The following is a 144,179-nucleotide window of genomic DNA, read 5'->3' as shown; positions in this document are numbered from 1 at the left end:
TGCAGAATTTGCTGTGTTTGTTGTTGTTTAGTTAGTGATTATCTTCCAAGTTATGAATTTTTAATATTAAAATATTTTTTCTATTTAATACATTTAAATATACAGACTGATGTAATAATGGCATTTTCTCAGTCTCGGTCCACATGCCCCACACTTTTCATACAGTGTCATGTAGAAATTAATGAGATATTGGAGCTTGTTTCTCAATCTCTCTCCACCTGCTCCATAATTTTTATACAATGTCATGTAGGGTTTAATGAGATTCAGGGATTAGTTTCTCAACCTCCTTCCACATGCTCGATATATTTTGCTGAGGTTTTTGGTCGGTGACTCCGTTCAGTTTCTCTCTGTTTCCAGTGTGTGTTTGCTTATATTTATTAATCTCTATCAATAACAAATGCTGGTTCACTGACAGGGAAACGTTATCTCACTGTTATCAGATACTTCGTGAGTTTAACGAAAAATATTTCTGTGGTTCAATTTATTATATTTTACAAAATTTATTGGATACTAAAATCCTGTTTTGTAGATAATTTAAATAACATTTTCTGCAAATCATTGAACGGAATCATTTTCACAAATCGCGAGCTCATCAAATTTATTTTGAAGAAAATGGGTAAATTTTATTCAAATTTGTCATTTATTGGGCTCATATAAAGTGAATATTGAAATTGTTATTTAATTTGTAGAAGTTTCATTTAATACATATTTTCAGCTGTTTGTTTGAATTTAAGTTCCATCAACTTCAAATTGGGAATCAATTCTTCATTTCTGTCGGTGACAGTCAGCTCGTTTAGAATAAGGTTAATGCCATTTCTCTCTCCACGGATGTTGCCTGGCCTGCTGAGCTTTTCCAGCGTTTGTTGTTATTTCGTTTAGAATATTGTTCATCTGAATAACATTTTTTAAAATTCCCAGTCGAGATTTGTGTCAAATTTAGATTTAAAACCGAAATCCGTTACAAACACCGCGACAGTTTTGATTTATTTTGTCCCCTGCGGCTCTTGTACAGACAGAGTAGACTGGAGTTAAATTTCTAATCGGATTATTTAAACCGAGCCTTTTGGAAGTAGAGCGCAGTCACTGTTAGAATAGAATGTATCGGAGTCTGGGGTGTGAGTGAACTCACTGAGTGTAGAACACCATTCAAAGCTGCACCTACTGCCGACTGAACCCACACACGTTTCTGTCACAGATATTTCTCACTAGAAGTGTTGTCTGACCCGATGTGATAGAGTGAACTGAAATATTTAAAAACTTTATTCAGCATTTGAATGTTGGATGAGGTTTATAAATATTGTCTAATATAATATTAACTAGTGGTGAAAACAATATTGCAATAATTAGCATTACATATTAGTACAATTATAATGAAATACACTCTCCAATAATTGATGTTAGTAACATTTTCTAAATCTTTGGATAATTTGCTGTGTGAGTGTTGTTTAGTTAGTGATTATCTTCAAAGTTATGAACTTTTAATTTTAAACAATTTTTTCTATTTAAAAATGTTATATGTACAGACTGATGCAATAATGAAGCTTTCTCGGTCCCAGTCCACATGCCCCGTACTTTTCATACAGTCATGTAGAATTTAATGAGATATTGGAACTTGTTTCTCAATCTCCTGCCACATTCTCCATACCGGTCATACAGTGACATGTAGGGTTCATGAGATTTCGGGATTTGTTTCTCAATCTCCTTTCACATGCTCGATATTTTTGCTGAGGTTTTTGGTCGGTGACTCTGTTCAGTTTCTCTCTGTTTCCAGTGTGTGTTTGGTTATATCTATTAATCTCTATCAATAACAAATGCTGGTTCACTGACAGGGAAACGTTATCTCACTGTTATCAGATACTTTGTGAGTTTAACGAAATATATTTCTGTGGTTTAAATTTATTTTATTTTATAATCTGATTGGATACAAAAATCCTGTTTTGTAGATAATTTAAAGTACTTTTACTGCAAATTATTGAACGGAGAAAAAAGCATGAAATGTATCTCACTCCCTGAATCATTTTCACAAATTGCGTGCTGATCAAATTCAATTTGAAGAAAACGGGCATATTTTATTCAAATTTGTCATTCACTGGAATCGCATGATGTGAATATTGAAATGCTTTATGCAATTTGAAAATTTCCCTTTTGAAACATATCTTGCGTTGGCTGTTTCTTTTTAAATTCCATCAACTTCAAATAGGGTAACTTTATCCATTTCTGTCGATGTCATTCTATTCAGATATAAGAATATTTTACAACTGAATAGCACTTATTTTTAATTCCCAGATGAGCCTCGAGTGAAACTTAGTTTTTAAACCGAAATCGGAGACACTACCGCAGCAGATTGTTTTATTTTGTCCCCCGCGGCTCTTGTACAGACAGAGCAGGCTGGAGTTGAAGTTCTAATCCGATTATTTAAACTGAGCCTGTTTGAAGTAGAGCGCGGTCACTGTTAGAATAGAGTGTATCGGAGTCTGGGGTGTAAGTGAACTCACTGAGTGTAGAACACCAGTCAAAGCTGCACCTACTGCCGACTGAACCCACACACATATTTCTGTTACAGTTATTTCTCAGTAGAAGTGCTGTCTGACCCAGTTCGGTACAGTGAACTGAACTATTTTAAATAGTTTATTCAGTATTAGAGCATTGGAGAATGAATTATAATATTGTTAAGTTAAATACTAACTAGATGTGGAACCAATATTGTTTCAATTTGTATTAATTATCAATATAGTCATTGTTAAGTTCACTCTCCAAAAAAAGTTACTGAAATTTCCACACACTCCGAGATTGTGCGTATTGTTGTTTATTCAGTGATGATCTTCAAAATTATGAACTTTTTATCTGAAATTAATCATTCTATTTCATACATTTATATTAACAGTATCACGTAATAATTAACGTTTCTCAGTCTCCTTCCACATGCCACATGTTTTTATATAATGTCATGTCGTGTTTAATGAGATATCCGGACTGGTTTCTCAATCTATTTCCAACTGCACGATAACCTTTGCTGAGCTTGTCAGTCGATGACTTCATTCATTTTTTCTCTGTTTCCAGTGTGTATTTGTTATTTTTATTAATCTTGATAATTAAAAAAGTCTGGTTTCCTGAGAGCGAAACCTTCTAGCCCCGTTATCAGAAACATTGTGCGTTTAATGTAATATGTTACCGTGATTCATTTTATTTGATGTTATAAAACTGATTGGATACTAAAATCCTGTTATTGTAGCTAATTTAAAGAATATGTTCTGCAAATCATAGAACGGAGAAAAACATGAAATGTACATCACTCCCTGAATCATTTTCACAAATCGCGAGTTGATGAAAATCAATTTACAGATAATGGACATTTGTGATTCAAATTTGTCATTCATTGGGATCGTATCAAGTGAATATTGAAATGGTTTATGGAATCAGTAGAATTTTCATTTACTACATATTTTGGGTTGTTTGTTTGATTTTAAAGTTCCATCATCTTCAAATAGGGAACACTTGTTCAATTCTGTCGGTGACAGTAAACGTGTATTATATATTGCATCTGATTAACGCTAACTTTAATTTTCAGAGGACCTATGTGTCAAATTTAGATTTAAAATCGAAATCGAACACAAATTCCGCGCCAGTTTCTATTATTTTGTTCCCTGCGGCTCTTGTATAGACAGAGCAGACTGGAGTTGATATTCCAGTCGGGGTTTCAAACCGAATCTGCTAGAAGTAGAGCACATTTACTGTTAGAATAGAGTGTATCGGAGTCTGGGGTGTAAGTGATCTCACCGAGTGTAGAACACCAGTCAAAGCTACACCTACTGCCGACTGAACCCACGTAGAGTTTTCGGTCCTAGATATTTCTCAGTAGAAGTGCTGTCTGACCCCATGTGGTACAGAGAATTTCCCTAATTTTTTTAAATAATTTGTTAAGCTTCGGATTGTTGGACAAGGAATAACATTATTGTGAAGTTAAATATTAACTGGAGGTGAAACCAACATTGCTTCAATTAGTAATATTTATTTATGAAGTTCTTATCAAGTACACTCGTCAAAAATGATGCAATTGAAAGACCCTAAATCTCCCCGGGATTTGCTGTCGGAGTATTTTTGTTTCGTCAGTGAGAAACATAGAAACATAGAAGATAGGAGCAGGAGTAGGCCATTCAGCCCTTCGAGCTTGCTCCGCCATTTAATGAGATCATATCTGATCATCCAAATTCACTACCCTGTCCCTGCTTTCGCCCCATATCCCTTGATCCCTTTAGCCTTAAGAAATATATCTAACTCCTTCTTAAATATATTTACTGAACTGGCCGTAACTGCCTTCTGTGGTAGAGAATTCCACAGGTTCACCACCCTTTGGGTGAAGAAATTCCTCCTCATCTCACTCCTAAATGGCTTACCCCTTATCCTTAGTCTGTGACCCCTGGTTCTGGTCTCCCCCGCCATCGAGAACATCCTTCCTGCATCTAGTCTGTCTAGTCCTGTTAGAATTTTATAATTTTCAATCAGATCCCCTCTCCTTCTTCTAAACTCCAGCGAATATAAGCCCATTCGACCCAATCTCTCCTCATACGTCATTCCTGCCATACCAGGTATCAGTCTGGTGAATCTTTGCTGCAGTCCCTCCATGGCATGAACTTCCTCCCTCAAATAATGCGCCCAGAACTGCACACAATACTCAAGGTGTGGTCTCACCAAGGCCTTGCCTTCGATCTATTTTATTTCCTTTCCGGTTTGAAGAAGGGTTCGACCCGAAATGTCACTCTAATTTCTCTCCACCCATGTTGCCTGGCCTGCTGAGTTTTTCCAGCATTTTCTGTTGTTATTTGCAGCAAGACATCCTTGCTTCTGTACTCGAATCCTCTCGCTATGAAGGCCAACATACCATTTGCCTTCTTATCCGCCTGCTGCACCTGCATGCTTACCTTCAGCGACTGGTGCACAAGGACACCCAGGGCTCGTTGCACTTCCCCTTTCCCAATCTATTGCCGTTCAGATAATAATCTGCCTTCCTGTTTTAGACACCAAAGTGGATAAACTCGCATTTATCCACGTTATACTGCATCTGCCATGCATTTGCCCAATCAGCCAACCTGTCCAAATCATACTTGATATTCTCGGCATCCTCCTCACAGCACACACGCCCACCCAGCTTTGTGTCGTCTGCAAACATCTAGTTCCCTCGTCTCGATCATTAATATATATTGTGAATAGCTGTGTTCCTAGCACCGATCCCTGCGGTATCCCACTTGTCATTGCCTGCCAATCGGAGAAAGAGCCGTTTATTCCAAGTGAGGATCGTCAAAACTATGAGCTTTTTATATAAAATTAAGCTTTCTATTTCATAGATTTATATGATCTGTGGCATATAATAATTAATGTTTCCCGGCTCTTTCCACATGCTCCGTACTTTTTCTACAGAATCATGTAGTGCTTAATGAGACAACGGGACATGTTTCTCAATCACCTTCCACGTGTCCCATACTTTATATACATTGTCATGTACTGTTTAATGGGTTATAGGGACTTGTTTCTTTATATCGTTCCAATTGCTCAATAGATTTATATCGTGTCGTGTACTATTTAATGAGATAGTGCGACATGTTTCTCAATCTCCTTCCACATGTCCCATGCTCTGGTAACTTTGTGTAACAAATCCTGATTTTGTTTGTATATTTAACTTCGGCAGATAGCGATCAGAGCGCTTTGTCCTGTTCTTGTCAATATTCGATGTGTGTTTGTTGATTTTCTAACCATGGTAACGTTTATCCAGACACTAGTTAAGGGCTATGGAGGTATTTTGTTCGAAATTAATCTTTGCGTTGTTGACGCTGAGTCTGGATTGTTTGGCGTGAGCTCCCTCTGGTGTTTTACTGGAGGTTTTAACCTATAATTAAAGTTTTTCAATTCATTTGCTTCCAAAACCCAACAGGAACTCATTTAATTGTGAAAGCTGTTCAAGTCGGACTTGAATTAGTTTAATATAAAATAATTATTTTGATTCTTGACACACCTGATAATCTGACATGAGAGGAATGTTGTTATAAACAGTCTGTTTTGACTCTATTTTGTAATCTCAAAATCACCAATTCTAACAGAAGCGCTGAGTTTTTAACGTTTTTGAGTAAATACTGAAAGAATATTCCCACTAGTCTGTCAATGGATAACAATAAAAGATGAATTTGCAGGACAGCAGAGTGTTGGTAAGGACTGCTGAGGCTCTCCTGGAGTGGAAGCTTGTAACGCTCTGTCAACATTACAGAACCCGGGCCAGAGCGAGACCAGAGAGATTCGGTTTGGAAACTGCTCTCATTCAAGAATTCTCGACAATCGCTGCTGAGGACAAGAATCGGTGTCACGTTGTCTGTAATATATAACCGAGAGATTAGAAAGAGACCAGGTGATCTGGAGGGCAAAATATCATCAGGGGGATTAGGAGCAGGTCAACACACTGTCTCTAGTATATAACATTTAGAATAGAAAGAGACCTGGAGATCTGTGGGACACAATATCATCGGGGGGTTGAGAGCAGGTCAACATATTGGCTGCATTTTAAAAAGCAGCAAAGCTTAACCAGTAAACGAGAGGTCCATTAACCGAACATCATTAACGGGTAAAATGATGGACCAATCGAAGAGGACAGGTTACAAGACAATTCGCTCAGCAGGAACTTAATGAGGAACAGCCAGCACGGAGATAGGAGGCGTGAACCCGCCTGACAAACGGTTCATTTTGTTTTGTTTGAGGAATTTAGAAATAAAATGAGTGGCAGAAACTTCCAATTACAACTTTATGGAAGCTTTGAAATTTCCACGCGGAAAACATTGGATTAAACTAAAAGGCACCGAAATTCAGCACACAACAAGATAATCTATAATTTAATTTAAATTATATTTATGTTCCATCATGAACTTTGGAAGGGAATAATGTACTACACTATCTAACCTCACTGTGAGAGAGCCCTCAAATTCGGCTGCCCTCAAAAGTTTGTCACTATTCTCCGGCTGCTTCATGATGACGTGCAAGCCGAGATCCTGACCAACGGATCTTCCACAAACCCAATTCAGGTTTGGACCGGGGTCAAGCAAGGCTGTGTCATCGCATCAACGCTCTTCTCAATCTTCCTTGCTTCAATGCTCCATCTCACCCTCAGTAAGCTCCCCGCTGGAGTGGAGCTAATCAACAGAACAAACGGGAAACTGTTCAACCTCTGTCGCCTCCCGTCCAGATCGAAAGTCATCCCATCCTCTGCCATCAAATTACAGTATGCAGACGACGGTTGCGTCTGCGCGCACTCAGATGTCGAACTCCAAACCATCGTCAACACCTTCACTGAAGCATACGAGAGCATGGGCCTTACACTAAACATCCATAAGACAGAGGTCCTCAACCAACCTGCCCCCGCCACACAGTACTGCTCCCCAATTATCAAAATCCATGACGAGCCCTTGGAAAATGTGGACCACTTTATATAACTCAGGAGCCTACAGTGAACAAGGGCAGACATCGATAACGAAGTCCAACACCGCCTACAGTGTGTCAGCACAGCCTTCTGTCACCTTACGAAGAGAGTGTTTAAAGACCAGGACCTCAAATCCAGCACCAAGTTTATTGTCTACAGAGCAGCAGTGATACACGCCCTGCTGTATGCCTCAGAGACATGGACCATGTACAGCAGGCACCTCAAAGCACTGGACAGGTACCACCAATGCTGCCTCCACAAGATCCTGCAAATCCATTGGCAGGATAGGCGCACCAAAGTCAGTGTTCTCGCTCAGACTAACATTCCCAGCATCAAAGCTTTGACCATGCTCGAACAGCTCTGATGGACAGGTCGCATCGTCTGCATGCCCGATAAGAGACACCCAATGCAAGCGCTCTTCTCGGAGCTCTGACATGGCATGAGTGCCCCAGGTGGGCAGAGGAAACGCTTCTAGGACACCCTCAAAGCCCCCTTGAAAAAGTGCAACATCCCCACCGACAACTGGGAATCACTGGTGCAAGACCGCAAAATATGGTGTAGAGGCATCCATGAAGGCGCCGCACACCTCGACTCTCTTCGCCGGGAGCAAGCAGTAGCCAAGCACAAACAGCGGAAGGAGGGCACGTCAACCCAAGCACTCCACCCGCCCGCCCCTTCAACCAGCGTCTGCACCACCTGTGACAGAGAGTGTAGGCCCTGCATGTGACTCAGCAGTCACCTGAGAACTCCTTTTTAGTGCGGAAACATGCCATCCTCGGTTCCGAGGGACTGCCCAAGAAGAAGAAGAAGAAGAAGGAGTACTGTATCTGTTAAAAGAGCGGGCCCATCACCACCGCCTGCTCAGTGCAACTACACACGGGTAAACAATGGTGAGAGCACCATCACCACTAATTTTCAGGGCTATGGGGAAAGGGCAGGGGACTGGGACTGATTGGATGGCACTTTCAAAGAGCCAGCACAGGCAAGATGGACCGAATGTCCTCCATCTGTGCTGTGTCATTCTCTGTTTCTACAAGGAGCAGGTCCATCACCACCGCCTTCTCTGGGCACCTACACACTGGTAATAAATGGGGCCCGAGCACCGTCACCACAAGGAGAGAGTGCACCCAGGTGTCAGTGTGTTTTTGTGTGAATACTATTCTCGATAATCTGTAGGCACTTTACAAATGTCAGCTTGCTGCATAGATTGTATTTGCGGTTTTATAAGCAATGAAGAACAGATGAAATCACAGACCCCGGTATCACTTCTTTCGCAAAGTGACGGGAATTCTTACCCCAGAGTTCATTGCATTTGTGAATTTTCTTTCTGACAGTTTTATTAATTTCTTGCCCCAGAGAACTCTAATTCTCAATGTCTTATTTCAGGCAGACCTGGGAACAGTCAAGCTGACCCGTCAGGTAACTGCCTTTTATTTTCACGTTATCTGGTATCTCTCTGCTCTGATCCATCCCATTGAATATTGAGGCTGGGTGACAATCTCAGGGCCTTTTTGATCACCGATTAACCCGCTCCTCGTGTGTCCCTCGGATGGGAAGAGTGTTTCCCGCGGACTGTTACTAAAGATCTTTAATTCCAGCTGAGAGGCGGCTGCTGCCTTCATGCAGAGCGACAATAAACGGGGGTCCCTGAAGCGCAGAGTGTGAAGGGCCGGCTCCACTGACACTGCTGCCGGTCCCACAGCAGCTCTCACATTCACCTCACCAATCAGTGCTGACATTAGCATCACATGACCTTCCAGCCCCGCCTCATCCTCTATTGTCTCCGGGGATTGGGGGTAATTTCCTCCAATCCTGACTGGGGCCGAGCTCTCACTACGTTCGGCCAATCGGTACTGACATGATGGACAGCTGACCATTGCAGCCACGCCCATCTCCCGGCCTCTGGAGGCTGGAATATATTCTGAGCCAATCACCACCCGGCCCCGTGGGAACCGCTCTGGTGCTGGGAACTTCCCACTGACTCCCGGTTCCCTGCTCGTTTACACCGTTTATTAGTATTTTCCTCTCCCTTTTGCCATGTTTAATATTTACTCCGGGTTTTATTCGGGGTCTGGGCACAGTCTGATGTTCCTACTGATTCCTCACATGGTCCCTCTGTCCTGGTGAATGGGGGCGGTCCGTGCGCTGGGAGACTGCGGGTTTAATGCACTCTAACCGTGCGTAGGGAGACTGGAGATTCACTACAGGGGACAGTGGGGGACTGTGGACCATGATCTCTGGGACCTGCCGGACGCCGCTGTTGTGTGCCGGGAGCTGGGCTGCGGGGCCGCGCTGTCAGCACCGGGCCGGGCTCACTTTGGGGAAGGGTCCGGACCCATTGTGACGTATTATGTTCGGTGCGGCGGGACCGAGGCCGCTCTGCGGGAGTGTCGATCATTTCAATGGGGTCACTATTCACTGTCACACTCCAGGGATGCCGGCGTCATCTGCGCAGGTAAAAATCTTTCTTCTGTCTCTCATCTCCCGCCGCCTCTGATTGTTTCCGGAATAAAGCGGAAGTAAAATAATCAGCGGGTGTCCGTCCCCGGAAAGCGAGAGATTATAATTCCTGTATTCCCCGGTTATTATTAATGATATATTATTAACTAGCTGAAGTGCCCGGCGGTGCCGAGGCTTTTTCGAGGGCATGTTGTTGTTGGAAGAGAGAGAGAGAGAGCGACTGGGGGGAAGAGAGATAGCGACTGGGGGGAAGAGAGAGAGCGACTGGGGGGAAGAGAGAGAGCGACTGGGGGGAAGAGGGGGAGGGGAGAGGGAGGGGAGGGGAGGGGGAGGGGAAGGGAGGGAGGGGAGGGGGAGGGGAAGGGAGGGCGGGGGGGAGGGCGGGGAAGGGAGGGAGGGGGAGGGAGGGGAGGGAGGGGGGAAGGGAGGGCAGGGGAGGGGAAGGGAGGGCGGAGGGGAAGGGAGGGCGGGGAAGGGAGGGCGGGGGGGAGGGGGAGGGAGGGCGGGGGGAGGAGGGGGAGAAGGGAGGGAGGGGGGAAGGGAGGGCAGGGGGGGAGGGAGGGCGGGGGAGGGGAGTGGGGGATGGAGGGCGGATGGAGGGCGGGGGGGAGGGAGGGGAGGGAGGGCGGCGGGCGCCGCCCCCCGAGGGTCGCGGCCCCCGAGGGTCGCGACCCCCGAGGGTCGCGCCCCCCCCCCCCCGGTGGTGAAGACCGCCGATTGCGCGCGCAGCAGGAGCTGAGACGCGGCGTCTCTCTCGGCCGGCGGGCCCGGTTGCCAGGGCAACCGTGACGCTGACCAAGCCAGAAAGAGAGACGCCGTGTCTCAGCTGTTCCTGCTGCGCGCGCGGCCCCCCCCCGATGGTCGCGGCCCCCCCCCCCGAGGGTCGTGGCCCCCCCCCCCGAGGGTCGCGGCCGCCCCCCCCCCCCCCAGGTGAAGACCGCCGATTGCGCCCGTTGCCAGGGTAACGCTGGACGCTCAGCAAGCCCCGGCAGAGAGAGACGTCTCAGCTCCTGCTGCGCGCGCACCCTAGCGGCGCTGGGCTGAGGCTCGGCCCTCCAGCCTTCGAGTGGGGCCGGGAGGTGCCTAGCTCGGGCATGGGTGCAGAGGAGACGCCGAGGCTTCTCGGCCTACCTGGAAAAACGGGGAAAGGTAGGAAAATTAATGCGATTAGATAAGTTAATTACTTTCTAAATCATTTTTTTAAAAAACAATATGTGTTTTAAAAGCAACGTTTTTTTTTAAGACGCAAATAGCGGGAAAAAGAAAGGAAAAGTTTGGAATCAAGATGGCGGCGACTCACCTCAGTTCAGAACGATAAAGCCCGGCCACACGCGCACTGATTGGCCCGGCGGCACACGCCAGCAACCCGGCATACGATTGGTCGAGCTCGAGGTCACTCTGTCACTAATGAGCGGATAATGAGATGCTAATGAGCGGAATGTTGAAGGTTTTTGGGATACCGCGGGCGCAATTTTAGCCCGTCCGAAACGTAAATACGCTTAAAACCGTCTCGGAAGCATAAGCTTTCTTTGGAGGGAATGCGCGCGTAGGTACGCCCTGTAACTTTCGAGTGCATACCCGCAACGCACACGCGATGACAGATAGATATATAGACAGATAGACAGATATAGACAGATAGACAGATAGACAGATAGACAGACAGAATGACAGAAGAACCGATCTATATATATAGATATTCGGATTACATCTTGTGTTATCATAATATTACTATTATTTTATACAATAAAAACCCCACCGGGAGCAGTAAATACCTGACACTCGGCACATTTACAACTACCTGAAGTGCCCGGCGGTGCCGAGGCTTTTTTCGAGGGCATGTTGTTGGAAGAGAGAGAGCGAGGGGGAGGGGGGAGAGAGAGCGAGTGGGGAGTGGGGGGGAGAGAGAGAGAGCGAGTGGGGAGTGGGGTGGGGAGTGGGGGGGGAAGAGAGAGAGAGTGAGTGGGGGGAAGAGAGAGAGAGCGAGTGGGGGGGAGAGAGAGAGCGAGTGGGGGGGAGAGAGAGAGTGAGTGGGGGGGGAGAGAGAGAGTGAGGGGGGGAGAGAGAGAGCGAGTGGGGGGGGAGAGAGAGAGCGAGTGGGGGGGAGAGAGCGAGTGGGGGGGGAGAGAGAGAGCGAGGGGGGGAGAGAGAGCGAGGGGGGGAGAGAGCGGGGGGGAGAGAGCGAGTGGGGGGGGAGAGAGCAAATGGGGGGGAGAGAGCGCGAGTGGGGGGGGAGAGAGCGCGAGTGGGGGGAGAGAGAGTGAGTGGGGGGGGAGAGAGAGAGCGAGGGGGGGAGTGAGCGAGTGGGGGGGGAGGGAGAGCGAGTGGGGGGGAGAGAGCGGGGGGGAGAGAGAGCGAGGGGGGGTGAGAGCGAGTGGGGGGGTGGAGAGAGCGAGTGGGGGGGGGGAATGGAAGAGCGCGAGTGGGGGGGGAGAGAGAGCGAGTGGGGGGGGAGAGAGAGCGAGTGGGGGGGAGAGAGAGCGAGTGGGGGGGAGAGAGAGCGAGTGGGGGGGGAGAGAGAGCGAGTGGGGGGGGAGAGAGAGCGAGTGGGGGGGAGAGAGAGAGCGAGTGGTGGGGGAGAGAGAGCGAGTGGGGGGGGAGAGAGAGCGAGTGGGGGGGGAGAGAGAGCGAGTGGGGGGGAGAGAGGGCGAGTGGGGAGGAGAGAGAGCGAGTGGGGGGGAGAGAGAGCGAGTGGGGGGGGAGAGACAGCGAGTGGGGGGGAGAGAGCGAGTGGGGGGGGAGAGAGAGCGAGTGGGGGCGAGAGAGTGAGTGGGGGGGGAGAGAGAGCGAGTGGGGGGGAGAGAGAGCGAGTGGGGAGGGGAAAGAGAGCAAGTGGGGGGGGGAGAGAGAGCGAGTGGGGAGTGGTGGGGGGAGAGATGGGGAGTGGGGGGGGAGAGAGATTGAGTGGGGGGAGAGAGAGCGAGTGGGGAGTGGGGGGGAGAGAGAGCGAGTGGGGAGTGGGGGGGAGAGAGAGCGAGTGGGGAGTGGGGGGGGAAAGAGAGCGAGTGGGGAGTGGGGGGGAGAGAGAGGGAGTGGGGGGGGAGAGAGCGAGTGGGGGGGAGAGAGAGCGAGTGGGGAGTGGGGGGGGAGAGAGAGCGAGTGGGGAGTGGGGGGGGAGAGAGCGAGTGGGGAGTGGGGGGGAGAGAGAGCGAGTGGGGAGTGGGGGGGGAGAGAGAGCGAGTGGGGAGTGGGGGAGAGAGAGAGGGAGTGGGGGTGGAGAGAGAGAGGGAGTGGGGGGGGAGAGAGAGAGGGAGTGGGGGGGAGAGAGAGAGGGAGTGGGGAGGAGAGAGAGAGGGAGTGGGGGGGGAGAGAGAGAGGGAGTGGGGGGGAGAGAGAGAGGTGGAGTGGGGGGGGAGAGAGAGCGAGGGGGGGTGGGGAGTGTGGGGGGAAGAGAGAGAGAGGGAGTGGGGAGTTGGGAGGGGAGAGAGCGAGTGGGGAGTAGGGGGTGAGAGAACGAGTGGGGAGTGGGGGGGGAGAGAGCGAGTGGGGAGTGGGGGGGAGAGAGCGAGTGGGGAGTGGGGGGGGGAGAGAGCGAGTGGGGAGTGGGGGGGGGAGAGAGCGAGTGGGGAGTGGGGGGGGAGAGAGCGAGTGGGGTGTGGGGGGGAGAGAGGGAGTGGGGGGGAGAGAGGGAGTGGGGGGGGAGAGAGCGAGTGGGGAGTGGGGGGGAGAGAGCGAGTGGGGAGTGGGGTGGGAGAGAGCGAGTGGGGAGTTGGGGGGAGAGAGCGAGTGGGGAGTGGGGGGGGAGAGGGGGAGTGGGGGGGAGAGAGTGAGTGGGGAGTGGGGGGGAGAGAGAGTGGGGAGTGGGGGGGGAGAGAGCGCGAGTGGGGAGTGGGGGGGGAGAGAGCGCGAGTGGCGAGTGGGGGGGTAGAGAGCGCGAGTGGGGAGTGGGTGGGGAGAGAGCGAGTGGGGAGTGGGGGGGAGAGAGTGAGTGGGGAGTGGGGGTGGAGAGAACGAGTGGGGAGTGGGGGGGGAGAGAGCGAGTGGGGAGTGGGGGGAGGAGAGAGCGAGTGGGGAGTGGCGGGGGGAGAGAGCGAGTGGGGAGTGGGGGGGGAGAGAGCCAGTGCGGAGTGGTTTGGGAGAGAGCGAGTGGGGAGTGGGGGTGAGAGAGCGAGTGGGGAGTGGGGGGGGAGAGAGCGAGTGGGGAGTTCGGGGGGGAGAGAGAGAGCGAGTGGGGAGTGGGGGGGGAGAGAGCGAGTTGGGAGTGGGGGGGGAGAGAGCGAGTGGGGAGTGGGGGGAGAGAGCGAGTGGGGAGTTGCGGGGGGGAGAGAGCGAGTGGGGAGTGGGGGGGGAGAGAGCGAGTGGGGAGTGGGGGGGAGAGAGCGAGTGGGGAGTGGGGGGGGAGAGAGTGAGTGGGGGGGGAGAGAGCGAGTGGGGAGTTGGGGGGGAGTGGGGGGAGAGAGAGAGAGCGAGTGGGAGGGGGAGAGAGAGCGAGTGGGGAGTGGGGGAGAGAGAGAGAGAGCGAGTGGGGAGTGGGGGGGGAGAGAGAGAGAGCGAGTGGGGAGTGGGGGGAGAGAGAGCGAGTGGGGAGTGGGGGGGGAGAGAGAGAGCGAGTGGGGAGTGGGGGGGTGGAGAGAGAGAGAGCGAGTGGGGAGTGGGGGGGGAAGAGAGAGAGAGGGAGTGGGGGGGAGAGAGAGAGCGAGTGGGGAGTGGGGGGGAGGGTGAGAGAGCGAGTGGGGAGTGGGGGGGGAGAGAGAGAGCGAGTGGGGAGTGGGGGGGGAGAGAGAGGGCGAGTGGGGAGTGGGGGGGAGAGAGAGAGAGCGAGTGGGGAGTGGGGGGGGAGAGAGAGAGCGAGTGGGGAGTGGGGGGGAGAGAGAGAGCGAGTGGGGAGTGGGGGGGGAGAGAGAGAGCGAGTGGGGAGTGGGGGGGGAGAGAGAGAGAGCGAGTGGGGAGTGGGGGGGAGAGAGAGAGGGCGAGTGGGGGGGGAAGAGAGAGAGAGCGCGAGTGGGGGGGAAGTGAGAGAGCGAGTGGGGGGGGAGAGAGAGAGCGAGTGGGGGGAGAAAGAGCGAGTGGGGGGAGAGAGAGCGAGTGGGGGGAGAGAGAGCGAGTGGGGGGAGAGAGAGGGGGGGAAGAGAGAGAGAGTGGGGGGGAAGAGAGAGAGAGTGGGAGGGAAGAGAGAGAGTGAGTGGGGGGGAAAGAGAGAGAGGGTGGGGGGAGGGAGAGAGTGGGGGGGAGAGAGAGTGGGGGGGAAGAGAGTGGGGGGGAAGAGAGAGAGAGTGGGGGGGAAGAGAGAGAGAGAGAGAGTGAGTGGGGGGGGAAGAGAGTGAGTGGGGGGGAAGAGAGAGAGTGGGGGGGAAGAGAGAGTGGGGGGGAAGAGAGAGAGTGGGGGTGAAGAGAGAGAGTGGGGGGAAGAGAGAGAGTGGGGGGGAAGAGAGAGAGTGGGGGGGGAAGAGAGAGAGTGGGGGGGAAGAGAAAGAGTGGGGGGGGAAGAGAGAGAGTGGGGGGCGAAGAGAGAGAGTGGGGGGAAGAGCGAGAGAGAGAGGGGGGAAGAGAGAGAGTGGGGGGGAAGAGAGAGAGTGAAGGGGGAAGAGAGTTGGGGGGGTGAGAGAGTGGGGGGGAGAGAGTGGGAGGGAGAGAGGATGGGGGGAAGAGAGAGTGGGGGGGAGAGAGAGTGGGGTGGGAGAGAGAGTGGGGGTGGCAGAGAGAGTGGGGGGGGAGAGAGAGTGGGGGGGGAGAGAGAGTGGGGGGGGAGAGAGAGAGTGGGGGGGGAGAGAGAGAGCCAGACAGCCAGACAGAGTGAATACACATGCTGAAGATGGGCTGCTGAATTTTTAGTGTTTTTAGTGTTTAAAGTGGGGGAAAAAAGGTTCATTTCAAGTTAAAATGGTTTTAAAGTTAAATTCAGTTCTAGTTAAGTTAGTTTAGTTTTGTTTAATTAAGTTTAAGTTTAGTTTAGTCTAGATTAAGTAAGGAAGGAAAAGGCCACCAAAGAGACCACCAAAGGAAAAAAACCCCAGAGAAATTAGAAAAAAAAAGCCAAAGAAAAAAAAGAAATAAGGGAAAAAAATATACAAACCAAAGAACAGCGGCCGCACGGGGCCACAGCAGCAGCAGAAGCGAGGTGACTCGGCCGCATCGGGAACCGAGGCGCGGTGACTCGGCGAAGGCTGCACGGAGACGCAGCGGCAGCCGGAGCGAGGAGACTCGGGGAGGCCGCTTCGGGAAATGAGGCGAATCGGGGAGGCCGCACGGTGACGCAGTGGCAGCTGGAACGAGGTGACTCAGGGAGCCCGAGCGGTGAACGAGACACCGCCCGATCGGCGGCCGCAGTCCAGCACCCGAGCGACGACCGCAGCCCAGCACCCGAGCGACGGCCGCAGTCCAGCACCCGAGCGACGACCGCAGTCCAGCACCCGAACGGCGAACGAGGCACAGCCCGAGCGGCGGCTGGGATAGAAAGCCCGGGAAAGGCCCGAGGAGCCAGGCCCAGAGACCTCTGAGGAGAAGGGGAGCAACCAGAAGGCTTCCAGAAGCAAACCAAGACTGTGAGTACAGGGCCCAGGGAGGGAGACTGAAGTCAGGGAAAGGCCCGAGGAGCCAGGCCGAGACAGAGGCACAGAGACCTCTGAGGGGGAGGGGAACAGCCCGAAGGCACCGGGAAACAGCGGCTCACAGACCCAGACCTGAGAAGGGTGAACCCAGAAGCCGAGGCCCAGGGACCACGGGGTCGTAGAGGGGGACCGGGAAAGTTCGCGAACAGGGAGAGGGATACACCAAACCCGGGGCCCCAGAAAAGCTTATTCTAAGATCAACAATACTTTACCAAAAATGAGCGAATCAGAAGATCCACAACAGCCCCACTTCCAGATTCCCCCCAACACCGCAAAAAAAGCTATAAAAGCGATCAAGCATGAGCAGATGAGAGAAAAACCAGAAACACTTTTTGCTGACTGTTACAACAATGGGACAAAAAGTAACCTCATTTTCTACTCAGATCAGCCAGCGGCTTGGATCACAGCAATAAAATCACACTATACCAATGTTAAGCTAGAAAATACCGCAAATGGGTCCATAATGAAAATTAACACACCAGGAGACAGTTCAACCACGACGGTCAACGCGTACAATACCGGAACAATATTAGTGCAAGGCAACCTCGACAAATTTGCAACGGCCTTCAGGACACTGAAAAGATTAACTAAGGGGGGAAGGAACAGCCCCAGAGTGGCCCGCACTCCCTCCAACATTGACAACCTACCAGGAGAAAATCTGCCTGGTCAGGAGGTGAACGAGCCACACAGTTCAAACCAGACACTAACCCCGGGGAACCACAGCCACACGATACAACTGACAAACCCCAGCATAACTACCAGGGAGGAAGCCACACATAGTCCCCCTACCATTCCCAGCTCACCAAGAGAAGAGCAGCATAGCCAGGAAGTGAGTGAGCCCTCCAGGGCCGACCAGCCTAGCCAGGAAGTGAGTGAGCCTTCCAGGGCCGACCAGACACATACCCCGGGATCACACAGCCAGATACAACCAAAAGATAAATTTAATCAATTAGAGATAGAAATGGTTAAACTTAGAGAGGAGTTCCTCAAAATGAATGACGATCAAAATCAGGAGAGGGAGAGACACAAGAGAGAGCTGAAGCTACTTGAGAACCAGGTGAATCTACTTAGGAATCAGGTGAAAGAGCTGCAGGAAAAAGAAGAGAGCCATAGAGGAGAGATAACATCATTAGACCAGCAACCAGAGGCTAGAGATAAGACAAGACAGAGCCGGACGGAACGGCTGCACTCCCACACGGAACAAAAGCAACAGACACACAATACAAGGGGTGCCACACAGACCGACCAGCATACTGATGCGCAATCTTCCCCCACCACTGTGGAACCACAAGCGAGCCGCTCACAAGAGGTACGCACACACCAGACACCCCAGCCCAGCACACACACTGAGTCCAAGCGAAAGCCACCAGACAGTAAACACAAACAAGGCTGACGTCGTAATACTCATCGACTCAAATGGGAAATTTCTATGGGAGAGAAAGCTATTCCCTAGAACTAAAGTAGAAAAGATCTGGTGCCCAACAACAAACAGAGCCATGGGATGGCTGACCAAAGCCAGATTAGGCTCCCCCCAACACACAATAATACACACGGGCACAAATGACCTAAAGACCCAACAGAAAGAAGTAGCAACATCGCTCAGAGCAATGATTAGGAAGGCGAGCAGTACATTTCCAAACACTAGAATCACTGTTTCCACAATATTGCCGAGAACAGACTTCAACAACAACACAATTCATGAGATAAATGCCAGCATAGCAAGAGACTGCGAATCAAACCACAACGTACACCTGGCCCAACACCCCACCCTCGATGAGGAATGTCTTTACGACCACGTCCACATCCAAAGGCAAAGAATATCGATCTTTGCTAAAGCCCTGAAGGACGTCGCTTTTAACCGGGTCCATACCCAGACTCCAAGAGGACCCCCCCCGACCACCAGAGATCAGCAGGGTACATATCAGGAACACTACAAGGACCACCAACACACCAACCGAGACCAGAGAGGATCCCCATGCAAAACAACAATATCAGACCTGCACCACTCCTGTCCCACAGGGGAATAGGACTGCTCCCAGCCAGACAGAGGGAGAGATGCACAGGACGTACGCAATACCTCAGACAGAAACAATCCATTAAGAGACAATAAGCAGATGTGCAGCAGCATCTACTTCTGCCTTATGGATCAAGGACTAATTAATAGAAAGAACTGTAACCAAATTGTATTAACTTTTATAGACAACTGAAGTGATCTTTTTTTTCCCCACACTTAGACATGACAAACACGTACCACTCTTTAACCTATCATAGTAAAAGATCAAACTTAACATGAAATCCTTACATATTTCGACCTGGAATATCCAAGGTCTATGCTCTTCAGTGCGAGGAGTGAAAAGTAGGACCCCAGAGTTCATAGATGAAACTAAAGACCTAGATATTATCATTTTACAGGAAACTTGCTTTAAAGGAAAAGGACACACTGGCTGTCCCCAAGGGTACACTGAGCTGGTGGTCCCCTCCAATAAATTACCAAGTGTAACTCAAGGCAGAGACTCCGGAGGCATACTGATCTGGTTTAAAACAGAACTTAAGAATTACATCAAATTTATAAAAAAGGGCGAAAACCATATGTGGCTCAAACTTGAGAGGGAGATTATCTCAAACACCCAAGACGTTTACATTTGCGCACTTTATATCCCTCCAATCGATTCCCCGTACTTTAAAGAGGACACCTTCTCCAACATGGAGGGGGAAATTATCCAATACCAGGCCCAGGGGAACGTGTTGATCTGTGGGGACCTCAATTCAAGAACGGGTGAAGAACCAGACTTCACCAATAATCAGGGAAACAATTACGTTTTCGGGAATAACCACTTTGACATCCCTTCCCTTCCATACAGGCATAACTGCGACAAGCAGTCAAATACCAACGGAAAACAGCTACTACAGCTCTGTCGAAACCTGGGTCTGTACATTGTCAATGGTAGGTTCATAGGAGACCTCCTAGGAAGATCGACCTATTGCTCACCTCTTGGCTGCAGCACAGTAGACTATATGATTACAGACTTAGACCCATCCTCTTTCAGAGCATTCACAGTCAAACCACAAACAACACTGTCAGATCACAGTCAAATTACTATGTTCCTCAAAAAGACAGAAACAAACAACATAGAAACACAACCCAGTAAACTGTACAACACCAAAAAATCGTACAGATGGGCCAAAAACGACACGGAAAAATACCAGAAAACAATTAGCAATGCATCAACTCAAGCTCTCTTAGACACCTTTCTGGATAACATATACACTCACAATAAAGAAGGCATAAACCGGGCAGTTAGTAAACCAAACAATGTTTTTGATAATTTGGCAACAAATGCAAACTTGAAAGCTCGCAAGAACAAACCCAAAACAAAAAACTATGAAAAGTGGTTTGACCGAGATTGCCATAACATGAGGAAAAAACTTAGAAAAATATCAAACCAAAAACACAGACATCCAGAAAACGAGGAATTACGCCTTACTTATTGTCAGACACTAACACAATACAGAAACACACTCAGAACCAAAAAAGAGCAATATATTAAGAATACACTCAGCTCCATGGAGGAATCCATTGATTCCAATTGTTTCTGGGAAAACTTGAAAACACTACACAAAAAACAACACGACGATTTGGCCATTCAAAATGGGGACACATGGGTAAACCACTTTGAAAAATTATACCAGAAAAGCACACTAAGACCAGAGCAACACCAAATATGCAAAAAACTGGAAAAGCTAGAAATGGCCATAAAAGATAACCAAAACCCGCTAGACGCCATAATAACAGAAAAAGAACTTCTTGAAAAACTCAAGGACCTGCGACCAGGAAAAGACTGCGGGACAGACGGCATACTAAACGAGATGATTAAACACACAGACAACAAAATGAAACTGGCTATCCTAAAACTCTTCAACTTGGTTCTGAGTGTCGGTTATTTCCCTGATATCTGGAACAAAGGACTCATAACGCCCATATACAAAAGTGGGGACAAAATCGACCAAACAACTATCGAGGCATCTGTGTAAACAGTAACCTGGGGAAGGTATTCTGTAGCATCATAAACAAAAGACTTATAAACTTCCTTGAGGAGCACAATGTCTTGAGTAAAAGCCAAATTGGATTCCTGCCAAACTATAGAACATCCGATCATATCTTCACCCAACAGACCCTAATTGACAAACACGTTCACCATAAAAAAAGCAAAATCTACATATGCTTTGTAGATTTCCAGAAGGCTTTTGACTCCATCTGGCATGACGGTTTATTCCTGAAACTTATCGAAAGCGGGGTAGGAGGGAAAACATATGATGTAATTAAATCAATGTATACAAACAACAAATGTGCAGTTAAAATTGGAGACAAACAAACAAAATACTTCCCACAGGGGCGGGGGGTGACGCAGGGCTCGCCAATCTCACCGACACTCTTTAATATTTACATAAATGGATTGGCAAAACTACTTGAACAATCTACAGCACCCGGCCTCACCCTATATGAATCCAAGGTTAAATTCCTCCTCTATGCAGACGACCTGGTTCTGCTGTCACCAACTAAAGAGGGTCTACAGCAGAACCTGGACCTGCTGGAGTCGTACTGCCAGACTTGGGCCCTGACAATAAATCCCCAAAAAACCAAAGTCCTTGTGTTCCAGCAAAGATCCAAACATCAGGGACACAAAATAAATTTCACAGTAGGAACAACCAAAATTGAACAAACCACTAACTACACATACTTGGGCTTAAAAATCAGTTCTACGGGAAACTTCAAACTGGCTGTGAATGAACTGAAAGAGAAAGCAAGAAGGGCTTTCGATGCCATCAAAAAATCAATCCAAATAGAAATCCCAATTAGCATTTGGCTCAAAATTTTCAAATCAGTAATTGAACCAATTGCACTCTATGGCAGTGAGGTATGGGGGCCGCTAACTCAACAAGAATTCGCAAAATGGGACAAACACCCAATTGAGATCCTACATGCAGAATTCTGTAAAAGTATCCTCCGGACTCAAAGGAAAACAGTAAACAATGCATGCAGGGCGGAACTAGGCCAATATCCATTAATAATCACTATCCAAAAAAGAGCCACCAAATTTTGGAATCACCTACAAATGAGCAACCCCCAATGCTATCACTACGACGCCCTGAAATGCCAAGAGCTGACCATAAAGAAGAATACCCTCAGTCAACTAGTCCTGGGACTCAGTGAAGTAACTACTAACAGTACTAACAATAACCAGCACCAGGACAGTGACAGGGTAACACAAAGAATTCGACCCAACACAATCGTCGCTAAGCAAAAGGAAAAATATCTGACATATTGGGCAGAAACAACAAAAACCCAAAACAAACTCAATTGCTACTTGGCCCTAAACAGACAATACAACATAGCTGATTACCTGACCATGGTAAAGGATAACAAACTGAGAAGAACCTTGACAAGGTACAGACTTAGCGAACATAGCCTAGCGATCGAAAAAGGCAGACACAGGCAGACCAGGCTGCCAAGAGAAGACAGGATATGCTCTCACTGCAGTCAGGGAGTAGTGGAGACAGAGATGCACTTCCTCACAGCCTGTGGAAAATATCAGGACATCAGGGAGAATTTCTACGAAAAATTCTCACAAATATGCCCTGAATTCAGAAATCTGAATGACAACCAAAAACTCCCATTCCTACTGGGAGAGGAGAGAAGCTGTGTAACACTGGCGGCACACTATGTTACAGCTTGCCATGAACAGAGGGACAACCAGTAAGCTAAGAAAAGAACATATATAAACAATGCGAATGTATATTTATGCACTCAGGGATATACCTGTTTATACACTGTATGAATAGAACTGCGTTTATGTGCTCAACCATAAATGTATTTTGATGCTTTGGCAACATAAGATGTAACTTATCATGCCAATAAAGCGATTTGAATTGAATTGAATTGAGTGACAGTACCCCTACCCGAGAGATAGAGTACCACTACCCGAGAGGGACAGTACCCCTATCCGAGAGGGACAGTTCCCCTACCTGAGAGGGACAGTACCCCTACCCGAGAGTGAGAGTACCCCTACCCGAGCGAGACGGTACACCTACCCGAGAGTGAAAGTACCCCTACCCGAGAGAGACAGTACCCCTACCCGAGAGAGACAGTACCCCTACCCGAGAGAGACAGTATCCCTCCCCGAGAGATCAGTATCCCTACCCGAGAGCGACAGTACACCTACCCAAGAGAGACAGTACCCCTACCCGAGAGTGACAGTACCCATACCCGAAAGTGACAATACCCCTACCCGAGAGAGACAGCACCCCTACATGAGAAGGTGAGAAGGACAGTACCCCTACCCAAGAGCGACAGTCCCCCTACCCGAGAGAGAGAGTACCCCTACCCGAGAGGAACAGTACACCTACCCGAGAGGGACAGTACTCCTACCCGAGAGTGACAGTACCCCTACCCGAGAGTCAGTAGCCCTGCCCGAGAGGGACAGTTCCCCTATCCGAGAGTGAAAGTACCCCTACCCAAGAGACAAAGTACCCCTACCTGACAGCGACAGTACCCCTACCCGAGAGTGACAGTACCCCCAGTCGAGAGAGACTGTACCCCTACCCGAAAGAGACAGTACCCCTACCCGAGAGTCAGTACCCCTACCCGAGAGAGACAGTAGCCCTACCCGAGAGGGACAGTAGCCCTACCCAAGAGGGGCAGTACCCTAACCGAGAGAGACAGTGCCGCTACCTGAGAGAGACAGTGCCCCTACCCGAGAGGGACAGTACCCCTACCTGAGAGGGACAGTACCCCTACCCGAGAGCGACAGTAAACCTACCTGAGAGAGACAGTGCCCCTACCCGAGGGAGACAGTGCCCCTACCCGAGAGAACCAGTACCCCTACCCGAGAGTGACAGTTTCGCTCCATGAAAGTCCCAGTACCCCTACCCGAAAGAGACAGTACCCCGACCCGAGAGTGACAGTACCCATACCCGAGTCAGTACCCCTACCCGAGTGAGACAGTACCCCTATCCGAGAGAGACAGTACCCCTACCCGAGTGAGACAGTACCCCTACCCGAGAGTGACAATACCCCTACCCGAGAGAGACAGTATCCCTACCCGAGAGTGACAGTATTCCTACCCGAGAGTCAGTACCCCTACCCAAGGGGGGGTGGGGCAGTACCCCTACCTGAGAGCGACAGTACCTCTAACCGAGAGCGACAGTACAGCTACCCGAGAGAGTCAGTGCCCCGACCCAAGAGAGACAGAACCCCTGCCCGAGAGGGACATTACCACTACCCGAGAGAGACAGTACCACTATCCGAAAGTGACAGTACCCCTACCCTAGAGAGACAGTACCCCTACCCGAGAGCGACAGTGCCACTACCCGAGAGTGTCAGTGCCCCTACCCGAGAGGGACAACCAGTAAACTAAGAAAAGCGTATATATATACAATGCGAATGTATATTTATACACTCAGGGATATAGCTGTTTATACACTGTATGAATAGAACTGCGTTTATGTGTTCAACCATAAATGTATTTTGATGCTTTGGCAACATAAGATGTACCTTATCATGCCAATAAAGCGATTTGAATTGTGAATTGTGACAGTACCCCTGCCCGAGAGGGAGAGTACCCCTACACGAGAGAGACAATACCCCTACCCGAGAGGGACAGTTCCCCTACCCGAGAGTGACAGTTCCCCTACCCGAGCATGACAGTACCCCTACCCGAGAGGGACAGTACCCCTTCCCGAGAGAAACAGTGCCCCTACCCGAGAGAAACAGTACCCCTACCTGAGAGGGACAGTACCCCTACCCAAGAGTGACAGTACCCCCAGTCGAGAGATACTGTACCCCTACGCGAGAGAGACCGTAACCCTACCCAAGAGAGACATTGCCACTACCCGAGAGAGACAGTACCCCTACTCGAGAGTGACAGTACCCCTACCCAAGAGAGACAGTACCCCTACCCGAGAGTGAAAGTACCCCTACCCGAGAGAGACAGTACCCCGAACCTAGAGAGACAGGACCCCTATCCTAGAGGGGCAGTACCCCTACACGAGAGGGACAGTACCCCTACCTGAGAGAGACGGTACCCCTACCCGAGACAGTACCCCTACCCGAGAGAGAAAATACCCCTGCCCGAGAGTGACAGTACCCATACCCGAGAGAGAGATTTCCCCTACCCGAGAGGAACAGTACACCTACCCGAGAGTGACAGTACCCCTACACGAGAGTCAGTACCCCTACCCGAGAGGGACAGTACCCCTAACCGAGAGTGACATTACCCCTGCCCGAGAGATAGAGTACCCCTACCCGAGTGGGACAGTTACCCTACCCGAGAGGGACAGTACCCCTAACAGAGAGAGACAGTGCCGCTACCCGAGAGAGACAGTACCCCTACCCGAGAGGGACAGTACCCCTACTCGAGAGTGACAGTACCCCTACCGGAGGGATAGAGTACCCCTACACGAGAGGGACAGTACCCCTAACCGAGAGGGACAGTACCCCTACGCGAGAGAATGAGTACCCCTACCCGAGAGGGACAGTACCCCTACCCGAGAGTGACAGTACCCCTACCCGAGATAGACAGTACACCTACCGAGAGTGACAGTACTCCTACCCGAGAGAAACAGTACCCATATCCGAGAGTTACAGTACCCCTACCCGAGAGAGACGGTACACTTACCGAGAGTGACAGTACTCCTACCCGAGAGAGACAGTACCCATACCCGAGAGTGGCAGTACCCCTACCCGAGTGAGACAGTATCCCTACCCGAGAGATCAGTATCCCTACCCGAGAGCGACAGTACACCTACCCGAGAGAGACAGTACCCCTACCCGAGAGTGGCAGTACCCCTACCCGAGAGGGACAGTGCCGCTACCCGAGAGAGACAGTACACCTACCCGAGAGAGGCAGTGCCCCTACCCGAGAGAGAAAGTGCCCCTACCCGAGAGAGACAGTACCCCTACCCGAGAGAGACAATAACCCTACCCGAGAGGAACAGTACACCTACCCGAGAGGGACAGTGCCCCGACCCAAGAGAGACAGAACCTCTACCCGAGAGGGACATTACCCCTACCTGAGAGACACAGTACCACTACCCGAAAGTGACAGTACCCATACCCGAGAGAGACAGTGCCCCTACCCGAGAAGGAGAGTACCCCTTCCCGAGAGTGACAGTACCCCTACCCGAGAGAGACAGTACCCCTATCCGAGAGTGACAGTACCCCTCCACAAAAGTCCCAGTACCACTACCCGAGAGATCAGTACCCCTTCCCGAGAGAGACAGTACCCCTACCCAAGAGCGACAGTACCCCTACCCGAGAGCGACAGTACCCCTACCCGAGAGATCAGTATCCCTACCCGAGAGCGACAGTACCCCTACCCGAGAGCGACAGCACCCCTACATGAGAAGGACAGTACCCCTACCCGAGAGCGACAGTACCCCTACCCGAGAGCGACAGTACCCCTACCCGAGAGTGACAGTACCCATACCCAAGAGCGACAGCACCCCTACATGAGAAGGACAGTAACCCTACCCGAGAGAGAGAGTACCCCTACCCGAGAGGAACAGTACACCTACCCGAGAGGGACAGTACCCCTACCCGAGAGGGACAGTACCCCTACCCGAGAGTGATAGTACCCCTACCCGAAAGTCAGTACCCCTACCTGAGGGTGGGGGGTGTTAAGTCTGTGTGTTATAGTGAGAATTACTACACAGACCACAAGAGTAAATTCAACAGGTCTTTACTGGTTGGAGGTCGGACTATACTGAATACAATATTATTACACTGTGCTGATATACCGGTGTGGTCACCACCGGTATTACGTATACAGCAGCCAAAGAAAGTAGTACCTTTCTTAAGGTGGACCAGGCTTAAGTTCTCTTAAGGTGGAACAGGTTACATACACCACAATCCTCCCTTTTTAGCTTAACAGTCATATCCCCAAATAAACATAACATATATACATATATAGCTTCAGGTATAACAGTTCAAAGGTTCAGTCTCTCAGGAGGCTTTCTGATTCGGCTTGGATAACGCCTTTCAGTGGTCTCTGATTCTTGTGGATGAGGTGCCTCCTCTAGTTGGTTGCCAATGTATTGGGTGTCATCATCATCAAATACATTCTCGGCCGAGGTAGATGCTTCAGGTTCATGAACGTCTTCCACAGCTGTCTCTGTCACAACCATGGGTTCGACCCTTGCTCTCGACTCTACCAGTTGATCCGCATGATGCCTTATCACATTATGACCAATATCTACGGTGTACATCAGAGGTCCTTGTCTGGCCCGGATTGTTCCGGACTGCCATTTGTCGTTTCCATAGCCCCTTGCCATCACTGGTTGTCCTACGTCGAAAGTTCGAGTGGTCTTGCTGTTAATATGCCGAAACTGTTTGTTTTCCACTTCCCTCCGCACATTTGGTTTTAACAAGTCCAACTTGGACCGCAACCTCCTGTTATAAAACATCATAGCAGGACTTTGGTTAGTCACGGCATGATCGGCGTTTCTTTATGACATCAGGAACTTATCGACCTTGTGTTGCAGTGGAATCTGATCATCATTCATGGCCTTAATAGCCTTTTTGAATGTCTGGACAAATCTTTCAGCCAACCCGTTTCTCGCCGGATGATATGGGGCAGAGGTATAATGTTTAACTCCATTCTTCTTTAAGAATTGTTGGAATTCTTCCGATACAAACTGTGGTCCATTGTCCGAACAGATCTGTTCTGGCAATCCGTTCCTTGCGAATATTGTTCTTAACACCGCAATTGTCTTTTCTGAAGTAGTGGTATTCATCTTGATGACTTCTGGCCATTTGGAATGTGCGTCCACCACGATTAGGAGCATGGAGTCCATGAATGGACCAGCAAAGTCAATGTGTACGTGTTGCCATGGGGCTGATGGCCATTCCCATGGGTGTAGCGGTGCTATCGGAGGTGCAGTTTGCATTTTTTGACACCCAGCGCAGCTTTTCGTTAACTCCTCAATCTGTTGGTCAATACCCGGCCACCATACGTAAGCCCTAGCAAGACTTTTCATTTTAACTCCCCCCAGATGACCTTCATGTAGTTCTTTTAAAACTCTTTCCCTTAACTTGGGAGGAATAATCACCCTTGTCCCGTACATCAAAGTACCATGGCAGACGGACAGCTGGTCTCGCCTTGCCGAGAATGCCGGTAACAGAGGATCACCCCGTGTTGGCCATCCTTTCACTGTCACCTCGTAGACCCTGGACAGTGTTGGGTCATTCCTGGTTTCTCTTTCAATACTTGCGTTGGTGACAGGTAAACACTCGATAATGGTCGAATGAAATAACTCAACAGGGTCAACTTCCGTCGTGTCTTCATCTTCAGGTAGTGGCAGGCGTGACAGGCCATCAGCATTGCCATGCTGTTTTGTACCTTTGAATTCTATCTGATATTGATGTGCCCCTAAGAAAAGAGACCATCTCTGGAGACGCTGTGCTGTCATCACCGAAACACCCTTCTTAGGGTTAAAAATGGACACCAACGGTTGATGGTCCGTCAGAAGTGTGAATTTTTGGCCCTGTAGGTAATGATTAAACTTCTTCACTCCCCATACAAGGCTAAGGGCCTCCCTATCGATCTGCGCATAGTTGCGCTCAGCGGAGGTCAATGATCTGGATGCAAACGCGACTGGTCTTTCCGTGCCATTTGGCAATTTATGTGAGAGTACTGCCCCAATACCATATGGAGAAGCATCACAAGCCAACCGAATAGGCAGTGTCGGGTTGAAGTGAGCCAACACTTCCTCTGAGGTGATCAATTCTTTGCTTTTGCGAAATGCCTTCTTACAGTTTTCGCCCCAGTCCCATGGTACCCCTTTCTGTAAAAGAGCGTTCAATGGATGCAGCACCGTGGATAGATTTGGCAGAAATTTATGGTAATAGTTAATTAATCCTAGAAACGACCTCAACTGAGAGACGTTCTCCGGAGCGGGAGCACTTACAACCGCCACTATCTTGTCAGGAGACTTATGAAGCCCCCCCCGGTCAATGACATGACCACAGTATGAGATCCGCTTCTGGAAGAACTCACATTTCTGCCGATTTACCCTAAGTCCATACTCTTTCAGTCTGTTGAGCACCAGTTCCAAGTTAGCAAGATGCTGTTCATCACCATCACCTGTGATCAGAATGTCGTCCAGGTAACATTGTGTGCCTGGAATTCCCTGTAACACCTGCTCCATGGCCCTCTGCCAAATTGCTGGAGCCGATGCCACACCAAAAACCAGCCTATTGTACTGGTACAACCCTCGATGCGTGTTGATCGTGAGGCATTGGCGTGACTCTTCTTCAACCTCCATCTGCAAGTACACCTGCGCCAGGTCTATCTTGGTGAAGTGTTTCCCGCCAGACAGTGAAGCGAAAATATCCTCAATCCGTGGAAGCAGATACTGCACCGTGTGAAGCACCGGATTAACGGTGATCTTGAAATCTCCACAGATGCGAACCTTCCCTGGATCTCCTGGCTTATTGTTCGCAGGACGTTTCATAACGGGAACAATGGGCGTAGCCCACTCACTCCAATCTACTTTAGACAGTACCCCTGAACGTTCTAGTGCTTCCAGCTCCGCTTCAACCGCAGGTCGTATTGCATAGGGTACCGGTCTGGCTTTAAAAAATTTTGGTTGTGCATGTTCATCAACCTTGATGTTTGCCATAATTCCTCTCAGTGTTCCCAGTCCCGGCTGGAACACCTCTTTAGCCTCATCCAATATTCTGGACAATCGTTTAGGTTTGACAGCTGTTTCCCCGGAAGCTACCGTTAGTGCTTTCAAGGAGTGCCAGTCCATATTCATTTTCCTAATCCACTCCCGTCCTAGTAGTGGTGGACCTCCTTCAGGTAGCACATATAAGTCCATTACTTGGCTTCCTTCGCCCTTGTGGACCACTTCTACCTCTATTTTTCCGTTGGGGTACACTCTTTGCCCCGTGTACATTTTCAATATAATCTCCGTATCCTGTAAGGGACTATGTTGAAATAACCTTCTGTAATCTTTCTTATTCATGACCGTCAATGCCGATCCAGTGTCCAATTCCATTTTTACTTGGACTCCTGCTATCTTAAGAGTGACCCAAATTGTCTGGAGGTCTGTATCCTTACCAACGTTGTGTAGACATAGAAGTCGGGCAAGGGGACTGTGACATACTTGAACATATTAGCATCGAGAGGGAGGAGGTACTAGCGGTTTTAGCAGGCCAAAAAGTGGATAAATCCCCAGGTCCGGACGAGATGTATCCCAGGCTGTTGTGTGAGGCAAAGGAGGAGATTGCAGGGGCGCTGACACAAATTTTCAGAACCTCTCTGGACACAGGAGATGTACCAGAGGACTGGAGAACAGCTAACGTAGTACCATTATTCAAGAAGGGTAGCAGGGATAAACCAGGGAATTACAGGCCAGTGAGCCGAACATCTGTGGTAGGGAAATTATTGGAAAAAATTCTGAGGGACAAAATTAGTCTCCACTTGGAGAGGCAAGGATTAATCGAGGATAGTCAGCATGGCTTTGTCAAGGGTAAATCATGTCTGACCAATCTGATTGAATTTTTCGAGGGGGTGACTAGGTGTGTGGATGAGGGAAATGCTGTGGATGTGGTTTACATGGACTTCAGTAAAGCTTTTGACAAAGTCCCGCATAGGAGACTGGTGAAGAAGGTAAGAGCCCATGGGATCCAGGGGGCCTTGGCGCGTTGGATCCTAAACTGGCTGAGTGGCAGGAGGCAGAGGGTGATGGTCGAAGGTTGCTTTTGTGACTGGAAGCCTGTGTCCAGTGGGGTACCTCAGGGATCGGTGCTGGGTCCCTTGCTGTTTGTGATCTACATTAATGATTTGGATGAGAATGTAAAGGGTATGATCAGTAAGTTCGCGGATGACACGAAAATTGGTGGGGTGGTAAATTGTGAGGAGGAAAGCCTCAGGCTACAGGACGATATTAACGGGTTGGTCAGCTGGGCGGAAAAGTGGCAAATCGAATTTAACCCGGAAAAGTGCGAGGTGATGCATTTTGGACGGACAAATAAGGCAAGGGAATACACAATGAGTGGTAGGACCCTAGGAAGTACAGAGGGTCAGAGGGACCTTGGTGTACATGTACATAGATCCCTGAAGGCAGCGGAACAGGTAGATAAGGTGGTTAAAAAGGCATATGGGATACTTGCCTTCATTAGCAGAGGCATAGAATATAAGAGCAGGGAGGTTATGATGGAGCTGTACAAAACGCTGGTGAGGCCACAGCTGGAGTACTGTGTGCAGTTCTGGTCGCCTCACTATAGGAAGGATGTGATTGCTTTGGAGAGGGTGCAGAGAAGATTCACCAGGATGTTACCTGGGATGGAGCGCCTCAGCTATGAAGAAAGACTAAACAGGCTGGGGTTGTTTTCCTTGGAGCAAAGGAGGCTGAGGGGGGACCTGATTGAGGTGTACAAAATGATGAGGGGCATAGATAGGGTAGATAAAGAGGAACTTTTCCCCTTAGTAGGGGGGTCAATAACAAGGGGGCATAGATTCCGGGTAAGGGGCAGGAGATTTAGAGGGGATTTGAGGAGGAACTTTTTCACCCAGAGGGTGGTTGGAAGCTGGAACTCACTGCCTGAAAGGGTGGTAGAGGCAGGAACCCTCACAACATTCAAGAAGCATTTGGATGGGCACTTGAAATGTCATTGCATACAAGGCTTTGGACCAAATGCTGGAAAATGGGATTAGACTGGACAGGGATTGATGGACGGCGCAGACACGATGGGCCGAAGGGCCTCTTTCTGTGCTGTAAAACTCTATGACTCTATGACTCTATTTTTAAGCTATCCAGTTCATTACTGCTAGCGTCTGAATCTGACTTCTGTTCAGTCAAACAGTTCTTTGTCACCTTGTGTACCTTTGCATATTTTCCTTGCGGTGACTTTTTATTGCTGGTCTTCTTTCCTGACCGGCATACTTTAGCTATGTGGCCAAACCTGCCACACGTTCTGCATTCTTGGTTTTTAAACCAACACTGGTTCTGATCGTGCGTTGTCTTTCCACAACGATAACATTTGACAGAACACAAACCCAATTTGTTTGTACCGAGTTCCGGTGGCCGTAGCTGCATTACTGCCGTGCCTCTCACTGCGGTCTCGTGTGCTGCTGCCATAGTGACCGCCTTCTCGAGAGACAGCTCATTCTCCTGGAGCAGTCGACTTTGTGTATCCTGTTTAAATAAACCACACACAAATCTATCTCGAAGTGCCTCTGTCAGTCCCGTTCCAAACTGACAATATTTTGCTACCTTACGTAATTCCATCAAATATTCAGCATTGCTTTCATGTTGCAGCTGTCTTCTATCGTAAAATTTAAATCATTCCGCTAGCATCAGCGGCGTGGGGCTAAGATGATTTTTTAGGACAGTAACAATCTGTTCGAACGTCTTATCCGCCGGTTCATCTGGTGACAACAGGTGTTTCAATTGCCCGTATGTCTTCGCACCCATTAAGTTTAGTAATGTTAGTGGTTTATCTGTCTCAGGAATTTTATTTGCCTTACAATAGTTTTGTATGCGTTCTACATACATAGCCCAGTCTTCTATATCACTGTCGAAGGCTTTAATGTTCCCATGTTGAGGCATCGTAGCAATTTATCGTATTTTTAATGTTATCTAAGATGGCGGCTTCCCGCTCTTGCCGTCGTCCACCGCCCACAAAATGGCGGTTTTCCCACGCTTGGCAGTCTTCACCCATCCCCCGACGCTGTCTCCGCTTCACCGCGGCTCTCGCGCCTTCAGTTTCCCCAGACGCTGCGCCTTTAGCCCGAATGCGGCCCTTATCTCCAGTCGCGATCGATGTCCCGTGCTGTGCCTCTCGCTCGAAAGCGGCCCGGCCCTTATCTCTGGTTGCGATCGACCTCACCGCCCTTATTCCTCCGTCTTCCCAGCCCCGTCTGTACAGCCAATGCGGTTGACTTTCTGTCGCGCCGCTGCCCGGCTTACCCACCACGAGGTAGTAGAAGAAGCTGACAGTCGCTGATGGAGGCTTCGAGGTCAGGATATCTTCTGCACTCCGGTTGCTCGATGCCTGCCGCTCGACGTGTCTTCCCGTAGGTGATGAGGGTGGAAACCTCTCTTCGACGTCCTGTCTGTGGAAGAAGTCACCGTGGAAATTACTGCAGCAGGGTAAGAATCGGACTCGTCGACATTGTTAAGTCTGTGTGTTATAGTGAGAATTACTACACAGACCACAAGAGTAAATTCAACAGGTCTTTACTGGTTGGAGGTCGGACTATACTGAATACAATATTATTACACTGTGCTTATATACCAGAGTGGTCACCACTGGTATTACGTATACAGCAGCCAAAGAAAGTAGTACCTTTCTTAAGGTGGACCAGGTTTAAGTTCTCTTAAGGTGGAACAGGTTACATACACCACAGGGAGCAGTACCCCTACCTGAGAGCGACAGTACCCCTACCCGAGAGCAACAGTACATCTACCCGAGAGAGTCAGTGCCCCGACCCAAGAGAGACAGAACCCCTACCCGAGAGGGACATTACCCCTGCCTGAGAGGGACAGTACCACTACCCGAAAGTGACAGTACCCATACCCTAGAGAGACAGTACCCCTACCCGAGAGCGACAGTGACCCTACTCGAGAGTGACAGTTCCCCTACCCGAGAGGGACAGTGCCCCTACCCGAGAGGGACAGTACCCCTACCCGAGAGGGACAGTACCCCTACCCGAGAGTGAAAGTAACCCTACATGAGAGATAGAGTACCCCGACCTGAGAGGGACAGTACCCCTACCCGAGAGTGACAGTACCCACAGTCGAGAGAGACTGTACCCCTACACGAAAGAGACAGTACCCCTACCTGAGAGCGACAGTACCCCTACCCGAGAGCAAAAGTACACCAACCCGAGAGTCAGTACCCCTACCCGAGAGAGACAGTACCCCTACCCGAGATTGACAGTGCCACTACCCGAGAGAGACAGTGCCACTACCCAAGAGTGACAGTACCCCTACACGAGAGAGACAGTACCCCCACCCGAGTGACAGTACCCCTTCCCGAGAGGGACAGTACCCCTACCCGAGAGTGACAGTACCCCGACCCGAGAGTCAGTACCTCTACCCGATAGGGACAGTACCCCTACCCAAGCGTGACAGTGCCACTACCCGAGAGGGGCAGTACCCCTACCCGAGAGAGACATTGCCACTACCCGAGAGAGACAGTAATCCTACCCGAGAGTGATAGTACCACTACCCGAGAGTGAGAGTACACCTACTGGAGAGAGACAGTACCCCTACCCGAGAGTGACAGTGCCCCTACCCGAGAGTGACAGTGCCCCTACCCGAGAGTGACAGTACCCCTAGTCGAGAGATACTGTACCCCTACCCGAGAGTGACATTGCCACTACCCCAGAGAGACATTGCCACTACCCGAGAGAGACAGTAATCCTACCCGAGAGTGACAGTACCCCTACCCGAGAGATAGAGTACCCCTACCCGAGAGTGACAGTACCACTACCCGAGAGTGACAGTACCACTACCCGAGAGTGACAGTACACCTACCGGAGAGAGACAGTACCCCTACCCGAGAGTGACAGTACCCCCAGTCGAGAGATAATGTACCCCTACCCGAGAGAGACCGTACCACTACCCGAGAGATTGCCACTACCCGACAGAGACAGTACCCCTACTCGAGAGTGACAGTACCCCTACCCGAGAGAGAGAGTAACCCTTCCCGAGAGTGACAGTACCCCTACCCGTGAGAGACAGTATGCCTACCCGAGAGTGAGAGTGCCCCCAGTCGAGAGAGTGTACCCCTACCCGAGAGAGACTGTACCCCTATCCGAGAGAGACAGTGCCCCTACCCGAGAGATACAGTGCCCCTACCCGAGAGAGAGAGTACCCCTACCCGAGAGTGACAGTACCACTACCCGAGAGGGACAGTGCCCCTACCCGAGAGAGACAGTGCCCCTACCCGAGAAAGACAGTACCCCTACTTGAGAGGGACAGTATCCCTTCCCGAGAGCGACAGTATCCCTGTCCGAGAGAGACGGTATCCCTACCCGAGAAATACGGTACCCCTATCCAAGAGAGACGGTACCCCTACCTGAGAGAAACGATACACCTACCCGAGAGAGACGGTACCTGTGGTGATTATTCCTTATGTTTAGTAAGAAGTATTTTAATTGGTGAATGTGGTGGTTATTCTTTATGTTAGTAAGAAGTATTGTGATTGGTTGTTTGTTTTCTGTCTTGAGATATATGTTGTAAACTCATTGGTAGTTGATGTCATGTGATTTGTGGTGGCCATCTTAAATTCAGTCCTCTACAGTCCTGGTTGGGGACTGGGTGTGGAAAGATGTGCTGCTGGATTTTTAAAGTTAATAAAGCCTAGATTAGAAAGGCAAATCTACTCTTTATTTCAATTTATTAACTTTAAATCAGAATGGAGCGATATCTTCAACCGGAACGATTCAATGCTGACCCTAATTCTGCAGGAGTGGATGATAAATGGAAACACTGGTATCGTACATTTACAAACGTTTTGGGTGTGTTGGATCAAGAGTCTCTGAATAAGCTGAATATGCTGATCAACTACATTGCTCCGGATGTGTATATAAGTATATTTTGGACTGTAAAACTTACGAATTGGCTATTTCTACATTGGAAAAGATTTTTGTTAAACCAAAGAATGAGGTATTTGCACGTCACCTTCTATCTGCCCGTAGGCAGCAGGTGGGAGAATCTTTGGATACTTATTTACAAGCACTTCGGCACCTTAGTGCTAACTGTAATTATAAGGCCGTGATGGCAGAAGAATATAAGGAAGAATCGGTACGGGATGCTTTTATTAATGGATTACTTTCTAGATCAATTCGTCAGCGGTTGTTAGAAAATAAGACTTTGGATCTCAAGAGTGCTTTTGAGCAAGCCTCTACATTGGATGCGGCTCAGAGAAGTTCGGATTCTTATGCTCTTTTTAATCGGCCTGCGACTGTGGTTTCGGCAGTTCCGGATGAAAAGGAATTATGTGGACTTAATGGGAGTGGTTTACTAGATTCTGAAACAGTTTCTACTTCGGCGGCTGTTGCCTCTAGAATTCAGAAGTGTTATTTTTGTGGGAACATCCGGCACACTCGTTTGAAGTGTCCTGCTCGGGAGGCTGTGTGTAGTAAATGCGGCAAGAGAGGTCATTATGCACGTGTTTGTAAATCATTAAGTTTAATTACCTCCTCTGCGACAGTTCAACCTGTAGATAGGGCGTTTATTGCATCAATTTCTGCTGCATTTGCTCATGGCCTAAACAAAGCTATAGTTACGTCCCAAGTTAATGGGTTAGAAGTGAAGGCCCTTATAGATACGGGCAGTACCGAGAGTTTTATAAGTCTTCAGTTTGCGAAGGAGAAGCGTTTGAAAATTTCGCCTGTTACTTATCAGGTGTGTATGGCTCAGACGACCCTTACTTCACAAGTAGCTGGTTGTTGCCTTGTGAAATTGATTCTTCTAGGTAATACTTATCCTGATATACGCCTATCTGTTTTGCCTAATCTTTGTGCGGATATTTTGATTGGTCATGATGTGCTTCAATTACACGAGTCTCTCAGTCTTTCGTTTGGAGGGACTAAGCCACCTTTATCCATTTGTGGATTAACCTCTTTATCCATTTCTCCATTATCACTTTTTCCAATTTGATGCCGGATTGTAAGCCAATTGCTACCAAGTCAAGAAGGTATAGCAGTCAGGATAGAGAATTTATTAATTCTGAAGTTCAACGTCTTTTATTGGAAGGAATCATTGAACCTAGTTGTTCGCCTTGGAGAGCACAGGTAGTTGTCACCACTAACGAGAGACATAAGAAACGAATGGTGATAGACTACTCTCAAACTATTAATAGGTATACTCAATTAGATCCGTACCCTTTGCCTAAGATACGGCCTTTGAGGCTGGTGGAAAGCTGTATCAGTTTTGCCGAATACCATTTGGTGTTACTAATGGTGTTGCTTGTTTTCAACGGGCAATGGATGCTTTTATAAGTGATAACTCTCTCTCTGACACCTTTTCATATTTAGATGACATCACGGTGTGTGGCAAATCAAGGGTGGAGCATGATTCTAATTTAGAAAGATCCCTTCAAGCTGCGGAAAAAGTTGGTTTAACTTTCAATAAAGAGTAGTGTATCTTTTCGACCACTGAGGTAAATCTACTGGGGTAAATTATCTCGGGAAACAAGATTAAACCAGATCCAGAACGTCTGCGACCATTGATCGATTTTCCTTGTCCTACTAATTCTAAGGCTTTGCAACGATTTGTTGGACTGTTTTCTTACTATTCTAATTGGATTGCAAACTTTTCGCAGAAGATCCGGCCCCTTATTCGGGTTACGACATATCCTCTATCATGGGAGGCCAGGACATGTTTTGAAAATTTTAAAAAGGATATCCTTGGAGCAGTTGTGCATTCTATTGATGAGCAGGTTCCCTTTGTGATTGAGACGGATGCTTCTGATTTTGCAATTGGGGCTACTCTGAACCAAAATGGAAGACCTGTGGCCTTTTTCTCACGTACTTTGAACAATAGTGAAAAAAGACATTCTTCAATAGAGAAAGAGGCGTATGCAATAGTACAAGCACTGCGTAAATGGAGACATTATTTATCGGGGCGACATTTCACGTTGGTAACCGATCAAAAATCTGTGTCCTTTATGTTTGATGTTAAACATTTTGGAAAGATCAAAAATGATAAAATAATGAGGTGGAGGATTGAGTTGGCATGCTACCATTTTGATATAGTTTATCATCCGGGGAAGGATAATGTTGCTGCTGATGCGCTGTCGAGGGCTTATTGTTCTGTGATTCACGGAGATATGCTTATTAATCTTCACAATGCCTTATGTCATCCTGGGGTTACGAGGATGATACACTTCATACGCAGTAAGAATTTGCCCTTTTCAGTTAAAGACATCAAGCGGATGACTTCATCATGTTCTATCTGTGCTCGGTGTAAACCGAATTTCTTTAAGCCTCAACGAGCTCATCTTATAAAGGCTACTTCTCCTTTTGAATGTTTGAGCGTTGATTTTAAGGGGCCTCTTCCTTCAACGACTCAAAATCGATACATATTTAACTGTTGTGGATGAGTTTTCAAGGTTTCCTTTTGCTTTTCCTTGCGAAGATGTATCAGCTGCTACAGTTATCAAATGTCTGACTCAACTTTTTGTCATCTTTGGCATGCCTGCGTATATCCATTCGGATCAGGGAAGTTCTTTTATGACTTCCCAGTTAAAGGAATACCTTCAGAGTCGGGGAATTTCTACTAGTAGAACTACCCTGTATAACCCCCAGGGTAATGGACAGTGTGAACGATACAATGGGGTGATCTGGAAGGCAGTTATGTTGGCTTTGACATCCCGGAACCTGCCTGATGCCCTGCATTCCATTAGATCATTACTCTCAACGGCTACTAATGTGACCCCCCATGAAAGGCTCTTTAATTACCCGCGGAGATCTACTACGGGATATTCGGTACCTTCATGGCTTACTATGCAGGGACCTGTGCTGCTTCGACGCCATGTTAGATCGTCAAAATATGATCCTTTAGTGGAGGAGGTGGAGCTGTTGGAGGCAAATTCCCAATATGCTCATATTCGATTCCAAGATGGGAAAGAAAGTACTGTTTCAATTAAAGACTTGGCTCCTTGTGGTGGCCAGCCCTCTTCTGAGGATATTAACAATAGTCATGATTCAGATAATGTGGATGTTGTTATAGATACTACGAATATTTCCAATCCTATTGCAGATAATTATACTTCTATTAGTCAGCCTTCGATGGATGTTCATGACCGTCCCATTTTACTTCCTGATGGGATTTCCAATTCGGAAACCGTCGATAATCGGGATATGGATAGCCTTCCTGCAGAAGATACTTCTGTGTCTCCGGGTGTGGGAGGGCAAGGAATTTCACCAAGGTTAAGAAGGTCGACACGAACAAGATATCCAGTCGACCGACTGAAAATGGACTTTTAAATTGATAGTAATGTTTTAAAATTGTTGAAATATTATATTTGTATTTTAGTTGTAAATAAATTAATTATAAATTGTAAAGGTTAATTAGGTTGGAGTATGTTTTAAAAGGAGGGGTGAATGTGATGATTATTCCTTATGTTTAGTAAGAAGTAATGTAATTGGTGAATGTGGTGGTTATTCTTTATGTTAGTAAGAAGTATTGTAATTGGTTGTTTGTTTTCTGCCTTGAGATATATGCTGTAAACTCATTGGTAGTTGATGTCATGTGATTTGTGGTGGCCATCTTAAATTCAGTCCTCTACAGTCTTGGTTGGGGACTGGGTGTGGAAAGATGTGCTGCTGGATTTTTAAAGTTAATAAAGCCTAGATTAGAAAGGCAAATCTACTCTTTATTTCAGTACCCTTACGCGAGGGAGACGGTACCCCTACCCGAGAGAGACGGCACCCCTACCCGAGAGAGATGGTACCCATACCAGAGAGTGAAAGTACCCCTACCCGAGAGACACAGCACCCCTACCTGAGAGTGACAGTACCCCTACCCGAGCTGGACAGTACCACTACCCGAGAGGGACAGTACCCCTACCCGAGCGGGACAATACCCCTACCCAAGAGAGACAGTACCCCAACCTGAGAGGGACAGTACACCTACCCGAGAGAGACAGTACCCATACCCGAGAGGGCAGTGCACCTACCCGAGAGTGACAGTGCCCCTACCCGAGGGGGACAGTGCCCCTACCCGAGGGGGACAGTGCCCCTACCAGAGAGGTAGAGTACCCCTACCCGAGAGTGACAGTAGCCCTACCCGAGAGTGAGAGCACCCCTACCCGAGAGGGATGGTACCCCTACCGGAGGTGACAGTACCCCTACATGAGAGCTACAGTGCCCCTACCCGAGAGAGACAGTACCCCTACCCGAGAGCTACAGTGCCCCTTCCTGAGAGGGACAGTGTCTCTACCCGAGAGAGACAGGACCCCTACCCGATAGAGACAGGACCACTACCCGAGTGGGACAGGAAACCTACCCAAGAGCTACAGTGCCCCTACCCGGGAAGGACAGTGTCTCTACCCGAGAGAGACAGTACCCCTACCCGATAGAGACAGGACCACTACCCGAGAGGGACATGACCCCTACCCGAGAGGGACAGTGGCTCTACCCAAAACAGACAGAATCCCTACCCGAGAGAGACAGTGCCCCTATCCGAGAGGGACATTGTCTCTACCCGAGAGGGACAGTACCCCCACTCGGGAGAGAAAGTACCCCTACCCGAGAGGGACAGTAACCCTAAGGAGAAGGACATTACACCTATCCGAGAGAGACAGTGTCTCTACGCGAGAATGAGAGTACCCCTACGCGAGAGTGACACTACCCCTACCAGAGAGTGACAGTACCCCTACCCGAGAGGGACAGTGTCTCTACCCGAGAGGGACAGTACCCCCACTCAGTAGAGATAGTACCCCTACCCGAGACAGTACCCCTACCCGAGACAGTACACCTACCCGAGAGAGACGGTACCGCTACCCAAGAGCGACTGTACCCCACCCGAAAGAGACGGTACCTCTACCCGAGAGAGACGGTAACCCTACTCGAGAGAGACGGCACCCCTACCCGAAAGAGACGGTACCCCTACCCAAAAGAGACGGTACCCCTACCCGAGAGGCACAGTACCCCTACCCGAGTGGGTCAGTACCCCTAACCGAGAGGGACAGGACCCCTACCTGTGAGACGCAGTACCCCTACCCAAGAGGGACAGTACCGCTACCTGAGTGGGCGACAGTACACCTACCCGTGAGAGTCAGTACCCCTAGCGAGAGAGACAGTGCCCCTACCCGAGAGAGTATATCCACCTACCCAAGTGAGAAAGAGCATCTACTCGAGAGAGGCAGAACGCCCTCCCGAGAGCGACAGTTGCCCTACCCGAGAGAGTACCCCTACCAGAGAAAAACAATACCCCTACCCGAGAGCGACAGTACACCTACCCAAGAGAGACTTTACCCCTACCCGAGAGTGACATTACCCATACCCGAGAGAGAGAGTACCCCTACCCGAGAGCGACAGTATCCCTACCCGAGTGAGACAGTATTCCTACCCGAAAGAGGCAGTACCCCTACCCGAGGGTCAGTACCCCTACCCGAGAGAGACAGTACTCCTACCCGAGAGTCAGAACCCATACCCGAGAGTGACAGTACCCATACCCGAGTGAGACACTTCTCCTACCCGAGAGCGACAGTACTCGACCCCCCCCACTGACCCCCGCTGGAGTGATGTATTTCCCCCCCACTGATCGCCGCTGGAGTGACGTGTGACCCTCCCACTGACCCCCGCTGGAGTGACGTGTGCCCCACCCCCCGTTGGCGATCCGACTCAGCAATGAGCTCTGAATTGAGCTAGGGGGAAAGTTCTAGTGCTGGATTTGGGAAGGTTGTGAGATGCAACTTTCAGCAGTGTAAGTTTTGGATAAGCAGTTCGACAAATAAAAAAAGTCACTCTCGGCCATTTGCTGCCGTCTGGCATGGTGCTATCCGGGAATAACTGAAGCTGCCCTTACAGCGCTGGCTATTGGCCTTTAAAAGGGCACCCATCCACCACCTTAAACATTAATTCCCCCCACCACTGGTGTACCGCGGCTGCAGTGCGCACCATCTACAAGATGCACTGCAGCTACTCGCCAAGGCTTCTTCGGCAGCGCCTCCCAAACCCGTGACCTCTTCCACCTAGAAGGACAAGGGCAGCATGCGCATGGGAACACCACCACCTCCAAGTTCCCCCCCAAGTCACACACCATCCTGACTGTGTAAGTATATCGCCGTTCCTTCATCGTTGCTGGGTTAGAATCCTGGAACTCCCTCCCTAACAGCATGGTGGGAGTACCTTCAGCACACGGACTGCAGCGGTTCAAGAAGGTGCCTCACCACCGCCTTCTCAAGGGCAATTAGGGATGGGCAATAAATGTCCATGAATTAATTTAAAGAAAAGAAACTACATGCCACTTTTGCCCATTACCAGCTGATCCTTCATGGCTTTGAACACAGGGAGTCAAGGAGCAAGTGAAGCAAGGTTAAAGGTGAGGAATAATTGAAGGGTGTGCTGACGTAACCTGTGGAATTCTCTACCACAGAAGTCTGTGGAGGCCAAGTCACTGAATATATTTAAGAAGGAGATAAATAGATTTCTAGACACAAAACCATTAACGGGTATGGGGAGAGAGCGGGAATATGGTATTGAGATAGAGGATCAGCCATGTTCATATTGAATGGCGGCGCAGGCTCGAACGGCTGAATGGCCTACTCCTGCTCCTATTTTTCTATGTTTCTATGTAACTCCTTCCAACTTAAAGTCACACATTCTGTCCTCGTTTTATACAAGACTTTATTTGCAGTTAAATAACAGAAGGTATAGCAGAAATGCAGCGACACCGCAGGTGGGAGGATGTCATTACAAGTTCAATCTGCAGTTCTCATTCTGAACACAGGAAATTACATTGGGGAACATTGGCACGGATGCGTGACACCAGGAAGTGAGGTTTTGTAGACAGGAAGTGCGCACAGACAGCGGACCTGGAGTCTCCACTCGGTTGAGCTGTTTTTTTTAGCGCAATTAGCCTGAAATTGGTGCCAAGGATCACGGAATTTTAAGCAGAAATTACACTCGGCGCGAATCAAGTTTCCGCGATCTGTCGCACCGGTTAAAAGCCGGCCCCGCCCACAAAACCGCCCACGCCCCCAGATCGGATTAAACACCGCGGCGCGCTTCCGCTAACTGCGCCCGTTTGCGGCCCTTCGAGGAGGCTCCAAAAAACCTTTTGGACGCAAAGACACTAATGGGCACATTTTAAAAGCTTTTGATCAGAATTTTTTTGAATTTACCAAGAAACTGACTGCTGTTCACCAATATAGCTAGTAAATGGCTGTGTAAAGTTTTGAAAGTCTTTTTCAGTTATTTCAAATCGGGTTACTGACAGGAGGTGGACTGGACAGAGATTTAAAACATTTACTTTTCGGGATAAACCCATCTTCAGCTGCTTTAGTCAAACGGCACCAGGTTACCACTCTTAAATGTATCCAAGAATATTTTAAAAGCAAAATATTTTCTCAGAAATTAGGTAAAACACTGCCCGATGGCGCCGGTCCAGGGCAGCGTTACCGTCGACGATATGCAAATGAGTTTGAGCGGAAACTTGAGGGAAAAACACTTCTTAAAACTAGCGCCATTCTGGCCACAATTTGCGCCGGATCGCCGATTGCGCTCGAAGCAGAAACTGCAGGCCAAGATTTTTAGTATATTTTATAGATAGATTGAATTGAATTGACTTAAGATTAAACATTGGTATTGGTTGGAGGGTCGCTAACCAGAGCACACAGATTGAATGTTATTGTAAAACGAGCCAGAGGGGAGAGGAGGAGAATTGGTTTTTATGCAGTGAGTTGTTGTGATCTGGAATGCGCTGCCTGAAAGGGCAGTGGAAGCAGATTCAATAGTAACTTTCAAAAGGGAAGTGGATAAATACTGGAAGGGGCAACATTTACAGGGCTGTGGGGAGAGAGCAGGGGGGAGTGGGACTAATTGCAGAGCTCTTTCAAAGAGCCAGCACTGGCATGATGGGTTGAATGGCCTCCTGTGCTGTACGATTCTGTGATTCTATAAACTAAATTGGTTTGGGAACGAGATAGAATTAGGGATTGACAAAACTGAAGCAATATGAACGACAGCTTTCAAAGAATATTGAATTCACTGACCTGTTCCACTGGATGGAATCGTTCAGACAACACCTCTGAAATGTGACCAGTCCTTTGGGCACTGCCAGGAGGAAGGTGCAGGTTAGGGTTAAATATTGTGAATACTTCAGAAGATTTTCATTAATTTATTAATTATAAAGTAGAAGCCCAGTCCCATCATCTACTGAGGCTGATTGACGTACATAATTATACCCTCATCATCATTGTGAACATCTCTATTCAATTAGCCCGCAAACAAAACGATTCCATTCCAGAGACCACAGGGCAGAACATTAAGAGCAAAGGGGCAGAGGTTAGAACAACATTTGGGTTGCTAGGATGTGGAATGCCCAAACAGAAATAGTGAGGCAGTAGAATCCGGAACAGCTTTTAAGAGCAAAGGTGGATAAATATTTGAAAAAGCAAACTTTGAAAGTGTGTGGAGCAAGAGCCCGGGGATGGCAGCAAGTGGATCGTTCTTTCAGAGAGCCAGTACTTCATAGAGATAAGGGAGGTTGGAGATGAGCCAGTAGTTTGCAAGGACAGAGGGGTCGATGTTGGATATTTCGAGGTTGGAGGGGGTGTGATGAGTGCAGTTTCGAAAGGGAGGGGAACAGTACCTGAGGAGAGGGAGCCATTTGCAATGGGGCCAGGAAGGGAAGGTGTGATGTCAGCAGTTTGCTGGTCAAGGGAACAGGAGGTGGCTCTCATGGACAAGATTAGCTTGGAGAGTGTATGAGGGGAGAGCGGAGAGAAAGTAGAGAAAGGCACTGGTTCAGGACAAGGGTGGGGAGGTGAGGGGTGCGGGTTTGATAGTTAAGAATCAGATAAACATTGGGCAAAATAACTCTGCATCAACTCACATTAAGGAAAATTGGGTCAATCACTGACTGTGGCCAAGTTAATGGTTTTTTGCAAGAGGGAGCCTCAGCTTTAGAATGTGTCTGAGACTAAGATCAAAACCAAGTACCAACAGGAAACCAAATGCAGCACTTACTATTTTCCATAACCGTGCTAAAATAACAGAAAATGGTCTTCAGTTTTTCAGACGTTCTTTGAGTAAAGTTTGCAAATAACCTGTGGATGAGCAAGTTGCAGTGTGTCACCAAACTATAGAAACATAGTGATGTGTAAAAGTCTAGCATCTGACGCACATCCGGCACACTTCAACGTCTCAAAAATATAAACAGAAAGCCAGTCATTTTCTGCTGGTTTTGTTTGGGCAGGGTTCGGGTGTTTACAGGCAGCTGCCAGTCTCCCAATCGACAGGGATTTCTCTGATTGCAGCTGTGTGGGTGATGGCTGAGGATGGGAAAGGGGAAACTCTCCATTCCTGATCTCCATCCAGCAACTGCGGCTGGGAATAGAGAAACATCCCTCCGCAAGCGGCCTCCCATTGAACTCAGTATGTGCCTGTCTGGACCTCTCCCTCCCCCCCCACCATTCCGAGTACCTAGACAGTGGCTTAAAATAGACAGGCCAAGCATTGCCACTGCGATCCAAGCCCTGTGCACAGTGCCACAGGAGGTCAGCCAGTCTTCAGTAAGAATTTCAAGTCTCGGGTTGTTTCTGTGAAGCTATAGCCTCAATAAGCTTTCAGAACCTAGTGATCCGAAGCATCAGCTGAAAGCACCTCACCTGCTATTGACATGTGAGGAGATATCTACACAGACCTCACTGTTTCAAGTTGGCTTTTCTCTTCCCTCCCCCTGAAGCTGCTGACTGGTTCTGGGGTTCGGGTTCCAGTCCCTGGGACTTTACCCCATGACTAATACTCAGTGTTAGCATCAGTAAGCTATTTGATTGTAGAGAAAGAAAGATGTCCATTTATATATTGCCTTCCACGGCCTCAGTCCCAAAGAGCGTTACACACAATGAGATACTTTTTGAAGTGGAGTCACTGTTGTAATGTAGGAAACGCGGCAGCCAATTTGTGCACAGCAAGCTCCCACAAACAGCAATGTGATAATGACCAGATCATCAGTTTTAGTGACACAAAAACACAAAAACAAAATACTGTGGATGCTGGAAATCTGAAATAGAAACAGAAAATGCTGGAAATACTCAGCAGGCCAGGCAGCATCTGTGGAGAGAGAAACAGAGTTAACATTTCAGGTCTGTTTTAGTGATGTGGGTTGTGGGATAAATATTGGCCAGGACCCCGGGGATAACTCCTCTGCTCTTCTTTAAAATAGTGCCGTGGGATGTTTAACATCCACCTGAGAGTGCAGACGGGGCCTTGGTGTAACGTCTTATCCGAAAGACGGCACCTCATACACTGCAGCACTCCCTCAGCACTGCACTGGAGTGTCAGCCTAGCTTATGTGGCCAAGACTCTGGAGTGGGACTTGAACCTGCAGCCTTCTGACTCTGAGGCTAGAGTGCCACCACTGAGCCATGGCTGAGAGCATCGAGCCTGATCCTATCCTTGGCCGTCATCCACTCGTGCACCTTCCAGCAGGGACTGCTGGTTAGGGATCAGGAGCCCTGACCCAGACTCTAACTGCAATTCAGCAGATGTTCTGCTTACGCTTTGTTCACACAAATGCTGACCTGCTGAAGTTGATGTTTGGGAAGTTGGAGTACTCAGAATTATGTTGTATACTATTGCGATGAGGAAAAGTGCAGAAGAATGCATTGGCCAGCAGGCAGGCAATCTGCTCCTGCGACATTGTGATGGCATGCTCCCTTCCTTGCTTTAGGAGCACAATGGGCTGAAACAACAAGAAAATACAGGTAAGCACTTCAATGAAATTGTGAAGGAATAAGCCATATAACCTATTCAGAAAAATATACCATACTATGAAAGTATTCTGGTCTTATTAACACATGACAAACTGGGTCTGGAAATCTAGAAACCTAACTATGAAAAAGCTGTGAACGCATTCTGGCTATAGAGATAAGATAGTTGTTGACACTGAATCAATAACCTTATTGAAACAGAAGGTTAAAGGCTCCCAACAGGCTGACCTTTGGGAACAAGACAATGGTTCACCCTGGACAAGGTGTTCTAATTTACACCTCATAAAGAAGCACATAAAAGGAAGAAACATCTGCTATCATAAAAATGACCAAGTAAAACACACCTGCCATTACACCGGTGCCAGGGTTAAGGACATCTCCTCTGGGCTGGAAAGAAACTTACAGTGGGAGGGGGTGGATCCAGTCGTCGTGGTCCATGTTGGTACAAACGACATAGATAGGACTAGGAAGCCGGATCTTTTAAAGGAGTATGAGCAGCTAGGGTTCAAATTAAAAAACTGAACCTCAAGGGTAATAATCTCTGGATTATTACCTGAGCCACGAGCGAATTTGGCTAGGACAAATAAAATTAGAGAGTTAAATGCGTGGCTCAAAGACTGGTGTGGGAGAAATGGGTTTTGCTTCCTGGGACACTGGCACCAGTACTGGGGCAGGAGGGAGCTGTTCTGTTGGGACGGGCTTCACTTGGCCAGTGCTGGGACTAGTGTCCTGGCGGATCATATAACTAGGGCTGTAGAGAGGGCTTTAAACTAACTAGTGGGGGGGAGGTTCCTAGAGAACAAATAATAAAAATGACAACAGAGAAGGTCATAGACTTAGGTAGCAGTGGGGAAATGAAAAACCAGAGCGTGTCAGGAAGGGGCAGAAGGCATGGAGTAAAAGGTAAAGTAATAAAAAGGGCAAAAGCAGGAACTAAGTGTCAAAAAACACATTTGAAAGTTCTCTATCTGAATGCACGTAGCATTTGTAACAAAATAGACGAGTTAATGGCACAAATAACTACATATGGGTATGATCTTGTGGCCATTACATAAACATGGCTGCAGGGTGACAATGCCTGAGAATTAAACATACCAGGTTATTTAACGATCAGGAAGGACAGGCAGGAAGGAAGGGGAGGTGGGGTGGCTATGTTAATAAAGGAAGGAATCACTGTAATGCAGACAAATGATATTGTGTCAAAAGATCAGGATAATGAAACAGTTTGGGTGGAGATAAGGAATAATAAGGGGAAAAAAACACTAGTGGGCGTAGTCTATAGGCCTCCGAACAGTTGCAACTCGGTTGGACGGAGTATCAATCAGGAAATAGTTGAGGCTTGTAATAAGGGAACATCTATAATTATGGGGGATTTTAACTATCATATTAACTGGACAAATCAAATTGGGCAGGGCTGCCTTGAGGATGAGTTCATTGAGTGTATTAGGGATGGGTTTCTTGAGCAGTATGTAACTGAACTGACCAGGGGGCAAGCAACCTTAGATCTGGTCCTGTGTAACGAGACAGGATTAATTAAAAATGTCCTAGTAAAGGATCCCCTTGGAATGAGTGACCATAACATGGTTGAATTCCATGTTCAATTAGAGGGTGAGGAGGTTGTATCTCAAACAAGCATGCTAAGCTTGAATAAAGGAGACTATGAAGGTATGAGAGCAGAATTGAGCAAAGTGGATTGGGAAAATAGATTAAAGGGTAAGACGATACATGATCAGTGGTGTACATTTAAGGAGTTATTTTACAACTTCCAAAAAAAGTATATTCCACTGAGAAGAAAAGGGTGTAAAAGAAAAGACAGCCATCCATGGCTAAGTAAAGAAATTAAGGATAGTATTCGACTAAAAACAAGGGCATATAAGGTAGGCAAATCTAGTGGGAGGATAGAGGATTGGGAAAACTTTAAAAGACAGCAAAAAATAACAAAAAGATTGATTAGGAAAGGGAAGATAGATTATGAAAGTAAATTAGCAAAAAATATAAAACAGATAGTAAGAGTTTCTATAGTTACATAAAAAGAAAAAGGGTGGCTAAAGTAAATGTTGGTCCCTGAGAGGATGAGACCGGGAAAATAATGGTGGGAAATATGGAGATGGCAAAAACACTGAATGAATATTTTGTATCAGTCTTTACAGTGGAGGACACCAAGAATATCCCAACACTGGACAAGCAGGGGGCTATAGGGGGGGGGGGGAGGAGATAAACACAATCAAAATTGCTAAGGAAGTGGTACTCGGTAAAATAATGGGACTCAAGGTGGATAAATCGCCTGGACCTGATGGCTTACATCCAAGGGTCTTGAGGGAAGTGGCGGTAGGGATTGTGGATGCATTGGTAATAAACTTCCAAAACTCCCTGGACTCAGCAAAGGTCCCAGCAGACTGGAAAACTGCTAATGTAACACCCTTATTTAAAAAGGGCAGTAGACAGAAGGCTGGAAACTATAACCTAACATCTGTAGTAGGTAAAATTTTGGAGTCCATTATTAAGGAGACAGTAACAGGACATTTGGATAATCATAGTTTAATAAGACAAAGTCAGCATGGTTTTATGAAGGGGAAGTCATGTTTGACAAATTTGCTGGAGTTCTTTGAGGAAGTAACATACAGGGTGGAAAAAGGTGAACCAGTGGACGTAGTGTATTTAGACTTCCAAAAGGCATTTGACAAGGTGCCACACAAAAGATTATTGCTTAAGATAAAAAATCACGGGATTAGGGGTAATATTCTGGCATGGATAGAGGATTGGCTATCTAACAGAAGGCAGAGAGTTGGGATAAATGGTTCATTCTCAGACTGGCAATCAGTAACCAGTGGTGTTCCGCAGGGGTCAGTGCTGGGTCCCCAACTCTTTACAATCTATATTAACGATTTGGAGGAGTGGACCGAGTGTAACATATCAAAGTTTGCAGATGATACTAAGATGGGAGGGAAAGTAGTGAGAGAGGAGGACATAAAAAACCTGCAAGGGGACATAGACAGGCTAAGTAAGTGGGCAGAGACTTGGCAGATGGAATACAATACTGGAAAGTGTGAGGTTATGCACTTTGGCAGGAAAATCGTAGAGCAAGTTATTATCTTAATGGCAAGAAATTGGAAAGTACTGAAGTACAAAGAGATCTGGGGGTCCTGGTGCACGAAACTCAAAAATTTAGTATGCAGGTGCAGCAAGTGATTAAGAAGGCCAATGGAATTTTGGCTTTCATTGCTAGGGGGATAGAATATAAAAGTAGGGAGGTATTGCTTCAGTTGTACAAGGTATTGGTGAGACCGCACCTGGAATACTGCATACAGTTTTGGTGTCCATACTTAAGAAAAGACATACTTGCTCTCGAGTCAGTACAAAGAAGGTTCACTCGGTTAATCCTGGGGATGAGGGTATGGACATATGAGGAGAGGTTGAGTAGATTGGGACTCTACTCATTGGAGTTCAGAAGAATGAGAGGTGATCTTACTGAAACATATAAGATTGTGAAGGGGTTGGATCGGGTGGATGCGGGGAGGATGTTCCAGATGATGGGTGAAACTAGAACTAGGGGGCATAGTCTTAGAATAAGGGGCTGCTCTTTCAAAACTGAGATGAGGAGGAACTACTTCACTCAGAGGGTGGGAGGTCCATGGAATGTGCTGCCCCAAAAAGCTGTCGAAGCTACATCATTACATAAATTTAAAACAGAAATAGACAGTTTCCTAGAAGAAAAGGGAATTAAAGTTTACGGGGAGCGGGCAGGAGTTTGGACAAGAGTTTAGGTGTGGATCGGTCATGGCCCTGTGGGTAGCGGAGCGGGCCCAGGGGCCGTGTAGCCTGATCCTGCTCCTGTTTCGTGTGTCTAACTCTGTTAGATTCAGGAGATAGTCCTGTCATAGTGGATTGGCGGTTAGGATCAGATCAGCCATGATCTTATTGAATGGTGGAGCAGGCTCGAGGGGCCAATTGGCCTACTCCTGCTCCTATTTCTTATGTTCTTATGTTTTTATGGTAAACTTAGAACACCTAGAGAAGGGACATAATTCTGTAATGCTACCAGCTGAGGTGACTGTAAGAATTGAAGGGGTCAGCAGAAAAATGACTAGAGATAATTAGGTTACATCAGCAGAAAACCTTAAAGGAAATACCACCGGAAAAGGGTATAAATATTGAACTCTCAAATGGGATAGTAGACACGTTTTAAAGAGGCAAAGCGATTCTCGGCTTCAGAGGCGGCTCTGTACGTCTCCAATTCTTTGTAGCTCAGTGTTTGATTTGAATTTGGTGGATATCCTGTAGAAAACTAAGAACTGTAAAACTGTAGCGAAGTTAAGATTTGAGAGTAAGATTCTCTGATAATAGAATTGCAAGCTTTCTCTTTTTGGAACTGTAAATGTTGCGATTGACTCACCAACTGTAAATTACATGTCGGTTCCTTAATAAATCTATATATTTTTAGAATTGTCTCACATAAGACTTCTGTATCAAACTCGTGAACTCAATCTCTGTACACTCTTCGGTGAGGAGTTGCAGAATTCTGGGGAAGATTTCCGGACCCTCATAATATCCGGAACGTTACAGTCTAGCTAAACTTATTAAAAGTGCTACCTGGAGGATGGTAACATTTTCAGGTTGTTCCTCTCCTTTAGGGAAAGATAGTCCAGATCTTTAGACCCAGTTAAGCGTCTTTAGGATTCGGCTACCTCAAACTTTAGTTGAAACTGAACGTCTGAGGAATATGCCTGATCTGGGGTAGCCCTAACGGGGCGAGGACGAGTAATTATCCCTTCACAATAAACTCACTAGAAGAAACACAAGAAATAGGAGCTGGAGTAAACCATACGGGCCCTTGAGCCTGCTCCACCATTCAGTAAGATGATGGCTGATCATCTACCTCATCTCCACCTTCCCGCCCGATCCCCATATCCCTTGGAGTCCAAAAATCTACCTATCTCAGCCTTGAATATACTCAACGACTGAGCATCCACAGCCTTCTGGGGCAGAGAATTCCAAAGATTCACAACCCTCTGGGTGAAGAAATTTCACCTCAACTCAACCTTAAATGGCCGACCCCTTATTCTGAAGAGTTTAAGTATACCCTGACGCTGATCCTCTATCTTGAATTATTTTTTATTGGTCCTATTTTCCAGCTCTCTTGTGCGGTTATAAGGTGCCTCCCCCACCCCACCCCGCCCAGAGTTTACTTCCTTCCTCCCCTGAAGATATCATAGAATCTTACAGCACAGGAGGACGACATTCAGCCATTGTGCCTGTGCCGGCAATATTGACTCATTGTTGTTGTCCAATCGCTGTATCCTTGCCCAGGTGGTCCTTCTTCATTCGTAGTCTAAACAGTGAGTGTTGGGAGATTGCTGAATTAGGGGATGCTACACACCCACCTTGATCCCATTTGCTGAGACCAATCCTGTTCTCGCCCATTGTCCAGCACCCAGGCCAGTGGGAACTACTGCCCCGGGTGGGGCTTAACTTATTAACCTTGTGTTCATGTTTCAATTGTTGACCCTTGTGAAAATATAAGGTGTGCAGCATCGAACCCTCCATATAATTGCAAGAACTCAGGTGTATAGATTGTTAGTGCTTACCTTGGAACACAGATCTGGTAACCGTAGAACGAGTTTCGCCATTTCTGGAAGGAGATTTGCCAGCAGATATTGCCTTTCACCATAGCGCAACTAGTTGTGAATAAAAAAAACTCGAAAGTCACATTAATGTTAGAATGATCCAGGGTAAATGATTTGGCGGGCAAAGGCAAAGCCAGCTTAGGCCCCAAGGACTGACACATGACCCCCAGCACTGACCCATGACCCCCAGCACTGACCCATGATGCCCCAGCACTGACCCATGAGCCCCCCAGCACTGACACATGACCCCCCCAGCACTGACCCATGAGCCCCCCAGCACTGACCCATGAGCCCCCCCAGCACTGACCCATGAGCCCCCCCAGCACTGACCCATGACCCCCCCAGCACTGACACATGAGCCCCCCCCAAGTACTGACCCATGACTCCCCCAGCACTGACCCATGACCTCCCAGGAAGCTGGACCACAGGACTGATCTATGACCCACAAGACTGGCCCATGACCGACTGGACTGACCCTTGACCCATAGGACTGACCCTTGACCCACAGGAAGCTAGGCCCCAGGACTGATCCACAGGACTGACCCTTGACTCACAGGACTGACCCATGACCCCCAAGGTGCTTTGCCACACACAAGAGGCATTTGATAATGATCAGTATCCAATGTTACCCCTCTCTCCAGAGGTGCTAAGTCCAATTGTAGAACCCCAGTTGAGATCAGCCAAGTAACTAAAGATAAGGAATTGAAGCTGGGAATGTCCCTGACCGCTACGACTCAGTCCTACAGCAGGAGTTACTGAAGCTTCACCAGAACCCTATTGATTCTTGTTTACTTGGAGCGTTTTCCTAAAAGGAAAATGAGCGAAGGCTTTAAAGTACCTGGTACAGGTGTTTGCAGAGTCCTGTAAATGTCCAAACATAGGCGTATTTTTGATTGTATTGTTTAATGGCATTCTGTGAGATCAACAGAAAGAATTAGTAACACGTCAATCACAGAAACTAATGAGCTGGTGCCTGTTTTACTCCCCTCTCCCGACAGGGCAGATCTGGGTTTGATGCCTCCTATACCCACTCGGGCAATGTACCAGAGTGCGCTCAATGCTGTGCCAGGTAAGGACCAAATGCCTTGAAGAGACAGGGAAAGAACCTGAGAAAGGGCCATTTGGCCCATCTCACTTGCTTCTTCCACAAACCATGGACAATCTGATCTTCTGTGGACCCTACCCAACCGAGGGAAGATACTGCATAAACACTCCGTGATTCCCAAAGATACTCAAACCACACTCCACACATCATGACGTTCCTCCAATTCTGGCCTTTTGTGCATCCCCCGATTTCCATCGCCCAACCATTGGTGGCCGTGCCTTCAGCTGCCTGGGCCCTAAGCTCTGGAATTCCCTCCCAACTTTCTCCACCTCATTTAAGAAGCTCCCTAAAATCTACCTCTTCCCTGCCCCAATATCTCTTCATGGGGCTTGGAGTCACATTTTGATATCACTCCTGTGAAGCACCTTGGGATTATAGAAATGCAAGTTGTTGTTGTATTCAACCATCGACCTGCTGCAGCTCGACCAAAACTAATTTCTTCCATAGCTATTTCTAGCTGGCAATATCACGAGCAATGCGGAGTCTGGAGAATGGCGTGCATCAGCGCACTCCCCTTTAAGACGGGTGTGAAGTATCAATCCAGTCCAGACTCTATCAGTGATGGGTCCCAAGCAAAATGAATTTGGAGAAGTTTTAATCTGGTTCTTCAAGTGAGTGGGCACAACAATAATTGGAAATCTAGCTGTGAGAAGCCACAAGGGTCTTTGGTGTAGGAAATGTCACATTCGTGCAGTAGTGACACTCTTATTTCATAGAAATTACAACATGGAAACCGGCCATTTGACACATCCAGTCCACGTTGCTGTTTAACCTCCACATGAGCAGGAGTCCTATTCCCATATCCCGATAACATTCTATCCTGAAATTCAACTACCTAAACTACTCTTAAACATTGAGGTGGTCTCTGCATCAGTCACTAACTCCGCTAGTGAATTTCACAGCCTCACAATCCTCCTGTTCTTCGTCCTAAATCAGGATAGAGAAGGAGCAGACCTGAGCGGGTGCAGATCGAGAGCGGAGCGAGCGAGGAGCGGGAGTGGATCTGGAGCGGATCGAGAGTGGAGCGAGAGCGGATAGAGAGCGGATCGGGAGAGGATCGAGAGCGGATCAGGATCGGATCGAGAGAGTAGCGGGAGAGGATCGAGAGCGGAGCAAGAGATGATCATAAGAACATAAGAACATAAGAAATAGGAGCAGGAGTAGGCCAATCGGCCCCTCGAGCCTGCTCCACCATTCAATAAGATCATGGCTGATCTGATCCTAACCTCAAATCTTCTATCACTCTGCATCCACCCGAACCCATGTGATCTCCCGGGAGAGGCGAAAAACCAGATAAAGACCCAATGGCCAATTTGGGAGAAAAAAATCTGGGAAATTCCTCTCCGACCCATCTAGGCGATCGAAATTCTTCCAGGAGATCACTCTGTCCCTATATTTTCTACAGTACTTACCTTCTGTAAAGGCGATCTCCACCCCAGCCAGGAACAGGAATAAAACCATCTCCTGAAATCTAACACAGAATTAGAACACAGTAGGAGCAGAACAAGGCTACACGGCCCCTGGACCCACTCCACTGCCCACAGGGCCATGACCATTCCGAGCCTAGACTCATGTCCAATTTCCTGCCCGCTCCCCGTAACCCTTAATTCCCTTTACTTCTAGGAAACTATCTATTTCTGTTTTAAATTTATTTAATGATGTAGCTTCCACAGCTTTCTGGGGCAGCAAATTCCACAAACCTACCACCCTCTGAGTGAAGAAGTTTCTCCTCATCACAGTTTTGAATGAGCAGCCCCTTATTTTAAGATTATGCCCCCTAGTTCTAGTTTCACCCATCATTGGGAACATCCTCACCGCATCCACCCGATCAAGCCCCTTCACAATCTTATATGTTTCAATAAGATCGCCTCTCATTCTTCTGAACTCCAATGAGTAGAGTCCCAATCTACTCAACCTCTCCTCATATGACCGCCCCCTCATCCCCGGGATTAACCGAGTAAACCTTCTTTGTACTGACTCGAGAGCAAGTATGTCTTTTCTTAAGTATGGACACCAAAACTGTATTCAATATTCCAGGTGCGGTCTCACCAATACCTTGTACAACTGCAGCAATACCTCCCTGTTTTTATATTCCATCCCCCTAGCAATAAAAGCCAACATTCCATTGGCCTTCTTAATCACTTGCTGCACCTGCATGCTAACTTTTTGAGTTTCGTGCACCAGGACCCCCAGATCCCTTTGTACTACAGTACTTTCCAGTTTCTTGCCATTAAGATAATAACTTGCTCTATGATTTTTCCTGCCAAAGTGCATAACCACACACTTTCCAGTATTGTATTCCATCTGCCAAATCTCTGCCCACTTACTTAGCCTGTCTATGTCCCTTTGCAGGTTTTTTATGTCCTCCTCACTCACTACTTTCCGTCCCATCTTTGTATCATCTGCAAACTTTGATATGTTACACTCGGTCCCCTCCTCCAAATCGTTAATATAGATTGGAAAGAGTTGGGGACCCAGCACTGACCCCTGCGGAACACCACTAGTTACTGGTTGCCAATCTGAGAACGAACCATTTATCCCAACTCTCTGCTTTCTGTTAGAGAGCCAACCCTCCACCCACGCCAGAATATTACCCCCAATCCCGTGTGTTTTTTATCTTAGCAATAATCTTTTGTGTGGCACCTTGTCAAATGCCTTTTGGAAGTCTAAATACACTACGTCCACTGGTTCCCCTTTATCCACCCTGTATGTTACTTCCTCAAAAAACTCCAGCAAATTTGTCAAACATGACTTTCCCTTCATGAAACCATGCTGAGTTTGTCTTATTAAATTATGTTTATCCAAATGTCCCGTTACTGTCTCCTTAATAATGGACTCTAACATTTTACCAACCACAGATGTTAGGCTAACAGGTCTATAGTTTCCAGCCTTCTGCCTACTACCCTTTTTAAATAATCGAGAGCAGAGCGAGAAATAATCGAGAGCGGAGCGAGAGAGGATCGAGAGCGGAGCGAGGGAGGATCGAGAGCGGAGCGGGAGTGGACCGAGAGTGGAGCGGGAGCAGAGCGGGAGCAGACCGAGAGTGGGAGAGGGAGCGGATCGAGAGCTGAGCGGGAGTTGAGCGGGAACGGATCCAGAGCGGAGTGGGAACGGATCGAGAGCGGTTCGAGAGCGGATCAGGAGCGGATCAAGAGCGGGAACGGATCGAGAGCAGTTCGAGAGCGGATCGGGAGCGGATCGAGAGCGGATCGGGAGCAGAGCAGGAGCTGAGCGGGAGCGGATCAAGAGCGGGGCAAAGCGAGAGCGGATCGAGAGCGGATCAAGAGCTGAGTGAGAGCGGAGCGGGAGCGGATTGAGAGCAGATCAAGAGCTGAGCGAGAGCGGAATGGAAGCGGATCGAAAGTGGATCGAGAGCGGAGCCGGGATCAAGTGAGAGTTGAGCGGGAATAAAGAGGGAGTGGATTGAGAGTGGATCGAGAGCGGAGGCGGATCGAAAGTGGAGCGGGAGCGGATCGAGAACAGACCGAGAGCGGATCAAGAGCGGAGCAGGGATAAAGCGAGAGCTGAGCGAGGTTAAAGCGAGAGCCGAGCGGGGATAAAGCGAGAGCCGAGCGGGGATAAAGCGAGAGCCGAGCGGGGATAAAGCGAGTGCTGAGCGGCGATAAAGCGAGAGCCGAGCGGCGATAAAGCGAGAGCCGAGCGGGGATAAAGTGAGAGCCGAGCGGGGATAAAGCGAGATCTGAGCGGTGATAGAGTGAGAGCTGAGCGGGGCTAAAGCGAGAGCTGAGTGGGGAAAAAGCGAGAGCTGAGTGGGGATAAAGCAAGAGCGGATCGATAGCTGAGCGTGGATAAAGTGAGAGAGGATCGAGAGCTGAGCGGAGATAAAGGGAGAGCGGGTCGAGAGCTGAGCGGAGATAAAGGGAGAGCGGATCGAGAGCTGAGTGGGGATAAAACGAGAGTGGATCGAGAGCTGAGTGGGGATAAAGCGAGAGTGGATTGAGAGCTGAGCGGGTATAAAGCGAGAGCGGATCGAGAGCTGAGCGGGGATAAATCGAGAGCAGATAACGAGAGGAGCAGGGATAAAGTTAGAGTGGATCGAGAGCAGAGCAGGGATAAAACGAGAGCAGAGCGGGAGCTGAACGGGGATAAAGCGAGAGCGGATCGAGAGCGGAGCGGGGATAAAGCGGGAGTGGATCGAGAGCTGAGTGGGGATAAAGCGAGAGTGGATCGAGAGCAGAGCGGGGATAAAGCGAGAGCGGATCGAGCGCTGAGCGGGGATAAAGTGAGAGTGGATCGAGAGCTGAGTTGAGATAAAGCGAGAGTGGATCGAGAGCTGAGCGGGGATAAAGTGAGAGCGGATCGAGAGCTGAGTTGGGATAAAGCGAGAGTGGATAGAGAGCTGAGCGGGGATAAAGCGAGAGCAGATCAAGAGCTGAGTGGGGATAAAGCGAGAGCAGATCAAGAGCTGAGTGGGGATAAAGCGAGAGCAGATCAAGAGCTGAGTGGGGATAAAGCGAGAGCGGATCGAGAGATGAGCGGGGATAAAGCGAGAGCGGATCGAGAGCAGAGCGGGGATAAAGCGGGAGTGGATCGAGAGTGGAGCGGGGATAAAGCGGGAGTGGATTGAGAGTGGAGCGGGGATAAAGTGAGAGTGGATCGAGAGTGGAGCGGGGATAAAGTGAGAGTGGATCGAGAGCGGAGCGGGGATAAAGTGAGAGTCGATCGAGAGTGGATCGAGAGCTGAGCGGGGATAAAGCGAGAGTGGATCGAGAGCGGAGCGGGGATAAAGCGAGAGCGGATCGAGAGCAGAGCGGGGATAAAGCGGGAGTGGATCGAGAGCTGAGCGGGGATGAAGCAGGAGTGGATCGAGAGTGGAGCGGGGATAAAGTGAGAGCGGATCGAGAGCGGAGCGGGGATAAAGTGAGAGCGGATCGAGAGCGGAGCGGGGATAAAGTGAGAGTCGATCGAGAGCGGAGCGGGGATAAAGTGAGAGTCGATCGAGAGCTGAGCGGGGATAAAGTGAGAGTGGATCGAAAGCGGAGCGGGGATAAAGCAAGAGCGGATCGAGAGCAGAGCGGGGATAAAGCGGGAGTGGATCGAGAGCTGAGCGGGGATGAAGCAGGAGTGGATCGAGAGTGGAGCGGGGATAAAGTGAGAGCGGATCGAGAGCGGAGCGGGGATAAAGTGAGAGCGGATCGAGAGCGGAGCGGGGATAAAGTGAGAGCGGATCGAGAGCGGAGTGGGGATAAAGCGAGAGCGGATCGAGAGTGGAGCGGGGATAAAGCGGGAGTAGATCGACAGCTGAGCGGGGATAAAGTGGGAGTAGATCGAGAGCTGAGCGGGGATAAAGCGGGAGTAGATCGAGAGCAGAGCGGGGATAAAGCGGGAGCGGAGCAGAGCTGAGTGGGGATAAAGCGAGAGTGGATCGAGAGCTGAGCGGGGATAAAGTGAGAGCGGATTGAGAGCTGAGCGGGGATAAAGCGAGAGTGGATCAAGAGCGGAGCGGGGACAAAGTGAGAGTGGATCGAGAGCAGAGCGGGGATAAAGCGGGAGTGGAGCGAGAGCGGAGCGGGGATAAAGCGGGAGTGGATCGAGAGTGGAGCGGGGATAAAGCGGGAGTGGATCGAGAATGGAGCGGGGATAAAGCGGGAGTGGATCGAGTGCGGAGCGGGGATAAAGCGGGAGTGGATCGAGAGCGGAGCGGGGATAAAGCGGGAGTGGATCGAGTGCGGAGCGGGGATAAAGCGGGAGTGGATCGAGAATGGAGCGGGGATAAAGCGGGAGTGGATCGAGTGCGGAGCGGGGATAAAGCGGGAGTGGATCGAGAGCGGAGCGGGGATAAAGCGGGAGTGGATCGAGTGCGGAGCGGGGATAAAGCGGGAGTGGATCGAGTGCGGAGCGGGGATAAAGCGGGAGTGGATTGAGAGCGGAGCGGGGATAAAGCGGGAGTGGATCGAGAGCGGAGCGGGGATAAAGCGAGAGCAGATCATGAGCTGAGCGGGGATAAAGCAGGAGTGGATCGAGAGCTGAGCCGGGATAAAGTGAGAGTGGATCGATAGCTGAGCGGTAATAAAGCGAGAGTTGTGTGGGTGCTGAGTGGAGATAAAGCGAGAGCGGATCGAGAGCTGGGCGGGGATAAAGTGAGAGTGGATCGATAGCTGAGCGGTAATAAAGCGAGAGTTGTGTGGGTGCTGAGTGGAGATAAAGCGAGAGCGGATCGAGAGCTGGGCGGGGATAAAGTGAGAGTGGATCGATAGCTGAGCGGTAATAAAGCGAGAGTTGTGTGGGTGCTGAGTGGAGATAAAGCGAGAGCGGATCGAGAGCTGGGCGGGGATAAAGTGAGAGCGGAGCAACTCAACATGCAGAATTTCATAAAGTGATGTCAGAGTAAAAAACCTAAACTGACGCCAGCACAAGGGAAGGAGCTGATTGGTGAGTAGCTGGTGAGTGTTTTTTTTTAGTTTTAAATTTATTTCTGCTAAGTTCTGCTAAAGAGCACGGTCGGAGAGGGGTCCTTCAAGTTAGGGGTCGGGGTTAAATAGCTGGTTAGGGACAAATCAGGAGCTTGGAGATTAGTAACTGTTAATACTACATTAAATTAGTAGCTGTTAATAATATATTGTAGGAATTGTCGTATTCCTAACTAATAACGGAGGTCGAACTCAGGAGATCAACCAAACAGGTCTTTAATGTAGGATTAGATGAATTCCAGAAAACAACAAAGATCGATGCCATGGAACAGGTCTTTATCGAACGGGGATCCCACGAGGACTGACTAGGAAGTCCGGTCGTTTGCGTCGTGACATCATCGTGTTTTCCCGCGCTTGGGGTGGTCACGTGATGTGCGACGTGACGTCATTGCGTTTGCCCGCTTTTGGGTGATCACGTGATGGGCGACGTGACGTCATCGCGTTTACCCGCGTTTGGGTGGTCACGTGGTGCGATGCGACATCATCGCGTTTGCCCTCTCTCTTAAAGGGGCAACGCCCCGTACATGCAAACTCTATCTTTACATCGTTAGAGAATTATGTACATTAAGTAAGGGACACTCGGTTGTACCACTACATGCACGCCCCCAGAATTCGCTTTAACTGACAAAGTCAAACAGTGAGGTGGTCTGACGAGCCTGACCAAACGACTCCTGTAGTCTCGAGGCGGTGTCTGCTGGGCGGCAGGTGGTCTGGCGGGCGGTAGCACTTGGTCTGCCATAACGACGATGGATGTCCGACCCCGACTCGGCGGCGGTGCTGTCTGGTGGGCGGTCGAGGTCCATGGCTCTGTGGGATCTGTGGGAATGCCGAAACGGGCGATCCTGGAGGTGTTGAATGTGGGTCTTGTCAGATCGGGAAACTCGCCGAGCAGGCGAGCGCACTCTTCAGAATTCGGGAACGCGCAGGAGATGGTGCCCGACATAGTGTTATAGCGGTAACACTGAAGAGAGTGACCAGTTGCTGCAATGATCAGTGATCAGGAGTGGACAGCAATTGTCCCGCGTGGCCAATCGCGGCCGCGGGATGCCCGAACACCCGTACCTCAGTGGTTGCAGTGTCAGTTGTTGTAACGTTCTGGGGGGAAACTGCTGGGAGGACGGTAACGCTTCGCTTTCACGCTGAACCATGCGTGGCAGAAAAAAAATCCAGCAGGCTGACGGGCTGGTGCGGCGTCGGCTGGGGATGAGTCCCCGAGGTTTGCGAGGGATGAATCCCTGTGGTTCACGAGGGGTGAGTCATCATGGTTTTTGAGTGGTGAATCCTCGTAGGTTGCGAGGGGTGAGTCCTCATGGGTTGCGAGGGGTGAATCCTCATGGGATGCAAGGGGTGAGCCCCTGTGGGTTGTGAGGGGTGAGCCCTCGTGGCTTGCGGTGGGTGAGTCCTCGTGGGTTTGAAGGGTGAGTCCTCGTGGATTGCGAGGGGTGAGCCCTCATGGGTTGCGAGGAGTGCGCCCTCGTGGCATCTCCGCCAGGGTGCTCTCCGATCTTGTGGGCCTGAAAACCTGCAGTACCCGCGCTTTGAGGGTTGCATACTTGCTGTTCCGTTGGGGGTTGTCGAGGAGACGGATGATCCAAGAGGCGGTCGAGCTGTCGAGGACGGAGACCGTATACAGGTACGTGGTCTGCGCCACATCGATGTTGCACAGGGAGAACGGGGCTTCTACCAGAATAAAGCACGAGAGCGCATGCTGCTCCCAGAACTGCGGTAGCGTTAGCGAAATGGCATTTGCTTCTGTGGCGTGCTTCCTTTGTTAAAAACGTTCACCAAAATCGGGGTCCGGCTGCGCTGCTTTCATGAAAAACGTTCACGAAAAACGGGGTCACCAATGTAGGAATTGGTGTCGGCGGGATTACCTCCATGCTGGGCTTCCTTTGAGAAAACATTCAAAAAGACGGGGTCACTAATGTAGGAATTGTGGTCTTCCTAACTAATAACAGAGGTCGAACTCAGGAGATCAATCAAACAGGTCTTTAATGTAGGATTAGATGAATTCCAGAAAACAACAAAGATCGATGCAGGAGAGCCATGGAGCAGGTCTTTACCGAACGGGGATGCCACGAGGACTGACTAGGCAGTCCGGTCGTTTGCGTCGTGGCGTTATTGTGTTTTCCCGTGCTTGGGGTGGTCACGTGATGTGCGACATGATGTCATCGCGTTTGGCCGTGTTTGGGTGGTCACGTGATGTGCGACATGATGTCATCGCATTTACCCGCGTTCGGGTGGTCACGTGATGTGCGACATGACGTCATCGCGTTTGCCCACAGTCTTAAAGGGGCAAAGCACCGTACATGCAAACTCTATCTTTACATCGTTAAAGAGAATTATGTACAGTAAGGGACACTCGGTGGTACCGCTACAATATTATTGTGTCGGAGCCACTAAGGGACTCTGATCAATTGTATACAATTCCCTTTAACAATTTGTCAGCTACAGCCTGAGTCTGTATCATTGTTTTTACTGTTTACATGTACAGAGCGCGATCACTTTAATAGTGCGGGTAAATGCGGTGACGTCACGCCGTCCATCACGTGATCCCCCACCGGCGGCAAAAACGTGATGACGTCATGACGTCAGCCACGGGACCACACAAGCAGTCCTCGTGGAGCCTCCGAACTGACTAGACCTATATTCGATGTTCTCCTCTAATTATCCGTTAAACTCTGTTAGTTTTCATTAAACCTCGTTTATTTGATCGCCTGAGTGGACCTCAGTCTTTTGTTAGGAACTAGACATTCCTACATTGGTGACCCCGACTTTTGCGAATGGTTTTTGCAGAAGTATGAAACATGAATACGAACGCCGTTGCTTTGAAGCTACCGCAATTCTGGGAGCAGCAGCCAGCTGCGTGGTTCATCCAGGCTGAAGCCAAGTTCACAATCAGGAACATCGTTGCGGATCTGACCCATTACTATTACGTGGTCTCCGCCCTCGACAGCGCCACAGCCTCGCGGATCGTCAGGCTGCTTGGTAATCCGCCAGAAGATCGCCAGTATGAAACGATAAAGGCGCAGTTGTTACAAGTCTTCGGGCTCACGAAGTCGGAGCGTGCCCGCCGGCTGTTCGCTATGCCCGGCCTCGGGGACTCAAAGCCGTCCGAGCTCATGAGCCAAATGCTCACGCTCCTGGGCTCTGAACCGGAATGCTTCCTCTTCAGGGAACTATTCCTCAGACAGCTACCAGAACAAGTTCAGGCTGCCCAAGCCTGGTCTGAAGTCACAGACTGCGCTGAGCTTGCTGCCGAAGCAGACAAGATTTTTGCGGTGACGCAGCAGTACTGTGCTACCACAAGACGCCCATCCCGCATGGACACTGCTCCAGCCCCTCCACCTGCGGGTTTGTGCTTCTACCACGCCCGTCTTGGCGCGAAAGCAAGATGCTGCTGCCCTCCCTGCAGCTTTTCGCTCAAAAAAACCCCACCGGCAGCCCTGGCGATGGAGGACCGGTTATAACGAGCGCCCACGGCTGCGATGGCAATCAGAAATTCGGGAAAACTCCTCTTCATCACCGACTCCCTACCTGGTCGACGTTTCCTCTGTGACACCGGTGCGCAGTGTAGCATCCTACCCGCGTCAAATCTTGATATCCAAGCTGGGGGGCACGGCCTCTCCCTCGAGGCGGCTAATAGCGGGGACATTCGGACTTTTGGAAGACAGTGGGTCCAAGTGTGTTTCGGCTGCCAGCGGTTTTACTGGGAATTCATCACGGCCAACGCCACTCAAGCCATCCTCGGGGCAGATTTTTTGTGCACCAACGGCCTCCTGGTGGATGTAAGTCACCGCCGGTTGATCAATGCGGCCACTTTTCATTCCATCCCGTGGTACCGTGGTAATGTCATGCCGAGCACTGTCTCCTGTGCGTTCCCACCTCCAGATGACTTCACTTGACTCCTTTCGATTTCCCAGACCTGACCAGACCCACTTTCTACTCCACGGCCACGAGAAACGGTGTCGAACATCACACCACCACTTCTGGCTCTCCGGTTTATGCACGGGCCCGGCGCCTCGAACCTGGCAAGCTCGCGGCTGTGAAAGCAGAGTTTGACACGATGGAGCGGCTGGGGATTAGTCACAGGTTGAATAGTCCCTGGTCTTCGCCTCTCCACATTGTTCCGAAACCTGGCGGAGGATGGTGGTTTTGTGGTGACTACCAACGCCTGAACGACGCCACTACTCCTGACCGGTACCCGATCCCTCACATTCAGGACTTTGCGGCCCATTTGGCAGGAAATACCATTTTTTCAAAAGTCGACCTTGTCCGTGGTTACCACCAGGTCCCCGTACACCCAGAAGATGTCCCGAAAACTGCAGTCATCACCCCATTCGTCCTGTTTGAATTCCTGCGGATGCCGTTTGGATTGAAGAACGCGGCACAGGCTTTCCAGCGCTTGATGGACTCCGTGCTGCGGGACCTCGATTTTCTGTTCGTCTACCTCAACGACATCCTCATCGCCAGCCCTAACAAGGAGGAGCACATCTGCCATTTAAGCACCCTCTTTAAACATAGAAACATAGAATATAGGAGCAGGAGTAGGTCATTCGGCACTTCAAGCCTGCTCCACCATTCAATGAGATCATGGCTGATCATCCAAATTCAGGACCCTGTCCCTGCCTTCTCCCCATACCCCTTGATCCCTTTAGCCTCAAGAAATATATCCAACTCTTTCTTGAATATATTTAATGAACTGGCCTCCACCGCCCTCTGTGGCAGAGAATTCCACAGATTTACCACTCTCTGGGTGAAGAAATTCCTCCTCATTTCAGTCCTAAATGGCTTACCCCTTATCCTTAGACTATGACCCCTGGTTCTGGACTCCCTGGCCATCAGAAACGTCCTTTCTGCATCTAGTCTGTCCAGACCTGACAGAATTTTATAGGTTTCGATGAGATCCCCTCTCAATCTTCTAAACTCCAGTGAGTATAAGCCCAATTGACACAATCTCTCCTCGTACGTCATTCCTGCCATCCCAGGTATCAGCCTGGTGAATCTTCGCTGCACTCCCTCCATGGCAAGAACGTCCTTCCTCAGGTAAGGTGACCAAAACTGCACACAATACTCAAGGTGCGGTCTCACCAAGGCCCTGTACAACTGCAGCAAGACATCCTTGTTCTTGTACTCGAACCCTCTTGCTACGAAGGCCAACATACCATTTGCCTTCTTAACCGCCTGCTGCAACTGCATGCTTTCCTTTAGCGACTGGTGAACAAGAACACCCAGGTCTCTTTGCACTTCCCATTCTCCCAACCTATTGCCATTCAAAAAATAATCTGCCTTCCTGTTATTGCCACCAAAGTAGATAACCTCACATTTATCCATATTATAGCACATTTGCCATGTTTCTGCCCAATCACCCAACCTGTCCAAATCGTACTGGAGTTTCACGACATCCTCCTCACAGCATACCCTCCCACCCAGCTTTTTGTCGTCTGCAAATTTGGAGATTTTACATCCAATTCCCTCGTCCAGATCATTAATATATATTGTGAACAGCTGGGGTCCTAGGACCGATCCTTGCGGTAGCCCACTAGTCACTGCCTGCCACTCAGAAAACGATCTGTTTATTCCAACTCTTTGCTTTCTGTCCGCCAACCAGTTCTCTATCCAAGTCAATACCTTGCCCCCAATCCCATGTGCCTTAATTTTGCACGCTAACCTCTTATGCGGGACCTTATCAAAAGCCTTCTGAAAGTCCAAATACACCACATCCACTGGTTCTCCCTTATCTATTTTACCAGTTACATCCTCAAAAAATTCCAGTAGATTAGTCAAGCATGATTTACCTTTTGTAAATCCATGTTGACTTTGTCCGATCCTGTCACTGCTTTCCAAGTGCTCTGCTATAACATCTTTTATAACGCCTAGTCAACACGGCTTGATCATCAATCCGGCCAATTGGCAGTTCAGCCTGCAGCAGATTGATTTCTTAGGCCACCGCATCACATCGGACGCCGCTATTCCCCTGCAAATGAAGGTGGAGGCGGTTACTTCTTTCCCACACCCGCAGACTGTCAAGACCCTGCAGGAGTTCCTCGGGATGGTTAATTTTTATCACCGGTTCCTCCTGAATGCAGCTTTGCTCATGCAGCCCCTGTACGAGGCCCTCAAGGGCAAGTCCGGCAAGGATCCGATTAGCTGGATGGTCGACATGGACCGGGCGTTCATCGACACAAAAGGCGCATCAGCCAACGCAACCATGCTGGTGCTCCCGATGCCAGGGGCCACCATCGCCCTTACCACTGACGCATCAGACTATGCCATTGGCGCAGTGCGGGAACAGTGGGTGAATGGGACGTGGCAACCGCTGCTGTTTTTCAGCCGTCAACTACAGCGGAACGAACGGAAATAGAGCACTTTCGACCGGGAGTTGCAGGCCCTTTTTCTGGGCATCCGCCATTTCTGTTTCTTGCTAGAGGGACGTCCGTTCATGGCTTTTGTGGACCATAAGCCACTAACGTTCGTTATGGCCAAGACCGCTGAACCCTGGTCAGCTCGGCAACAATGTCAGTTGTCGTTTATCTCACAATTCACCACTGACATTCAGCATGTGTCTGGAAAAGACAACCTGGTGGTGGATTGCCTCTCATACGCGACCGTTCATGCAGCCCAGCTCGGCGTCAATTATGCCCTCATTGCTGCAGATCAAGCCTCGGATCCGGAGGACCAATCTTACAGAACTAGCCCCTCTAGCCTCCAAGTGGCCGACATTAAATTCCATGCCGCAGGCACCATGCTACTCTGCGACGTCTCCATAGGAGATCCTCGCCCTATCGTGCCGGTCGCCTGGTGCCAAAAAGTATTTGACGCCATACACGGTTTGTCGCACCCAGGCATGAAGGCCTCACAACGGCTGATGTCGTCCAAATTCGTGTGGCGGGGCATGCACAAGGATGTCCGCGACTGGACCAACACCTGCGTGGTCTGCCAAAAGCCAAAGTGCAGCATCACGTCAAGGCTCCATTGGCCTCCTTGGCTGTTCCGGAAAGTAGGTTCGATCATGTGCATGTGGACCTGATGGGGCCACTTCCTCCTTCGCACGGGTTTACTCATCTTCTTACAAAGGTGGACCGCACCACTAGATGGCCTGAGGCGGTTGCTCTGTCATCCACCACTTCTGCAGACGTCGCCAGGGCATTCATCTCCTCTTGGGTCGCCCGTTTCGGGGTACCGGCGGACATCTCGTCTGATCATGGCCCGCAGTTTTCTTCTGAGCTCTGGAGTGCTGTGGCTCAGGGGCTCAGTGTTAAGATACATCGCACAACTGCCTACCATCCACAAGCAAACGGCCTCTGCGAGCCAGCCTTCAAGGCACGGGATGGGTGGACAGGCTTCCATGGGTCCTTTTGCGTCTTCGTACGGCACCTAAAGAAGATCTTCAATCATCTTCGGTGGAACTCGTATATGGCCAGCCGCTACACATAGCAGGGGATTTCCTCCCGGCTCCGACAGAGTCATGGTCCGCATCCCAGCAACTCACCAGCCACCAGAAGGCAGCCGGCTGTTTCGTGCCAGTGCCTACATCGCATCATGGCTTCTGGAGCTCACACATCCCAGCTGCACTGAAGAATGCTGACTATGGCTTTATTCGCCACGATGCGCATAGGGATCTGCTCAAACCCCCTTACACTGGTCCTTTCTGCGTCATAGAGGCAGGAGACAAAATCTTTTCCATCAATATCGGAGGTAAACCGGACCACGTTTCGGTTGACCAGTTGAAGCCGGCACATTTGGACCTTGACCGCCCGGTTGAGATCGCACAACTGCCAAAACGTGGCCGACCGCCCACAGCCGCCATGCCAGATCAAAGGCAACCGACCGCCAGCTCGCCCGCCGTCCATCCGCTTCCACTCCAAGGCTACAGAAGTCACTCTGATAGGCTTGTCAGTCCTCCTCGCCGTTTGACTTTTGCTGTTAAAGACAATTCTTGGGGGGGGGGCGCATGTGGTGGGGCCACTAAGGGACTCCGATCAATTGTATATAATTCCCTTTAACAATTTGTTAGCTACGGCCTGAGTCTGTATCTTTGTTTTTACTGTTTACATGTGCAGAGCGCGACCACTTTAATAGCGCGGGTAAACAAGGTGACGTCACGCCGTCCATCACGTGATCCCCCACCGGCGGGAAAAACGTGATGACGTCATGAAGTCAGCCACAGGACCGCCCAAGCAGTCCTCGTGGTGCCTCCAAACTGACTAGACCTATATTCGATGTTCTCCTGTAGTTATCCATTAAACTCTGTTAGTTTTCTTTAAACCTCATTTATTTGATCGCCTGAGAGGACCTCAGTCTTTTGTTAGGAACTAGACATTCCTACATTATATTAATAACTTGAATTAGATACATCTTAGTCAAAGTTAGTTATTAGTCGAATAAATAAAGGCATGGCAGGACAGCTCGGTTCTGTGGAATGCACATCCTGTGCCATGTGGGAACTCCAGGATGCTTCCCATGTCCTGGACAACCATGTGTGCAGGAAGTGTCATAGCTGGAGGAGCACGAGCTCTGGGTTTTGGTTCTTTAGCAGTAGCTGGCGTCACTGCGTGCATCAGCGAGGCTGAGAGCGACGTGGACAGCACGTTTCAGGAGGTGGTCACCCCGCAGGTAAGGAGTGCGCAGGCAGAGAGAGAATAGGTGACCACCAGACAGAAGAAGAGGACCAGGCAGGTAGTGCAGGAGTCCCCGGAGTGCATCGCGCTCTCCAACCAGTATTCTGTTCTGAGTGCGGGTGAGGGCGATGGTTCTGCTGGGGAGAGTCAGGTCCACGGCACCACAGGTGGCTCAGCTGCATAGGGGCGGAGGAAAATCTGTGGAAGAGCAATAGTGGTAGGGGATTCAATCATTTGGGGAGCAGACAGGCGTTTCTGCAGTCGCAGACGTGACTCCAGGATGGTATGTTGCCTCCCTGGTGGCAAGGTCAAGGATGTCACTGAGCGGCTGCAAGACACTCTGAGGGGGGAGGGTGAACAGCCAGAGGTCGTTGTCCATATCAGTACCAACGACATAGGTAGAAAGAGGGATGAAGTCCTGCAGGCAGATTTCAGGGAGCTAGGAGTGAGATTTAAAAGCAGTACCTCAAAGGTAGTGATCTCCGGCTTACTCCCGGTGCCACGTGCTAGTGAGTACAGGAATAGAAGGATAGAGCAGATGAATGCGTGGCCGGAGAGATGCTGCAGGAGGGAGGGCTTCAGATTCCTGAGGCATTGGGGCCGGTTCTGGGAGAGGTGGGACCTGTACAGGCCGGATGGGTTACACCTCAACAGAGCCGGGTCGAATATTCTCGAGGGGAGGTTTGTTAGTGCCGTTCGGGAGGGTTTAAACTAATTTGGCAGGGGGGTGGACACCCGGATGTAACATTAGAAAGGGGAAATAAAGTGCTCAAATGATTGGGAGAGGCAGGTAGCACGAGAGTAAGAAATAGTAAGGTATTTTGATTATATAGATTATTGAATATTCAGGGAATCAAGGGATATGGGGATAGTTCAGGAAAGTGGAGATGAGGTAGAAGATCAGCCATGCTCTTATTGAATGGCGGAGCTGGCTCGAAGGGCCAAATGGCCGACTCCTGCTCCTATTTCTTATGTTCTTATTACGCGGGGTCAGACAAAGAGAGAACAAAGGATTTGTTCATTACTGTTTGGCATAAGGATAAAACAAAAAAGGTGACTCAACCAATGCTAACAAGGGAAATTAGGGATACCATAACATACAAGAAGACGACATATAATTTGACAAGAAAAAGCAGTAAACCTGAGGATTGGGAGCAGTTTAGGATTCAGCAAAGGAGGACAAAGGGATTAATAAAGAGGGGAAAAATAGAGTGTGAGAGTAAGCTTGCAGGAAACATAAAAACTGACTGTAAAAGCTTCAACATATATCTGAAGAGAAAAAGATTGGTGAAGTCAAGCGTAGGTCCCTTGCACTCAGAATCAGGGGAATTTATAATGGGGAACAAAGAAATGGCTGACCAATTAAATACATACTTTGGTTCTGTCTTCACAAAGGAGGACACAAATAACCTCCAAGAGATGTCGGGGAACATAGGGTCTGATGAGAGGGAGGAACTGAAAGAAATCAGTATTTGTAGGGAAATGGTGTTAGGGAAATTGACGGGATTGAAGGCCAATAAGTCCCCAGGGCCTGATAATCTACATCCTAGGGTACTTAAGGAAGTGGCCCTAGAAATAGTAGATGCATTGCTGGTCATCTTCCAAAATTCGATAGACTCTGGAACAGTTCCCATGGATTGGAGGGTAGCTATATGTTACCCCACTATACAAAAAAGGTGGCAAAGAGAAAACGGGGAATTATGGACTGGTAAGCCTGACATCGGCAGTGGGAAAAATGCTAGAGTCCATTGTAAAAGATGTAATAGCAGAGCACTTGGAAAAAAGTGACCGGATCGGACAAAGTCAACATGGATTTACAAAAGGTAAACCGTGCTTGATTAATCTAAGGAATTTTTTGAGGATGTAACTGGTAGAATAGATAAGGGAGAAACAGTGGATGTGGTGTATTTGGACTTTCAGAAAGCTTTTGATAAGTTTCCGCATAAGTGATTAGCGTGTAAAGTTAAGGCACATGGGATTGGGGGCAAGGTACTGACTTGGATAAAGAACTGGTTGGCAGACAGGAAGCAAAGAGTTAGAATAAACGGGTCTTTTTCTGAGTGGCAGGCAGTGACTAGTGGGGTACTGCAGGGATCGATCCTAGGACCCCAGCTATTCACAATATATATTAATGATCTAGACGAGGGAACTAGATGTAATATCTCCAAGTTTGCAGATGACACAAAGCTGGGTGGGCGAGTGTGCTATGAGGAGGATGCCGAGAAACTCCAGTATGATTTGGACAGGTTGGGTGATTGGGCAGAAGCATGGCAGATGCAGTATAATGTAGATAAGTGCAAGGTTATCCACTTTGGTGGCAAAAACAGGAAGGCCGATTATTACTGAACGGCAATAGATTGGGAGAAGGGGAAGTGCAACGAGACCTGGGTGTCCTTGTGCACCAGTCGCTGAAAGTAAGCATGCAGGTGCAGCAGGCGGTTAAGAAGGCAAATGGTATGTTGGCCTTCGTAGTGAGAGGGTTCAAGTATAAGAAAAAGGATGTCTTGCTGCAGTTGTACAGGGCCTTGGTAAGACCACACCTTGAGTATTGTGTGCAGTTTTGGTCACCTTATAAGAACATAAGAACATAAGAAATAGGAGCAGGAGTAGGCCAATTGGCCCCTCGAGCCTGCTCCGCCATTCAATAAGATCATGGCTGATCTGATCCTAACCGCCAATCCACTATGACAGGACTATCTCCTGAATCTAACAGCATTAGACACACGAAAACAGGAGCAGGATCAGGCTACACGGCCCCTGGGCCCGCTCCGCTACCCACAGGGCCATGACCTATCCGAACCTAGACTCATGTCCAAATTCCTGCCCGCTCCCCTTAACCCTTAATTCCCTTTTCTACTAGGAAACTGTCTATTTCTGTTTTAAATTTATGTAATGATGTATCTTCGACCGCTTTTTGGGGCAGCATATTCCATGGACCTACCACCCTCTGAGTGAAGTAGTTCCTCCTCATCTCAGTTTTGAAAGAGCAGCCCCTTATTCTAAGACTATGCCCCCTAGTTCTAGTTTCACCCATCATCTGGAACATCCTCCCTGCATCCACCCGATCCAACCCCTTCATAATCTTATATGTTTCAATAACATCGCCTCTCATTCTTCGGAACTCCAATGAGTAGAGTCCCAATCTACTCAACCTCTCCTCATATGTCCATCCCCTCATCCCCGGGATTAATCGAGTGAACCTTCTTTGTACTGACTCGAGAGCAAGTATGTCCTTTCTTAAGTATGGACACCAAAACTGCGGATGGATGTTCTTGCCATGGAGGGAGTGCAGCAAAGATTCACCAGACTGATACCTGGGATGGCAGGAATGACATTCGAGGAGAGATTGGGTCGATTGGGCTTATACTCGATGGAGTTTAGAAGAATGAGAAGGGATCTCATTGAAACATAAAATTCTAACAGGACTAGACAGACTGGATGCAGGAAGGATGTTCCCGATGGCCAGGGATTCCAGAACCAGGGGTCACAGTCTAAAGATAAGGGGTAAGCCATTTCGGACAGAGATGAAGAGGAATTTCTTCACCCAGAGAGTGGTGAACCTGTGGAATTCTCTACCACAGAAGGCAATGGATGCCAATTCATTAAATATATTCAAGAAGGAGTTGGATATATTTCTTAAGGCTAAAGGGATCAAGGAATATGGGGAGAAAGCAGGAACAGGGTACTGAATTTGGATGATCAGCCATGATCTCATTGAATGGCGGAGCAGGCTCGAGGGGCCGAATGGCCTGCTCCTATCTTCTATGTTTCTAGGATGGTGTAAGACAGGTTTACAGTGCATGTGTGTAAACGCATGAAGCATGCTAAACAAGGTTGGTGAGCTGCAAGAACAAACAACCACATGGGAATTTGATGTCGTGGCAATAACGGAGACCTGGCTCAAAAAAGGGCAGGATTGGGTATTAAATAATCCTGGATATAAGGTGTTCAGGAAAAATAGGAAAGGAAAGATAGGAGGTGGGATGGCAATATTGGTTAAGGAAAATTTTAGTGCTGGAGAGAGATGATGTCCTGGAGGGTTCAAGGACAGAATCTATTTGGTTAGAGTTAATAAACTATAGAGGTGCCATTACACTATAGGTGTATTCTATAGACCACCAACTAGTGGGAAAGATATAGAGGAGCAAATTTGCAGGGAAATTACAGAGAGATGCAAGAACTATAGAGTAGTGATAATGGGGGACTTCAACTACCTTAATATAGACTGGTATAGTAAATGTAAAGGGCAGAGAGGAGGAAGAATTTCTGAAGTGTGGTCAGGAGAACTTTCTTGATCAGTAAGTTTCCGGCCTGTCGAGGGAGGAGGCATTGCTAGATCTGGTTCTGGGGAATGAGGTAGGTCAAGTGCAGCAAGTGTTATTCGGGGAAAATTTAGGGAACAGTGTTCACAGTATCATAAGGTTTAGATTAGCTATGGAAAAGGACAGGGAGCAATCTAGAGTAAAAATGTTTAACTGGGGGAAGGCCAAATTCAGTGTGTTGAGAACAGATCTGGCCCGGGTAAATTGGAATCAAAGATTGGCAGGCAAAACTGTAATGGAGCAATGGGCTGGAAATAGATCGGGTATAATCGAGGTACATTCCCATGAGGGGGAAAGGTAGGGCAACTACAGTCAGAGCTCTCTGCATGACAAAAGAGATAGCGAGTAAGATGAAGCAGAAAAAGAGTGCGTAAGGTCGAGAATACAGCTGAGAATCAGGCTAAGTATAGAACGTTCAGAAGAGAAGTGAAAAAGAAAATAAGAGGGGCAAAAAGAGGGTATGAGAATAGAATGGCAGCCAAAATAAAAGGTAATCCAAAAGTCTTCTGTAGGCATATAAATCGTAAACAGGTAGTAAGAGGAGGGGTGGGGCCGATTAGGGACCAAAAAGGAGACCTATTCATGGAGGCAGAGGGTATGGCTGAGGTGATAATTTGAGTATTTTGCATCTGTCTTCACCAACGAAGAATATGCTGCCAAGACATAGTGAAGGAGGAGGTAGTAGAGACACTGGATGGGATAAAAATTGATAGAGGAGGTATTAGAAAGGCTGGCTGTACTTAAAGCAGATCAGTCACCAGGAGCGGATGGGATGCATCCTAGGACACTGAGGGAAGTGAAGGAAGAAATCGTGGAGGTACTGGCCATAATCTTCCAATCCTCCTTAGAAATGGGGGTGGTGCCAGAGGACTGGGGAATTGCAAATGTTACACCCTTGTTCAAAAAAGGGTGTAAGGATAAACCCAGCAATTACAGGCCAGTCAGTTTGACCTCAGTAGTGGGGAAGCTTTTAGAAACAATAATCAGGGACAAAAGTAACAGTCACTTGGACAAGTGTGGATTAATTAAGGAAAGCCAGCATGGATTTGTTAAAGGCAAATCGTGTTTAACCAACTTGATTGAGTTTTTTGATGAGGTAACAGAGAGGGTTAATGAGGGCAATGCGGTTGATGTGGTGTACATGGATTTCCAAAAGGCATTCGACAAAATGCCACATAATAGGCTTGCCAGCAAAGTTGAAGCCCATGGAATAAAAGGAACAGTGGCAGCATGGATACAAAATTGGCTAAGTGACAGGAAACAGGGAGTAGTGGTGAACGGTTGTTTTTCGGACTGGAGGGAGTTACACAGTGGTGTTCCCCAGGTGTCTGTTCTAGGACCACTGCTTTTCTTGATATACATTAATGACTTGGATGTGAGTGTACAGGGCACAATTTCAAAATTTGCAGATGACACAAAACTTGGAATTATATTGAACAGTGAGGAGGATAGGGATAGACTTCAAGAGGATGGACAGGTGGCAGATGAAATTTAACGCAGAAAAGTGTGAAGTGATACATTTTGGTAGAAAGAATGAAGAGAGGAAATATAAAGAAAGAAGGAAGACTTGCATTTATATAGCGCCTTTCACGACCACCGGACGTCTCAAAGCATTTTACAGCCAATGAAGTACTTTTGAAGTGTAGTCACTGTTGTAATGTGGGAAACACGGCAGCCAATTTACGTACAGCAAGCACCCACAAAGAGCACTGTGATAATGACCAGATCATCTGTTTTAATGAATCTTGATTGAGGGATAAATATTGGCCAGGACACCGGGGATAACTCCCCTGCTCTACTTCGAAATAGTGCCATGGGATCTTATACGTCCACCTGAGAGAGCAGACGGGGCCTCGGTTTAACATCTCACCCGAAAGACAGCATTTCCGACAGTGCAGCACTCAAGGGTACTAAACGGGTACAATCCTAAAGGGAGTGCATGAACAGATTGACCTGGGGGTATATGCACACAAATCGTTGAAGGTGGCAGGGGAGGTTGAGAAAGCAGTTAAAAAAGCTTATGGGATCCTGGGCTTCATGAATAGAGGTAAAACCACCACCACCTTCTCAAGGGCAATTAGGGATGGGCAATAAATGCTGGCCTTGCCAGCGATGCCCACATCCCATTAAAACAAATAAATAAAAACAAAAAATTCTGGAAACACTCAGCATGTCAGGCAGCATCTGTGGAGAGAGAAACAGAATTTTCAAAACGTTAACTTTGTCTCTCTCTCCACAGATGCTGCCTGACCTGCTGAGTATTTCCAGCATTTTCTGTTTTTATTTCAGATTTCCATCATCCGCAGTATTTTGTTTTTGTATTCATGAAGAGAGGTACAGAATACAAAAGTGGAAATTATGATGAACCTGTATAAAACACTGGTTCGGCCTCAACTGAAGTATTGTGTCCAATTCTGGGCACCGCACTTTAGGAAGGATGGCAAGGCCTTGGAGAGGGTGCAGAGGAGATTTATGAGCATGACTCCAGGTATGAGGGACTTCAGTTACGTGGATAGACTGGAGAAGCTGGGGTTGTTCTCCTTAGAGCAGAAAAGGTTGAGAGTGGATTTGATAGAATTATCCAAAATCATGAGGAGTCTGAACAGAGTAGATAGAGAGAAACTGTTCCCATTGGTGGAAGGGTCGAGAACCAGAGGACACTGATTTAAGGTGATTGGCAGAAGAACCAAAGACGACATGAGGAAGATCTTTTTTACGCAGCGAGTGGTTAAGATCGGGAATGCACTGCCTGAAAGGTAGTGGAGGCAGATTCAATCACGGCTTTCAAAAGGGAATTGGAAAAATACCTAAAGGAAAAAATATTGCAGGGCTACGGGGAAAGGGTGGGGGAGTGGGACTAGCTGAATTGTTATTGCAGAGAGCTGGCACGGGCTCGACAGGCTGAATGGCCTTCTCCCATGTTGTTGCCATTGTATAATTTTATGATCCCTTCATAATTATAAATGCCTCTATCCAATCATCACCTAATCTCCTCTGTTGTAACAAAACCAGCTCCAATTTCTCCAAGCCTTTCTTCGTATTTGTGTTTCCTCATACAGCCGGCATCCCAGTCAATCTACACTGCAGGCTCGCTATTGCCTGAACATCCTTTCTTTAGTCTGAAGCCCAAAACTGTACACAGTTCTCCAACTGTGCTATTACTGTGGTTTGATATAAATTCACCATTACATCCTCACTTTGATATTCTGTAACTATTTCCAGAACATCCAGCATTCCATCCGCTTCTTTTGTGGTGGTATCCACTGGAGGTGCTGCTCCATAATCTCGTGAACCTGAACCCCCCAAATCCCGCTGCTCCTTCAGATCACCCAGCCATCCCCAGAAGTATAATTATTATTATTTACAAGAGGTACATCGGAGGTTGCAAGCTGAAACACATTTGGAGCAGTGTAGAGGGAGCTTTACTTTGTATCTAACACGTGCTGTACCTGCCCTGGGGGTGTTTGATGGGACAGTGTAGAGGGAGCTTTACTCTGTATCTGACCCGTGCTGTACCTGCCCTGGGAGTGTTTGATGGGACAGTGTAGAGGGAGCTTTACTCTGCATCTAACCCATGCTGTACCTGCCCTGGGAGTGTTTGATGGGACAGTGTAGAGGGAGCTTTGCTCTGTATCTAACCCCGTGCTGTACCTGCCCTGGGAGTGTTTGATGGGACAGTGTAGCGGGAGCTTTACTCTGTATCTAACCCCATGCTGCTTCTGCCCTGGGAGTGTTTGATGGGACAGTGTAGAGGGAGCTTTACTCTGTATCTAACCCCGTGCTATACCTGCCCTGGGAGTGTTTGATGGGACAGTGTAGAGGGAGCTTTACTCTGTATCTAACCCCGTGCTGTACCTGCCCTGGGATTATTTGATGGCACAGTGTAGAGGGAGCTTTATTCTGTATCTAACCCGTGCTGTACCTGCCCAGGGAGTGTTTGATGGGACAGTGCAGAGGGAGCTTTACTCTGTATCTAAACCGTGCTGTACCTGCCCTGGGAGTGTTTGATGGGACGGTGTAGAGGGAGCCTTACTCAGTATCTAACCCGTGCTGTACCTGCCCTGGGAGTGTTTGATGGGGCAGTGTAGACGGAGCTTCACTCTGTATCCAACCCATGCTGTACCTGCCCCGGGAGAGTTTGATGGGACAGTGTAGAGGGAGCTTTACTCTGTATCTAACCCACGCTGTACCTGCCCTGGGAGTGTTTGATGGGGCAGTGTAGAGGGAGCTTTACGCTGCATCTAACCCATGCTGTACTTGCCCTGGGAATGTTTGATGGGACAGTGCAGAGGGAGCTTTGCTCTGTATCTAACCCCGTGCTATACCTGCCCAGGAATGTTTGATGGGACAGTGTAGAAGGAGCTTTACTCTGTATCTAACCCCATGCTGCTTCTGCCCTGGGAGTGTTTGATGGGACAGTGTAGAGGGAGCTTTACTCTGTATCTAACCCCGTGCTATACCTGCCCTGGGAGTGTTTGATGGGACAGTGTAGAGAGAGCTTTACTCTGTATCTAAACCGTGCTGTACCTGCCCAGGGAGTGTTTGATGGGACAGTGCAGAGGGAGCTTTACTCTGTATCTAACCCGTGCTGTACCTGCCCTGGGAGTGTTTGATGGGACGGTGTAGAGGGAGCTTTACTCTGTATCTAACCCCGTGCTGTACCTGCCCTGGGAGTGTTTGATGGGACAGTGTAGAGGGATCTTTACTCTGTATCTAACCCATGCTGTACCTGCCCTGGGAGTGTTTGAAGGGACACTGTAGAGGTAGCTTTACTCTGTAGCTAACCCGTGCTGTACCTGCCCCGGGAGTGTTTGATGGGACAGTGTAGAGGGAGCTTTACTCTGTATCTAACCCGTGCTGTACCTGCCCTGGGAGTGTTTGATGGGGCAGTGTAGAGGGAGCTTCACTCTGCATCTAACCCATGCTGTACCTGCCTGGGAGTGTTTGATGGGACAGTGTAGAGGGAGCTTTGCTCTGTATCTAGACCCGTGCTGTACCTGCCCTGGGAGTGTTTGATGGGACAGTGTAGAGGGAGCTTTACTCTGTACCTAACCCCATGCTGCTTCTGCCCTGGGAGTGTTTGATGGGATATTGTAGAGGGAGCTTTACTCTGTATCTAACCCCGTGCTGTACCTGCCCTGGGATTATTTGATGGGACAGTGTAGAGGGAGCTTTACTCTGTATCTAACCCGTGCTGTACCTGCCCAGGGAGTGTTTGATGGGACAGAGCAGAGGGAGATTTACTCTGTATCTAACCCGTGCTGTACCTGCCCTGGGAGTGTTTGATGGGACGGTGTAGAGGGAGCTTTACTCTGTATCTAACCCCGTGCTGTACCTGCCCTGGGAGTGTTTGATGGGACAGTGTAGAGGAAGCTTTACTCTGTATCTAACCCCAAGCTGCTTCTGCCCTGGGAGTGTTTGATGGGACAGTGTAGAGGGAGCTTTACTCTGTATCTAACCCCGTGCTATACCTGCCCTGGGAATGTTTGATGGGACAGTGTAGAGGGAGCTTTACTCTGTATCTAACCCCGTGCTGTACCTGCCCTGGGATTATTTGATGGGACAGTGTAGAGGGAGCTTTACTCTGTATCTAACCCGTGCTGTACCTGCCCAGGGAGTGTTTGATGGGACAGTGCAGAGGGAGCTTTACTCTGTATCTAACCCGTGCTGTACCTGCCCTGGGAGTGTTTGATGGGACGGTGTAGAGGGAGCTTTACTCTGTATCTAACCCCGTGCTGTACCTGCCCAGGGAGTGTTTGATGGGACAGTGTAGAGGGAGCTTTACTCTGTATCTAACCCATGCTGTACCTGCCCTGGGAGTGTTTGATGGGACAGTGTAAAGGGAGCTTTACTCTGTAGCTAACCCGTGCTGTACCTGCCCTGGGAGTGTTTGAAGGGACGGTGTAGAGGGAGCTTTACTCTGTATCTAACCCCGTGCTGTACCTGCCCAGGGAGTGTTTGATGGGACAGTGTAGAGGGAGCTTTACTCTGTATCTAACCGGTGCTGTACCTGCCCTGGGAGTGTTTGATGGGGCAGTGTAGAGGGAGCTTTACTCTGCATCTAACCCATGCTGCACCTGCCCTGGGAGTGTTTGATGGGACAGTGTAGAGGGAGCTTTGCTCTGTATCTAACCCCGTTCTGTACCTGCCCTGGGAGTGTTTGATTGGACAGTGTAGAGGGAGCTTTACTTTGTATCTAACCCCATGCTGCTTCTGCCCTGGGAGTATTTGGTGGGACAGTGTAGAGGGAGCTTTACTCTGTATCTAACCCCGTGCTATACCTGCCCTGGGAGTGTTTGATGGGACAGTGTAGAGGGAGCTTTACTCTGTATCTAACCCCGTGCTATACCTGCCCTGGGAGTGTTTGATGGGACAGTGTAGAGGGAGCTTTACTCTGTATCTAACTCGTGCTGTACCTGCCCCGGTCCTGTTTGATGGGACAGTGTATAGGGAGCTTTACTCTGTATCTAACCCGTGCTGTACCTGCCCTGGGAGTGTTTGATGGGACAGTGTAGAGGGAGCTTTACTCTGTATCTAACCCAGCTGTACCTACCCTGGGAGTGTTTGATGGAACAGTGTAGAGGCAGCTTTATTCTGTATCTAACGCGGGCTGTACCTACCATGGGAGTGTATGATTGGACACTGTAGAGGGAGCTGGACACTGTAGAGGGAGCTTTACTCTGTATCTAACCCGGGCTGTACCTGCCCTGGGAGTGTTTGATGGGACAGTGTAGAGGGAGCTTTACTCTGTATCTAACCCGTGCTGTACCTGCCCTGGGACTGTTTGATGGGACAGTATAGAGGGCTATTTACTCTGTAACCAACCCGTGCTGTACCTGCCCTGGGAGTGTTTGATGTTGAAACTGGGTGCCTGAAATGGAAGGTTTCTACCCAGCACTAACATCCTTCAGCTTGATGAGCACATAGCTCAGCAATTAGAAATAGAGAATGAGGAAATGGATGTTAAAATTGGGAATAGTTTGATGCTACTGTTAAACTGGAGTCCTGTTGGGGACGGCGGTTTAAGCGAAAAACTAAGAAAATAGTCAAGACTTTTACCTCTAAATCCTTTGAAGTTGTGAAGGCGGTCTTTTTCAGAGCCTCTTTAATAATGTCCCAACGTTTAACCTTTAATTCAAGATGGCACTGAAAAACAATGAATGCGCTGCAGTTTACAACACAACCCCCTCACATGTTGCTTTTTTCTAAGTCAATACACTGAGTTACAACATTCATTACATGTAAACCTAATTTATTTATCTCTTTCTTCGCCCTCCCCATCTCTAATGAAGGTTCCAGGGGCATCAGGAGCTTTGTGACCGTTCTTCCTTGATTGCCTGCAGGTTACTTGTGGAGGTCATCCTGTCCACAGCTCATCTCACAGACAATTGTTTTGGATAATGATCAGGAGCAGGAGCCCTCGCCAATTCTCCCCTGCATAACCCAGGGGAGCCGAGGACAATTGTTTCCAATGAACAGCGGCTGAGAGTGGCTAACTCGATGTAGAGCACCTTCTGCTTTATATGGCTCGGGTGTACATCGGGAGCACATCAGGAGTACAGTGGGAGCACATCGGGAGTACATCGGGTGCACAGTGGGTGTACATCCGGTATAAATAGGGAGTGCATCAGAAGCATTCAGGCTGTTCCTTTATCAATGAGCCATCTGGTGACATTGACCAACACTATCTGTAAACTCCGGGGACAGAGGGGGCTGATGTATTAAACCACAGAGCGATAGATTGCTGCCCAAACTCTGCATCAATCCCAGCCAGGTCAGTGATGGTGTCAAATCCATCCTTACAGAGAAAAAGGGAAAGGAAAGGTTTGCCACCTTGGTTAGGCAAGGGTATTGAGGGTTACGGAACCAAGGCGGGTAAATGGAGTTCAGATACACATCAGCCATGATCCAATTGAATGGCGGAACAGGCTTGAGGGGTTGAATGGCCACCTCCTGTTCCTATGTTCTTCGGTCTGCCCTTATCTTTTATGCGGCACCTTATCGAATGCCTTTTGGAAATTCAAATATACTACATCCACTGGTTCCCCTTTATCTACCCTGCTAGTTACATCCTCAAAAAACACTAATAATTTGTCAAACGCGATTTCCCTTTCATTAAACCATGTTGACTCTGCCTAATCATATTATGATTTTCTAAATGCCCTGTTACCACTTCCTTAATAATGGATTCCAGCATTATCCGGATGACTGCTACACAGAAAGCTAGCATGCAGGTACAGCAAGCGATTAGGAAGGCAAATGGCATGTTGGCCTTTATTGCAAGGGGTTTGGTGTATAAGAGTAAGTAAGTCTTGCTACAATTGTACAGGGCCTTGGTGAGACTACACCTGGAGTACTGTGCACAATTTGATCTCCTTATCTAAGGAAGGATATAATTGCTTTAGATGCGGTGCAACAAAGATTCACTAGATTGATTCCTGGGATGAGAGGGCTGTCCTATGAGGAGAGATTGTGTAGATTGGGCCTATATTCTCTGGAGTTTAGAAGAATGAGAGGTGGTCTCATCGGATTCTGAGGGGGATTGACAGGGTAGAGGCTGAGAGGTTGATTCCCCTGGTTGGAGTGTCAAGAACTAGGGCGCATGGTCTCAGGATAAGGGGGTCGGCCATTTAAGACTGAGATGAGGAGGAATTTCTTCACTGAGAGGGTTGTGAATCTTTGGAATTCTCTGCCCCAGAGGGCTGTGGATGCTCAGTCATTGAGTATATTCAAGGCTGAGATCGATAGATTTCTGGACTCTAGGGAATCGAGGGATATGGAGATCAGGCGGGAAAGTGAAGCTGAGGTCGAAGATCAGCCATGATCTTATTGAATGGCGGAGCAGGCTCGAGGGGCCGAATGGCCGTGTGTCAGACTCCTGCTCCTAATTCTTATGTTCTGATGTTCTGAACACACTGGCAGAGGCAGAGGAGCAGGTGGCTCAACAACTTCCCCACCCCTGACCGCCATCCACCGCCGGACCGCTATCCCCCGCCTGACCGCCATCCCCCGCCTGACCGCCATCCCCCACCTGACCGCCATCCGCTGCCTGACCGATGCCAGGAAGGGCTCGAGTGTGGACATGTGGTGAGGACGGGGTCAGGTTTGGCTCTGCCATCATCCATAGTCACCACTCACTATCTAGGTTCCCACATGAGAAACGTGGGAGGAAATGGAGGCTAGTCGGGGACCATATCCCAGTGAGGAGTGACCACCTGCTGAAGATGAGGTGAGAAAACTGGATGACAGAAAATGTGGCATATTCATTTCTAGAATGCCTTAAACATCGACAGTGCGATTAATGTCGATTCTCAGTCAATCATTATTCGACAAAAATGTCATTACCAATCCTGATTTCTTCTTGATTTGCAAGCTGAGGTTAGAGAATGGCATTTTCACATGGTCTGTACTCCAGATCCGCTCAGCATTTGGAGTTCGGAAAGGAATGACATATCCTGCATGAACATCAGAGGCCTGCAAGGAAGGGGTACAGGGAGTCACATGGAGTTACACTGAGTTACACGGCATCACACGAATTTACCTGTCACCTGTAACACTTTCCCACAATGTCTGTTTCTGTCATGCTTTATGCTGAAATGAAATTGCCTCAATACAATCGCCTGCAGCGACCACACCTGCATCGACCACACCTGCAGCGTGCAGCCAGAGCCAGAACACCAACACTCGGGCACGATGCAGCCTGAGGCTTTCCCCGAGATAGCACCCTGCTCAGTGACACCTCTCAGAACCAATTCAAAACCCGAGGTTGGTATATAACATGAGGGGTGTGTCGTGTTGCTGGGAAATGAGTTCCAGTACGCTGAGCGAATGTCTGCAGTATGTTGCAGGCCTATTGCACAGAAGAGGTTTTCAAAGAGCCAGCACAGGCACGATGAGACGAATGGCCTCCTTCTTCACTGTAAGTTTCCACGATTCTATGATTCTACCTGATGAGGGATAAAGTGTCAGTGATGGTGGAACATGTCTTGGAAAAGAAAGCAGACCGTATATTTCTGTACAACAGCCACATCTGCCAGTGCCCCTTCCTGCAGGTGTGGTCGGTGTGTAACTGAATGCACGACAATCCATGGCATGTATTTAATTTTTTTATAATCTTTAGTCACTCCAGTCCATTTTGTCTTTAGCACAGATTTGTCTCTCTTACCATAACACAGATAGTGTGATGAGCTGAAGGTTGGAGAGGCGGCTCCACAGAGCGGCTCATTGGGGTCCCTCTCAACTCCTGCTTGCCTGGACCAAGACAAGTCTCATCGAAAGGGTGAAGCTTTTCAATTGGAAGCACATGAGCGATCTGGCCACTGGCATTCCCCTCGGATTGGTCTTTAGAACTTTTTTTCATTCTTCTGTTTACAGTCGCCTGTAAAATTGCATTTTGGTGGGAAGAATGAGGCGGGGCAATATAAACTAAATGGTACAATTTTAAAGGGGGTGCAGGAACAGAGAGACCTGGGGCTGTATATACACATAGAACATAGAAAAACAGGAGCAGGAGTAGGCCATTCGGCCCTTCGAGCCTGCTCCGCCATTCAATGTGATCATGGCTGATCATCTATCTCAATACCATATTCCCGCTCTCTCCCCATACCCCTTGGTGCATTTTGTGCCTAGAAAGCTACCTATCTCCTTCTTAAATATATTCAATGACTTGGCCTCCACAGCCTTCTGTGGTAGAGAATTCCACAGGTTCACCACCCTCTGAGTGAAGAAATGTCTCCTCATCTTAGTCCTAAATGTCCTACCCCGTATCCTGAGGCTGTGGCCCCTCGTTCTAGACCCCCCAGCCAGGGGAAACATCCTCCCTGCATCCAGCCTGTCTAGCCCTGTCAGAATTTTAAACGTTTCAATGAGATCCCCTCTCATTCTTCTAAACTCTAGTGAATACAGGTCTAGTCAACCCAATCGCTCCTCATACGACAGTCCTGCCATCCCAGGAATCAGTCTGGTGAACATTCGCTGCTCTCACTCTATGGCAAATATATCCTTTCTTCGGCAAGGAAACCTAAACTGCACACAGTACTCCAGGTGTGGTCTCACCAAGGCCCTGTATAACTGTAGTAAGACATCCTTGCTGCTGTACTCAAATCCTCTTGCAATGAAGGCCAACATACCAGTTGCCTTCCTAACTGCTTGCTGCACCTGCATGTGTGCTTTCAGTGACTGGTGTACAAGGACACCCAGGTCCCTCTGTACATCAACATTTCCCAATCTCTCACCATTTAAATAATACTTTCTGTGGCAGGACAAGTTTAGAAGGTTGTTAAAAAAGCATACGGGATCCTGGGCTTTATTAATAGAGGAATAGGCCTGAATTTTAATGGGGAAGCAGGTTGACATTCGGGGAGGGGGTGGGAGGGGGGTTCAGAGGCGGCACAGACTCGGCCAAATTAAATGGTAGGGTCTGATTTGTATCGGAAACCTATTTCCCACCTGCAGCCAGCTAGATGGAGAGGCTGGCTGGCTGTGGGGAGGTAGGCCTGAGGCACTAGGCTGCAGTGAGGAGGGAGGGATCGCGTGTGGGCCGGGGGTGGTGGTGGGGGGTCAAAATCACTCGTGGGCCAGAGCGGCTGATCAGAGGGCCGGAGGAGCATGCAGGGGGAAGCTTTGTGGGGGGGTCGGAAGCCTGGTGGGGGGTTCGGAGGCCTGGTGGAGGGTTCGGAGGCCTGGTGGGGGGGGGGGTTCGGAGGCCTGGTGGGCGGAGGGGGGTTGGAGGCCTGGTGGGGTGGTTCGGAGGCCTGGGGGTGGTGTCGGAGGCCTGGTGGGGGGGTCGGAGGCCTGGTGGGGGGGTCGGAGGCCGGGGGGTGGGGCCGGAGGTCGGGGGGGGTGTCGGAGGCCTGGTGGGGGGTTTGGAGGCCTGGTAGGGGGGGTCGGAGGCCGGGGTGTGGTCGGAGGGCTGGTGGGGGGGTCGGACAGCTGGTGGGTGGGGGGGTTCGGAGGCCTGGTGTGGGGCGTTGGAGGACTGGAGGGGGGCTTCAGAGGCCTTGTGGGGTGATCGGAGGACGGGGGTGGTCGGAGACCTGGTGGGGGGGGTTTGGAGACCGGGGGGGTGGTGTCGAGAGCCTGGGGGGGGTCGGAGGTCTGGTGGGTGGTTCGGAGGCCTGGGGGGGGTCGGAGGCCTGGGGGTGGTCAGAGGCCTGTGGGGGTGGGGCGGAGGCTGGGGGGAGAGCGGACGGCTGGTGGGGGGATCGGAGGCCGGGGGGGGTCGGAGGCCGGGTGGGTGGGGTGTCGGAGGCCGGGGGATGGTGGTCGGAGGCCTGGGGGGGGTCGGAAGGCTGGTGAGGGGGTCGGAGGCCTGGGGGGGGTCGGAGACCGGGGTGTGAGGTCGGAGGCCTGGTGGGCTGGGGGGGGGTCGGAGGCCTGGTGGGGGTGGTCGCAGGCCTGAGGGTGGGTCGGAGGCCTCGTGGGGGGGCCTGCGATCACGGGGGGTGGGTTAGATGGGACGCTGGATCAAGGAAGTAAAGGTAAAGGCACTTACCTCCCGGATCCAGCAGTCCTTGCCTTACTTTAGCTGGCAGGTTACACGAGGCCTTAAAAACCCGAGACCAGCCAGAGTTAAATTTAAAATCCCAGCTCAATCTGAGGCCCACCAGCCTCATTATAATATTTAAATTAATGACCCGTCTCCTGGGAGCAGGTTGGCCGCTGCCCTTTGACCCGGCTCTGGTAAAACCGGAAGTGGGAGGATTGGGGTCCGGATTCAGACTTTTAACACTTTAATTTCCCGCCCGACCCTAACCCACCTGTTTTTTTGCGTTAAAATTCCCCCCATAGAGTAAAAAAGCAAGAAAGTTATGCTAAACCTTTATAAAACACTGGCTAGGCCCCAGCTGGAGTATTGTGTCCAATTCTGGGCCCCACACTTTAGGAAGGATGTCAAGGCCTTGGAGAGGGTGCAGAGGAGATTGACCTGAATAGTTCCAGGGATGGGGGACTTCAGTTATTTTAATTTTTTTTTTTTTTTTTAATATTTATTTCAATTCAGCTGAACCAGACTGTTCACAACCTTGGTGTCATAATTGACCCCGAGATGGGTTTCCGAACACATATCTATGCCATCACCAAGTCCGCCTATTCCCACCTCTGTAACATTGCCCATCTCCAACCTTGCCTCAGCTCATCCGCTGCTAAAACCCTCATCCATACATTTCTTATCTCAAGACCTGACTCTGCCAACGCTCTCCTGGCCAGCCTCTCATGTTCCACCCTCCAGAAACTTGAGCTCATCCAAAACTCAGTGTGTGTTAGGACACGGGGCAGCCAAGTCCCTTTCACCCATCACCCGTGTGCTCACTGACCTACATTGGCTCCCGCCTCAATTTCAAAATTCTCATCCTTGTTTTCAAATCCCTCCATGGCCTCGCCCCTCCCTATTCTGTTGCCTCCTCCAACTGTACAAACCTTCGAGATATCTGCATTCTTCCAATTCTGGTCTCTTGCGTATCCCCGATTTTAATCGCTCCACCATTAGTGGCCGTACCTTCAGCTACCTCGGCCCCAAGCTCTGTAATTTCCTTCATAAACCTCTCTACCTCTCCGCCTCTCTCTCCTCCTTGAAGTCGCTTCTTGAAAGTGATCTATTTGTTCAAGCTTTTGGTCAAATGTCCCGATATCTCCTTATGTGGCTCGATGTCAAATTTAGTTTGAAAACGCTCTTGTGAAGTGTCTTGGGAAATGCTACTACTTTAAAGGTGCTATATAAATACAAGTTGTTTTTGTTGTTACATGGACAGACTGGAGAAGCTGGGGTTGTTCTCCTTAGAGCAGTGAAGGTTAAGAGGAGATTTGATGGAGGTGTTAGATTCATGAACAGTTTTGATAGAGAAAATAAGGAGAAACTGATTCCAGTGGCAGAAGGGTCGGTAACCAGAGGACACAGGTTTAAGGTGATTAGCAAAAGAGCCTGAGGCAACGGGAGGAGTTGTTTTTTGTGCTGTAACATTCTGCAATTCTAATTTTCACACGGCGAGTTGTTGTGAAATGGAACGCGCTGCCTGAAAGGGCGGTGGAAGCAGATTCAATAGTAACTTTCAAAAGGGAATTGGATAAATACTTGAAGGGAAAAATTTGCAGGATTATGGGGAAAGAGCGGGGGAGTGGGACTAATTGGAGAGCTGGCAAAGGCACGATGGGCCGAATGGCCTCCTTCTGTGCTGCATCATTCTATCATTCTAACCTTGAGCAGGAACGCTGGTTTGTTGATGCTTTCCCCCCCACACTAGAGCAGTGTTGTGGCAGTACGCAGGAAGGTATATAATGGTGCTGATGGCAGCATTGTATGAAAAATCACTTGCATTTCTCCAGCGCTTTTTACAACCTCAGGACGACCCAAAGTCACTGTTGTAATGTAAGAAATGTGGCAGCCAATTTTCGCACTGCAAGCTCCTACAAACAGCAATGTGATAATGGCCAGGTAATCTGCTTTAGCTGTTTTGTTGAGGGGTAAATATTGGCCAGTACACTGGGGAGAACTCCCCTGCTCTTCGAATAGACTTGAAGAGCCAAGTCATCTGTGTCTGTGCCGTAACATTCTGCAAGTCGAACTTCCACAGCCATTGTTTTCCCTTCTCCCTCCTCTCCCGCAGACATTGATGCCTTGGGATGCTCTAAGTTACTAGTTGGCAGAGATCGGTGCTAAAGTGACAAAGTGATAGGGAGTGGCACTCCCTATCTCCAGTTATTCGAAAACAAAGGCACACAGTAATTCTGCTAACTAAGTTCCTGCGAAGCTGAAAAACAAGTTGTAGATTAAAAGGATTGAAGTGCTTCCATTCTATAAACAGGTTCGGCTGAAACAGTAATGTGTGCAATAACCTTCCACAATTGTATGTTTCTTATCAAGCTGGGAACAAGTGAAGAAAATCTGGGTGCAGCACTTCTGAGGGAACTTTAATATGAAGTATGTTTGAGAGAACATCGGTTGAGGGGAAGTGTAGAAGATTATAAACAGAGCCAGGGAGCAGCTGCTTCCCCGGTCCGCTGCTGGTCAACATGTGGATCAGCACTAAAACACTCAACATTTACACCATCGCAATTCTGGAGCATAAATAAATACCGGGTGTTACATCATTATGTTATTACATCGTTAAATGGAACTACTTGTTACATCGTTATATGGAACTACTTTGGTTAGTGTATTTACATTGCTAAGTGGCACACTGTGAAAGGTGTGTGCAGTGCAAGGTCGGACATCTTGTATCACTCCGCACCATGTGGCAGCAACATCATAAAAGCAAGATAACAACGGAGTTAAATGTGTCTGTATTATATAGTAATAAGAACACAAGGAGACACAACATGGTGGAAGCGGTATAAGTGAGTACAACTTGTGCCATACGAACAAGACGAAAATTGAATATATGAGCTGATCGCGAGTGGCGGTGTCTGCGGTGATTGAGCGTTAATCGTACGGGCAACTAAGATGGCGGCTGCTGCTGCATTGACTGTGCAAATGCAACCCCTCACGAACTAGGAAGCCGATGATATAGTAAAGGCATTCTGCAAGTTCAAACAGAAATGTGACCTTACATTCAAAAACTTCCTGAAGGGTACTGCCAACGAGGAAAAGGTTAGTTACATTCTGTTGTGGACAGGAGAAAAAGGTTTAGATTTGTATAATAGCTGGAGTTTGACTGAAGTGGAAAAGGAAAACCCTGCGACAATCTTTGAGAAATTCAACAACCATCTAGAGCCTAAATCCAATCACCGTATACACAGATACAAATTCCAGAGTCTAAGGCAGGAACCCGGTGAAGCAGCTGACAATTTCCTGACAAGGCTGAGAAATGAAGCCAGCAAGTGTGCATTTAAGGAAATGGAGGAAAGGCTTGTGGACCAGCTGATATGGGGGTCAGCGCATGCAGAGGTACAAAAAGCCCTGATAGGGAAAGAAAAGCTCGAAATAACAGAGGCTATAGATACTGCGAGAGCTCATGAAGCCATGAAGCAGCAAATGAGAACGCTGATTTCTCAAACGGCTGACATGCGGACGGCTTCTGAGACGGACAACGGAGTGGGTACAGTCAGAGAAAAGTACAACACCCAAAGACATGCACATGACAACGGGAGAAACATGTGCAGAAACTGTGGAAGACTGCACGATTATACAGACAGGAGGAAATGTCCAGCATATGGAACAAGCTGCAATGCATGTGGCAAACTAAACCACTGGGAAAAGAGGTGTAGAACGAAGAAAGAAGGAACATACATCAAAAATAAAGGCGGACAGCAGAACCAGAGAAAGAAACACAATATCCATGCCATGGATGAACAGGATGACGATGATTATGGTCATGACAATACACTAAACATCGAAACCATAAAGGTACAGATTCACGAGATGTCCAGAGTGGAAAATACTCCGAAGAGAGAATTGCACACCATCATCCAAATCGAACAGAGGGTCAAAGGTCAGCCCACAACCATCAACTTAAAGTTGAAGCTGGACACAGGGGCTCAGAGCAACATTCTCCCATTGAGACTGTACCAGCAGATCATTCCCGAAAACTTGAGAGAAGATGGCTACCCGAAAAATGGTTGTTTAAAGGCAAGTAATGTCACGCTGACAGCATACAGGTGGTGTGAGATTAAACAACTTGGAATAACCTTTGTCAGAGGGACACATAAAAGAACATCAACTGTATATTCTATGTCACCGACACTGAGGGGCCAGCGATCCTGGGATTAAACAGCTGCGAGAAGTTGAGATTGATCTCAGTGAATCACGAGCTGACGGAAACGTCACTGAGGATAGACAGCAACACCCCGCTGGAGAATCATCCACAAATCAAGAGTAAAAAAGACTTGATAGACATGTATCAGGAATGTTTCGATGATACAGTGGGATGTTTCGGAGGTTTCCAATACCACATCACCATCGATCCAGAGGTAAAGCCCATTATCCATGCTCCACGAAAAGTAGCCATCGAGCTGAAGACAAAGCTTGAAAGAGAGCTGAAGGAGATGGAAGAAAAGGGAATGATCGCAAAGGTCACTGAACCCACAGACTGGGTAAACTCAATTGTGGTACGAGAAAAGCGAAACGGGCGTCTCAGAATATGTTTGGACCCCAAAGATCTAAACTAGGCGATAAAGAGGGACCACTATCCCACCCCAATGCTAGAGGAGATTATGCCATCATTGGCAGGAGCCAAGTTTTTCTCAAAACTAGATGCCAGAAATGGATATTGGAACGTGAAGTTGGTTGAGGGATCAACAACACTGACAACATTCAACACACCATTTGGGCGTTACAAATTCCTGCGGCTACCATTCGGGTTAAAGGTCAGTCAAGATATCTTTCAACAGAAAGTGGATGAGACATACAGAGGCTGTGGAGAAGCTATAGGAATAGCTGATGATATTCAGATCTATGGAGCAGATGAAAGAGACCATGATATTCACCTACATGAGGCCATGGAGCGTACCAGGAAGGCTGGCATCAAGTTAAATGCCGATAAGTGCATTGTTAAAGTCAAGGAATGCCAATTCTTCGGTATGATTTACACACCAGAGGGAGTATAGCCAAGTCCTGAGAAGATTGCGGCGATTGCGGAAATGAAACCACCCAAAGATAAGAAAGAGCTGAGGAGTCATCTCAGCTTGGTCCAATACATGAGTTCTTTCATCCCAAACATGTCGGAACATACAATAAATCTCAGAGAGTTAATGAAAGAAGACGCCGAATACCAGTGGTCTGAATCACATGAAAGGAATTTCAAACAACTTAAAGAACTGTTGTGCAAAGAAACAAGTCTGTCATATTATGACAGAAGAAAACCAGTCACTCTACAAGTAGACGCTTCTACCAGAGGATTAGGGGCAGCTCTTCTGCAGGAAGGAAAGCCAATAGCTTTCGCATCAAAGGCCTTGACATCAGCCAAGACGAGATACGCCAACATAGAAAGAGAACTATTAGCAGTAGTGTATGGATGTGAGAACTTCCATACATACCTGTATGGAAGGTAGTTTACAATAGAGGGTGACCATCGTCCAGTAGAACAGATCTACAAGAAGAATCTGTGTAAAGCACCTACAAGACTGCAAAGACTACTTCTAAGGCTCCAAAGCTATGACTTCGCGCTTAAATATAAGCCAGGACAGGAAATGGTGCTAGCAGATGCGTTGTCTCGATTGTCACCACATGAAAAACATGAGGTGGAGGGCCTAACAGTAAAAATCCATCACCTAGTGAGTGTTACCCCTTCAGAGCTCAGTCAAATCAGAGATGAGACTAGCAAAGATGAGGAATTGCAACTACTCACACAACAAGTGATACAGGGGTGGCCGGAGAGAATCCAGCAGGTACAGGCGACAATTCGTCAATACTGGATGATTAGAGATGACATCGAAATAGAAGACGGTATTCTCCTTGCTGGATCGAGGATCATCGTGCCAAAGACGATTCAGACAGAACTTCTCCATCTAATACATGAAGGCCACATGGGAATGGAGAAATGCAAGCTGGGAGCCAGGTCAGCTGTATACTGGATAGGCATGTACAAAAATATCGAACAGATGGTTTCTGCATGTGGTATATGCCAGAAATACAGAAATACACAACAGAAAGAGGAGATGATACCTAATGAAATACCACCAAGACCATGACACACTGTTGGGGCAGATCTCTTCATGTGCAATCAAGAATGGTATCTCATAGGGACAGGTTACTATTCCAAGTTGCCTTTTGTGAGAAGGATGAAAGATCTGAGAACCACAACTACCACCAGAATTGCAAAGAGCTTGTTTGCTAAACAAGGAATCCCGGAAAATGTAATCTGTGACAGTGGAACCCAGTTCACATCGAGTGAATTCAGAGCTGTGGCAGAAAAGTATGGGTTCAAAATAGTAACCTCATCCCCACATTTCCAAAGGGGGCACGGGTTCATCGAAAGACAGATCCAGACTGTCAAGAGAACTCTCATCAAAACAGTGAGATGGGGGAAGACCAAGACCTTGCCCTCCTATCACTCAGATCAACACCACTGAAAGCAGACACGAAATCACCTGCGGAATTGCTGAATGGGAGGAAGTTTAAGACTACTCTACCAGCAAAAATACATCCTCCCCAGGACCAGAGGACTTCAGACAGAAGCTGGCAGAAGCACAAGTCGTAGGAAGCAAACATTACGATAAACATGCAAAGATGCTACCAGAATTGCTGAATGGGCAATCAGTGCATGTGCAAGACCCGGTGTTGAAAACCTGGAATCCAGCCAAGGTCATTGGAAAAGCTGAAACTCCAAGATCCTACTTCGTAGAGACCGAACCTGGTAACCAATACAGACGGAACAGACTCCACATCAGACCTTCACCTGAACTGGTGATATTTTTGTACATGCGTATCCAGTATACAGCTGATCTGGCTCTCAGCTTGCATTTCTCCATTCCCATGCAGCAGACAATATCAGCAACATTGACAACACCAGCTACCATAAGCAGAACAATGCCAGAAACAAGTGCCAAAAATCAAACAACCACGAGCATGCACACTCCAACTCCAAGTGCGACAGCAACAACAACAACGAGAGCGGAACACACCAAAACACCACAGAGAGGAGTGGTCACCACCAAATCCACAAGATGGAGGGACAACATCCAACCACCTGAGCGATATCGCGAATAAGAAAAGAAAACTCACGATTCTTTGTATTTGATAATAATAGTTTAGATATTCTTTTTTAATTAAATTGAATCTCATGTTTTAGTTTTTTGAGAAAGAGGGATGTTACATCGTTATATTATTACATCGTTAAATGGAAGTACATGTTACATCGTTATATGGAACTACTTTGGTGAGTGTATTTATATTGCTATGTGGCACACTATGAAAGGTGTGCGCAGTGCAAGGTCGGACATCTTGTATCACTCCGCACCATGCGGCAGCAACATCATAAAAGCTTGAATACAACTGAGTTAAATGTGTCTGTATTATTGTATAGTAATAAGAACACAAGGAGACACAACACCGGGGCCCCACAAAGTAAATGTTTCGACTGACCTGTTACCTGTGCCCCGCAGCGTGCTGGCAATCCCTCCCGAAGCCAGTAAGATTGTTTCTCAGCACTAACGTTTTTCAAGTTCAAGTTTTACGATTGGCCACGTCTTTAGTGAGCATTTGGCTGGATTTGTAAACCAATCTTAGACAGACATATTTAACCACAAAACCTACGTACCAAAGACAAGCCAGTTCCTGGTGTAGGTAATAATTCACACACTTACCTCCCTCTCTGCTTCTCCAGACCAATTAAACAGTTGAACTCCACAAAAGACCTCAGTGTCATATGACCCACTAGGAGGCTACGACCTCCAATCAGACACTGGTATTCGCTGCTGCAGTAATTGTGAAACTGAAACTCTGTGAACCTCTTCCTGTATGCTTAGCAGAGCCCAGAGAAAAAGCAGTCAGTGTGGAGTCTCAGCTGCATGGTACAGTGGTGGTAGTCGCCCCTGAGGCAGGGACAGAGGGGAAAAGACCAGTCCTGACTCGCCAATCAGCCCGACTGGAAAGTGAGTCTGTGGATTGGGTTTAGCTGTGACACTCCTCACACTTTCACAGTCTGCTGACCCCTGGGCAGGAATCCGGAGTGTTCAGGAGAGAATGGGCTGGGCAGAAAGAGAATAATAAACTCAGAAAAGGACACAAACTGGGACTCGTTTAAAAATTAAATAAACGTCCAGTGATATTTTGGAATCTCGTTGGGGGGGGGCGAAATTGGGTTGGTTTGCGCCTCTCGCTTACGGGGCGCAAATCCCCTAGCGCCCCACGGCGATGACATCATCCCCGGCCGCAAACTTCCCTTGAGCCCCCTGACCTATCAACGCACGATATGTGCGACAGGGTCAGGGGGCCTTTGGGCAGCGGCGACGGCGCTACTTAAAGGGAAGGTGTCGAGCAGCCATTTTTATTTGGCCGACTGCCAGCACCTGCCCCCTCTCACTTTGTTTGTGGGGTGCCGGCCGTCATCGGTCAGCCCGGCGCTCCCCGGTGCGGGATGCGCGAGGCCGCTCCCCTTGAATCAGGGGAGGAGGCCTGCAATGACGCGGTGCTACGTGCCACCACGTGTGATGCTGTTGCACGTAGCGCTGCGAACTTCAGTAGTAGCGCCCCGAGATTGATTTGATTGAGGTGTACAAGATTAGGACAGGTTTGGATAGGCTAGACGGGGAAAGGATGTTCCCACTAGATGATGGTACAAGGACTAGGGGACAAAGATTTAAGGTTTTGGGCAAGAAATACAGGGGGGACGTGAGGAAAAAATTTTATGCAGTGAGTGGCGAGGATCTGGAATTCGCTGCCGACAGAAGTGGTGGAAGCAGAGACATTCAGGTCTAGATTTTCAGCGTGCCGTGAGGCGGGCTTTTAGGCGTGCGGGTGGCAAAAATCCCCAATTCGGAGGTCCCGACACCATCCCGCCCAAAACCCACCTCTGCGTACGTTCCAGAGGAGGCGGGTACCCGCCCCACATTGGGACCCGCCGACCCGAGGCAGGAAGGGATTAGTGCAAATTAACTGCCTGTTAACAGGTAGTTAACAGGCAGTTTTTAACATAATCCCTATTTTGAGGGGTGTCGTGTGGGATTCCTGACGGCTCCAAACCACGCCAGGTTAGAGCAGGCGGGCCGTCGGGTTGAAGGACTTGGAGGGGTCGCGATTTCGGTGTTCAGGTGAGTGATGGGTGCATGAGTGCAAAGGTAAGTGTGTTTGGTGTGTCTAAAGTATGTAAAGAAGTTTAAATTACCTGTACTTACCTTAACAGCCTTTCTTCCTCTAGGTTTCGGGAGTCCATCACTCAGCCGGCACTGAAAGCAAAATGGCTGCGAGCTGTCAAAAGTGACAGCCTTCAGCTTTCATTGCCGGTGACAGTACTGAGTCTGCATAGAAGGACGCAGGTTAGAAGTCAGACTGTCAGTGTTTGACAGCTTCAAACAACCGTGAAACACTGATATTTCATCTGTCAAGACCTCTTGACAAATGAAATTTCAGTCTGTGACGTCACCTGTTGCCGGGTGGCCCTTAATTGTCCTGCTGAGCCCACTGGGCTGGGCAATCTCAACAAGGTCATTCAAGGGAAAATCGCGTGTATTGGCCGGACGTCGATGTAGGCGGGACTAAAACACGAAAGTTGTAGTCCCGCCTCCTTCCCGACAGCTTAATGAAAATCGACCCCTCAATGTTTTCAAGGGGAGACTGGATAGGCACTTGAGGGAAATAAACTTGCAGGGTTACGGGGCTAGAGCGGAGGAATGGAACTGACTGGATTACTCTACAGAGAGCCGGCACGGACTCGATGGGCTGAATGGCCTCCTTCTGTGCCATTATGTCACCATAGGGGAACAAATGGGTTGCTAAGAGAGTGCTAATGGGGCACAAAGCAACAAGCGCCAGGGCACGGCACCGCCCACGCCTCCTGCAAAAATTCCGTGGGAGGTTAGTGGTGGCACTAACCGGTAGCACCCCACGGCGCTGCGCCGCCAGCGATGATGTCATTGCCGTGTGTAGTGCCCAGCTCGCGTCCCAGCTGTGATCTTTGGGAGCGCCCCCTGACTTACCGCCTGACGTTATGTCTGAGGGGGTCAGGGGGGCCTACCTGCAGCCGGGGAGGCACAATTTAAAGGCGAGGTGCAGGGCGGCCATTTTTGTTGCTGCAGTAATTGAGGTCTTTCGTTGCCTGCCTGCCCTCTTGCCCCCGGCCTCCTGAACACACCTCCCCGGAGTGTCACCTGCCCTCTCCCCCCCGGACTACTGAACACCCCTCCATGGAGTGTCGCCTACCCTCCCCCCCGGCCTCCTGAACACCCCCCCGCCGCGGAGTGTCGCCTGCCCTCTCGCCCCCGGCCTCCTGAACACCCTTCCCCAGTGTTGTCTGCCCTCCCCCACGGCCTCCTGAACACCGACCCCCCCCCGTGGAGTGTCACCTGCCCTCCTACCCCCGGCCTCCTGAACACCCCCCCCCCGCGGAGTGTCACCTGCCCTCTCCCCCCCGGCCTCCTGAACACCCCTCCGCAGAGTGTTTTCTGCCCTCCCCCCCGGCCTCCTGAACACCCACCCCCCCCGCGGAGTTTCACCTGCCCTCCTGCCCCCGGCCTCCTGAACACCCCCCCCGTGGAGTGTCGCCTGCCCTCTCCCCCCCGGCCTCCTGAACAACCCCCCCCACCGCAGAGTGTCGCCAGCCCTCCCCCCCCCCGGCCTCCTGAACACCCCCCCCGCAGAGTGTCACCAGCCCTCTCCCCCCTGGCCTCCTGAACACCCCTCCGTGGAGTGTCGCCTGCCCTCCCCTCCCCGGCCTCCTGAACACCCCCCCCACACCGCAAAATGTCGCCAGCCCTCTCGCCCCCGGCCTCCTGAACACCGCTCCCCCCATGGAGTGTCGACAGCCCTCCCGCCCCCGGCCTCCTGAACACCCCCACCCCCGCGGAGTGTCACCTGCCCTCCCGCCCCTGGCCTCCTGAACACCATCCCCCGCGGTGTGTCACCAGCCCTCTCCCCCCTGGCCTCCTGAACACACCCCCATGGAGTGTCGCCTACCCTCTCCCCCCCGGCCTCCTGAACACCCCCCCCCCCGCCACAGAGGGTCGGCTGTACACCAAAAGCCCAGGCATTTCCCTTGAGTGCCGGGCTCTTTTGCCAGCGCTCTCGATCCCCGGGTGCCGCTGAGCAAGGCCCCTCCCCTTTAAGAAGGGGATGAAGGCCTGCAATATTGATGCAGCACATAGCACCACAATATTGACCTGCAGCGCCCCAAGAGGGATGTGGGGCACATCCAGTAGTCCTGAGGCACAATCACTCAAGTTCCGGCGCAGCGGCGCTAATACTTATAGCGCCCCAGCGAAGTTAGCACCCCATTTTAGCTCCATGACTCTAAGAAGGAGGGGGGCGTGCATCCAGCAGCACTCCACCTCCTTCTTGGGGCGTTACAACTGAATTGATGGCGGAGGGGTGAGCACTTTTTCGGGGTACTAAAATTAGTGCCCCGGTGAGGTTAAAGCCCCAAAAGGAGCGCCACCGGATTTTTCCCCCCATGTCTTTTGTGAGCATTTAGAGGGATTTGTAAACCAGTCCTAGACAGACATAGTTTACCACAATGCCAACATATGAAAGATAACCCAGATCCTGGTATTTGTATTTTGGAATAGAAACATAGAAGATAGGAGCAGGAGTAGGCCATTCAGCCCCTCGAGCCTGCTCCACCATTCAATGTGATCATGGCTGATCATCCAAAGTCAGTACCCGGTCCCTGCCTTCTCCCCATACCCCTTGATCCCTTTGGACTTGAGAAATATAACCAACTCCTTCTTGAATATATTTAATGTATTGGCCTCCACCGCCTTCTGTGGTAGAGAATTCCACAGGTTCTCCTCTCTCTGGGTGAAGAAATCCCTCCTCATTTCTGTCCTAATTGGCCTACCCCTTATGCTTCGACTATGTCCCCGGGTTCTGGACTCCCCAAACATCAGGAACATCCTTCCTACATCTAGTCTTTCCAGTCCTGTCAGAATTTTATAAGTTTAAATGAGATCACCACTCATTCTTCTAAACTCCAGCGAGTACAAGCCCAGTCGACCCAATCTCTCCTCAGACGTCATTCCTGCTGTCCCAGATATCAGCCTCGTGAATCTTCGTTGAACTCCTTCCATGGCAAGAACATCCTTCCTCAGATAAGGCGACAAAAACTGCACACAATACTCAAGATGTGGTCTCACCAAGGCCCTGTACAACTGCAGCAAGACACCCTTGTTCCTGTACTCAAACCCTCTCGCTACGAAGGCCAATTGTGTCACCGCCGATTGAAAGGGAATTTAAAACAGCGCCAGTCCATTCCTACACAGAGGGCTGGTGACTGCGGGAATGACAGAGAGGTAACTCATCGAGAGTGGAGAGATCACCGCCGGCACTTCTGAGTGTGAGGAGATCATCAGGACCACCATCCAGCAGAAAGTGACCGCCCTGAGTGTCAGTGACTCCAGTCTCAACATCGTCATAATCGCCCGGAACCGGACCTCACAGAATCACAGAAACCCCACAGTGCAGATAGAGGCCATTTCGGCCCATCGAGCCTGCACCGACACATATCCCACCCGATCCCTGTAACCCCACGTATTTAATCCCCCTAACACTAAGGGTCAATTTATCATAGCCAATCAACCTAACCTGCACATCTTTGGACTGTGGGAGGAAACCGGAGCACCCGGAGAAAACCCACGCAAAGACGGGGAGAATGTGCAAACTCCACACAGACAGTCACCCGAGGCCGGATTCGAACCCGGGTCCTTGGCGCTGTGAGGCAACAGTGCTAACCACTATGCCACCATGCTGCCCTGGGAGGAAATAGAGATTTCCACTAAAACCAAATGCCAGCCCTGAGTACTCAGAATGATATTATTATAATCAATCTACCCGGGCCTTGTAGGGCGGGAGAGTGGACCAATGTGGTCTTCAGCTGAAATGGGTTATCTGTGGGAACGATTGGACCGCGTCGTGTCGAGGTAGTTTAGTCTCCGTTTTAAAGTCACACATATCCCACTGAATCACCCACCCAACCTGCACACACATTTCACATTTCACGGCCCATAGAGCCGTGTGAGGAAACACAATGAACTGACTGTTTCCTTCCATTATACCATTGGGGAAAATCGATATGATTTTATTTCAAATGGAAAGTATTTCCACAATATTTTGTAATTAATTATCATTTTCCAGTACTACGGATCCTTGGCATTGTCATTTTCGGCGAATAAATTCTCATGTCTTTAGTTGTTGGTTTAGGTGGTAGAGAGCTTGTATTCCAAAAAAGAGATCGTGGGGAGTGAAAATGTACCCACCCTGAATACTGGAGGAGTTCCCTTCTGGATTTTCTGATCCCGGATCAGTGTCACCCAAAATGTCACTGGAGTAATATTCGATCTTATTGAGGGAGTCAATGGAACCAGAAACTGTAAATCACAAATAATGGATGGTTATTGGAGAGATTGATTAGTACATAGGAGCAGACAACATAATACTTTCATCGTCCCTGTGGCAATATGCTGGAATTTGGTAACTGACACCATTGTGGGAGATCATTCACTACAAGGACTGCAATGGTTCAGAGGAAGGCCCACCACTGCCTTATCAGGGTAACTAGGGATGGACCATAAATGCCGGCCCTCCCAGCAGTCAGACACAATAATGTACAGTCCATTTGTACAGGTAATGCCTCAGGTATCAGAGCAGAGAAAATAGTGTATAACGTAGTCGTTTAGTACAGAGAAAGTGAGCGGGGTTTCCTGATCATGATCCCCCTTGGATACAACAGCGGCACACCCAGCCCAGTCAACACTGCAAAGTCCTCCTCACTAACATCTCGGGGCTTGTGCCGAAACAGAGAGAGCTGTCCCACAGGCTAGCAAGCAACAGCCTGACATTCTGATACTCACAGAATCATACTTTAAAGCCATTTGGTAACTCCTCCAACACCAACCCTGGGTAGGTGCTGCCCCACCGGCAGGACAGGCCCACCAGATGTGGCGGTACAGTGCTATGCAGTCGGGAGGGAGTGGCAATCGGAGTGCACAACATTGACTCCACAACCACAAAATCTTATGGCTTCAGGTCCAGCACGGACAAGGAAACCTGCTAATGATTACCACCTACCACCCTCCCTCAGCTGCTGAATCAGTACTCCTCCATGTTGAACACAACTTCGAAGAAGGACTGAGGGCAGCAAGGGTACAGAATTTACAGAATCAACGGTTCAGGTCAAAGCTCAGCAGTCCTGCCACATCCATTAGTGAATGGTGGTGGATAATTAAACAACTAACGGGAAGATGAGGCTCCATCAATATCCCCATCTCCAATTTTGGAGGAGCCCAGCACGTGAGTACAAAAGACAAGGCTGAAGCATTTGCAAAGGTCTTCAGCCAGAAGTGCCGAGTGGATGATCCATATTGGCCTCCTCCTCAGGTCCTCACCATGACAGAAGCCAGTCTTCAGCCAATTCTATTCACTCCACGTGATATTAAGAAACAGCTGAATGCACTGGATACAGCAAAGGCTATGGGATCTAAAAACATGCCGACTGAAGACCTGTGCTCCTGAACCAGCTGCACCTCGTGCCAAGCTCTCCTAGTACAGCTACAACACTGGCATCTACCCGACTATATGGGAAACTGCCCAGGTATGAACTGTTCCCAAACCACAGGGCAAATCCAAACCAGGCCAATTACCGGCCCATCATTCTATTCTCAATCATCAGCAAAGTAATGGAAGGTGTCACCATTGACCAGTCACATAAATACTATGGCTAGAAGAGCAGATCAGGGGCAGGTACTTCTGTGGCGAGTTCATTTCCTGACTCCCGAAAGCCTTTCCAGCATCTACAAGGCACAAGTCAGGAGTGTGATGGAATACTCTCCACTTGCCTGGATAAGTGCAGCTCCTGCAACACTCAAGAAGATCGACACCATCGAGGATAATGCAGCCCGCTTGATTGGCACCCCATCCACCATCTTAATATTCACTCCCTCCACCCCCGACATGGGAATATATCGACATTTCGTCATCGCCGTTAGGTCCAAATCCTGTAACTGTCTCTGCAACAGCACTGTGGGAGTACCCTCACTACAGGGACTCAAGTGGCTCAAGAAGGCGTTTCACCTCCACCTTCTGAAGCACAATTATGGGTGTGCAATAAATGCCGGTCTTGCCAGCAAATCCAGGAACTAAAAAATCCATTATACCATTGGGGGAAAGTGACATGATTTTGTTTCCAACCCAAAATATTTCTGCAATATTTTCTAACTAAAATCACTGTCCATTACTTGGCAGCGTCATTCATCGGCATCTAAGCTCTGTTATCTTTAGTTTTTGGTTTTAGATAGTAGAAAGTGTGAAGTCCAAAAAAGAGATTATAGGATGTAAAAATGTACCCAACCTTTATACTGGAGGAGTTCCCTTCAGGATTTTCTGATCCCGGGTCAGTGTCACCAAAATGTCACTGGTGTAATATTCAATCTGATTGAGGGAGTCACTGGAACCCGAATCTGTCAAACACAAGTAATGGATAGTTAGTGGAGAGATTGTTCAAGACATCGGAGCAGGCAACATAATTACCTGGATTTTCTGGGGCCTATGAGCGCATACACACAGCGTACATGGTCATAAGTGTCCCACAAGTTCCGTGTTGCCACATGTGATGCACATGAACAAAAACCGAGAACTTGCAATCTGTCAAGATTATGTTTGACAGATTGTGCTCATCCGCAGGAAATGGACCTTCTCTGGCGCAGGGTTCGATTATTTGCCCAACTACCACCCAGCGAATGCCCATGCAACACTTACACCTGGTAAAAGCAAGCATAGGGCCTTCTTGTACCAGTGTAAGCGTTTAAATACATAGTAAAATAAATTTATTTAAATGATTTAAACAGAAAATCCTTTAAAATTAATTTACCTATTTTTTGCGCCTTGAAAATAGTTTACATTTATTATTCAAAAATTAAATTTGCTTTTTAAATATTTAATTAAATTTTATTTCAATTAAGTTTGACCATGTGATGATTTAATTTTATTGCAGTGTTGTTAAAAAATATTTTTAGGGGATTCCTATTATGATTATATGGATTCCGTAGGTAAATATTTAACCTTCAATCAACATAACAAGAGCAGATTATCCTGTCATTATCACAGTGCCGTTCATGGGAGCTTACTGTGCGCAACTTGGCTGCTGCATTTCCCACATTGCAACAGTGATTACACTCCAAAAGTACTTCAGTCCAGTTGTCGTGATAGACGCTATATTAATGCAAGTCTTTCTTTAAATTGAATCTCCAGAAATATAATGGCCCAGTAATTCCGGGGACAACGCGTGAGTACGGACGGGGTACTCATGCGTGTGCCCGGGGGAATTGCCAGTGTTCAGCATGCACAGCGCATGCACTGAAAACCGTCATTTCCTGTCCTCTGATCAAGCGGTTAAGAGGCAGAGTGCGCGCGACTGCACAGGCAGCGCGTGCGCAGTGATATATCTTTTTTTTTTCCAGAGTTGCCCGAGTTTAAAGGCCTCCGGTCTTTACGCGTGGAAAAACCAGACGTAAGAGTCATAGAGTCATAGAGTCATAGAGTCATAGAGTTTTACAGCACAGAAAGAGGCCCTTCGGCCCATCGTGTCTGCGCCGCCCATCCATCCCTGTCCAGTCTAATCCCATTTTCCAGCATTTGGTCCATAGCCTTGTATGCAATGGCATTTCAAGTGCTCATCCAAATGCTTCTTGAATGTTGTGAGGGTTCCTGCCTCTACCACCCTTTCAGGCATTGAGTTCCACATTCCAACCACCCTCTGGGTGAAAAAGTTCCTCCTCAAATCCCCTCTAAATCTCCTGCCCCTTACCCTGAATCTATGCCCCCTTGTTATTGACCCCCCTACTAAGGGGAAAAGTTCCTCTTTGTCTACCCTATCTATGCCCCTCATCATTTTGTACACCTCAATCAGGTCCCCCCTCAGCCTTCTTTGCTCCAAGGAAAACAACCCCAGCCTGTCCAGCCTCTCTTCATAGCTGAGGCGCTCCATCCCAGGTAACATCCTGGTGAATCTTCTCTGCACCCTCTCCAAAGCAATCACATCCTTCCTATAGTGAGGCGACCAGAACTGCACACAGTACTCCAGCTGTGGCCTCACCAGCGTTTTGTACAGTTTCATCATAACCTCCCTGCTCTTATATTCTATGCCTCGGCTAATGAAGGCAAGTATCCCATATGCCTTTTTAACCACCTTATCTACCTGTTCCGCTGCCTTCAGGGATCTATGTACATGTACACCAAGGTCCCTCTGACCCTCTGTACTTCCTAGGGTCCTACCACTCATTGTGTATTCCCTTGCCTTATTTGTCCGTCCAAAATGCATCACCTCGCACTTTTCAGGGTTAAATTCCATTTGCCACTTTTCCGCCCATCTGACCAACCCGTTTATATCGTCCTGTAGCCTGAGGCTTTCCTCCTCACAATTTACCACCCCACCAATTTTCGTGTCATCTGCGAACTTACTGATCATACCTTTTACATTCTCATCCAAATCATTTATGTAGATCACAAACAACAAGGGACCCAGCACCGATCCCTGAGGTACCCCACTGGACACAGGCTTCCAGTCACAAAAGCAACCTTCGACCATCACCCTCTGCCTCCTGCCACTCAGCCAGTTTAGGATCCAACGCGCCAAGGCACCCTGGATCCCATGGGCTCTTACCTTCTTGACCAGTCTCCTATGCGGGACTTTGTCAAAAGCTTTACTGAAGTCCATGTAAACCACATCCACAGCATTTCCCTCATCCACCCCCCTAGTCACCCCCTCGAAAAATTCAATCAGTTTTGTCAGACATGATTTACCCTTGACAAAGCCATGCTGACTATCCCCGATTAATCCTTGCCTCTCCAAGTGGAGACTAATTTTGTCCCTCAGAATTTTTTCCAATAATTTCCCTACCACAGATGTTAGGCTCACTGGCCTGTAATTCCCTGGTTTATCCCTGCTACCCTTCTTGAATAATGGTACTACGTTAGCTGTTCTCCAGTCCTCTGGTACATCCCCTGTGGCCAGAGAGGTTCTGAAAATTTGTGTCAGAGCCCCTGCAATCTCCTCCTTTGCCTCCCACAGCAGCCTGGGATACATCTCGTCTGGGCCTGGGGATTTATCCACTTTTTGGCCTGCTAAAACCGCTAGTACCTGCTCCCTCTCGATGCTAATATGTTCAAGTATGTCACAGCCCCCTTGCCCGATTTCTATGTCTGCATCGTCTTTCTCCATAGTGAACACAGATGCAAAAAATTCATTTAAAACCCCGCCTACATCATCTGGCTCTACACACAGATTGCCACTTTGGTCCCTAATGGGCCCTACCCTTTCCCTGGTTATCCTCTTGCCCTTAATATACTTATAAAACATCTTAGGATTTTCCTTTATTTTGCTCGCCAGTGTTATTTCATGGCCCCTCCTCGCCCTCCTAATTTCTTTTTTAAGTATGCCCCTGCATTTTTTATACTCCTCTAGGGCTTCTTCCGTCTTTAGTCTTTTGTAACTGCCAAAAGCCCCCCTTTTATTTCTAATGCATTTTTGTATATCCCTTGTCATCCAAGGTTCCCTTTGCTTGTTGGTCCCACCCTTGACCTTTACAGGAACATGTTGGCGTTGTACTCTCTCTATTTCCCTTCTGAAAGTCTCCCACTGTTTTGATGCGGATTTTCCTATAAGTAGCTGCTCCCAGTCCAATTTGGCCAGATCCTGCCTTATCATATTAAAATCGGCCTTCCCCCAATTTAGAACCCTTATTTCCGGGCCGTCTTTGTCTTTTTCCATGACCACCTTAAATCTCACCGAATTGTGGTCACTGTCGCCAAAATGCTCTCCTACTGACACTTCCACCACTTGCCCGGCTACATTCCCCAGAATTAGGTCCAGTACCGCCCCCTCTCTTGTAGGACTTTCTACATGTTGGCTCAAAAAGCTCTCCTGGATGCACTTTAAGAATTCTGCACCCTCTAAGCCTTTCACACTCTGACTATCCCAATTTATATTGGGGAAGTTGAAATCCCCCACTATTATTACCCTATTATTTTCGCACTTTTCTGAGATTTGCCTACATATCTGTTCCTCTATCTCCCCCTGACTGTTTGGGGGCCTATAGTACACTCCCAGCAAAGTGCTTGCCCCCTTTTTGTTTTTAAGTTCTACCCATATGGCCTCATTAGAGGAACCCGCTAATATATCATCCCTCCTTACAGCAGTAATTGACTCCTTAATTAATATTGCAACACCCCCTCCCCTTTTACACCCCCCTCTGTCTCGCCTGAAGATTCTATACCCCGGAATATTGAGCTGCCAGTCCTGACCCTCCCTCAACCATGTCTCCGTGATAGCAACAATATCGTACTCCCATGTGTTCAACAACAACTTCAGTTCATCCACCTTATTTGCAAGACTCCTTGCATTAAAATAAATGCCTTCCAGCCCTGCCATATTCTCTTTTGCCTTCACATATTTGCTTTGCCTTCCCAGCTGACTTGTTTTTCCCTCTGTATTTGGCTGTAAATCACCCCCTACTATAGCTCCACTCTGTACCCCATCCCCCTGCCAAGTTAGTTTAAACCCCCCCCAGCAGTGCTAGCAAACCTCCCCGCAAGGATATTGGTTCCCCTCTGGTTCAGGTGTAAACCGTCCGACTTGTACAAGTCCCACCTTTCCCAGAAGCAGACCCAGTGATCCAGGAAACTAAAGCCCTCCCCCCTGCACCATCCCTTTAGCCACGCATTCATCTGTTCTATCTTCCTATTTCTATACTTACTAGCACGTGGCACTGGGAGTAATCCAGAGATTACAACCCTTGAGGTCCTGCTCTTTAATCCTTCACCTAGCTCCCTAAATTCTTGCTGCAGGACCTCATCCCTCTTTTTACCTATGTCGTTGGTACCAATGTGGACCACGACCACTGGCTGTTCACCCTTCCCCTCCAGAATGTGTTTAGTTTTTCAGGTAAGTGGGCTTTTAGTACAATGGATAATTTTTTTTCCACAGGTTTGTTATTTTTAAAGAATTTACAGTAAGTTAAGTTTAGTTTTATACCCTATTTTTTAAAAATTTATTTTTTTCAAAAAATTGATTAATTGTTTAAAACCTTTTTTCAAACTTATTTATAGTTAATATAATCAGTGGGATGTTTTTTAAAATTTTATTTAAAGTTAAAGTAGTGTTTTGGCAGCCCATACTTTTCATGAGTTTGACAGCTCTTACTGTCAAAATCATGAATGAGTTTCCCCTCCCCTGATTGGCTGCACAGTGCTCACCTGATCCCAGCCGGCACATCGCACTAACTACGTCAGGTAAGCACAGCGCGCCGACAGCTGAACCGGGCCAGTGACAGGAAATGCAAGCAGGCCCGGGCTTCAGGTGTTGGCACGCAGGGTGAGTGCACATCAGGGGCTTGCACGCGTGGCAAGCCCCCATCCTAATTTCAGGGCCAATGAGAATTCCCCTTTGTGATTTGTTCGGTTGGCACATGTGATCCCAGGGGCGCTTGTGCACCGCATGTGCTCCTGGGATACATGGGCCATAACACAGGCATATGCGTGGAGGCCCAGGAGCACAAGTATCCGAAGGTCCAGAGGCACCAGGTAGGTGCGGAGTTTACTTGTGGCTCAGAGGATTCCGCCCGCGGGAAACCTCTGACAAAGCAATTTCCAGCCCAATAGCTGCATCCTCCCTGTGACAATGTCCTGGAATTTGGTAACTGACACCATTGTGGGAATCATTCACCACAAGCACTGCAGTGGTTCAGGAGGAAGGCCCATCACCAGCTTATCAGGATAACTAAGGATGGACCATAAATGACGGCCTCCCGGTTGTCAGAAACAATAATATACAGTACAGCCCATCAGTACAGGTAATATCTCAGGTATCAGAGCACATAAACTAGTGTATAACATACTTGCTTAGTACAGAGAGATTGGGCGGGGTTTCCTGATTATGATCCCCCCACCTCCGCCCCACACATGGGTCAGAAAATAGTGCGAGGACAAAATCCGATTCGTTCATCCCTCTGTTTTTTAACAGAGTGATTTATGTTAACGGTTAAATCCCTCCCTAAAAATAGCCCAAGACACAGGTTTCATCGATTCGATAAGCGTTATTGGTGTAATGTCCTAAAGCACAATTTGTAAATTAATGTTATATATCAGAATACAACCTGTTAGAATAAGTTGGATAGAAACAACCAATCACAGGTTAGGATTTCCTGCGAGGAACGTGTTCCAGATACAGGAATCCAGTCACCGAGAGAAATGGAATCTGGGACAAAGCGGCTGTCGCCTCACAAAAGCAGCGAGTATTTATGGGATTGTTTAAAGGGACTAAAATGAAATGTTAGTGACAGAGACTTCAAGGTCAGCTAACACAGGAAATGATGGCTTGGATTTTCCGCGGCCTATGACGGTGTACTCACATCATCGTAAGTTTCCTGCAAATTCCGGGGTTCCGACTGTGATGCGCGACAACCCAAAACTTGCAATCTGTCCAGATTCTGTTTAACAGATCATTCGAATCCGCAGGAAATTGACATTCACTGGTGCAGAGTTGGACTATTTGCCCAACTACTGCCCAGCGAATGCCCACGAAACTCTAACACCAGGTAAAAGCAGCGGTAAGGTTTTCTTTTACCAGCGCAAGAGTTAAATAAATATAAAAATGCATTTTTTAAGTGATGTAAACCTTTAAAATTAGTTTAGGTTATTTCTGCCCCTTTAAAATGTTTATATTTATTCTACAAAAAATGGTTTAACATTTTTAATTAACTTGTATTTCAACTAATTTGGAACCTGTGTGATTATTTATTTTTATTAAGGTGGTGTGAAACTGCGCTTTCAATTTGCGGTCGGGGGCTTCCCGCGGGTGAATGCCTCCGAACCGCAAGAATAGTGCGAACCGACCGAATGATCTCGGAGGTTCGGGCACTTGCGGTCCTGGGCCTCTCCGCGCACACCCAGGGCGCAAGTGGTTCACAAGCACCTCTCGGATCACGTGGGCCGGTCCAACCAATCATAAAGGGGAATCGGCACAATGCTAATAGGTTAAAGTACGGAATCCCCATAAGAATGAATAGGAATCCTCTAAAAAAGACAATTACACACCAGTTAAATAAAAACAAATCATTACACATTCAAAATTAATTAAAATACAGTTTAATTAAAAATTTAAAGCAAAAGGTTTATTCTTTTGAATTATAAATTTTAACGTTTTAAAGGTGCTATTAATAACCTAAACTAATTTTAAAGGTTTATTATGTTTAAATATTTTTTTAAAATATTTTAATATTTATTTAAACTCTTATGCTATTAAAATGAATCTTTACCCCTGCTTTTACCAGGTATAAGAGTTCCACGGGAATTCGCTGGTCAGTAGTTGGGTAAATAGCCCAACTCTCCGCCAACGAATGTCCAATTCGGGTAATGTGGTGGATCTGTCCAGCTGAAACTTGACAGATCGCATGTTGTCGGTTTTGTGCATCGTGGAAACCCGGAATTGTGGGGCACTATTGGCTGCGTACACACCGCGTACTCGGTCATCAGCCCCGGAAAATCTGGTTGCGAACCGGTTGCGCCACTGGGTGGATGCCTGCTGGCCCAGGAGCAGAACAGACCAAAAGTATGGAGGCAGCAGGTAGCTTCGTACTATTCTTGCGGTTCAGAGTCATTTGCCCGGGCCAAGCCTCCGATTGCAATTTCGAGGCCAATTTTGGGCCATATTTTTGTGTGTGGAGGCCTCCAAGCTGGAAAAAATCTACGCACTTACCTGAGTGCTCCCGAGGTGCGTAGAGTTCCGCTCCTGGGCCTCTCCAACTCCAAGTGTGCAGGGCCCACGTATTCCAGAGGCACATGCGGTTCGCAATCATCCCTGGGATCAGGTGGGCCATGGGGAGCCAATCAAAGAAGGGAATCTCCCTTCATACACTTGACAGAAAGACCTGTCCAATATATGAATGGAGATCACCCCAAAAACACTGTAAAACTTTAAATAAATTGTTTAAAAACCATCACCTTTTTAAAATAAGTTGTAATTTCAATAAATTAAATATTTTAAACAAAAATTTAATACTTTGAAAAAAATAATTAAAGTTTTTTACGGGGCTACAAATAAACTTACCTTTCTTAAAATATGTTTAAATGAAAAATTAGTAAAAACATTGTTTTTTTTTCTTTTTAATACGCTTATCCTGGTTAAAGCAGGCCTGCTTTTACCAGTTGTAAAAATTGTTTGGGTTTTCTGCGGGTGGAGGGTCTCCAGGAAGCGGAACTCTCTGCCCGTGGAGGCCCTTCTCCAGGGCAGGCAGAGGATCGGTCTGGACCATTCTTGACAGATCGGAAATGCTGGTTTTCAGCGCATGCGCTGTGCATGCAAGAAACCGATATTTCCGATGCCCCTGAGCATGCGTACACAGCGCGTAAATACCCGTAGGGTTCTGAATATCTGGGCCATTGTCAAGGAAACGTTATAAGTGAAGGAATGAAGATAGTTTCAATCGATCTGTGATTTCACGTCATGTTTGAGTGAATATAAAATAAAAGAATACAAACAGCCGATGTGTTTATTATTCCTCGGCTCAGATATCTGAGGGAGTCCGTATGGAGCCGGGTGGGAAATGGAAAAAAGCGTCTCTGCTCGCTATTTACAAACAACCCGAAAACCCGTTCTTTGAGCAATACCAACCAGTGGGAATCTTCCCAAACCATTGCTGGTCTCACTATACACGCGGACAGAGAGACACTCTCACTGTGATAGGAATCCTTCACATGGGGACAGTGAGCGGACTGCTGCTCGTTTCCAGTCAGTACATTCACAATTAGAAGGTGTATTTAAGTGGAGGCAACATTTGTGCAATGAAGATTGGATATCAAACGGAAAATACAGACCTGAGCCCTGGGTCTGAGCGGAATCCTCGCCGGGTGGAATATTCTCAATCTCTTCATAAATTGCTTGGTACGAACCAGCAGGTGACTCCCTGCCGTGAGTGACAGCAGCTGTTGGAGGGAGGGCGGGGAGATTAACATTTTGATTCACTCCACGCGCAGTTCACAGGAATTCATCTGCGAATAAATTCAACTAACAGATATAGTGCTATTCAAGGGCTAGAATCAATTAGCGTGAATGTGGAGGAGTTTAGTTGTGTGTGTGATTCCGTGTGTTTGTCTGTGTCTCTGTACAGACACATGTTCACCTCCAGCAGACTGCGGCCAGTTGTATTGAACTCAGGAAGACGGAATGAGGGGGTATCAGGAAAAATGAACTCCAGTTGATCGCTCCGTAACGGGGCCACACGGGGAGTTCATCTGAAGAGAAGCTGGGTGAAGTTGACTGATCTCTGCGGACAGCATCAGTTTGGAAGCGCGAGTGAGGAGCTGATGGTACTTTGGCATGTCCCGTCAGTGTGAGAGGAGCCATGCTGTGTACACAGAGCAGGAGTGTGTTGGGTGATTGAGATAAGAGTGCAACAGTTGTGTTGGGATGTAGATTAATCACTGGAGATTGTAGAAAGTCCTAGAAAACTGTCAATTCTCAAAAGGGTGGGCAGAACAGAGTTCGAGATTGGGCATCCAGGAAGAACAGCAGATCAATAAATAACTGAGCGCACAGGCCAAACTGTTCAATAACATTTTTGTCCCATTGTTGCAGCAAGTAAATTCTTCTGGAATCTCATGTACCGGCTGATGAACTGGGACAGTGAATGTGGACACTTTAAATAACTCTCCATTTTAAATGTCCCATTTTACTAATTAGGGCAGCTCAGCGAATGGAGCAATTCGCCAAAAGCGGATTCAGATTTATTTCAACAATACCACATTCAACAACAATAAAAACAACTTGTATTTATATAGCGCCTTTATGGTAGTGAAACGTCCCAAGGCGCTTCACAGGAGAATTATAAGAAAACAAATTTGACACCGAGTCACATAAATACAAAGTAGGGCAGGTGACCAAAAGCTTGGTCAAACAGGTAGGTTTTAAAGAGCGTCTTAAAGGATGAAAGAGAGATGGAGAGATTTAGGTGGGATTTCCAGAGTTCAGGGCCTAGGCAACAGAATGCACGGCCACCAATGGTTGAGCGATTGTAATCAGGGGTTCTCAAGAGGGCAGAATTAGAGGAGCTTAGAGATCTGCCGGGGGGGGTGTTGTTGTGCTGGAGGAGATTACAGAGATAAGGAGGGGCAGGCCATGGAGGGATTTGAAAACAACGATGAGAATTTTGAAATGCAGGCGTTGCTTAACCGGGAGCCAATGTACGTCATAGGGAAAAGTGGAATGAACTGCAGACTCGCCAGGATATGAAGCGATCTGAGATCAAATATTAGTTCAGTGGTAAGCTTTGTGCCTTACCTCTTCTTGTTGACTTTCTCTGTATCACCGCCATCAGTGCGATTAGCTCACAGATTAGAAGGACTCCAAGGGTTATGCAGACTGCAACAGGGATGGAGGTGGTTTAACCTCCCTGTCCTAATCACAAGATTACAGAAAGATTTAACACAGACACAGTCCGCCTTGTATTTATAAAAATGTTCCAGTCAATTTGAAACCGCTCACATTATCTTCAGAAATGAACAAGACCAAGAAAATGTCAATAACACCAATACACTAATGCGAACGGTAACATCAAAGCTAATAATTGTACTAATAATGGTAAGTACCTGCAGGTGTGGACGGAGAAGCAGCAGGAGGCAAATCGAGTCCTGTGGAATATATTTTATAATCATTTCATCAACTTCAAATATTAGGATATGTTTTAAATTTCCGAAATCTATGAGTCATGTTCGCAGAACGAGGAAACCCCCTGCAACACTTACCGGATCAAATCACACTGGTATCTTCATTGTGATCACAGTCATGTTGACCTGGCGGTGAGGAACAACAGTCGGACAGAACGGATTCACTTCCCCTCATCCAGCCAGATAAGACCGGCACCCTGGGCAATGGCGGCCCCTCCTGCGGCCAATAGAGCGTGGCCGCAACCCAGCTGTCTGCAGACAACATTGTCATCGGCCATATCCCAGGAGTCATCACACACCGTGCCCCAGCTATGATTGGACAATATCTCCACTCTCCCGGAGCAGTTGGTGTTGCCTCCAACCAGGCGCAACGGTTGTCCCGAGTCTATCAAAGAGAATCATTTATTGCTATTTATTTAGTACAAGCCTGGAATACAAGTCAGATAGTTGGTATATTGAAAAGGAGGAAGCACCTGGTGAATGTCCATGTTCAGAACCAGAGTCTCGAACGCAGACCCTTGAACTGTGGGATCTCTCCGGCGCTTTGGCTTCTGTTGAGAAGAGAAATATTCTGACTGTATTGGAATAACACCCGCACATTGAGAGATTCCTTTTGTTACCTGCACAAACAACACCTGCATCCTCCCTGTGATCACAGTTGTGTTCCCCCCCCCCGGGCCTGTCTGACACTGCCAAAGGGTCGACTCGTGTGAATTACACTCCATCTCATCGAGCCAAATGGGTCCGGATCCCGCTCCGAATAACCAAGTGTTATACTCAATAGATATGAGGGGGCCGCACTGTAACTGTTTACAGATCACTCCTGCATCATGTGGATCCAGTTTCTCCGAGCACAGTGTTCCCCAGGTCCCATTGTAGGACACTTTCACTCTTCCCTCACAGCGATGCTTTCCTTTCACCAGCCGCATCTCTTTGTGCTCTGTCAATGAAACAAGAAATATCCAGGTGGTTCGATTGATAACTCGCTGTGTGCTCATACTGCACAACACACGTTGCACCGGTTGTATTCACTGGTGTCGGTAATTATTTCAGAAATGTAATGGAAATACATCTACATTCCGAACATATAAGAAAGAAGAGTCAACACGGATTTCAAAAGGAACGGTTATGTTTGACCAACGCTGTTGAATTATTTGAAAAAGTTACAAAAAGTGTAGACGAGGTTAAAGCAGTAGGTGTAATATGCGTGGATTTTCTAAAGGCCTTCGATAAGGTACCACATTGTAGAATCATGACTAAGGCCAGAGCATGTGGAGTCAGTGGAGAAGTAGCAGAATGGATAGCTAGCTGGATACTAAACAGAAAACAGAGAGTAGGGGTTAAAGGTCGTTACTCCGACTGGTGGAAGGTGCGAAGTGGACTTCCACAGGGATCGGTGTTGGGGCCACTGTTACTTATCATTTACATTAACGATTTGAATTGGGAATGGGGATTAGAATTTCAAAATGTACAGGTGACTTCAAATTGGGGGATATGGTAAATACTGAGGAAGACTGCGACAAAATACAAGAAGACATTAATAAACGGGCAGAATAGCGTGTTATTAGCAAATTAATTTTAATATAGGTAAGTGTGAGGTGTTGCGTTTTGGTAGGAGGAAAAGGAGGCCACATGCTCCTTGGAAAATAAGAGTCTAAATGGGGTAGAGGAGCAAACGGATCGAGGGATACAGATTCACTAATAACTAAAAGTGGCGGAGACCAAAGCTAAGGATCATAAATATAAGATAGTCATCAATAAATCCAATAGGGAATTCAGGAGAATCTTCTTTACCTAGAGAGTGGTTAGATTGGGGACTTGGACTGCATGGAATAGATGAAGCGAATGGCACTAAAAGTGAAGCTCGATTAGTACACACGAGGGAGAACGAAATAGAAGATATACAGATAGGGTTTGATGAAGAAGGGTGGGAGGATGCTCGTCTGCAGCATGAACACCATACAGACCAGTTGGGCTGAATGGCCTGTTTCTGTGCTGTAATTCTATGTAATTCTATGTAACATCTCACGTCTGAAGCCTCACGAATAACACTGCAGAAAATGTTCTTACCTGAACACATCATCATCACATCTTCTTTATGAGCACAGTCGTGGTTACCCCACGGTGCTGAGGGACATTCCCAGAGACCCGATTCGTTGCCCGAACAGTTCAGTTCATCCAACCAAACTGGGCCTGAGTCTGGTTCACAAGCAGCAGGAAGTTCCAGGGCCAATGCATTTCTGCAACCCAGCTGTTTGCAAACCACGTCAGCGTCGGCCAGGTCCCAGGAATCATCACAAACTGAGCCCCAGGTCCCATTGTAATAAACCTCCACTCGCCCAGCACATGGGCTTCCACCGTCGGACAGCCTTAACTGCACGTGTTCTGTTGGAGCACAATACAGGAGGATTATACTTCCAATACACATGAACCTCATCACTCAATCTAACCCAATGTATGTTTTCCAGCGAAAACATTCTGTCCTTTTGATGAGTCTATGACAGGTAAATTAATCTATGCAGCAGAACATCTGTCTAACCTCATATTGCATAGAATGCAGAGCACAGAAATGTTTCCGATAACTCCTACACATGGCTGCTGGGATTTGTTGTCTCCAGTTCCCTCATTTTGTTTCGAAGGCTGCGTACATTGTTGTTCAGGCAATTGAATGTGTTTTTTAATGAACTGTTTCACTTCCTCTATTTTAACAGTCATTTTATACTCATGTTCCATAACTGTATATGTTTCCTGGCCGTTTATGTAACCCACATATTTTTTACCTTGTATCCCATTTACTCCCATCTCCTATTATGTTTAACTTCAGGCTGATGTTCATTTCACCAGAATCCCCCGCGTCTGACTAGTTTACAGTCTAATCCACAAACCTAGTTATTACTTCGGCTGCATCCTGCAGAATGCAACAAATACAGTATCTATGTGTAGACAGATGTTCTGGGGCTGTACTGATGTAAGTACACTAACACATTCTATAGGGGAACATACATCAGTAAAACCCCAGAACATCAGCCTAGACTAACATACTGCATAATGGAACTTACACCATTTCAGCCTCAGAACGTCTGTCTACATTCACATGCTGTATAATGTCACTTAGACCAGTACATGCCAAAACATCTGTCGACATTTCTACACAGTATAATGAAACTTACACCAGTACAACTCCAGCTCATCTGCCTACACTGATATGCTGAACAATGGAACTGATTTGCAACCACGGAATCCCTCCCTAAACATCTCAACAGGTCCACCTTTAAGCCGCCCTCTTCAAATCTACCCTCTGACCAAGCTGTTAGTCACCATTTCTAATATCTCCTTGTTGGGCTCTGTGTCAGTTTCCTGTCTGATTGCGCTCCTAGGAAACGCCTTGCGACGTTTGTATTTGCTAAATGTGCAAAACAATGCAAGTTATCATTGTTGTTGTTTCTTCCTTCAGCCGGTGTACTCTCGCTTTTCTCTCACCCCGTGAGTTAAATAACTGGGGTAGAGACACGGAGGAACAAGTGACCAATATTACCACTTTTCTCAGCGGATAAGATATTCCCCTTGATGGTTCTGTAAAAGTCAACCATTTGTTCACCTGAACACAGGACCCCTACGCCGATGCTGTCATTGAGAGATGGATCCAATGTGAATGAGCTGCAGTTCCGGAGCTGAGACTCGTTTCCTTCACACTGGACATCATTCACCCACACGGGCCCTTCACTCTCTCCGTACTTTGAAGAGTTATAAGCGGCTATCGCAGAGCCGCAGCCCAGCTGCCTGCAGACCACGTTGGCATCATTTAGGTCCCAGAGGTTGTCCCGCACTCTCCCCCAGCTGCCGTTGTAGTAAATCTCCACTCGCCCGTCACAGCGGCTTCCCCCATTAGTCAGTCTCGGCGGCCAACCTTCATCTACAAAAAGAAACACATTGAGAGCAACGTTTAAACTGAGCCAAAATATCCCATAATTTACTAACTCTCACCCGGACAGTTATTGTTAATTGTAATGAAAGCATTTCTGTAATAATTACCCACAAGATTTGGAGGCCGATCCTCTCCGCCATTACCTTTTCTCAGTGAATTGATTTTAGAGAGATGCCGAGCAGCTTCCGAAGGCTAATCTGGGGAAAGGGGCTAAAAACTAACTGAGGGCGGGCGGCCCAGGCCTGCTATTGATATGAGCTCTGGTCAAATGCAGGAGCACAGCCTTAAAATAGCTTCTGGCTGCTCATAGTTCAGCTGATGTGGAGAGAAACAAACAGAAGTGTAATTGATGGAGCGCTTCCCAGGACGGCCCAAAGCTCTTCACAGCCACTGAAGTACTACTGATTCGTAGAAACTGCGACAGCGGCGGGACAGGCTGGAGGGGCTGAAGGGCCTCCTCCTGTCCACATGTCCATTAGTTTTAACCTGTGAAACGCGAGAGCTGATTTGCGCTCAGTCAGTTCGCACAAACAGCAATGAGATAAAGGACCAGATAATCTGTTATAAGGTAGTGCTGGTTGAGGGATAAATATGTTCCAGGACACCGGGATAACTGTGATGTGCGTAAAGTTCGTGAAATAATCAGAGAGACAGAGCAGTTTATGGGTATTAAAACTCATCTCGCACTATTTATCTGGCAAGAAGTCAACAGAATTTTCTTTTAAAATACAGCTGATCTTTGCGGATAATTCTATTTTGATTCATATTTGAACCGGTAACATTGATAACGGTTCCAATACTGGTGCTGTGTTTCCGTGCTATAGCAGTGGTCCCGGGGGCTTTTTGCCGTTTCAATAGCTGTTGGTGGCGAACGCTGGGTAATGCTCCGAATTTACAAAGATTTACACCGTAACACGAGATATGTATTTATTAAACGTGCACTGGATTGAAACCCTTTGATTCATTGCTAATTTACTTCAGACCAGTCGAGCGACACACACATCTGAAGCTCGCTTAGTGTCAGAGGAAGAAGGTGGTCTTGATCAGTAAACAGAGTGAATCAGTGACTTACAGAAATAGAGCCATTGGTGTGAGACTCTGCTCGACAGGAGAACAGTTGGTGTATTTCAGTTCAATACACTGAGTGAAGTCATCCGAGCAGATGACACTCGCGTCATTTCCACGTGAGCAGCTAAACTGATCCCAGGATGAAACCGGACAATCCCACAATCGGGACTCGTTCCCCCGGCACCTGTAGTTCTCCTTCCACACTGGGCCGGTTCCCATCCCAAAGTGAGCTGCTCCCGGGTTTGCGGTGACTGCCCCGCACTGAAGGTGCTCACAGACCACGCTGGCGTCTTCTAAACCGAAATAAACATCACACAGCGTCCCCCACTGGTCTCCGTGTAGCACTTCCACCCGGCCGGAGCACCTGTTCTCCCCACCAACCAATCGGGGTCCATGGTTCCCTGTTTTGGAAACAAATACAGATTCAAATAGATTGTAAATCACCTTTAGTATATATATGGGGCAAAATGGAAAATAGGGGAAAATTAGGGGAAGCTTTTCCACTACTATCGCACATCCGTAATTTATCAAATAATTATTTATTTGCAACAATCAAAGTTACTACAAGACGCCGTTAAGAAGTTGTCTGATAACTCAAAGTTGACAGCTCTTCCTGAAAAACTAATGTAATGTTGGCATTTATCTCGAGGGGCTTGGAATATAAAAGTGAGGAAGTGATGTTTCAGTTGTATCGAGTCTTGGTCAGACCCTATCTGGGGCACTGCTCTCAATTTTGGGCACCGCATTTCAGAAAAGCTATATTGGCCTTGGAGGTGGTGCAGCACAGATTCAGCAGAATGACAACAGTGATTGAAGTGATGGAGGGACTGAATATTTAAGGTGTTGGATGGGCAGGCAATCAAGTGGACGGTTTCCATCTTGATAGTGTCGAAATTCTTGAGTATTTTTGCAGCTGCACCCACCCAGGCAAGTTGAGAGTATTCTATCAACTCCTGACCTGAGCCTTGTCGGTGGTGGAGAGGCTTTGGGGAGTCAGAAGGTGGGCCACTCGCTGCAGAATACCCAGCATCTGACCTGCTATATTAGACACGGCATTTGTGTGGCTGGTCCAATTGAATTTCTAGTGAATATCCACACCCAGGATATTGACGGTGGTTGGCTCGGCAATGGCAAAGCCAATTAATGTCAGCGGAGGTGGTCAGACTTTGACATGTTGGAGATGGTCATTGCCTGAAACTTGTGGGCACAAATGTAACTTGCGACCTGTCAGCCCATGTCTGGATGATGTCCACATCTTGCTGAAAGTGGGCATGGCTTGTTTCATCAACAAAAGAATTGCGAAAAGAGCTGAACACTCTGCAATCATCAGCAAACAGCACCACTTCTGAGGTTATGTTGGAGGTAAGGCAACTTATGAAGCAGCTGACGATATTTGGCCCAAAGACTGAAACTGGGAAGAAACTATACACATAAAGGGTAGTGGAAATCTGGACTTTCTCCACCTGCTCCCCAAAGGAAAGGCTTTGCATGCTGTGTTCAATCGAAATGTTCAACACTGTGATTGATTTTTGTCTGTTAAGGGTATCAAGGAATTGTGGTAAACCACTGTAGTTCACTGTGTTCACTGTTGTTGTTGTTGTTGTTGTCGTTCACTCTTGTTTCACTGTTGTGCCTGACTATGCCTCAGCTGACTCCGCCCCTGGGCTACCGAGTATAAGAGCGGCCGCATGGCAGATCCTGGCATTCGGTCGTCCACTAGAGGCATAGTCCTGATCTGTCTGAAGTGCAATTCAGTAGTTAATAAAAGCCTGTCGTTCTGAACTCTGCCCAGCCTTTTATTAGAATTGATAGCGCATCAGGAATATGGCTCAAAGGCAGAAAAATAGAGTTGAGATACATATCAGTCATGATCCAATTAAATGACCGAACAGGCTAGAGGTACGGAATCCCCTATTTCTGATCATATGGATTTGTTTCCCATCATATCAGCTGTGGGGAGTAAAGTGCATAGATTCTATAATATGACTGCCCAATCTTCTCCCTCTGGCCTGATTATACTGACCAGTGCGGGAGCACAGCCGCCCCCTGATACCCTGCTGTTCAGTGAGTGTGACTCTGCACAGGGCGGGTCGAAAGGCTATTACCGTGTGGGACAATTAATGTGGTCTGGTGTTCACATCAAAGTATCTAAATAGGTCAATGCGTGTTTATGAAGTCAATGTCCGACGTTTGGGGCAATGGTCAATTATCAAGGTCAGTGAACAGTTAATGAGATAAGTGATCAGTGTCGTGTTAATATGATTGATGCTAATTAAAGTGACTGCACCACTAAGAAGTTTAGTGCGGGTCTCCTAAGTCAGTATACCGGTAAAGTTGACAGTGCACGGCTGGTGACATCTTTATGCCGTTAATCAAGTGAATGTTGGGCTAATGACCGCAGTGCAGACAACATCACACAGGAGCATCAGCAATGGAAATGGTGCCGGGGTTGTGGTCAGTGCCGGTTTAATGACGTCAGCCGATGGGTAAGGAGCGCAGTGAAGAGACCAGAAATCCGTGTTCGGGCAACGAGGACAATCGACCGCCCGTAACATCAGTGCACGACAAATCATTTCGGAATCAAGGGAGGTTAACAGAAAAGGAACCAAACTAATGACGTCAAAGCACGGTTCATCAAGTCAACTTATTTTTAACAAGGGTTCTGAATTGTTACTTAGTCAACCTGTGGTTAATTATGTCCACCTAGAATTAATGAATGCAACCTGTGTTTAATAAGGTCTGTAACTTGTAAATCATTCAAAGTACATTGAAAGATGTGCTCGGTCAATGATACCAGCGTGTGATTAATGAAGATAACCCATAGTGAATGAGGCGGTGTCCTATTAATGAACCTACCGTGATGGTTTATGAAGTGTGCACAAGTTTAATGAGACAGTGCGCAACTAGTGAGTTGTTAGACACCGATTGTGACATCAACTGCGCTGGAAAAAAATATTTCGGTACAGGCGGTAAATAAACTAACAACAAATCTGCTTACTTCAGAAGATATCTTTAAGTTTAGAAACTTTCTATTGACAAATTATTGCAGATACTTTGACGTGTTAGGCCAGACCTATAACAATAAAAGTAAACTGTAAGGATTAGTTTATAGATGAAGCTGGGGGAGCCCGGCTTTGCCAGGGCTGCTTTTGGGCCGGGCGGTTTAAATTGTGTCCCAGGCTTTGGGGCCTCCCTGTGTCTCTCTGTGAATCTGGTGCCGGGCAACATTTTAAATCGAGTCCCAGGCTTTTGGGCCCTGTCTCTGTGTCCCTCTCTCAATCTGCTGCTGGGCAACATTTCTACCTTTTTAATACCGTGAAAGATGAAAGTGAAAGTACTTATAAAACGTTTTTGGTAAATCTTATGTTATTTTTAAAAAAGATACTAACTTTTTCGAAGCTGGATGAGCAGATTTTGAGCTGGAAGTAAATGGGGTTTTTAGCTTGAGGCAATGGCTGCCAGATCCCTGAGATGAAAACGATTAGTCCCGCCCACAGACGCAGCAATTGGCCAACCATCAGGCGACCGAACTGTAGGATTGGTCAATCGTGACGGCACAGGTTTGGTCGAACCTTGACATCAGTCAATCAATGCTAATTAGCAGATAATGAGTTTAATTTTGAAGGTTTTATGCATAAGGCGCGAACAATTTTCGTCCGACCGAAAAGTAAATATGCTTACGACCGTCCCGGAACCGTAAGCTTTCTTTGGTGGTAACGCACGCGTAGGTACGCTCTATAACTTTTGAGTGCATAGCCGGACAGACGCACACCGGAGGACAGACTGACAGACAGATAGACAGACAGACAGATCGATCCTTTTATATATATAGATTGTTGGAGAGAAACCTAGGAATGTCATCTTCCTCAGTTTTCCCAATATTATTGAGGAAGTTGTCTGTTGTCTGTACTCACCGGAACAGATCACACTGGCATCGTTCCTGTGGGTGCACTCGTGGTGATTTACTGGAGAAAGAGTGCAGTCCATCAGACTTGTCTCGTTGCCTGTACATTCAAAGACATCACTCCGCAGAAGTCCAGTGCCCTCTCCAAAATAAGCCCCTCTTGGCACGGTCACAGTGACTCCACACTGAAACTGTGCACAGACCACATTGGCGTCATTCAAATCCCAGTGAAGGTCACACACTGTTCCCCAGGTTTCACTGTACTGGACCTCCAGTCTGCACGAGCATGGGGAGTCTCCGGACACTAGTCCAGGAAATCTGTGATCTGAATAATAATCATAATAATCAGAATAAAGATATTGACAAATGAATACACATCTGATTCATCGCAGATCTGACACAATTGGTTCTCCGATTGGTTCCATTCTGGTCCAATACCGATGATGCTGTTTTTCCTCTAACGCTATTGGTTATAATGTGACTGGCTTTTTATAATATTGCTTTATTTGTTGGTACCTTACCCAGTGGCCGTCACTGTGATGTTACAAACACACACTTTATCAGCAGAGAGAATGCGGCAAAGTATCGATAGAGAGAGAAGAGTAAATCGAAGTCAAGCAATCGCTGTCCTCCCTGCACCCACTTTGGGTTCGCCCCACTGCCGGCCGCATCCATGTTCTCCTCCAGAAAGCAGAGGCCGAGATGGGCCGGCAGAGGATGCCCTCGCTTTCACCCTGTAACTGAAGGACACCGAGGGGAGAATTTCCCGACCACCCCGTTTCCCTCCAGGCACACTCTGCTTTTACACAACACACGATGCATCCGTTTGATGATGACGGTTGGAGCCGGTACAGCTCATTAACCCAGAATGACCCTAAAGACGGCTTTTCGCATCTGTCTTTTCAATTATTCTATTTTCCTCAATCAACCTACACCGCAGTCCAGACCAATCCTCCATCGTTCTCTGTGAGAAGAATATCCGGACACCAGTCCTAAGTCTGTCTTTCACTCCCATCAGTATTTCCCACCTTGTTCTATTGACACGATCAAATTAAAGGTTTTTTCTCAGATTCACCATTTCGCTCTATTTTCTGCCTCCAGCAGCTCGCTTCCCGCTTCAAGGCCCATTATTCAGCACATCGGCTTGTAGAGATCCGACTCCAGTTTTGGCTCCACACAACTGCCAGGATTTTATTGTCCCCCTGTACCTGGTTACCGGAACTATACACGGTGAGCAAGGTGGGGCCTGGACAGAGCACGGTCTAGTTTAACAATGACCATTTGTGCCTCGTGACCGGAACTATACACAGAGCAAGAGGCGTGACTGGATGGAGCTCTGTTCGGTGAAATCCCGACACCCTGATTTGCCCTGCACTCTTTTGCTTACATAGTTGAGCATTCGGTTTCTTTGCTGATTGCTGTTGTTCGCTGATTGGACATTTGAGGGTCAAGGCCAAGAAATAAGATCGATCAAAAACAGATAGATCCGTGAATTTCTAAATGGTGAAAAGGTAGAAAGGTCTAAAGAAATTGTGGGGTACATGTACACAGATCACTAAACTGCAGTGGTCAGTTACAAAAACACTATAAAAAGTCTAGTAAAATGTTAGCATTTATATCTAGAGAGCTAGAATGTAAACAGGAGGAGGTTTTGCTACAGCTGTACAGCGCCCTGGTTAGACCACATCCGGAGAGCTGGGTACAGTTCTGGGCACCGCACCACAGAACGAAGATAGTGGCCTTGGAAGGAATGCAGCGCAAATTCACCAGAACATTGTCAGTGCTCCAAGGGTTAAACTATTAGGAGGGATGACATGAACTAGGCTTGTATTTCCTGAAGTTTAGAAGGTTAAGGGAAGATAGAATTGGTGCTTATAGAATTTTGAAAGGAGCTGGTTGGGCAGATACAGAGAAACTTCTCCCATTGGCGGGGAGTCTAGGACCAGGGGACAGAACCTTAAAATCAGAGCCAGGCCATTCAGTAGAGAATTTCGGGAACAATTCTTCACATTAAGGTTGGTAGAAGCGTGGAACTCATTCCCACAAAAAGCAATAGATGCAAGCTCAATTAATAATATTAAATTGGTGATCAATATATATTTGCAAAGCAAGTTTATGATGAGATATAAAAACAAGGCTGGTAGATGGTGTCCGGATAAGCCATGATCGAATGGATGGCGGGAGACTCTCGCGGTGCTGAATGGCCCAATCCTGTTCCTTTGGTTCGTCTCCTCAACTCCCCTCTCCTCCCCCAGTGTGATCTTATTCCCGAAGATGACCAGTTTGGATCCAGATTATAGAACGTGAATTAGTGTGAGCCCTCCACTAAATATCTTCATCGCCCCCACTTCTTATCCATTCCCAGACCTACCTTAAATTGCCACTGCTTTAAATTTACCTCAGATTATACGTCTGTTTGATGACGCTGGATAACATCCCACTGTCTTTACAGTCTCTCTAAATGAAAGACTGTTCCCGACTAGTTGGATATAGTTTCTGTACAAGGCAAGGGATAAACATCCGGCACAATTTCTGATTTCTCGCACTAACAGAAACTACATGTGAACGCGTCCAAGAACAACGGGAGTCACCATATAGGGACCGATCTCCCACATCAGATTCAACATTTTAAAGTGAAATTCCCATAACCACTTATTTATTTAATCAAACAGTTCCGCAAAAGTCCTGACAAGACGACGGCTAAAGTGACCATGATTGATGAGAAACACGGGCCGGAGTGCAGATTTCCAGCCATGTTCTCTCTCTTCCCCACTCCCCGCTCCCCCCAGTTCCTGTTTAACTGAGACAGTGAGTGCCGTTGTGAAGGGAGCCGCAGTAATCCCGATCCTTCCTCATCCACCTCCGCCACTAACAGCTAGTAACCATTCAGCACATGCCCCGAATTACCCGGAATAATTACGGGGAACGCAAATACACACTCAGTACATCTCTCAGTAAACAGGATCTCTTAATCCCGGACAACTCTTACAATACCGGACCCAGAGCGCTCCCTTTGAGAACCGGATCCTGACCGCTCCCTTTGATAACCGGGACCCACACCGCACCGTTTGAGAACCGGGTCCCAGACCGATTGTGAATTTCCTGCGAAGTCCCCATATTTTTTCTCTTACTATCTAAACTGATCTAAATAAATTATTATATTATGAATTTTAGTTTAAAGATTTCATTGTGTTATTGCTGCATTTATAACCATGCTTGTAAGCCCTGATGTAATATGCCCTGGATCGTCCTGATAAGATATTAAATGGAAAAAACCGTGGCGTTGGTCCTCTCTTGATTAACATTTTAAAAGTGCCTCTCAGCAAACATAATAATAAGGACAGACAGCGTGTCTGTGGGAACAGAACTAGCAAGGTGCTGTATGGCTGCCACTGTGTGGAATGTTCTGATATCTGCAGTGAATTAAAAACACAGTCAAACAGCAAGGACACCACATCTCAGCCTATGGGGACATGTTCCGTTTGTGTTGCCATAACTACCCCAGAAGTGAGTCTTGATGGTCAAAAACAGATGATGTCAGGGTGTTATGAGATGAGGGCCTGACAGGGCCGGGCGGGATCATTAGGTACGGGGCATCCCTGCAATTGCACAGGGGCTTTTAGGTGTAAGTCAATGATTGGGTTTACTGGTCCCCAAAGGCTTTACTGGGAAGAAGAATTATAAGAAGTGGGTTTCTGAAACACATAAATTGTAGAGGCATTCAGCAAAGAGCTTGGGAACACCCTCCAGACCAGACGAGGAGGGATTCGGGTTGGTGGAGGACCCACACGCGTAAACCAGGCGGCCGAGCGAGCCCAGAGGCCAGGGCCGGTTGGAGTTGAACCCTGGAGATCGCGTTTTCTACCCAGGGCTTAACGGGAAATATAAATTTTTATGCACCTTGTTTAACTACCGCTCAGATGCTGTAATGTATCAAATCTCACTTAAACTGAACAAAATATAAGTACTCTCACCAATACGGGTCAAGACGAATCTTTTCGAACTTGGGAGTGAAACGGTTAATTGGCAAAGACCCAGAACCTCTACACGCTCCCTTTGATAACCGGGTCACAGCCCGCTCCCTTCGATAAGCGGGACCCAGACTACTCCGTTTGATCCTGATCCTCTCTAACTTTTACCGCTGCACAATAGAGAGCATCCTGACGAACTGTATCACAATATGGTATGGCAGCTGTAGCTACTATGACCGGAAAGCCCTGCAGTGGGTAGTCAAAACTGCCCAACGCATTACCGGCACCCGGCACCCGGCTACCGACTACAGAGCACATATACCAGAAACGCTGTTTACGGAGGTCACGGTCCATCATCAAAGACCCTACCCACCCCAGCCACAGTCTGTTCGCCCTCCTGCCATCTGGGAGACGCTATAGATGCATTCACACACGAACTACCAGATTTAGGAACAGCTTGTTTCCCAGGGCTGTCATCCTACTGAACTCCACAAATAAACTCTAAAGCCTGCACATCTGCTAATGCACTTTATTATGGTTATGTTTATGTTAATGTATTACAAGCCAAATGTATGTTGAATGTTTAAATGTCTTAATCTAAATGTACACTCTCGGGAGCCGCAAGCCTACATTTCGTTGTACTGCACTTGTGCATTAACAATGACAATAAAGTTGATTATTATTATGATTATGATTAATTGCTACTATCTCTGTACAGGGATTGTTCCCCCAATAACAGCAGCTGCCCCCGAATTTTCACTCTTGCTTTAGTAATGATGAAATGTCATCGACCTGAAACATTAACTCTGTCTTTCCACAGATACTTCCTGACCAACTGAGTGCTTCCAGCATTATCGGATTTTAGTTCAGATTTCCAGCAGCCGCAGTAATTTGCTTTTGTTTTAGAGTGAAATTCCGGGAATCTGGTGTAAATAAACACTTCTGAGTTCGGGTAGTAGCAGAATGGATAGTAAACTGGCCAGAAAACAGGAAACAGAGAGTAAGGACTAAAGGTAATCACTCAGACTCGTAATAGGTCGGAAATGTTGAGCAATAATTTACATAAATGATTTGGATGCAGGAAACGGAAGCAACATTTCAAAATTTGCGGATGGAATCTACTTGGCGCAAAATTAATGCTGAGGTAGACTGCGATAAACAACACAAGAAGGCATTAATAAGATTGCAGAATTTGTAGTTCATTTTTCTTGGGAAGTATGAACCTAAATTGGGTCGAGTAGCAATGGGATCTAGAGGTACAGATACACAAATCATTAAAATAGCGACACAAGTTAATAAAGCCATAGAAAATGCAAACAAAGCACTGGGGTATATTTCTAGAGGGACAGAATTGAAACGGAGAAGAGTTATGTTCGACTTGTATAGAACCTTGGTTAGACCCTACTTAGATTACTGCGCACAGTTCGGGTTTCCATTTTATAAAACAGATAAAGAGGCACTGAGAAAATAACCATTTGCAACGATGATACTGAAACTGAGAGGCAATACCTATCAGGAAAGATTGAACAAGCTAGAAAAAAGATGGCTGAGTGTTGAATTAATAGTAGTAATTAAGAATATGACAGCATTTTATAGGGTAAAATAGAGAAAGTTTCCACTTGTGGGGTGAGCAAAACTAGGAGCCATAAATATAAGCGCGTTACAAATGAACCACTATCTGGTTAAGTTTGTTTCTCCTGAATTCCCTATAGGAGTCATTTGTCTGCGATTATATCCTATTTATCGTCTCATTCAAAACTCGAAATGAATGCGAATTTACAAGCAGTTGTGGGATCTTACTGCGTAGTTCCTCCCGTGCTGCCCACAGTAACCACGGACCAATTGCCCAGGCTCCCCGAGGCTGAGAAACCTCCCTCCCCAGTCTCAGATTCACAGTCTGTGGAAAATATCAGATCGCACAACAAGCGATTAGCGCAGGCGCACAGCCGGGCTCGCGGCGCATGCCCGGTAGCGGCTGTTGGGTTGAGAATGGAGAGTTGGATTGAGATTGTGACATTTCCAGCCGGTCAGCTCATTCACTGCGGCTTTGGGGCAAATCTCAATGGAAACTTCTTCTGTCTGCATTGTAAATGTGCCGAGTGTCAGCTATTTACTGCTCCCGGTGGGGGGGTTTATTATATATAAAACTAGCAATAATATTAGAACACAAACTGTAATCCTAATATTAATAATATAGCATTAATAATAACCAGGGAATTCTGGAATTATAAGCTCTCGCTTTCCGGGGACGGACACCCGCTGATTATTTTACTTCCGCTTTATTCCGGAAACAATCAGAGGCGGCGGGAGATGAGAGATAGAAGAAAGATTTTTACCTGCACAGATGAGGCCGGCATCCCTGGAGTGTGACCCAGCACGGTGACCCATGGAGCTGAATCACACTCCCCCAGAGCGGCCTCGGTCCCGCCGCACTGAACACCAAACTTCACAATGGGTCCTGACCCTCCCCCAAAGTGAGCCCCGCCCGGTGCTGACAGCGCGGCCCCGCAGCCCAGCTCCCGGCACACAACAGCGGCGTCCGGCAGGTCCCAGAGATCATCATTCACAGTCCCCCACTGTCCCCTGTAGTGAATCTCCAGTCTCCCAGCGCACGGACTGCTCCCATTCACCAGGCCAGAGGGACCATGTGAGGAATCAGTGGGAACGTCAGACTGTGCCCAGACCCCGATTAAAACCGGGATTAAATATTAAACATTGCAAAAAGGAAAGGGAAATACGAATAAACGGTCTAAAAGAGCAGGCAAACAGGAGTCAGCGGGAAGTTCGCAGCACCAGAGCGGCTCCCATGGGGTCGGGGTGGGCGATTGGCTCAGAATATATTCCAGCCTCCAGAGGTCGGGAGATGGGTGTGGCCGAAATGGTCAGCTGTCCAACATGATCAGTACCGATTGGCCGAACGTAGAGAGAGCTCACATGCAGTCAGGATTGGAGGAAATTACCCCAATCGCCGGAGACAATAGAGAAAGAGGCGGTGCTGTATGGTCATGTGATCCTAATGTCAGCACTGATTGGTGAGGTGGAAAGTGAGAGCTGCTGTGGGACCGGCAGCAGTGTCAGTGGAGCCGGTCCTTCACACTCTGCCCTTCAGGGACCCCGCTCATTGTCGCTCTGCATGAAGGCAGCAGCCGATCTCAGCTGGAATTAAAGATCTTTAGTAACAGTCCGCGGGAATCAATCTTCCCGTCCGAGGGACACACGAGGAGCGGGTTAATCGGTGATCAAAAAGGCCCTGAGATTGTCACCCAGCCTTAATATTCAATGGGATGGATCAGAGCAGAGAGTTACAAGATAATGCGAAAATAAAAGGCGATAACCTGACGAGTCAGCCTGACTGTTCCCGGGTCTGCCTGAAATGAGACATTGAGAATTAGAGTTCACTGGGGGAAAATGAATAAAACTGTCAGAAGGAAAAGTCACAAATAAAATGAACTGTGGGGTAAGAATCCCCGTCACTTTGTGAAAGAACTGATACCGGGGTCTGTGATTTCATCTGTTCTTCATTCCTTATAAAACCGCAAATACAATCTATGCAGTAAGCTGACATTTGTAAAGTGCCTACAGTTTATCGAGAATGATTTTCACACAAACACACACTGACACCTGGGTGCACTCTCTCCTTGTGGTGACGGTGCTCGGGCCCCATTTATTACCAGTGTGTAGGTGCCCAGAATAGGCGGTGGTGATGGACCTGCTGCTGGTACAATCAGAGAATGATCCAGCACAGATGGAGGACCTTCGCCCATCGCGCCTGTGCTGGTTCTTGGAAAGAGCGATCCAATTAATCCCAGTCCCCTGCCCTTTCCCCGTAGCCCTGAAAATTAGTGCTGACGGTGCTCTGACCGTTTTTTACCCGTGTGTAGTTGCCCTGAGCAGGCGGTATGATGGACCCGCTCTTTTAACAGCTGCAGTACTCTTCTTCCTCTTCTTAGGCAGTCCGTCGAAACCGAGGATGACTTGCTTTCGCACTAAAAATGAGTTCTCAGGTTACAGATGATTCCAACGCGGGACGTACAGTCAATGTCACAGGTGGGGCAGATGGTGGTTGAAGGGGCGGGTGGGGTACTTGGGTTGATGTGCACTCCTTCTGCTGTTTGTACTTGGGTTCTGCTTGCACCCGGCGAAGAAACTCGAGGTGTTAGGCGCCTTCATGGCTGCTTCTGCTCCACTTTGTGCGGTCTTGTGCCAGGGGTTCCCAGGTGTCGGGGATGTTGCACTTTTTCAATGAGGCTTTGAGGGTTTCCTTGAAGCGTTTCCGCTGCCCACCTGGGGCTCTCTGGCCGTGTTGAAGCTCCAACAGACCGCTTGCATTGGGAGTCTCTTATTCGGCATTCAGACGATGTGACCCATCCATCAGAGCTAATTGAGCATGGACAAATCTTCGATGCAGAGCATGTTGTCCTGAGCGAGAACACTGATAGTGGTGCGCCTCTCCTGCCAATGGATTTGCAGGATCTACCTGAGGCAGCATTGGTGGTACCTCTCCAGTGCTTTTAGGTGCCTGCTGACCATGGCCTAATTCTGAAGCATACAGGAGGGCGGGTATCTCTACTGCTCTGGGGACTTTGAGCTTTGTGCTGGGTTTGAGGTCCTGAGCTTCAAACACATTCATCCTCAGGCGACAGAAGGCTGCACTGGCAGACTGGCGGTGTTGCTATTCGTCATCGATGTCTGCCCTTGTTGACAGTAGGCTCCCGAGGTATGTAAAGTGGTCCAGGTTGTCCAAGGCCTCGTCATATATTTTGATAATCAGTGAGCAATACTGTGTGGCGGGGCAGGTTGTTAGAGGACCTTTGACTTACGGATGTTTAGTGTAAGGCCCATGCTCTCGTATGCTTCAGTGAAGGCGTTGACAATGTTTTGGAGTTCGACCTCCGAGTGTGAGCAGATGCAAGCATCGTCTGCATACTGTAATTCGATGATAGAGGATGGGACTACCTTGTATCTGGACTGGAGGTGAAGGAGTTTGAACAGTTTCCCGTTTGTTCTATAGTTTAGCTCCACTCCAGCGAGGAGCTTACTGAGGGTGAGATGTGGCATTGCAGCAAGGAAGATTGAGAAGAGCGTTGATGCGATGACACAGACTTGGTTAGTCCCGATCCATACGTGACTTGTGTCTGTGGTGGATCGCTTGGTCGGGATCATGGCTTGCATGTCATCATGAAGCAGGCGGGGGATGGTGACAACCTTTTGATGGCAGCCGAATTTGAGGGCGCTTTCACAGTGATGTTAGGTTGCAAAGTATAGGATATCCTTCCGAAGTAGATTATGGAAGATAAATATAATTGAAACTATATTATAGATTATCTTACTGTGTGATGAATTTCAGTGCCATTTATTTTCCACGTGGAAATTTCAAAGTTTGAATAAAGTTGTAATTGGAAGTTTCTGCTACTCATTTTATTTCTAAATTCCTCAAACAAAACAAAATGAACCGTTTGTCAGGCGGGTTCATGCCTCTTATCTCCGTGCTGGCTGTTCCTCATTAAATTCCTGCTGAGCGAATTCTCTTGTAACCTGTCCTCACCGATTGGTCCATCATTTTACCCGTTAATCATATTCGGTTAATGGACCTCTCGTTTACTGCTTAAGCTTTGCTGCTTTTTAAAATGCAGCCAATATGTTGACCTGCTCCCAATCCCCCGGATGATATGGTGTCCCACGGATCTCCAGATGTCTTTCTATTCTAAATGTTATATACGAGAGACAGTGTGATGACCTGCTCTCAACCCCCCTGATGATATTGGGTCCCGCAGATCTCCAGGTCTCTTTCTATTCTAAATGTTATATACTAGAGAGAGTAAGTTGACCTGCTCCCCGTCCTCTGGATGAAATATTGCCCTCCAGATTACCTGGCCTCTTTCTATTCTCTCGGTTATATATTACAGACAACGTGACACCGATTCCTGTTCTCAGCTGCGTTTGTCAATAATTCTTGAATGAGAGCAGTTTCCAAACAGAATCTCTCCGCTCTCGTTCTGGCCCGGGTTCTGTAATGTTGACAGAGCGTTACAAGCTTCCACTCCAGGAGAGCCTCAGCAGTCCTTCCCAACACACTCCTGTCCTGCACATTCATCTTTTATCGTTATCCATTGACAGACTAGTGGGAATAATCTTTCAGTGTTTACTCAAAAACGTTAAAAACTCGACGCTTCTGTTAGAATTGGTGATTTTGAGATTACAAAATAGAGTCAATACAGAGTGTTTATAAGAAAATTCTTCTCATGTCAGATTATCTGGTGTGTCAAGAATCAAAATAATTATTTTATATTAAATTATTTCAAGTCCGACCTGAACAACTTTCACAATTAAATGAGTTCCTGTTATGTTTAAGAAGCAAATTAATTGAAATTCTAAAATTGTACGTTAAAACCGCCAGTAAAACACTAGAGGGAGCTCACGCCAAACAATCCAGACCCTGAGCGTTAACAGCGCAAAGAGTAATTTCAAACAAAATATCTCCATAGCCCTTAAATAGTGCCGCGGTTAGAAAATCAACAAAGACGCATCGAATATTGACAAGAACAGGACAAAGTGCTCTGATCGCTATCTGCCGAAGTGAAATACACAAACACATTCAGGAGGTTTTACACAAAGCTACCAGAGCATGGGGCATGTGGAAGGAGATTGAGAAACAAGTCCCACTATCTCATTTAATACTACATTACACTATATGTATCTATGGAGCAATTGGAGGGATATGAAGAAACAAGTCCCTATAACTCATTAATCACGGCATGACACAGTATATAAAGTACGGGACACGTGGAAGGAGATTGAGAAACATGTCCCGATATCTCATTAAACACTACATGATTCTGCAGAAAAAGTACGGATCATTTGGAAAGAGACTGAGAAACATGAATTATTATTCGACATTGTTCATCCAAATGTATGATATAGAAAGCTTAATTTAATATAAAAAGCTCATAGTTTTGACGATACTCAGCAACTAAACAAAGATACTCATACAGCAAATCCCGGGGAGACTTAGGATCTTTCAATAGCATCATTTTGACGAGGGTAATTGATAATACCTCCATCAACAATGATTACTAACTGAAGCAATATAGGTTTCACCTCTAGTTAATATTTAACTCTACAATATTTATAGTCCTTGTCCAACACTCCAAGGCTGAACAAATTATTTAAAAAAAAATTAGGTCAATTCTCTGTATCACATGGGGTCAGACAGCTCTTCTACTGAGAAATATCTGTGAAAGAAAAGTGTGTGTGGGTTCAGTCGGCAGTAGCTGCAGCTTTGACTGGTGTTCTACACTCAGTGAGTTCACTTACACCCCAAACTCCGATACACTCTATCCTAGCCACGGGGGACAAAACAAAACAAATTGCTGCGGTAGTGCCTTAGATTTCTGTGTAAAAGCTAAATTTCACTCAAGGCTCACCTGGGAATTTAAAATAAGTGCAATTCAGATATAAAATATGCTTACATCTGAATAGAATGACATCGACAGAAACGGGTGAAGTTTCCCTATTTGTAGTTGATGGAATTTGAAATGAAACAACCAACCCAAAATATATTTTGAATGAGAATGCTTAAAATTGCATAAAGCACATCAATATTCACTTCAGGCGATCCCAAAGGATGACAAATTTGAATAAAATATGTCCGTTTTCTTCAGATTGAATTTGATCAGCAGGCGATTTGTTGAAATGATTCAGGGAGTGATATATATTTCATGCTTTTTTCTCTGTTCTATGATTTGCAGAATATGTTCTTTAAATTATCTACGAAACAGGATTTTAGAATCCAATCAGGTTTATAAAATAAAATAAATTTAACCACAGAAATATATTTCATTAAACTCACATAGTATCTGATAACAGTGCGATAACTTTTCCCTGACAGTAAACCAGCATTTGTTATTGATAGAGATTAATAAATATAACCAAACACACACTGAAAACAGAGAGAAACTGAACGGAGTCACCGACCAAAAATCTCAGCAAAAAATTCGAGCATGTGGAAGGAGATTGAGAAACAAGTCCCGGAATCTCATTAAATTCTGCATGACTGTATAAAAAGTATGGGGCATGTGGACGAAGACTGAGAAAGTTCCATTATTACATCAGTCTGTACATATAAATGTATTAAATAGAAAACATAGTTCAATATTAAAAGTTCATAACTTTGAAGATAATCACTAACTAAACAACAAAACTCACGCAGCGAATTCTCCAAAGATTTAGGGAATGTTATTAACATCAATATTTGGAGATTGTATTTAATTGTAATTGTCCTAAAGGTTAATGCTAATTCTTACAATATTGGTTCCACCACTAGTTAATATTCTCTTCTAAAATATTTATAAACCTAATCCAACATTCTAATGCTGATTTTTTTTTAAAAACAGTTCAGTTCACTCTATTACAGCGGGTCAGACAGCACTTCTAGTGAGAAATATCTGTGACACAAATGTGTGTGTCGATTCAGTCGGCAGTAGGTGCAGCTTTGACTGGTGTTCTACACTCAGTGAGTTCACTTACACCACAGAATCCGATACACTCTATTCTATCAGTGAACGCGCTCTACTTCCAACAGGCTCAGTTTAAATAATCCAATTAGATTTACAACTCCAGTCTGCTCTGTCTGTACAAGAGCCGCAGGTGGAAGGAGATTGATAAACCAGTCCCGCTATCTCATTAAACTCTACAGGACATGAATAAAATTCAAGAAAACATCATTTACTTTGCACATCACCTCAATGTTTTCAGTAGTAAAGACCAATAGTTACATTACTGAGGTACCTATTATAAAAATAAAAAGCGTATACATAGATAAATTAAACAACAACACATTAAATTCCCCGGAGATTGAGGAAGTTTCAGTGACATCTTTTGGGATAGTGTATTAACATACTAATAATTAATGCTAATTGAAACAATATTGATTGCCCCTCTGGTTAATATTTTTTTAACAATATTGTGGACGTTGTACAACAATCTAACGCTGAACCAACTATTTGTTAATTCCAGTCTCTGCAAAACACTGCAGTCAGACAGCACTTCTACTGAGAAATATCTGAGACCGAAATGTGTGTGTGTGTTCAGTCGGCAGTAGGTGCAGCTTTGCCTGGTGTTCTACACTCAGTGAGTTCACTTACACCCCAGACTCCAGTTCACTCTATTCTAACAGTGACAGCGCTCTACTTCCAGCAGGCTCGATTTAAATAATCCGATTAAAATTTCAACTCCAGTCTGCTCTGTCTGTACAGGTGCTGCAGGGGACAAAATAAAGCAAAATTGCCGCGGTATTTGAGACCGATTGCGGATTTAAATCTAAGTTTGACACAAATCCCGACTGGTAATTTAAAATAAGTGTTAATCAGTTGAACAATATTCTAAACGCGCTGATTGTCACCGACAGAAATGGAGAATTGATGCCCTATTTAAAGTTGTTGGAACTTAAAATCAAACAAACAGCTCAAAATATGTATTAAGTTAAATTTCTTCAAATTAAATAACAATTTCAAGATTCACTTCATACAATCCCAATGAATGACCAAATTGAATAAAATATGCCAGTTTTCTGTAAATGGACCCAGACTCCGATGCACTCTATCCTATCATTGAATGCGCTTTACTCCTAATAGGCTCTGTTTAAATAATCTGATTACATTTTTAACTCCAGTCTGCTCTGTCTGTGCAAGAGTCGCAGGTGGAAGTCGATGGAGAAACTAGTCCCGATATCTCATTAAACTCTACATGACACGATCAAAATTCAAGAAAACAACATTTACTTTCCACATCATCTCAATGTGTTCAGTTGTAAAGACCAATAACTTTATTAATGAGGCACAGAGTACAATAATAATAATCAATGAAGACTCACAGTTTAGAAGCTGCAGTAAAAAGATGGTCAGGAAGGACCGCAGCATCGTCCCCAGAGCCGGTTACAGCGACGGGACCTGAACATTAACCGAATGTTGTTCGCAGATACCGAGCGGGACCTCCAGCACCTTCCGACACCCCGACTGAACTGGAACTTAATTCTTTGCTGACAGTTTGTACAGAAACCAATGTTTCTTTCAAAATAACCAATAGATTTTGAAAGGTGTTAACCGTGAATTGCAGTCTGGTAAAATACACCAATGAGAAGGAACCTGCCCATTAATAGATGCAAAGAGCCCAGGTTCCATCCACTGCCGTTGAGCTGCGTGAGTCTGATAAATGAAATGAGTCAATGACCCCGCATCCGGATCACAGAATCATACAGAACAGACGTAGGCCATTCAGACCGTTAAGCCTGTGCCGGCTCTTTAAAGAGCTGTACAATTTAGTTCCACATAGCTAGCTTTTTGCCTATAACCATATAATCCTTTCTAAATTGTGGAGCACAGAATTGTATCCAGCACTCCAGCTGAGGCATAACCAGGGGTTTCTAAAGTTTTAGCATTATATCCTATTTTTTTATATTCAATGCCCCTTTTTACAAAGCCAAGTATCTCATACACTTTCTAAACCACCCTCCCAACTTACCCAGTCACATTCAAAGATTTGTCAATATGCTCCCTAGTTCCCTCTGTTCTTGCAACCCCTCAAAATATTACCATTTTGATTATACTGTCTCTCCATATTATTCCTCTCAAAGCACCACATTTCACACTTAGCCACATTAAATTGCATTTTGCATGCGTCTGCCCATTTCACCAGTATGTCTATGCCTTCCTGAATTCTGCTACTATAAAGCTCACTATTTAATACGTTGCCAAATGTTATATCGCCCGCAATATTCGAAATTGTATTCCCTATACCCAAGTCCAGGTCAGTTATAGATTGCAAGAAAAGCAATGGTCCTAATAGCGAGACTTGGGGACCCCACTTCATAATTCTATCCAGTCAGATAAAAATCCATTCACCACTACTCACTGCCTCCTATTCCTTTGCCAATGTACTACAGAAGTTACCACCGTCCCTTCAATATCATGAGCGTCTATTTCCGGAATTAATCTTCGGTTAGGTACTTTATTAAATGGCTTTTGAAAGTCCATAGATACAACATGTACCTTCATCAACCATCTCTGTTACTTCATCAAATAACTCAATCAGGTTGGTCAGACACGAATTACCTTTAACTAATAAGTGATGGCTGTCCATTATTAACCTATGCTTCTCCAATTGAGAATTAATTTTGTGCTTGACAATGGTCTCTGGTAGTTTTTTCCAACCACCACTGACGTTAGAGTGACTGGCCTGTAGTTTCCTTGTTTATTCCTCTCCGCTTTTTTGAACAGGTGTGTGGCATTTGCAATCCTCCAGCCCTCTGGCACCACTCCAGTATCCAAGGAGATTGAAAGATTGTGTCAGAGCGTCTGTTATCTCCATCCTAGCTTCCCTTAGCAACATAGGATTCATCCAACTGGACCGGGTGACTTGTTAAATTTCAGTGATGCCAACATATTTAGCAACACCTTGGTAAATTTTTCATCCTATCCAAGATTTCTATACCCCACTCCTCTTCATTTGTGAAGATAGATGCAATGTATTCATTCAGTAGCTCACTCATGCCCTCAGCCTCCACAAGAATATTTCCTTTTTTGCCCCTAATCGGCCTCACAATTCCTTTAACTATCCTTTCACTTTTTACACGTTTATAAAAGATTTTGGGGTTCCCTTTAACAATGCAAGCTAATCTTTTCTCATACTGTTCCTTTGCTCTTATATCCTTTTTCAATTGCCCTCTGCTCTCTCTGTATTCTGTCTGGTTTTCAATTGTATTCTGTACCTTAAAGAACCACATTTTTCTGTTTTATTTTAATTTCTATTTCATTTGTTATCCAGGGAGCTCTAGATTTGGATGCCACATTTTCCCTCTTTATGGGGATTTGCTTGTATGTTACACGAACTATTTCCGCCTTGAAGGCCAGTCTTTGTCCCTTTACTGTTTTCATGGATTTTTTTAGTCCACTTTACTAGAATCATTCAGAAATCAGTGAAATTTTCGCACTCTTCCATTTGATAATTTCACATTTGATTTTTCTTGTACCATGTTCATAACAACTTACACATTATTATATTATGATCACGATTTCCCAGATGTTCTTACTCTGTATCGCACTGCAATTCCCCAACTTTGTTTCCCTGAACTAGGTCCAGTACTGGTTCATTACTCAGAAATTTAACAGCTGATTTTCTGTTCCTTAATTCTAAGGTGATAGATTAAGTGTTTGAACCATCTAGTATATCGTCCCGCTTTATAACTGTAATATTATCCTTGATCAAATCTGCCAGCCCTCCTTTCTTTTCTCCTTCCCTCTCCCTCCTTACTACATTATAACCATGAATGTTTAATTCGCATTCCTGTCCATGTTTAAGCCAGGTTACTGTCATAGTGAATTTATTATAACCCCATGTGGCAACTTGCACCTGTAGCTCGTCAACTTTATTTGTAGCAGTCTTCGCACTAAAACACATGCATTCCAGTACCATGCTAGTCGGTTCTGTTTTATTTCTCCATTTACTTACTGCTCTTAATAGGTTATTATTTGTGCTGTTGCTGTTTGTCCCTCTTAGATTTCTATGCACCTGGTCTCTCCTCTCTGCTGCTGCGTCCTGGTGCCCTTTCCCCATCCAAATTAGTACAAACCCTCGCCCGGAGCACGAACTAAACTCCCCATGCGACGTTGGTCCTAGCCCTGTTCAGGTGCAACCCGTCCTGCCTGTAAAGTTCCCCCCTACCCCATAACTTGTCACAATGCCCCAGGAATCTGAAGCCCTCCCTCCTGCACCACTTCTCCAGCCAGGCATTCGCTGCACTATCTTCCTGTTTCTGTATTCACTGGCACGAGCAATGGGAGTCATTCAGAGCAGATCACCGTTGACGACCTGCTCTTTAATCTTTTTCCTAGCTTCTGAAACTCTGCCTGTTGACGTCAGCCCTCTTCCTGCCAATGCCATTATTTCCAATATGGATCACAACTTCTACGGTTCCCCTTCCCCTCGCACAATGTCCTGCACCCGTTCAATTATATATTTTACCTTGGCACCAGGGAGGCAATACACCATTGAGAACTCATATTTTTGGTTACAGAAATACCTGTATAATCCCCTGACTATCAAATCTCCAATAGTCCCCCAGAGCTACACTCTCTTGTGTCGCACTGTGCAGCCTAGACTCCCAAAGTGTCTGCATTTGCTTCTGACTGCAAGTCCCCGAGCTAACTACATCCGGAATGTTATTCAACACTGAATAACTTTTTGTGAGTGAAACTATGGGTCAATCATGGAAACACGGACGTGAAACAGCATGAGAGACAACATTGGTCTCAGTCCAACTTTACTGATCATTATTACTGATATTATCATTTTATTTACATATAAAGAACAATGAATCTGCTCACTTTCTGATGTGCTGCAGCACTTTTCCACCACGGAAGTAAACGGAACGGGATTGAGATTAATAAACAACGACAATCAGATGGATTCAATCACAGTTAATCCCGTTTTCAAGAGCGGTTCATGGTGGAGCGGCGCTCACTTTTTTCAACTTATTTCATCGATACAGACTGTGTGGCTGTTCATGGTTCCAACACCATCATCAAGTTTGCGGATGATACCACGGTAGTAGGCCCGATCACCAACAACGATGAGTCAGCCTGCAGGGAGGAGGTCCAGCACCTCATGAAGTGGTGCGCCGATAACAACCTGGCCCTTAACATCAAGAAAACCAAAGAAATCATTGTGGACTTCAGGAAGTCTAAAGGCGGAAGTCACACCCCCATCCACATCAATGGGGCTGTGGTGGAAAGGGTGGACAGCTTTACGTTCCTCGGAGTCCACATCACGGAAGACCTCTCCTGGTCCCTCAATACCTCCTCTCTGGTGAAGAAGCCCAGCAGCGCCTATATTTCCAAGGAGGCTGAAGGGATGTAACCTGTCACCCCTGATCCTCTCTAACTTTTACCGCTGCACAATAGAGAGCATCCTGACAAACTGTATCACAGTATGGTATGGCAGCTGTAGCTACTATGACCAGAAAGCCCTGCAGCGGGTAGTCAAAACTGCCCAACGCATCACCGGCACCCAGCTACCGACCATAGAGCACATATACCAGAAATGCTGTTTACAGAGGTCATGGTCCATCATCAAAGACCCTACCCACCCCAGCCACAGTTTGTTTGCCCTCCTGCCATCTGGGAGACGCTACAGATGCATTCGCACACGTACGACCAGATTTAGGAACAGCTTCTTTCCCAGGGGTGTCATCCTACTGAACTCAACAAATAAACTCTAAAGCCTGCACATCTGCCAATGCACTTTATTATGGTTATGTTTATGTTAATGTATTACAAGCCAAATGTATGTTGAATGTTTAAATGTCTTAATCTAAATGTACACTCTCGGGAGCCGCAAGCCTACATTTCGTTGTACTGCACTTGTGCACTAACAATGACAATAAAAGTTGTTTTGATTTGATACAGAGACGAGAATGTGAGATCCATGTACACCCCAAGCCGGGAGATTCCCGAGTCAGGCCGGTCATCATTCCGGCTGGTGGTCAGCACCAGCCGGGCTAGATCTGGACCGATAACCCCATTGCGACAGACCCGGAGCAGCAACAGGTCACCACAGACATTAGAGCAGCAGTTGCTTTAAATTATAGCATATTGAGGTAATTATATGTAGCCAGTTAATATGAAACCATTCTCCATTCCGGATAAACACCGTTACTGTTATTCACCTGGTAGAATTCCCTTCGTCACTAAGACGCACTAAAGCTGGAGCTTAATATCAGTGATCGGCTCCAGAATGGTTCCATGGCTCCCCCCGGTACTGCAGCTATAATGATCTCACTCTGAACAAAGTTTCAGTCTTTGGTTTATTCACTTTAACAGCGTCCCCGAGTGTACCTCTCCCTGGACTATACAGGGATGGAGAGCCGATCCACGGGCAATTCCCTTTTAGTTGGCGGCCTATATGACTGGGTCTGGTGAAAAAGGAGACGCAGACTAAACTGTCACTCAGGTCCATTTGTGTTTCCCGATATCACATCTGATACCTTCTGCCTCTAATGTAAAATACCCGCAACAGAAAAACGGGATTTACAATCACAGGGTGAATGAAACTTGCTTTCACACAACGGTCCAATCTCCCGAATTTAAAGAAATGCATAACAAGAGCCGCCAAACCCAGTGACTCTTTCGAGTCAATACTGAATGTGATGTTGTAGGAATTGGTAAATTCCTGACGAAAATACTGAGAGCGAGTCAATCAGCTAACCAAAACGATGTTTAATGCAAACTGGTGGGAGAAACAATCAAAAGTGCAGGAGAACAAATCAACAGGTGCTTGCTTAATGCTGGCTCCACGAGGACTGAGAAGAGGAGGCCAATCAGTCCGACGTCATGACGTCAACACGTTTCCCGCCGTTGGGAAAGTCACCTAACCCACGATGACGTCATCGCGTTCGGTCTTAACCCTTTACAGAACGCGTTATTTACATACAGCGAAAGAATACAGATTTAAAGGCAATTATATACATTCATATAAGAGTTCCTTGGTGGCTCTGCCACATGCACCCCCCCCAGAATTGTCTTTGATAACAAAAGTCAATCGAAGAGGAGGTTGGACAAGCCTGTTCGAATGACTCCTATATTCCCGGAGAGGAATTTGCTGGGCAGTTGATCAGCGGGTGGGTGGAGTGATCTGGTCAGGCAGGGTAGCAGTGGGTGGTCGACCACGACGTAGTGGCTGTGCAGTTTCGACTGGTTGTTTGAGGTCCAGATGCGCGGGCTTGATGTGGTCGATTGAAATGTGGTCAGGCTTGCCACCGATGTTGACCAAAAATCTCTTGGCACCCACCTGCAACACTCAGAAAGGGCCCGTATAAGGAGGCCTGAGCGGACTGCGATGGGCATCGTGATGGACAAAATGAACTTGGCCTGCATTAGCTCCATTGGGATGTGCAAGGTTGGAAAACCGTGATGTGATGTTGGAATTGGCTGGAACACTTGGGCTGCTTCCCGGTGAGCTTCCAGTTGGTCGGCTGTGGACCACGGCTTCGTTGGTGATGGCAGGAACTTGCCTGGCACCCAAAGTGGCTAGCCGTACACCAGTTCCGCGGAAGATGATTGCAGGTCTTCCTTTGGTGCCATACACAAACCAAGCATAACCCAAGGCAGCCTGTCTACCCATGCAGTACCCTGGAGCCTGGCTCTCAGTGACGCCTTCAACGATCGATGAAAGCGCTCACATAACCCGTTGGCCTGCGGGTGGTAGGCCGTGGTGCAATGGAGCTTGGTGCCCAAACCTAAGGCTACAGCATTCCAAAGTTCGGACGAGAATTGTGGATGGCAGTCAGATGAAATATCTGATGGGATGCCGAACTGTGCCACCCATGAGGAAATAAAAGCCCTGGCGACATCCGCGGAGGTAGTGGACGTCAGAGGAACCGCCTCTGGCCATCTTGTAGTGCGTTCGACCATGGTCAGGAGGTGAGTGAAACCTTGTGATGGCAGAAGTGGCCCAACGAGGTCGAATTTGACGTGGTCGAAACAGCGTTTTGGTACTTCAAAAGTGGCCAAGGGGGCTTTAACATGACGTTGCACTTTGGCTCCTTGGCAAACGATGCAGGTGTTCGCCCAGTCATGGACATCTTTGCGCATCCCTCTCCAGATGAAGTTGGATGCCAATAACTTTTGAGACACCTTCACGCTTGGATGTGAAAGTCCGGGTATGGCGGCAAAGACTTTCCGACGCCAGGAAAATGGAACAATCGGGCGGGGATCCCCCAAGGAGATGTCGCAGAGCAAGGAGATATACGCCGCATGGAAATGCACATCTGTTGGCTGGAGGCAGGAGGAGTCGGTACGAAATGCCTGAGTTTCTGGGTCGGCTGCTTGGTCGGCAGCCATGTGTGAATAATCTATTCCCAGTTGGACGGCCTGGACGGATGCCCGTGACAGGCAATCGGCCACCACATTGTCCTTGCCGGCCATGTGACGGGTGTCGGTGGTAAACTCTGAAAAAAAGGTGAGTTGTCACTGCTGCCGAGCCAACCACGGTTCGGTAGTCTTGGCCATAGCAAAAGTCAGCGGTTTGTGGTCCACAAATGCGGTGAAGTGGCGCCCTTCCAGAAGAAAATGAAAATGGCCAATAGCCAGAAACAGCACCAACAACCCCCTGTCGAACGTGCTGTACTTCTGCTCATTACTGCGCAGTTGGTGACTAGAAAATGCCAGTGGCTGCCATGCGCCGTTGACCCAATGCTCCTGCATGGCTCCGATGGCGTAATCAGAAGCATCAGTCATAAGAGCGATGGTGGCTCCAGGCAGTGGGTGTGCCAATACTGTTGCATTTGCGAGAGTGGCCTTTGTGTCGCTGAAGGCGCAATCCATCTCAGGCCTTCAAACCACGGGTTCCTTTCCCAGTTATCCTCTGAGGGCCTCATAGAGCAGTTGCATCAGTTGCGCGGCCCTGGGAACAAAACGATGGTAAAAATTTACCATACCCATGAACTCCTGGAGGGTCTTGACGGACTGTGGCCATGGAAATGCTGCAATCATCTCCACCTTTGACGGGAGTGGCAGTGCCCCCTCCGAAGTGATGCGGTGGCACAAAAAGGCCATCTGCTGCAGCCCGAACTGGCATTTGGCCGGGTTGATTATCAGGCCATGCTGATGGAGGCGGCGAAAGAGGGAACACAGATGACTGAGGTGTTCTTCTTTAGTGGTGCTGGCGATCAGGATATCATCGAGATACACAAATAAAAACTTAATGTCCCACAGCACCGAATCCATAAGGCGCTGGAACGCCTGTGCCGCATTTTTGAGCCCAAATCGCTCTCGGAGGAACTCAAATAGGCCGAAGGGGGTGATAACCGCAGTCTTTGGGATGTCCTGGGGTGTACAGGCACTTGATGGTACCCACGGACGAGGTCAACCTTGGAAAAGATCGAATTCCCTGCCAAATGCGCGGAGAAATCCTGGGTGTGTGGTATAGGGTACCTATCCGGAGTTGTGACATCATTAAGCCATCAGTAGTCACCGCAGGACCGCCTCCACCACCGGGTTTCATGACGATGTGGAGCGGTGAGGACCAGGGACTATTCGACCAGTGAGTAATCCCCAACCGCTCCATTGCGGTGAACTCTGCCTTAGCGGCCACGAGTTTGCTGGGTTCTAGTCATTGAGCCCATGCGTAGACTGGGGAGCCGATCATTGTAATGTGTTGCTCCACCCTGTGCTTGGTGGTCATGGCAGAAAAGGTGGGCCTGGTTAACTCTGGAAATTCACCCAGAAGGCGGGTGAATTTGTTGGGCATTGGCGAAGTGCAGTTGACCGTGTGCAATGCGACTGAACCTCGAAAGCACGGGATGGAGTTGGACGTGGCGGTGTTGATCAGCCGACGATTTTTTAAATCGACCGACAAGCTGTTGCCGCATTAAAAATCGGCGCCGAGGATCGCTTGCGAAATTTTGGCGGTGATCAACTCCCATTGGAAGAGCTGACAGCCGAAACACACCTGGGCCCACCGTTTCCCGAAAGAATGAATTGCACCGCCATTGGCAGCTTGGAGTGGACAACCGCACCTCAAGCCCGGATGTCGAGGACCGAGGCGGGAAGGATACTACACTGCGCTCCCATGTCGCATAAGAACTGCCGGCCTGAGATGGAATCGGTGATATATAATATCTTCCCGGAATCGCCAATTGCCAGCGTGGCCGTGGGGCCTACTTGAGGTTCGGTCATCCCGTCGCGCTGTTGTTGCTGGTGCTTCTTCGTTGCTTTAGGCTTGAACCCGCAGGGAAGGCGGCAGCATCTGGCCTTCGGGCCGAAACGGGCGTGGTAATAACACCAACCAGATGGTGGAGGCATCAGTGCGGGGCCCTTCTGGCCGGGATGCCTCGTGGCAGCACAGTAAGGTTGCATGATGGTGTAAATTGTGTCGGCCTAAGCGGCCAGCGCCACACAATCCGCAGTGTCCAACCTCGTGAGGGCCGCTTGCACCTGCTCGGGCAATTGGCTCAGGAACAATTCCTGAAAGAGGAAACATTGCGGTTCTGAACCAAGGAGTGTGAGTATCTGGCTCATTAACTCCGGCGGCTTGGAGTTGCCTTACCCAGGTAGCGTGAGTAACCGCCGTGCGCGTTCTGACTTTGTGAGGCCGAATACTGGGATAAGCCGCGCCTTAAGAGTGTCGTACTTGCTGTCCGCCGGGGTTTTTCCAGCAGGCTTATAATCCTCGAAGCCATGGAGCTGTCGAGTGCAGAGACCACGTGGAGTTAACGGGTCTGATCCTGCACTATGTTCCGAAGTTCGAACTGAGCCCCTGCTTGCATGAACCAAGAGGCCGCCTGCTGTTACCAAAACTGAGGGAGCTTCAAAGCCACTGCATTTGCTTCCATCATGTCACTGCATCTCCCTTCCTCCGCGAAGGTCGTCCGCGAAGATTCGGGGTCACCATAGTAGGAATTGGTAAATTCCTAATGAAAATACTGAGAGCGAGTCAATCAGCTAACCAAAACGATGTTTAATGCAAACTGGTGGAAGTAACAAACAAAAACGCAGGAGAACAAATCAACAGGTGCTTGCTTAATGCTGGCTCCACGAGGACTGAGAAGGGGAGGACCCTCAGTCCGACGTCATGACGTCAACACGTTTCCCGCCGCTGGGAATGTCACGTGACCCACGTGATGCCGTCATCGCGCACGGTCTTAACCCGTTAGAGACCGCGCTATTTACATACAGCGAAAGGATACAGATTTAAAGGCAATTACATACATTCGTATAAGAGTTCCTTGGTGGCTCTGCCACAATGTGATAATTAGGACAGCTCCATCCAAAGAAAGGGAAAGTAGTGATGGAGAATAACACAAGATTGCCGGCTCCTCCGAAATTTGGAGAAACTGTGACAGGTAAGGACACAACAGACTCATTTGGAGACGGACAATGCAGTTCTGGAGTGTCAGAGACACAGAGCAGAATGGCGGCGTGGCAACTGAGACACCAATGGTTCTTGTAAACCAGTGTGAAGAAGTAAACACAGGTCGAGATAGGGATTGCAAAACTTCCCCCCGAGAGACAGACTCTATTGACCTGACTGAAGAGAGTGGAGATGCATTTTGACGGAACCAAGGGTTCGGAACCTCTTGTGTCCAAGTGTTCCACTGGAGTTTATCCAGTGGACCGGGGCCGTTTTCCAGTACAGAGCACTGGGAGGGTTCTTCAGGCTACAGGTAATGCCTCCAGCCCTGTCCTCCCGACTCTCAGAGATTCCCATTTAGACATAAGACGGGACACCTGCCTTCAGCGCGGTGGATGCTGTTCACAGAGACCCTGGCTGGGTGTTATTCTTCTTGATGATCTAGAAGATTAAATCCAGCACCATTTACCAGAATCACGCACCACCAACTACGAAATTGAATATACACGGCCCCATGTTTGGAGGTTTTAATAGAAGGGATCCCATCTTGGGATTGATTCCCCCACGGTTGCTGCGTCACATTCTGCCAGTGCTCTTACCCTGAGTCCTGCCTCCATGAAACTGGTTCACTTTCTGCCCGAAAGCTGCATCGTAACTTGGTCGTGCATCTTGTGCATGGAGCAGCGGGGCTGCATCTACTGCATGTCTAGGAGGTCAGAAAAATGAAGTAGAACATGCAGCACACCGGTATGATTCGGCCACTTTCCTGCCGCGTTCTCTCATCCCATTCGCTCTGCCCAGCACAGTTTAATATTCTCATAAACACTTTAATGTCCTTGTATACCTGCTGTATGACATTAAATGAGCGTGAAGAGAAAGCCCAAGAAATGGCTTTCCCAGTCTTTCTCCTTTTACCTTTCCCTGAAATCAGCCTCTAACAGTTGTGCCACTCTGTCCTGATCTTAGTAAATCCTCCGACACCTTTACTCCCCTGATCAACCTGCCAGCTCGAGATTCTCTGTTTCTGTCTTTCTATTGTCTCGTGGTCTCTCTACTCCATTCCTTTGATTGGTATATTGGTTGCCAACCAC

General features: G+C 47.8%; 1 long non-coding RNA gene and 1 pseudogene across 1 annotated transcript; both read right to left on the bottom strand.

The window, feature by feature from the left end:
- Window positions 1-43,197: 43,197 nt before the first annotated feature.
- Window positions 43,198-45,776, bottom strand: LOC147098101 (uncharacterized). The gene is made up of 3 exons (XR_015074233.1): window positions 45,734-45,776; window positions 44,178-44,257; window positions 43,198-43,262 (listed from the first exon to the last, which is right to left on the bottom strand). It is a non-coding gene; the product is annotated as an uncharacterized LOC147098101 (long non-coding RNA).
- Window positions 45,777-60,532: 14,756 nt separating this feature from the next.
- Window positions 60,533-133,103, bottom strand: LOC147098100 (scavenger receptor cysteine-rich domain-containing protein DMBT1-like; annotated as a pseudogene).
- Window positions 133,104-144,179: the final 11,076 nt, after the last annotated feature.

This window comes from Somniosus microcephalus, chromosome 30, assembly GCF_052327205.1.
Source record: "Somniosus microcephalus isolate GS21.2 chromosome 30, FLI_Smic_1.0, whole genome shotgun sequence".
NCBI lineage: Eukaryota > Metazoa > Chordata > Chondrichthyes > Squaliformes > Somniosidae > Somniosus > Somniosus microcephalus.
This window is presented reverse-complemented; position numbering and strand designations above follow the sequence as displayed.